Genomic DNA, 144,179 nt, shown 5'->3' on the forward strand with positions numbered 1-144,179 from the left:
CATTCTTATCAAAGCTAAGGCCTTAAAGAGACCTGTTATGATGATTTCTTATGCAATCCCCTTATTTCCTTTTCCAAATGTACATAAAACATCTTTTCCTTGGTCTTCATTTCTTTTGGTACCATCCTGGTTCTCATTTTTCTCTTCAATCACTACTGTCCAGAAACACCAGGAAGATGAAAAGATGGCAAGTTCAGACAAGGATAATTCTAGGTTGTATTGGAGTTTTCAGTTATGTGCCTCCCATGCCACCAACTATGTGAAGAGAAAAATGCTTCCCAGCACAGACTCCAAGACCAGCACTGCAAACCAATTCTGTGAAAGGGGTTTCTATAGATGGGAATCAGCAGTGTCGGCGGCACAGGAGACCTTGTGACAAATGTGACTTCTTGAAACCCGCTTCAGATTTACAGAACAATGCTTTCAAACAATCTCTAAATGGGTCTAATGCAAACTACTTGTTCTCTTGACCTTATTACAACAGACTGGACCAGAGATGGCTTTCCCACTCAAGTGCAGCCAAACCACAGGCTCCCCTTTGAGCTTACCATGTGTTGTGGTGTGAGGAAGAGAAGCAAACCAGGCTTCCCCTTGCAGCAGCTAAATAAGGAAATTGATACCTTGAGCATTACTGTAATAAAAAGGAGTAGAGGCTGAGTGGGGCCACAAAGGTCATGAGCTTGTTTGAAAGAGGAACTGCAAGTAGACGCTATGAAGCTAAATACATTTTTAATGAGAAAGTGTACAGGGAGATACAGAACTTGGCGAAGTGGGGTGTGAAGCAGGAAGGCAGCCATGTGGAGCTGAAGAGCACCTGCTGTGATGGTCTATGGAGCTGGTACACTCTAACACAGCCCCTGTTCAAAGTTATGTTTTTCACAGGGTGCCAGTTCCCTATGCAAAACTTTCGTCTTTGCTTGTGGTGTTGAGGCTTGAACCCAGGACTTTGAACATCCTGGGCAACACCCTAGCACCTAACCATAATCGCTGCTCTGAAATCTAATCATTCCAAGTAATGGAATCTTTATCTCTTTATCTAGGCTTCTTAATTTACTCTCATTGGCCAATATTTGGGAGGCTGAGGCAGAAGAGTTAGGAGTTCCTGGATTACAAAGTGGGGCCTAAGAGACTCACAAAGTTTTAAAAATCAAAGAGTCCTATAGGATAAAGAATTATAAAGTGTGGGAGGGGAGCAGCAGAACAGGAAGGATTAAATGGAATGGGATCTTGGGGACAGGTAGAAGAAGGAATATGTAAAGCCTAACACTGAAGCCCTTTTGAAAAACCCATGTGGAAACCTACTGCTGGAAGACATTTCCTAAAACATATGTATGTATAAAAGAGTTTGAGTGGAGTTACCATATAGTGGGAGGATAATACCCCAACTAGATACCACACACTATCAAATAAAACCCCCAGTACCAGAAGTGGGCTACCTCTCTCTGAGGTGTTGGCTAATGGGGTCCCATCAATCCCCAACGATTACCAGCTACTGCCATTAATCTTGGTTGCCCTTTAGAAATTAATGCTAAGACCATATTGCTGAAGACCTCTCTTATTTACTGAGTTATAAACATAGAGGTGTTATATGAAAGGGTTATTCTTTACTGACTAGTTTTATAGCATTGGAAGGTATTATGCACACTACTGGAGGGAGAAAAATATCACCAAACTTTGAACATTATGAGTTATAATAACAATCTGCCTACCAAGAAACGCCCACTGATGCATAAATGTCTTGGGAGCAACCAACAACTTTCTGTTTGGATCTGAAACCTGTTACACTAAATGAAATTATTTCTGGCACTGTTTACAAGGCCAAGAACAAGTGGATAGATAGGTCAAAGGCCCTAGGGAAAACTTACTATTATTATTCTACCAAATGGACAAAATATTACAATGATCTTCCAACCCTCCCCAGAGAAGCTTCTTGTAGCAGATGCCGATTACCACAGTGACTCACAACTGATCAATGTACAGAGAGGAAAAGACTTCAACGTGCTTATCTCTAAATAGGAGGTCTGTATCAAACCCCTCCCCTAATTACTCAGGGATCTTTATGGAAAAGGGTTATAAAGATTATAAGAGTCAGAGGTGGGGGATGAATTAAAGGAAGCAGTGCTTTCTGAGTGCAACAGGGCAGTTGCAAGTATGAACTCACAACAACACTGCAACATTCAGAAGACATGTGCAAGCTCACCCAGCAACTGTTGGAAGCAGATGCAGAGATCCACAGCTAAGCACTGGGCTGAGTCTAGTCATAGAGAGGGAGGAGGGATTATATGAGCAAAGGGGTAAAGACCATGATGGGGAAACCTATAGAAACAACTGATCTGAGCTATTGGGAGCTCACTCACTCCAGAATGACAACTGGGAAACCTGCATGGAACCAAATTAGACTTTCTGAATGTTGATGACAGTTCTGTGTCTTGGGCAGTTTGTGGGTCACTGGCAGTGGAAGCAGTATTTATCCCTAGTACATGAACTGGCTTTTTGAAGCCCATGCCCTATGGAGGAATCCTTGCTCAGCCTAGATACAAGGGAGAGGGTCTTGGTCCTGCCTCGAAGTGATGTGACAGACCTTGTTGACTCCATGTGAGGCCTCACCCTCTCTGAGGAGTGGATGGTGGTGTGGAGTCAGGAGAAGGTGGGGGTAGCAGGAGGAGGGGAGGGAGAAGGAACTGGGATTGATACGTAAAATAAAAAATTATTTTAAACAAATTAAAAAATAATGAACCTATACTGACATAGCTGATGGCATAAGTGATAGGAGAATTCAGATGGCACAGATAGTTTTGAGAGACACATATCCAAAGGAAAAAATGTATTCAGGAAGCAAAAACATGATCCATAAAAAGTAAAATTCTAACCAAATATAATGTATAGCATCTGAAGTGTAGTTTATTGTGAGATTTATTTTTAAGTTTGTATATGCATGTGTCATTTATGGGCATATGCAAATGCCCACAGAGGCCAAAAGAGGGCATTAGATTCCCTGGAGTTTGAGTTATAGGTTCCTGCGAGAGCCACTTGATGTAGGCACTGAGAATCAATGTTGTAAGAACGGTACACACTCTTAACTCCTGAGCCATCTCTCCAGCCACTGTATAAAGTCTTGAGCTGGTTTTTTTCTTTTTCCTGTTTGCAACACCTTCAACTAACATTACCTCTTGAAAGCTTGCAGAATGCTGAGTAGACTATGCATACAAAACATAGCATTGAACCAGCAGTCCCATTTCTCCTTGAGGAGGTGAGGGTTAAGCTACAGCAATGGTAAGCTTATCCCATACCAACTGGAAGAAGCTGGTCTATTAAGGGGAAGGATGAATTACTGCAAGTGCACATGAAAGGCTGGCTGAGAGGCTGTCTTATGTCCCTGTTGCTACAGCGAGTACCAAGATTTGATACTTCATAAACAAAGGGGATTTATTTAGCTCACTGTTTCCAGAGCCAACATGTAAACATAGATTCTCCCTAAGATGCAGCAGTCTCCCTCCTAGTACAACCCCAAGGGGCTGGCAGGATAACTCAGCAAGGGAAGGTGCTTGTCACACAAGCCTGACAACCTGAGTTTGATCCCCTGATTCTAGGAAGGAGCGGGACTGATTCATCCAAGCTTTCCTAGGACCTCTACACACATGCCATGGTACCTGTGTTTCTGTCACTACACTAATAAAGTTTACCCAAAGCCCCATCTGTCAGTCAGTGCTGAGGATCCTTCTTGGCTGTATTACAACATAGCAAAGAGGGACGGGAAGCAGTCACGAGCAGAAAGGATCAAGTGAAGAGAGTGGTTTCGATTCATAATCACCCAGTCTAGCAGAAACACTACTTCCTTGCAAGAGCAAAACCTACTAAGTTTCACCAGATCTCTCATCTAATAGGTTCCACATGGTGACCACGCTTCCATCACATGAGTCTTTGGGATATAGACTATCCAAAGTGTGGTTGAGGTGGTTCTTTCTGGTCTTGATCCAAGACAGCAAAAGCAGTGACTTCATTTTCTGTAGCCACTATTGTGTCATCTCTCCCTTGCGTGAAGATCACGGTCCTCTTCCTCTTCGCGTTCACCTTTGGAAGCGCCTGCGTCCTTTTGGCTATTTGCTCTCTAGCAAAAGTGGCAGCTTCCGTCTCATTTCCAAAGAGGATGTGAACATAAGGCATGACGTCCATCAAGGATCCCTTGAAGAACTGGCTAAGAAACGGTGCAGACAAATTCAGAGTGAAGACCTTGTTGTTCTCAGCAGCATAGTGAACCACTTTCAATACTGACTCTGGGGACACTGTAAGAAAAAAGCCGGCCATGTAGTACACTCTGGCCTTCTCCACCAGCAGCCAGTTCTTCTCCAGATCAAGATGCTTTTGTAACAATTAGCAGCAGCAAGGTTTGCAACAAGAGACCTGTTGCCACCAGTAATGCATGCAGCACAGGTTCCGGTTGGCTGCTCATTTTGCTCGTAGTAATGAGCATCCACATGTGCTTCAGCAGCTTTACTCTTCAGGATCTCCCCAAATTTATCTATCCCAATGCATCCAAAGAATGTTGCTGCTTTTGTGGGACTCCTGAATCATCCACTGAACCACTTTAATTGAATTCTGGGTAGAGCCACCAGCATGATATTCAACTTTGAATTTTTTTACAAGTTCATTAAACAATTCCTTGTGCTTGTCTTCAGCCAAGATCTGATCATTTGGCTTCAGAGAATACTTATCAAGGAAATATTTGTCTACCACAGCAGAGATGTCAAGAAGAGGATTTCCCATGCCAAACAGCGCTGGCGGCGCTTCCACCTTCAGCTTTTTGAGCTTCAGCTCCTCAGCAGCTGCCATGATCACACTCTCACCCGTTTGGCTCTACCGCGTGTTCCATCCCTTACATTCTTTACAACTTTTTTTCATCCATGTTCTGTGAATAATGTAATTTGCTTAGCTTATATCCTTTCTAAGCAGCCAATTTTTAAACAAGAAAAAACCTCTTACTAGTTTAATTATGTATTATTTTCTCAACATTTTGCTTCCCCTTAAGAGAAAGAGCTAATGTTTTATAATGGCTTTATTTATATATCCATTCATTCAATAAATGTTCACTTTCAATGTTTATTGTGTGCCAGGTCTTTGCTTCATTTTTCTGATACAGTAAACAAATCTGCAAGACCCTTAGCTTCCATGGGACTTACAGCTTAATGATGTGACAGGACCATTGCACTGGCCAGTTTTTATGTCAACTTGACACAAGCTAGGGTTGTTTGGGAAGTTTATTTGTAAAAACAGCATAAGGTCCTGAACATCTGCAAATACTGTGTAGGTGTTCACACCAGTCCATCTGTCTTCACATTGGCAGACTGAGACCTTTTTTATGGGGCCTTCACAGGGGCCTAGGCACCTTTGGGAGCCTGAGCTGCAGCTGAGGCCTCTGCCTTGCCTTGAACCTTGGGCTTTGTTTTTTGGAGCCTACGACCCCTGGCCATGTAGCTTCTAATCCACTTCCCAAGCTTGGGGTGAGCAATTAAAGCCAGGCGGGTGAGTTTGCGGCTGGGGCCCTTTGGCACCTTGGGCTTCACCACCTGGGGCTTCACCAGGGCCTTGATGGCCTCCGCACGTGCGCTCATGGCCTTTGCATTATTTGCCTGCATCTTCTTCAGGCCTTTCTTGTTGTGCTTCTTCGCAAAGCGCATGTTCCTCAGGAACTTGGGGTCAACCCCCTTGAGAGATTCGTATCTTTGTGACCGGGGTTTCTTGATGCCGTTTCTGTGCCATTTCCGGGACTGATTGTGTGTGGTGTGGTTTTTGGACTTGGCCATGGCTGGACTGTAATCGGCGGCTCCCGAAGCGCCTGCGACCGGAAGAGAAAGAGAGGAAGAAGAAATCTTACTGGAGGAAAAATTGCCTCCATAGGATTGGCCTGTAGGTAAAACTGAGGGCATTTTCTTCATTGATGAATGACAGGGCAGGGCCCAGCTTACATAAGCAGCCACTCCCTGGACAGTGTGGTCCTGGGTTCTATAAGAAAGCAGGCTTAGCCGGGCGGTGGTGGCGGACACCTTTAATCCCAGCACTCGGGAGGCAGAGGCAGGCGGATCTCTGGGAGTTTGAGGCCAGCCTCATCTACAAGAGCTAGTTCCGGGACAGGTACCAAAACTACAGAGAAAGCCTGTCTTGAAAAACCAAAAAAAAAAAAAAAAAAAAGAAAGAAAGAAAGAAAGCAAGCAACCAAGTTGGTAAGCAACACTCCATTATGATCTCTGCATCAGTTCCTGCCTTCAAGTTCCTTCCCTGACAGTCCTCAGAAATGGACTGTGTTCTGCAACTGTAAGCTGAAATAAACCCTTTCCTCCCCAATTTGCTTTCCTGTTTTTTTTTTTTTGGTTTTTCGAGACAGGGTTTCTCTGTGGTTTTGGAGCCTGTCCTGGAAGTAGCCCTTGTAGACCAGGCTGGTCTCGAACTCACAGATATCTGCCTGCCTCTGCCTCCTGAGTGCTGGGATTAAAGGCGTGCGCCACCACCGCTTTTAGTCATGGTGTTTCATCACAGCCACAGAAGCCCAAACCACGAATCAAAGGCCTTTGAGTCACAAGCACATGCCAGCACTGAGCTGTTGAAAGGGACAAGCAAAGATTATCCTCGATTGGGAATACATACAATGTAGAGTGTTCACATAGCTCTGGTTTGTGTGGTGATTTTTCAGCCTCACCAATTCAGAAAAAATGATAATAGTAATAGGTTTCTTGTCAACTGTTTGCTATATCAGAGAAAATAATGTATGAAACCTTTTGGAAAATTTCTGTGAAACAGTCAACATGGAGGAAAGGACTTTATATTAAAAAATTGAAAAATATGTTAGAATAGTTCAGTATGTGCTTATATACTTATCAATTGGTTACCACAGTTATCAACTGGTGGCCCATCTTGTCCCATGTGGCATTTTTGGGGTGGGGTTAAGGAAGTAAATCCTCAATCTCTGTCTCTCTGTCTCTGTCTGTCTGTCTGTCTGTCTGTCTGTCTGTCTCTCACACACACACACAGTATTTCTATATGTATTAATCAGGAAAGGAATTATTTTTAAAATTAAATTTTTATTTCATATGCATTTGAGTTTTGTCTGCACTGGCATAAAGTGTGTCACATGCACGGCTGGTACCCTCAGAGGCCCTGGATCCTTTAGAACTGGAGTTATGGATGGTTGTAAGTTGCCATATGAATGTACTGGATCTATTGGAAGAGCAGACAGTGATTTTAACTACTACACTATCTTTCTAGCTCTCAAATAAATTAATTCTTTAAGAAAAGACAGCAGAAACTCAACAACCACATTACCATTATTACTGCTAACAACCCAAAATTGTGGGCTGCAGAGATGACTCAGTGGTCAAGAGCACGTGCTACTCTTCTGGAGGACCCAAGTTTGATTCCCAGCATCCATATGGTGGCTCACAGTTATCTGTAACTCCAGTCCCAGGGAATATGATTTCTTCTTTTGGCTTGCACAGACACATAAAATACACAAATAAATAAACATAATTAAAACATATCTTACTTTTGTTTATATAAGGTACATGTATTGAATTTCATTAGTACAATACTATACCTTTGAATTGTTTTTTCAGGTTGCTCTCAAGCTCTTGAGCTTTACTGACTGGCATCCTTTTGCAGAATACCTGATATTAAGAGTAGTTACTATCACATCAGACCATTGTTGTGTCTATTCTAAGAATCTGTAGATTTCCCCTTTCGTCTTACTTTTGTTTTTGTCTTACAATATTTGCTGATGGAACCGTAGAATAGTCACTACTATACTTTAATATGGGCCAGGTATGGTTGCCTAGATATGTAATACAAGCCCTCTGCAGACCGAGGCAGCAGGATCAGCAGTTCAAAGCCATCCTGGACTATGAGCATGACTTTGTCAAAACAAACAACAAAATCCCATGACATCTCCTAAATGCATCGGGATATTAAAGAACTCGTTAAGACACAAAATTTACTTGGGCATCGTGAGGAATGCACGTCTGTAATCTCATCCTTGGGAGGCCAAGGAATAAGGATTTCAGAAAGTCTGAGTCCAGCTTGTCTACACAGTAAATTCCAGCTTAGTCAGGACATACATGTGTAGTGTCTTTTTTTTTTTTTCTTTTTTTTTCGAGACAGGGTTTCTCTGTAGCTTTTTTTGGTTCCTGTCCTGGAACTAGCTCTTGTAGACCAGGCTGGCCTCGAACTCACAGAGATCCGCCTGCCTCTGCCTCCCGAGTGCTGGGATTAAAGGCGTGGCCACCACCGCCCGTGTAGTGTCTTTAAAATAAGCAGTAGAAAGGAGTGCGGGAGACAGGACTGGGCAATGTCCAGCATGTGGTAGAAACTTGAGCCCTGCCTGAGACTCCATTCCTTTGAGAAGAGCTAGAGACTAGCGGATCACCTGGGTTTCCTGGTTTCCAGTTTAGCTCCAAGTTAAGTAAAGATGCTATCTCAAAGGCAGAGAGTGATAGGATAGAACACCAGATATCCTCTTCTGGCCTTGGCACACACCCGCCTACTCCCCGTTACCCACAAAGACAGAGACAAAGAGAGGGAGACAGAGAGTGAACAGATTGCTGTATTCTGTTTCCATAGATTCTGATAAAGTGTTGCATTTCTAGTAAGTTACCAGGTGATGCTCTTGGTGTTGGTCTGTGGTCCCAGCTTTGAGAAAAAGTTTTGTGGTTGTTTTTTTTTTTTTTTTTCCTAGACAGGGTTTCTCTTTCTCTGTAGCTTCGGTGCCTTGAACTCACAGAGATTTGCCTGCCTCTGCCACCACCGCCAGGCCAGTGAGGTACTGTCCTTTAACATGTCCTTTAACATTTTCCTTTTCGGGGCCATTTACTTGTTTATAAAGGTTAAAACTCATGGTTTCTGGTAAGATTTCTTGGGTTTAGATCATACTTGATTTGGGCAGGTCACTTAATTGTTTTGTCATCCCAATACTGCAGAATCATTATGAGGATTCAATAAGGTTTTTTGTCTTTGTTGTTTTAATAAAGTGTTTATTTAATATACTACTAGTGCTTAGCAAATGCTGAATAAAGATGAATATCATTTTTCAACCATGAAGAGAGGGGTACATTGTCCGCGGAAGGCCTTTTGTAGAGTTTTGTTGTGTTTCGCATACTTTTAACATTTGCTGGAAAGTCCCAGACCTAGAAGCTTTCTCAGTCTATTCCTTAACAGTCAAAGCCAGCGCTTGAAACAGGGCAAGTCACGTGACACAATCGGTCACATGACTGGCGGAACAACATGGCTGCGCCCGCGCCAGGGCCACCTCTCGGATGCTACACCGGGCTAGCTCGCTTATGGCTGCTGGTGCTGGCGTTCGGGGCAGCACGGAGCGAAGAGTCCGGGGCCGGGGATGGCGCGGCGTCCCTCGCGGGCTCGTGCGGCTGCGGAGCGCCCCAGCGGCCCGGGGCCCACGGCAGCTCAGCGGCCGCGCAGCGCTACTCCCGGGAGGCGAACGCCCCGGGCCTGGCCTCGGGCCCGCGACCGCTCGCGCTCACCAAGGTGCGCCTTCCATTCTTCGGGGCGTGTGGGTGCCGCCGGGTTCCGGAATGAGGCCGGATGAGCCAGGGTAGGGGTGATCAGGAAGGTCTGGTAAGGGTCTGATCACACCCCAAGTCACGCAGCTGAAGATCCCCTTTGACAGGAGTCCCCCTTCTTCCTGCTCCTCCCCAACGGGAGGTGGGCAGGGTTTTGTGGCTGTGTTTATTACTGAGGCTTGAAGAGTGTTGTCCATTCTTTTTGCCCTCTCCCACCTTTCTCCATCCTGCTCTCCTGGTGTAGAGCTAACAGTTTAAAGTTGGATGAATTCTTAGTTTTTGTTTTAGTACCTGTGGAGACTGAGCCTCCAGCACTGTCTTAAACTCACCTGCAGTCTACTTTTCCAAGAAACCCCTGTAAGCATCTACTTTTACTCTATCCACCGTCCCACGAATCCTGTGCGTGCATTATCTTCTAGTTCATAGGTGAGGCAACTGAAGCTTCAAGAGTCAAATCTCAGTGCATGACAAGATCTGAATGGTATACCTCCTGGGAGTGATGTCTGTGTGTAGTCTGGCTACCTGGGTCTTGTGTATCCAACATAGCTGGTGACATACAGATTTATTTTGCCTGAGGCTTTCATGTTGAGTTCAAGGTATGGAAGGAAGGAAATGGAAAAAGAGCCTCCAAAAAGCGTTGTTTATTTCATTTTAATGCACAAAACAAAATTCTTACTGTACCAATGAATCAAGGTAGTTTAAAGTGAGGAAAGAGAGATTTATGGCTTTTCTATACTTGGGAAGTTCAAGAATGGGCATGCTTATTCAGGGCATTAGACTGTATCTCAGGGCCATCTCTTGGCTGTCCCTTAGGTCATTTTGTTTTAGTCTGACTCTGTTTCTAGACAACTTCCTGTCTCCCAAACCAGTTGAAAGAGGAAAAGTTACTTTTTTGGTAGCTTCAGGAAAAGTGCCCAGGTGAATTTTGAGCCATGGTCCCGTTCCTAGTTGAATCTTTGTGGTCAGAAGAATGGCAAGATCTGCCAGGTTGTAATACAACATTATATTACTAAATTGTCATATGCTATTTAAAGTCTCTGAGAAATTGGCTCTGGAGGTGAGCCTGGCTCCCCCACATTATCTGAAGCATGTTGTCTTAAAAGTGTTCTTTCATCAGGATGGATGAAAGATTGTATCCTTGAACACTGCTGTGAGGTACCTTCCCAAAGGGTAGACTCAGCTGCTATTTATCCCATGATACAACAAAGCCTGTGGTGGGTGTGGCTAATGGAAAGCCTCCCCCAGGAGAAAACTTTCTGCCTTGGACTCTTTTTTTTTTTGTGGATCAGAGGCTCTAGCTAGTTTTTCGGTGCCTGGGACTTTCGCCGTCAGTCTCTGCTAGATAGTCTTTCTGATCTGATGCTTTAAAATCTTGCTCTTTACCTAATAAACTCCACCCAGTGCAGACCTAAAGGCTGGCTGTCGTGTTCATTGGTTCATGACACATAGTGCATGCCAACACAGGCCTTTGCCGTAGGACATGTAGTTGAGTCATCCAGATTTGCATGAGTCACATATGTTAGTGTGGTTTTGAGAAGGGAGTTTTCAAAGGAGACTTCAGATGCTTCTTGCACGTAGAGGAATAGATGCTGGGTAAGGCAAAACTAGCAGTTGCTCACTGCACTTCATAGTGGTGTGCGGCCTAAACAGTTCTGTGATAATGAAATGATTTTTACCTACTTTATGCTCCAATCTTTAAAAAATATGTTTATTAAGCTTGTGTGTGCAATTATGTATGTGCTTCCTTGAAGGTCAAGGGACAACTTTAAGGACTCAGTTCTCTATCTACCTTTACATAGGTCCAGGGATTGTATTCAGCTTGCCATGCTCGTGCAATAATTAGCCTCACCGTCTGAACTGTCTCACTAGCCCCTATAGGTCTGTTTTAAGTGGCTGTGGCAGAAACTATGGTGTACCAGGGGGTTTTTAACTCACCTCTAGACACAGGGAAGAATGGATTATTGGACTCTTTTAATTTGGCCTCTGGTCCAGAAGAGTGAAATGCCTGGATGTGCGGGATTTCACTAGAATGGACATTTTACATTTGTAGGACAAAAAGTCTGATTAGTATAAATTAGAAATTATGATCTACTTCGAGTAGTCTAGAGCTATTTTTATCTATATCCTTCAGGACGTCAACTTGGCCTATTCAATACTCTCTATCTCTGTTGGTTAATCAAAGAGGGAAAAGAAATTAGGCCAGGAGTTCACAGTGCAAGCTGTGACGATGGTAGCATTGTTAGCATTCATCTGGGGGAGAAGAGTTTGAGAACTAATTAGGAATTGTAGAAGTCTGTTGGGCACAGTTTCCATTGGGCTGTGTGTTTGAGTTGAGGGACATGAAACTATTCTCATAGCAAGACCTTATGTTCTGTGAACTTGATTCTACTCCCTTTCCCCACTTCCTGTAACTCCTTTATGAAACCTTTTCTTGATGGGGGTGGGGTTGATTGTATAACCCAGGCTTACCTTGAATTCATGATATTCTTGCCTATTCAAGGACTGTGATGACAGCATCAAATACGGCTCCCTATGAAACCTTTAGGAGCTCTTAAGATTCGTTTTGAGACTATTTTGACATTATTTTAAATTATGTGCATGTGTGGGAATACACATGTGAGTGCATGGCCCATGGAAGGGCTGTGTGACACTATTCCCAGAGAGATGTAAGCAAACATCTCTTCACCCTAGATGGAGAGCTGGTGACAGGCCAGAGAAAGGATGCCACCAAATTCCACCTCGGCTTTACTCACAGGAACGTGCGTAGGGTTACTTAGAGGAGCAGAAATGACCCAAGGACAGCTGCATCAACAAAGTTCACCTCAGCATGGGGTGACAGCTCATGCTGTCATCAGCTTGGAGAGCGTTGGCTGGTGTCTGCTTCTTCCAGGCAGTTCAGCTCGTCTGAGAGCTTCTCTTAGCAGTTCTTACTGCTTAAGTGTGCTAGGGAGAGAGGGACCTTGTGAATCTGGTTAGTTTCAAGGACCTCCATCAGCTTTTTTTTTTTTTTTTTCTTCCTGGGCTTAATGAGTTTCCCTGCAGGAAGGAATGCTTTACCTCCTCCTACAATACCCTGTTTTACCTTTTTGTAAGCATCCTGTATTGTAAGATGCCTCCTTCCAACGTGGAAGGTTTTAATCTAGGAGGAAATTGCTACACAGCAGGAAGCCAGAAGAGGGTGTCAGTTCTCCTGAAGCTGGAGTTACAGGTTGTAAGCCACCTGGCGTGGGTGCTGGGAACTGAACTCTGATCCTCTGAAAGAACAGTACGTGCTCTTAACTGCAGAGCCATTTCTCTGGCTTCTATAAGGCTACTCCTGAGACTTTTGTTTGAAATCTTAAGTTTTTCTACTTACTGTTTTTAAAAATCCCACTTTTCTCATAAGGACTGTAGAACCTGTGTCCCAGATGCTATGTTATTAAGAATAATGGGCAAATCTAGTTTGGTCCCTGAGCCAAGACTATTACACATTTCACTATGACCCATACATGTAGCTCATGACTGAGACGGTCTTACAAATGAAATGGACTTTTGATCACTTTGCCTATAAATAATTCAAATAGTAGCTTACTCCTCATATTTGTGGTCTTACATGTTCAGTCAGTGAAGATTATTTGCCCTTTGGCTGTGGATCTTGTGCCATGTGGTGTGCTGGAGGTTTAGAGAAAGAAAATTTGTTCATAAGGAGCCTAAGATACTGTAAGGAGAAACATAACAGAAGAGTCTGTGAGGAGAGCTCAGTTGGCAAAGCGCTTACTCTGTAAGCACGGAGTTACAGTTTGATCTCCATTGCTCACGTTCGAGCTGGATGTGGTGCTCTGTAAGCATGGAGCCACAGTTTGACCCCTATTGCCCACACAGAGAGATGGGTGTGGTGCTCTGTCAGCATGAAGTCACATTTTGATCCTCATTGCCCACATACAGAGCTGGGTGTGGTGCCCTGTGATTTTGATTCCAGCACTGGGAGACAGAGACAGAGACAGATACCTGAGTCTTGTTAATCAGCTGGTCTAGCCAAACTGGTGAGCTCCAGGCCTGAAGATGAGACTCAAGGTGGTTCTTAAGTTTTCACAAACACACACACACACATATACCGCACACATAGACACACACACGCACACATAGACACACACATGCCTACAAATGTGCACACAATCATACAGGTAAATAAAACAAAAAAAATTAAAAAAGAAAACGTATAACTAAGATGACTTATGTGTTTGTGAGTCAGAGAGAGAGAGGAGAGAGAGATGTCACAATAGATAGAGATGGCATCAGAGGAAGAAGAGCGAGGTGCCGTAACACAGCTAAGAGAAGGATGTGTGGCAGGAGAGGCCTGAGGAGGTGATCCTTGAACAGTGCTATAATTCTGTTGTTTTGGTATTGCACCCTAAAATGTGATGGAAGTCCTGCACGGTTTTAAACAGGAAAGTGGGTTTGATAGGCTGATACTTCAGTTTGTTGATTAATTAATTAATTTCTTTATGTATTGATTTTGAGACAAGGTCTGACTGTGTAGCTCTGGCCTTCCAGAAACTTGCTATGTAGACCCAGCTGGTCTTGAACTCAGAAAGATCTATATACCTCTGTCTCTACAGTGTTGGGATAAAAGGTGTGGGCCACCATGTACTATTAATAAATATTACATATATATGGTTCTAAAATTTAAAAAGAATTGGGTGTAGAGTGAGAAACGTGTCTACTTACTTATAGTGTTTCCCTCCAGACAACCAAAGGCAAGCAAATCTTAAAATCCATGACCCCGAAGCCACCCGTACTTAACTTTCTCTCTCTCACACATGGGGCAATGTCACCTCCTCTGTATGCACCCCACCTTCCTCCACTAGTTCTGTATTGGTGAGACTGCCCCATGCCACCATATTGAAAGCTTCCTTTTTACCTTCTTATGTCTGCTTTGCCTTTTGTTTCTGCATGGCCTACCGTAAGCTTCAACAATACACTACTGGTGATTTAGTTTTTTCTGTTTTTCTCTGTGACAAAGTTGTGGTGCTGCATTTTCAGAAAGCTCAAGTGGGATCTAAATCCTTAATAAGTGAATGACTGGGTGGCATAAATGGGTGGCAGGAATGGAGAGATGTGAATGGGTAATGAGAGATGAGACTGGAGCCCCGGTGAGGGTATTGCAGTTGCCTGGGACAGGAGAAGAGTGAGATATTAGGAAGAGATGGGTATAGGAGGACCAACCAGACCAGGTGACCTATGGATGCTGAGATTTGGAGATAGAGGAATTCAGGGTTTATTTCTTAGTACTGAATTGATACACCAGACAAATATCACATTTGATACAAATCAGCTGAACACAGTACCAGTGGGGTTGGAAGAAGGCTCAAAGGTTAAGAGCACTTGATACACTTGCAGAGGACACAGGTTCCCATGCAGTCATGTTGCTGCTAACAGTCCTGTTACAGAGGATCTGACACCCTCTTCTGGCCCTGGCACTTCATGCATGTGGTGTGGTACCCAGACATACATGCAGGCAAAGCACTCATACATATAAATTTTAAAAAATAGCACTATGGACACTGGAAAATTCATGCACATGACTGAAGGAAGTAACCTCTGGCTGAGCGAATCTGTAGGCATGGGATATAGGGAGAGTAATCCTTGGATTCTAACTCTTCTATGCTTATTGTGAAGTACTTACCCTCCAACTAATAACATCTTTGAGTTTATTTTCTCTTTCTTTGATTTGAACTCTTGTTTCTAGGTCAGAGACTTGACAGTTCACAAAATCTGAGAGGCTTGTAAATGACTTTTTTGTTCTTATGATTTTAAAGCTATGCCTTGTGTCTATAGAGAGTGTTCTGACAGATGGTATAAGTTGAGAGGCTATATATATATCAAGTTAGGGTTTCTCTGTGTATCCCTGGCTGTCCTGAAACTCACTCTGTAGACTAGACTGGCCTTGAACTCAAAGGTTCTCTTGTTTTTGCCTCCTGAGTGCCAGGATCAATGGCTTATTCCACAACTGCCCAACTGAAGGCCTAGTTTTAATGAATATATGGTTCATACATCATATAATTCACTCTCTTGGAGTGTATAACTCAGTGATTTTATTTTTTTATTGAAGTCAAATTGTTAGTGCGATCTTATTCCAGAATATTTCAGTATCTCCAAAGACACATTGTGTCCATTAAACAGTCATTCCCCATTCTTGCCTCCTCATAGCCACTGGCTACCTTAGACCTACTCTCAGACTCTTTGGATTGTGTTGTTTTGAACATTTTATTATTATTTTTTTAAATTTTAATGTCTGTGTGTTGTGTGTGTGTAGGTATTCACATTTGTAGTGTGTGAGCGCATGCTTGTGTTGTATGTAGGCTAGAGGTTGAAGTTGGGTATCACTCTTATTGCTCTCTCACTGTATTCATGGATGCTGAGCATCTTAGTCAAACCCAGAGCTATCTGACATGTCTAGTCTTATGAGAAAACATTGCCTGGGTACTGTGAGACAATGGTCTTGTACCCTGTAAAGATTTGTCACTTGTATTGGTTTAATAAAGCACTGATTGGTCAGTAGCCAGGCAGGAGGTATATACAAGGCAACTAGACTAGGAGAATTCTGGGAAGAGGAAAGGCTCAGTCTGCAGTTGTCACTCAGGTATAGAGGAAGCAAAATGAGAATGCCTCATTGATAAAAGGTACCAAGCCAAGTAGCTAACACAGACAAGAATTATGGGTTAATTTAAGATGTAAGAGTTAATAAGAAGCCTGAACTAATAGTCCAACCAGTTTATAATTAATATAGACCTCTTCTGTTTCTTTGGGACTGAACAGCTACAGGGCTGGGCAGGACAGAAACCTAATCCAACACCTGGGAATGATCCCCTCTCTCCACCTGCTGAGCCTGAAATACCAGGTGGGCTGTCTTGCTCATAGTCACCTGTAATATCAGCTCCAGGGGATCCAGCACCTTCTTCTGGTCCCAACAAGTGCCCTCCCCCCACATGAGCATACACACATAGGCACAGAGACACAGATGCCTACACATACATTAAAAAGATGTAAATCTTAAAAAATAAAGAATTCCGATTTCCCTTATCTCCACAGTTCATGGTTAGCCGCAGTTTCCCCAGAACTGTCTTCTTGCATGTCCAAATCTGTTATGAGGTTCAACTAGAAAGATCACTTTACAAAAAAAGTTTCCCTTCTTTCTATAACTTGTGATTCAATGCCATTGACGTATGGAGTGATTTTACAAATTGTGTATGTGAGTGTGTGTGTGTGAGTGTGTGTGTGTGTGATTTGTTGCATGTGCACACTCATAAATACATGCACATGTGGCAGCCAGAAGTTAACATTAGGTATCTTTCTCAGTTGCTTCTCCACTTTATTTTTTTGAGGCCGAGTCTTTCACTGAACCTGGAGATCACCGATTCAGCCAGACTTGATGACCCCTGAGCCCCTGGAATCCTCCTGTCTCTGACCCTGCATTACCCCCACCACTGGGGTTACCGATCTGAGCCACCATGTCCAACTTTTATGTGGCTGCTTGGTTCCAAATGCAGGTCCCTGTCTTTGTGCAGAAAGCACTTCACCCTTGAGCCATGTTCCAGGCCCTTGATTTTACTAGTTTTGCAGAGGTTTCTGTGGTGGGAGTTTTAAGAACTGTGTGCTGAGAACTTTACAGATACAGTTTGCTTTTGATGTATGATGCCCTGTGTGTCCCCTCTCACTGCAGATGGTCCCCATTCCTGCTGGAGTGTTTACAATGGGCACTGATGATCCTCAGATCAGGCAGGATGGAGAAGCCCCTGCCAGGAGAGTCACCGTTGATGCCTTTTACATGGATGCCTATGAAGTCAGTAATGCTGACTTTGAGAAGTTTGTGAACTCAACTGGTTATTTGACAGAGGTAATGGGCTTGGTGATGGGAGGGAGAACTTGCCATTATCCAGAACATCCAAGAAGGACTTAGTTACTACAAACACTGAACTTTGGACACTTTTACTTTGTGCCTAGCATTGTGATGAACACTTCCTGTCTTTCATCTAATTTCTCACAGCATCTCCATGATGTAACAAGTTGAGAATCAAACCCGATTCATCCCAATCATACTGCCAGTCAATGACGGTAATCAGGCATGGTATGGACCACAGAACCTTTGCTGCTAACCCGTATGCTGTATTGTGATAGTGTTTTATCCCACTGCAGAGGGCTGCTGCTCTCTAGGCTTTCTGAGAACACAGCCGGCAGGTGCTTCTTCTCAGTGCACCACAGACTGCCGTCCCACAAGCATTGCACATTTCATAGGGTGCTCAGGTGCCCAAGTGCAGCTTTTCATTGCTGTGGCTTTGTTCTAGGACCTTGGTGACTCAGAGCTTTATTCTGGGGTCAGTTTCAGCCCTTTTCCAGGGGTCACTGAATCACAGTGCAAGGCAGTGTTTCGGTGAGACTCTCAAATGTACTTTTTCCCAAATCCTGTCTTTTTAAAAATCGCATCAAAAAAGTTACCCTTTTATTCAGTTTATGGAGTCCCTACTTTAAACGCTTTTTTTTTAATTTAAAAAAAAATCTCTTGGGTGAATGCCAAAAGCAAAACAACATTCAGATTCAGTTCTGCACTGTCTCATTTCTTTGGAATTTCCTAAAATATATGAAGTGGTCATAAATCTTGTTTGTAGATAATTGTAGTAAGCAAAAGGAAAAATTCTTTTTGTTCATATTCTCAGCTTAATTCATAATCTGTTAGAAAAAGTCTGTGTGTGGGGTGGTGATGGTGGTGGGGTGTATGTACTTATGTATGTACCTATGTGAGGATGTGGCTACATTCACCCATGTGGGTATTATAGAAGCCAGAAGCTAATCTTGGGATATCTTCCTCAATATTATACTACTCTATATTATTACTCTATCTTCTCTATATTACTGTTTTTTAAAAAAGTTTATGTGTATGTATGTATGTACATGTGTGTTTGTGTGTGTGTGTGTCTGTGTCTGTGTGTGTGTGTGTGTGTGTGTGTGTGTGAGAGAGAGAGAGAGAGAGAGAGAGAGAGAGAGAGAGAGAGAGAGAGAGAGAGAGAATATGTATGTGTATGTGACCAAAGAGGTCAGAAGAGGGCATTGGATGTGCTGGACTTAGAGTTACTAGTGGTGGTGAACTGCCTGATATTCTGCCTTATTTTTTGAAAGGGTCTCTGACTGAACCTGTAGGTAGCACTTATGACTAGACTGGCTGGCTGGTGAGCCTGGGATAAACCTAGCTCTGCCTCCCCAGCCTCCAGCAGAGGAGAATGTGAGACATCTCAGAATGCGTCTCCATATTTGCAATCTTTACATTCACTCAGGACATAGACAACGAGCCGTGATAATAATGCACAGAGGACTTTATCACCAAGAAAAGTCACAGCTAGACATTGTCCGTCATGTTGTTGCTGTTGAACTGCTGTTTGCATTCATCCCCGCCCTGAAATATGAGGATTGTAAGACCTGATTTGATGTTATTTATTATATAAGCACACATACTGTTGCAGCACTAATTTTAAGTAATTGTCTTGGTAATCCTATTGGTTTTGTCTTATGAACCTCTCTTTCTGTGGAGGTCTCAGCTTCATGCTGTCAGGAGGGTAGAGGGCACAACAGAATGAGACTCCTTGCCTTGAGCACAGTGTTTCTTATTCGCATGACATCTTTCAGACTTCCCTCCCATGTCTCTAACTTCATTGCACACATTCTCCACTCCTCACCACGTCCTTGCCCAGTGACTCTGTTTCTGTTCTTGAGGATGATGCATCCTTCCTGTTTGGAGCCTTTAGTTCCCTCTGCTTGGAACCAGAGCCCCCTGCTTGTCTCTTCTTGCATGACTTGCTGCTGCTTCATTCTGCTTGGCTGGATTGTCCCTTTTTCAAGGAGCCTTCTACTCACTCTGCCAGGAGGCTGTTAACTGTTTTAACTTATACAAGCAGAATTAAGTATTAATTAGTCTTATGATTTTTTCCAGTGTCACTTTTATCTCTGCCCTCACATTTAAGCCCCTTAAGAACAGAGACCATCCTTCCCTGAGGATTTATAGTCAGTGCTCACTGGGAGAGCGAGAGCCATTTTCTACAATTTCCTTGTATAGCCAAGGGCATGTACCGATGTTCCTAAATAACCTTTTACCCAAGTTCCTGTAAGCACCCATAATTAAACTCATTGGAACACACATATACCTCCCCCACCCCATTTCCACCCCATCTCACCCCTCCCCCACAAAGCTACTCCAATACACCCCCTCCACATGCACACCCACCTATCCCCCTCCCCATCATGGGGACAGGGATGGAGAAAAGGCTCTGTTTGGGAAGGAGAGGATGATTATAGAAAGGAGGAAAGGAAGAAGATAAGATAATGAGTACATAGGATCCAAGTGCTTTCTCTACATGTATGAAAATACCATCATCAAATCCTTTATTTACATATAATTAATATCTGTTGGTAAAAATGTATAAAAGGACAGAGTCCATGACTATGAAATACCGACAACAGTAATCCCTGATTTAGCCCTAGGTGGTAGGTGTCGTATTTGTTGAATGAATAAGTGACTTGGGTTGTTAGGCATCGTGGTATTGGTAGGATCATACCAATACTGTCAGAGGTGAAGAAGACATTCATATCTAATCAATAAAAACAGACTGGAGGCTCTTGTAAGGCCTGATATACAGGGTTCAGGACTCAGTTAACTTCATCTGTTTAGGATAGGCCAGGCCTAGATGGGGAGACTCGGGGGGATTCCAAGAACTGTTAAATGGTTAAAGCGAGGAGAATAGAAGGGACTGCTTACAGCCAGTCATGCATTTCTCTTGAGCTTGGTGTGTTAGAACTCCCAGACTTAACAAGGCATCTTGTTTGGCCTCCTTTCAGCTTCCGTAATTAGAATCTCTGGGGCTGGAGTTTTAAGAAGCTGCACAAGCTGCAGAGAGGCTGGCCTAGTATAAAAAGTTCACATAGGCAGGCACAGAGCTCTGGGGGGATCTGGGGAGCCCCATGGAGATGAGTCCTTATGTTTCACGGATGTGTAAGAGCAGTTGGCAACGTAAGAAGCAAGGTAGAGCAATAGAGTCACAGGTACTAAAGGTATAAGAGCTCCACTCTTGGAGCAAATATTAATGAAGAGTTGTGATAGTACTGTCAAAAAGTGATTAAAGTGCAGATTCCTCCTGATGCTTAGATTGGTCCCTTGGCAACTGTAAACACATGGAATGTGGCAGAGCATCAGCAAGCGGTGCCGTTTAATTCTTTAAGGTAGATCTTAGGAGCAGGGCAGTGGACAAACAGCTTGCTTGTGTAATATCATATACACTAAATTCTGTCATTTCTCAGAGTTATTTACAATATCGGGAGAAATATGTTTCTTCTCAGGGCATTCATCTTCTCAAAATCCAGTCTCTTCTAGTCTGTAGTCGTATCAGCTAACCAGGCCTCATGTGAGAGATGTCTTCTAAGTGACATGAACCTGTTTGAGAGGAAATTGGATGCTTTTGAGTCATTTCTGAGTAGTTCAGGAAGTCATAGGGAAAACCTGAGTCCTCTTGGATGGGAAGAATCACCATAATAGCACTGTGGGAAAAAAAATGGTAGCCTTGAAGCCCGTGACTCTAACCTTTTTTGGCTTTTTCTTTTTTATGCTCCTTATAGGCAGAGAAGTTTGGCGACTCCTTTGTCTTTGAAGGCATGTTGAGTGAGCAAGTGAAGGCGCACATCCACCAGGCAGTAAGTAATTCTCAAGGTGGCTCTCTTATTTCTCTGGGTCTCATCAGGAACTACAAATACCACCTTCCTCTCCCTCCTGGTGCCTAGCCATTTTCCTGCTGTAGATTTGCTCTGAGTCACAGGCCCATGGGTCAGGGTGCCTTCTGTGGCTGGAAATATATAAGCCCAGGATGGCGTCTGATGGAACTTCTGGTGAGCTTTGAGTTTTTGCTTGTGCCTTGGAGTGACGCTATGCTTCTAAGTAGAATCCAGTTTGTGCTTTGGATGTATTTTACTTGAAGCCGTTTTTAGAATGGAGGCTAAGTGAGTGTTGCAGACTGTGTTTTCAAAGCCTTGATCTTGGCAGGGCTGGTGTGGAGCTAGAGCTTCGTTAGCACTCATGAATCCCCATGCAAAGTCGTGTCCATGGGAGGAGTTGTTTTGCTGGGGTTGTCCATAAAAAGTGGGGGCTGTAACTAGTCCTTAGAGAAGGGGTATACATCGTGTACAGAGAGAATACAGAGAGACAATTGGCTAGGCTTCTATAAGTACTGTGTGTCAGAAGGAACTTGGAATTCCTGTGTCAACTAGTTTAGCAGATCTATAGATATTTGTTTGTATTTATGTCTCATGAATATGTAAAAACGAGAAAGAGCGAGGTTAGCTAGGAAGTTCTCACAACATGGTAGACAGAGACTGCAGAGCAGGAGATAGAGGGAGTGGGCCTTGGAGGAGTATAACAATGCAAGGAAGACAGATATGGAGGGTGAAGATGAAGAAATCTCACCCCAATCTTCCTCTTTTATTCACGTTCCCTTTAAGTAATTCATGCGTGGGGACTGGAGAGATAGATAGCTCAGTAGTTAAGAGCACTGGTTCCTCTTAGGACCCATGTTCTATTCCTCTACCCGCATGGAAGCTACAACCATCTGAAACTCCAGTTTAAGGGAGTATGATGCCCTCTTTTAGCTTCTACAGGCACTGCATGCTTGGGGTGCACAGACTTACAGGCAGGTAAACGCCTTCACGTGTAGAATAAAATAAAAAAAGTCCTGCCTGAACTTCATCCTAAAGTGTTAATGTCGTTGTGCCCTTTCCTGGGAGTAGCAGCATCAGGAAGTGGACCCCTTCTGGCTCATGCTTTCTCTGTGTTCCAACCAATGTAGAACAACTTGGGGTAGGGGGAATGAAATTGTCTTGGTCTCAAATTATAAAATTGTATTCTGGTGAGTCAGGACATTTTTCATGTTTGTTTTTAGTAAATGTTTAAAAGGTATGATTATCCTTTTGAATTCCAGTTTGTTCATTGCCAGTTAATATTGCCTCTTATACAATCTGATTCCCCACCTCCATTTTTTTTTTTTTCTGATGGGAATGAGTTCAGCTCAGGGTAGTGATGACGACCTGGCAAGCATCTCAGGGTGTGGTTCCTGTTTTAAGATACGGGGTTCAGATGAAGGAGCCCATCTGTTCCTGTTTCTGTAATTTGCCTTTCAGATGCATGGCGTCGTGTCTCTTAGGAATTACTAATGCATTAGGCGTGAAGACAGACATGGAGCATTGCTAGGCTGCAGAGGTGCCCTGAGTCATACTGAAGTGTGTGTGCTTGTAGCTAGGATGAGGACGAGCACCTCTCACCTGGCTGCAGGCTTGGCCTCCTGCTTAAACGCTTATAATGGAAAAGCAAACCTTTTAAGGTTGTTTTGAAAGGGTTGGATGAGTAAAGCAAGTCTGTTGATGGCCTGGGAGAGCTTTATCCCATCTTTTTGTTGGCCTGACTTATCTCCACTCACTAGACCTCACATTTCCGTAAGGTAGGATTTGAGATGTCCGTGAAATTAATTTAGGTTGACTTCAGGAGGTAGATGAGACAGTGGGAGGTGACCTGGAGTCACAGTACCTTTCATGCATCTGTACGCCTCAAGTCAAAAGAAGGGCTCGTTTGAGTTCTGGAATGTGCTTATCACCTGACGTTAGTTTGTTTACAACACAGGGACCCTGCGGAAGCTGTATCAGGTGGTAAAAATATAGTAACTGCATTTGTTTTTATGTGCTTGTTTTCAGAATTGTGTTCTGTTCATTCCAGTTAGCTCTGGTGGTATGAATTTACCTATTCTTTTGTTGTCCAGTAAAACACAAATACAGACAGTCACCTGGTTTAACTGTGTTACTACTTTATCCTAAGCTGGAGCACACTTGCCCCCATCACCCAGATCAGGAATTAGAGTTGCCACCTGCCCCAGCTGCCCCCTGTGTGTGTCACACTGATCACATCCATTGTGTTCCTAAAGTAGCCCCTGGCCTGGTTTGGAAAGGGAGCTCTTCCTTGCCTTTCATTTTCCTCTCATCACCTAGGGGTATACCCTACGGTGAATCTTGACCATTTAAAGAAATGCTCGTCCAAGGCATTGCTAATCTGCTCTCCATCACATCCTGCATTTGTCTTCTCATTAATTTTTACCCTCCGAAGACCATAGAATATTAAGCTTGTAGATTTGCCCAGTCTGAATTACTGATTGACGGCTGCAATACAGTTCACCTGTTGTCTCTGGTCTGCATTTCCTGCAGATAGTAGCTGAGCTCTAAAGTGTGACCAAGTTCATGGTGTACCTGTGTCGTGAATATCATAGTGGTGGCTTCCTCTAGCACGGTGTGGGTCACATTCTCAAGCTGTGGGTCACAAGCCCCACAGGGGTCACATGTCAGATATGTATGTATATCTGATAATTACAATTCATAACAGTAGCAAAATGCCAGTTATGAAGTAGTAATGAAATAATTTTATGGTGAGGTCACCACAACATGAAGCATTGTATTAACGGGGTGCAGCTTTAGGGAAGTTGAGAACCACTGCTCTAGCATAAAGCAGCTAGTGTCTGCTTCTCCATCCTTTTTGTCATATCAGCTGATGCTGTGCTTAGTGGCTGTGTCCATGAATTCATTGGGAGTGTGGATGATGGGATCCTAATTGTTTTGAATTTATTGATGGAAAGCCTTTCACAGAGTGGTAGTTCCTTCCACTAACTGTTTTCTTAATCATTGGTACAGGTTACACAAGAATGGTAGGTAAATGCTTGTTCCTTTACCAGCTTTAAAGGGAAAAAGCTGGACGTGGTGGTGCACACCTTTAATCCCAGCACTCAGGGGGCAGAGGCGGGCAGATTTCTGTGAGTTCAAGGACAGTCTGGTCTACTGAGAGAGTTCCAGGACAGCCAGGGCTACACGGAGAAACCGAGTCTCAAAAAACAAACAAACAAAAGAATTACAGGGTTAGAGAAGTGGCTCGGTGGTTAAAATTACTGACTGCTCTTCTAGAGGATCTAGGATCAGTTCTCAGCACACCCGCAAAAAATTGTCTATAACTGTAGTCCAAGGGGATCTGATGCCTTCTTCTGGCCCCTGTAGAGCACTGCATGCACATAGTGCACAGACATACATGGAGACAAAAACCCACACACATAAAATAAAACATGGAAAGAAGTGAATTGGTTGCTTATTACTCTGCAAAGATACCCAGCTTCAAATCCCCCCCCACATACCACCAGGTAGGTGTGTGGTCAGTAGTGCATGCTTGTGTGTATGTGTGTGTGTGTGTGTGTGTGTTTGTGTGTTTGTGACTGACGACTTATGACTAGGTAAGCACTCTATTACTGATCTATTTCACCAGATCATGAACTTGAAAAGCCATCCTGTGCTCAAAAATAGCAAAGTGTGGCCTTCAAAAGGGATCATGATTCCAAGTGAATCAAATCCATAACAAGAATAAAAATTTTATTTTATTTCTTCCTTTTTATTTTACTAATTTTTTTCAGGGTGTGAGTTTTCAGGAGTATCTGATACAATTTAATTTATTCAGTGTCTCTACCTTCCTTACTTTTTACAAGCGTCAACTACACATGGTGTTCAAACCTACCATATTTCAGTGTGGTGATTTTCAAGCTCCTGTTGCCCCAGTGTAGGATAAACAGAAAGAGAAAGTACTATTCTTGTTAATAAGATTTTTTTTTTAAAGTTGGACATGTTAGCAGACATTTGTGATCTCTGCACTTAGGAAGTTGAGGCAGGAGCATCAGAAGATCAGTACTAATCTTGGCTACATAGTGAATTCAAGACTAGCCTTGGCTGCATAAGACCCCACTTCAAACAAAGGAACAGAAGACACCCCAAACCAAATTTCCTTTAAAGATAGTTATATTTAAAAAAAATAGTTATATTTTCACAGGGAGTTGTAAAAGAGGGTGTGTCCTCACTGAGTTTCCTGTGCTATAATTATAGCACAGGAACCAGATAATATTATCCTGTTTAACTGTAGTTCACAGCCAGAACTGACAGGTGATACAACCTCTTTTTTTTTTGGCTGGTTGCACCAATTTTATGTGTATTCATTGTGCATATATGTATTTAGTTCTATATAATTTTGATGCAACTCTATCTATCTATCTATCTATCTATCTATCTATCTATCTATCTATCTATGTAAGAACTATACTTAAAAATTTTAAAGAGTTCATGGATTTAAACATGTTATATATTTCATTCACTTGGAACCATGATCTTTTTTGAAGGCCACACGACTATTTTTGAGCACAGGATGTCTTTTCAAGTTCACATAGGCCCCGTTATGTTCCCTCCCCCTCCGCTTGCTTTAAACAGTTGCATTGAGATGTAGTTTATATATTATACCATTCACCTTTTAAGTGTACAATTCAGAGTTGGTTTGGTATATTTTTAGAGCTGGGCAACCATCCCCACAGTCTAATTTTAAGTTGTTTTCATTGGCCCATGAAGGAACCTTGTTCTGGGTTCTTTTGAACTGAGCCTAGGAGTCCTTTCTGGCTTCTTTACTTTTTCTGATGATAGCATCTGCCCACCTCAGTGCGGTATTAGCTTTGCTGTAAGAAGCCCTGGTTTCTGTACTAGTTTCTCTTTTCTTTCTGGGACAGAATGCCCAAACAAAAAGCAGCTTAGGGGAGAAAGACTTTATTTTGTCTCAAAGTTTCAGAGGAAAGAGTCCTTTATGGCGTGGCAGCTGGGAGCAGGCAACTGGCTGATCACACTGCATCCGCATCAGGAAACAGAGAGAAAATACACGGGACCAGGCTAAAATCCTCAAAGCCTGCCCCTGTGTTGTACTTCCTCCAGCAGACCTCCACCTTCTAAAGGCTCAGTAGCTTCCCAAAAAGTGCTTCCAGCTGGGGAGCAAGTGTTCAAGCCAAAGAGACAAGAAGAATGTTCTTTGTTCAGATCACAACTACAGCTCAATAGAGGAGTGTGTGTGTGTGAGTGTGTATGTGTTCAGTGCTGCTGCATTGCCTCATCAACAAGCAGAGTTTATAAATAAGATACCGCACAGTTTCATGTTGATAGTTTCATTTCTGGGTTTTTAACTTAGCCTGTTCTGTATTATATCCTGTTTCTCAGGACAGGGGCAGAGGGGTCTAGCCCACAGCTACTCAGGACTTCATCCAGGATCACACATCAGTGCCAGCATGAGCTCTGTGGTGACTGAGAACAGGTTAAAGCAAACTCAGATCCTGCCCTGTGGTTTCCTCTTCATCCCCAGCTCTAAGACAGTCCGACCACTTTATGTTGTTACTGAAACCTGGACTCCGCCACATGGAGTGTGTTCTGCTTTTTAACTCCTTAGACTGAGTTCTAAAAGGAAGTTTGTGTTCAGCCTTCTGATTCATGAGGCTCAGTCTCTGCTAGCTTCTTCAGGAAGTGTCCGTGGGAACAGTGTTCCTTCATATCTGTTTGTTGGCAGTGTTAAGGCACTTCTAAACTCTCAGGTCAGTTTTGCTGGAGAGGAAATGTCTGGTCCACATTTGTTTTTCTTGACTGTCTTACACCCTTTGTTTTCTTTTGGAATAAAGTCTTGCTGTTGAAAAGTCGGCTACGTTTTCTTTTACCTGGAAAACTGCTTATTGTTTTTGCCTGAGCGTTCTAGTGTTTTTTCCTTTTTAGTGTGTGGTGTTTGCTCTATACGTGTGTTGTGGCACGACTCACTGGGGGTCAGTATTTTCAGGTACAGGTTTGCTTTTTCAATCTGTATTTTCAGCATTGTGGGTTAAACATTTGAACTTTTTTTTTTTTATTCTTTTTTAATTAAAATTTCCACCTGCTCCCCATTTCCCATTTCCCTCCCCTCCTCCCAAATATTGCCCCCTCCCCCCACTTCCCTCCCCCTATCCCCACTCCTCTTCTCCTCCCCCCACTCCATTCCCCCTCCCTCTCGATACTGAAGAGCAGTCCAAATTCCCTGCCCTGCGGGAAGACCAAGGTCCTTCTATCTACGTTCCAGAAAGGTGAGCGTCCAAACAGGCTAAGCTCCCACAAAGCCAGTTCATGTATTAGGATCGAAACCTAGTGCCATTGTCCTTGGCTTCTCATCAGCCTTCATTGACCGCCATGCTCAGAGAGTCCGGAATCAACCCATGCTTATTCAGTCCCAGACCAGCTGGCCTTGGTGGGCTCCCAATAAATCAGTTCCACTGTCACAGTGGGTGGGTGCATCCCTCGTGGTCCTGATTTTTTGCTCATGTTCTCCCTCCTTCTGCTCCTCATTTGGACCTTAAGAGCTCAGACCGTTGCTCCAAATTGAGACTCTGTCTCTACCTCGATCCATCGCCAGATGAAGGTTCTAAGGTGATATGCAAGATATTCATCAGTATAGGATAGGGTCATTTCAGGTTCCCTCTCCTTAGTTGCCCAAGGTACCAGCTGGGGACATCTCCCTGGACACCTGCTAACCCCTCAAGAGTCAAGTCTCTTGCCAACCCTAAGATGGCTCCCTTAGATAGGATATATACTTCGCTGCTCCCGTATCCATCCTTCCTATATCCCAACCATCCCAATCCCCCGAGCTCCTCTCATCCTCCCCTTCTCATGTTTCTCATCCCATTTCCCCTTTGCCCCATGCCACCTCACCCGCAAGTTCCCAGTTTTTGCCCTGCAATCTTGTCTACTTCCCCCTCTCCATGCGGATGACTATATGATTTTCTTTGGGTTCACTTTCTTATTTAACTTCTATAGGATCACACATTATATGCTTAATGTCTTTTATTTATGGCTAGAAACCGATTATGAGTGAGTACATCCCATGTTCCTCTTTTTGGGTCTGGGATACCTCACTCAGGATAGTGTTTTCTATTTCCATCCATTTGCACGCAAAATTCGAGAAGTCATTGTTTTTTACTGCTGAGTAGTACTCTAATATGTATATATTCCACACTTTCTTCATCCATCCCTCCATTGAAGGGCATCTAGGTTGTTTCCAGGTTTTGGCTATTACAAACAATGCTGCTATGAACATAGTTGAACAGATACTTTTGTCATTTGATGTGGCATCTTTTGGGTATATTCCCAATAGTGGTATTACTGGATCTTGGGGTAGGTTGATCCCAAATTTCCTGAGAAATCGCCACACTGATTTCCAAAGTGGTTGCACAAGTTTGCATTCCCACCAGCAATGAATGAGTGTGCCTCTTTCTCCACAACCTCGCCAGCAAAGGCTATCATTGGTGTTTTTGATTTTAGCCATTCTGACAGGTGTAAGATGGTATCTCAAAGTTGTTTTAATTTGCATTTCCCTTATCGCTAAGGAGGTTGAGCATGACCTTAAGTGTCTTTTGGCCATTTGAATTTCTTCTGTTGAGAATTCTCTGTTCAGATCAGTGCCCCATTTTTTTATTGGGTTCATTAGCATTTTAAAGTTCAGTTTCTTGAGTTCTTTATATATTTTGGTGATCAGACCTTTGTCTGTTGCAGGGTTGGTGAAGATCTTCTCCCAGTCAGTGGGTTGCCTTTTTGTCTTAGTGACAGTGTCCTTTGCTTTACAGAAGCTACTCAGTTTCAGGAGGTCCCATTTATTCAATGTTGTCCTTAATGTCTGTGCTGCTGGGGATAAACGTAGGAAGTGATCTCCTGTACCCATATGTTGTAGAGTACTACCAACTTTTTCTTCTATCAGGTTCAGTGTGTTCAGACTAATATTGAGGTCTTTAATCCATTTGGACTTGAGTTTTGTGCATGGTGATAGATATGGATCTATTTTCATTCTTCTACATGTTGACAACCAGTTCTGCCAGCACCATTTGTTGAAGATGCTCTCTTTTTTCCATTGAATACTTTTAGCTCCTTTATCAAAAATTAGGTGTTCATAAGTTTGTGGGTTAAGATCAGGGTCTTCTACTCGGTTCCATTGATCGACTTCTCTGTTTTTATGCCAATACCAAGCTGTTTTCAATACTGAGGCTCTGTAATAGAGTTTGAGGTCAGGGATGGTAATGCCTCCAGACGATCCTTTATTATATAAGATTGTTTTGGCTATCCTGGGTTTTTTGTTTCTCCATATAAAGTTGATTATTGTCCTCTCAAGATCTGTGAAGAATTTTGATGGGATTTTAATGGGGATTGCATTGAATCTATAAATTGCCCTTGGTAGAATTGCCATTTTTACTATGTTGATCCTCCCTATCCAAGAGCAAGGGAGATCCTTCCATTTTCTGGTATCCTCCTCAATTTCTTTCTTCATTGACTTAAAGTTCTTGTCAAATAGATCCTTTATTTCCTTGGTTAGGGTTACCCCAAGATATTTTATGCTATTTGTGGCTATCGTGAAGGGTGATGCTTCTCTGATTTCCCTCTCTGCTTCCTTATCCTTTGTGTATAGGAGGGCAACTGATTTTTTGGAATTGATCTTGTATCCTGCAACGCTACTAAAGGTGTTTATCAGCTGAAGGAGTTCTTTGCTGGAGTTTTTGGGGTCGCTTATGTACACTATCATATCGTCTGCAAATAATGAAAGTTTAACTTCTTCCTTTCCGATTTGAATCCCTTTGATCCCCTTATGTTGTCTTATTGCTATTGCTAGAATTTCAAGCACTATATTAAAGAGGTATGGAGAGAGTGGACATCCTTGTCGTGTTCCTGATTTTAGTGGAATACCTTTGAGTTTCTCTCCATTTAATTTGATGTTAGCTGACGGCTTGCTATAAATAGCTTTTATTATAGTTAGGAACGACCCTTGTATTCCTAATCTCTCTAAGACCTTTATCATAAAGGGATGTTGAATTTTGTCAAATGCTTTTTCAGCATCTAATGAAATGATCATATGGTTTTTTACTTTCAGTTTATTTATATGATGGATTACATTGATAGATTTTCGTATGTTGAACCAGCCCTGCATCTCTGGGATGAAGCCTACTTGATCATAATGGATAATTTTTCTAATGTGTTCTTGGATTCGGTTTGCCAGTATTTTATTGAGTATTTTTGCGTCGATGTTCATGAGTGAGATTGGCCTGTAGTTCTCTTTCTTGGTTGTGTCTTTGTGTGGTTTTGGTATCAGAGTAACTTCAGCTTCATAAAAGGAATTTGGCAATGACTTCTCTGTTTCAATATTGTGAAATACATTAAGGAGTATAGGTATTAGGTCTTCTTGGAAGTTCTGGTAGAATTCTGCATTGAAGCCGTCTGGACCTGGGCTTTTTTTGGTGGGGAGGTTTTTTATAACAACTTCTAATTCTTCGCGACTAACAGGTCTATTTAGATTGTTCACCTGGTCCTGGTTTAACTTTGGTATATGGTACTTATCTAAAAATGTGTCCATTTCTATAACATTTTCCAATTTTGTGGCATACAGGTTTTTGTAGTAAGATCTAATGATTCTCTGAATTTCCTCTGAGTCTGTGGTTATGTCTCCCTTTTCGTTTCTGATTTTGTTAATTTGCGTATTCTCTCTCCGCCGTTTGATTAGTTTGGATAGGGGTTTATCAATCTTATTGATTTTCTCCATGAACCAGCTTTTTGTTTCATTGATTCTTTGGATTGTTTTCTGTGTTTCTATTTTGTTGATTTCAGCTCTCAATTTGATTATTTCAAGTCTTCTACTTCTCCTAGGTGAGTCTGCTTCTTTTTTTTCTAAAGCTTTCAGGTGGGCTATTAAGTCTCCAATGTGTGCTTTCTCCGTTTTCTTTAAGTGGGCACTTAATGCTATGAACTTTCCTCTTAGCACTGCTTTCATAGTGTCCCATAGGTTTGAGTATGTTGAGTCTTCGTTTTCATTGAATTCAAGAAAGACTTTAATTTCTTTCTTTATTTCTTCCTTGATCCAGGTGTGGTTCAGTAGTTGACTGTCCAGTTTCCATGAGTTCATAGGCTTTCTGGGAATAGCATTGTTGTTGAATTCTAACTTTAATCCATGGTGATCTGATAAGACACAGGTGGTTACCGATATTTTTTTGTAATTGTGTAAGTTTGCTTTGTTACCGAGTATGTGGTCTATTTTCGAGAAGGTTCCATGAGCTGCAGAGAAGAAGGTATATTCTTTCCTATTTGGGTGGAATGTTCTATAGATGTCTGTTAAGTCCATTTGATTCATTACCTCCCTTAATCCTCTTATTTCTCTGTTAGGTTTCTGTCTGATTGACCTGTCCATTGGTGAGAGAGGAGTGTTGAAATCTCCTACTATTAGTGTGTGTGGTTTGATGACTGCCTTGAGTTTTAGTAACGTTTCTTTTACATAAGTGGGTGCTTTTATATTAGGGGCATATATATTCAGGATTGAGATTTCATCCTGGTGAATTGTTCCTGTTATGAGTAAAAAAATGTCCATCTCCATCTCTTTTGATTGATTTTAGTTTGAAGTCAACTTTCTTAGAAATTAATATGGCCACACCTGCTTGTTTCTTAGGTCCGTTTGCTTGATAAACCTTTTCCCAGCCCTTTACTCTGAGTAGATGTCTGTCTTTGTGGTTGAGGTGTGTTTCTTGTAAGCAGCAGAATGTTGGATCGTGTTTTCGTATCCAATCTCTTAGCCTGTGCCTCTTTATAGGTGAGTTGAGTCCATTGATATTAAGTGATATTAATGACCAGTGGTTGTTAACTCCGGTCATTTTTCCTTTCTTTCTTTCTTTCCTTTGGTAGTAGAGTTTGTGTGTTTCCCTTCTTCAAGTTGTGCTGGTGAAGGGTCATTAGATGTCTGAGTTATTGTGGGCATTGTTGGACTCCTTGGTTTGTGATTTTCCTTCAACTACTTTCTGAAGGGCTGGATTTGTGGCTATGTATTGTTTAAATTTGTTTTTATCCTGGAAAACTTTGTTTTCTCCATTTATAGTGAACGAAAGCTTGGCTGGGTATAGTAGTCTGGGCTTGCATCCATGGTCTCGTAGTTTCTGCAGTATATCTATCCAGGACCTTCTGGCTTTCATGGTTTTCATAGAGAAATCAGGTGTAAGTCTGATAGGTTTACCTTTATAGGTAACTTGACCTTTTTCCTTTGCAGCTCTTAATATTCTTTCTTTATTCTGTATGTTTTGTGTTTTGATTATTATATGACGAGGAGATGTTTTTTTTTGATCCAGTCGATTTGGTGTTCTGTATGCTTCTTGGACCTTCAAAGGAATATCTTTCTTAAGGTTGGGAAAGTTTTCTTCTATAATTTTATTAAATATATTTTCTGGACCATTGAGCTGTACTTCTTCTCCTTCTTCTATCCCTATTATTCTTAGGTTTGGTCTTTTTATTGTGTCCCAGATTTCCTGAATGTTTTGTGATGAGAATTTGTTGGTTATGCTGTTTTCTTTGATGAGAGTGTTTATTTTCTCTATGGTATCTTCAGTGTCTGAGATTCTTTCTTCTATCTCTTGTAATCTGTTGGTGGTACTTGTCTCTGTAGTTCCTGTTCGTTTATTCAAATTTTCCATCTCCATCCTTCCCTCGGTTTGTGTTTTCTTTATTACTTCCACTTCATTCTTCAAGTCTTGAACCGTTTCCCTTACCTGTTTGATTACTTTTTCTTGTTTCTCTTGGCTTTCTTGGGTATCTTTGAGATATTTATTCATTTCCTCTACCTTTTTGTTTGTAATCTCTAATTGGTTGTGGCAGTTTTTCACCTCCTGTTTAAGGTCCTCTATTATTTTCATAAAATTCACTTTTGAGTCGAATTCTTCTAATTCTTCTGGATTAGGGTGTAGACTTCTCATTTCGAGATTCCTGGATCCTGGTGATGTCACGTTGCCTTTCAAGTTGTTGGGGGAATTCTTGCATTGGCGCCTGCCCATCTTTTCCTTCAAATGGAGCCAGGAGAGGCCTGATGTCTTGGACCAGTCTTTGCTGTGACTAACTGTCTAGGTGTATCTCCTCAGTGTAGGGGCAGGAACCGTTCCCTTCCAGATGAACTCCTCAACACCAAAACATGGATGTGTGGTATTCCAATGACCCGTGTAAAGAAGGCCGAATGCAAGGGGTTGGCGGGGTCCAGTAGAACACAGGCGACACTGCAGTACAAGCTGGAGGTGCCTGCACTCCCTTTCGGGGGGGTTGCTGAGGCCTGCCCGCTAGGCAGGCACTCACTGCTCTGGTTGGGTAGCCTTAGTGTAGGGGCGTTTGTGCTCTCTACCGGGACCGTCCGCCCCAGGATAGCACACACTCACCCGTCCCGATGAAACTTCTTGGCACCTACACAGGAACTCCTGGATGCCCCAATGAGCCAGGGACTAAGGGAAGTAGGGCGCAGGCAGAGCAGGTCCAGCAGATTACAGCAGAGACTGCAGCCCCAGCAGCGGGGGCTGCTTTCCCTGGCGGGGACCTTGAGGCCTGCCCTCTAGTCAGGGACTCACTGCTCTGGGTTTGGTAGCCTTAGTGAAATGGCAGGAAACTGTTCCACAGCTAAGGACCTTGCAGACAAGGCAGGCTTGGGGGTGGGGGTGGGGGCGGGTGTGTAGGAGAGAAAGCCCTGCAGCAGGAGCTGGGGGAGGGGTGTTTGTGCTCTCTACCGGGACAGTCCGCCCCAGGATAGCACACACTCACCCGTCCCGATGAAACTTTTCGGCACCTACACAGGAACTCCTGGATGCCCCAATGAGCCAGGGACTAAGGGAAGTAGGGCGCAGGCAGAGCAGGTCCAGCAGATCACAGCAGCGGGGGCCCGTTTTCCCTGGCAGGGACCTTGAGGCCTGCCCTCTAGTCAGGGACTCACTGCTCTGGGTTGGTAGCCTTAGTGAAATGGCAGGAAACTGTTCCGCAGCTAAGGACCTTGCAGACAAGGCAGGCTTGGGGGTCAACATCCGAACTTTTTATTTGTTATTGTTTTTGTTTTTATTGTGCTTTTCTGTGCCTTTACTGCTCCCTCCCCATTTTTCAAGCCTTTATTTGTAAGATAATTTTACTTTTTGGGGGGTGATAGTGAGGTCAAGCCTAGAATCTTGTGCTGTTAAGCAAGCACTGTACTATCATGGCATACCTTCTGATCATGCTTATTACTTGTTTTTTGAATTACCTTTATCTTTATTTTACCTTAAGGTAAAATTTTATTCGTTTTTTTCTGTTGGGTCTCTGAAGTAATATTTGTGAAATGACTTTTTGTTTAATTTATACTGCTTTATTGACTTTGGTTGGATTTGAACCTGAGTCATTTTTGTTGTTCATTGTCAGCTGGTCTAGAGTAGCTCTGCAGATTTACTCAGCGCCTCCTTGCCCTTTCTCCCTCTTGTCATCCCGTTTTGGTTAGGTGAGTTTTTACCTGTAGGATTTCTCCTTAGTTAGAGGTTCTGTGCAAGAAGGGAAGCCTGTTGGGTCCAGTGTCAAGTCTGTGCGGTAAGAGTTCCAGTCCTTCCCCGCTCGTTGTGGGTTGCTCACACTCAGGTCGCTGTAGTGGATGCTGTTCCTTCCTGTTCCAGCTGCTTTTCTCAAGCTGCCTTCTGTGCTTTCCAGCAATGCTTGTCAGTGGTTTGAGGAATTTCCTACAGTTTTTGGTCCTGGAAAGTCTGGGTGAGAGATTGTTTCAGCATACCCCCATAGGTTGAGGGTGACTGATCTCAGGAACAACTCAGACAGAGCACTTGGGTAGAGGCTGCTGTGTCCACCTGCTTTGATGCTTTGAATGCCCACCTTCATCTCTGTGGTCAGATCTCAGCTCTACTCCCCCTGGGAGGCCCATTTGACAACACCCTGTCTTACTCACCCACAATCTAGACTGACATGCTATCTCTGTGTTAGGTGATCTTGTGTCTTCTTGTGCCCTTCTTCTGTACTGCTCACCTCTCCTATCATCATGATTGTGTAGGTATTTCATGAATGTTTGCCTTAACTAGATTTCATTTTGTAAGGTGGGTTGAATGCCTCATGGGTTTTGTTTTTATTTATTTGTTTTGTTTTCTTTATTTTTGAGATAGGGTCTCTCTGTGTATATCCGACTCTCCTGGAACTCCCTCTATATTTCATGCTAGCTTCAAACTCAGATATCTGCCTGGTTCTGCATTCTGAGTGTTGGGATTAAAGGCATGAACCACCATGCCTGGCTTTAAATTGTGTGTTTACTATTTTATCCTTGGTACAGTGACTCTCACGTAATAAGTTTTTAATACCTGTCTGGCAGAAAGAAAGCTTATCATTCAGGTATTGTGTTGGAGCATTTAGTTTTTGAAAGAGCAGGGTTTAGACCTAGTATGACTTATCTCTCTGGCTGAAAAGGCAGCTTTTCTTTAGGGAGAGATACTGGCCTGCTCATCAGGGTTGAGGTGAGTTCAGAGCTGCAGAGTTATTTGGAACGGGCAGTCTAGGGCTGGATGATTGGATAAGATAAAGTGCTTCTGTCATTTGTACTTTTACTGAAAAGAATAGTTGTTTGCTTGACTTAGGAGTCAGTGTGTGGTGTGGGCTCAGGAAGTAACTGTGATAGTCCTGGAAGGGGAGAACTTAATATAATAGGGTAACAGGGCACAGTTGCTTTCCTCCAGCCTGTTCCAAGGCACCTGATCAGTATGAGGTGCATGAGGTAACGTGGGGTCAACAATGCCTGTGTAATGTGCACTTTCAAGGCATAGGTCTTTTTTTAGAATTTATTTTTATCTCATGTGCATTTGTGTTTTGCCTGCGTGCATGTCTGTGTGAAGGCATTGGATCACCTAAAACTGGAGTTACAGACAATTATGAGCTGCCATATGGATGCTGGGAATTGAACCTGGGTCCTGTGGAAGAGTAGCTTGTGCTCTTAACCACTCAACCTTCCTGGCATAGGTCTTTTAAGACTCAACTTAGATCAAGGAAAAGAATGAGTCTAACCTTCCTTTCCCCAGTTGAATGTTGGTCTTTATATCATCAACTCCCCTATAGAAACAAGGTAGATTACAGGTAGATTACTCATACCCAAGGATACCCAGCTTTAAGAAATCCATTTGTGCCTGGTAGTGGTGGTACATACCTTTAATTCCAGAATTTGGGAGGCAGGGGTAGATGGGTGGAAGTTTGAGGCCAGCCTGGTCTACAGAGTGAGTTTCAAGACAGCCAAAGCTACACAGAGAAACACTATCTCAAAAAGAAGTTAAAAAAGAGAAATCAGTATGTGCAAAAAAGAAATTAACAGTGGGCTGCTGTACACCCGTAATCCCAGCATTCAGGAGGCAGAGGAAGGATAACAAGTTCAAGGCCAGTCTGAGCTATATAGCAAGGCCCTATCTTAAAAAAAAAAACCAAAAAACGAAAAAGGGTGAGTTAGAAATGTAGCTCAGTGGCAGCACACATGTGTCCCTGGATTTGATCTCAGCACTGTCAAAGAGCAAAAGCAAGGATGAGAGTGAGAGAGATAGTATTTCCGTGGAATTTTCAACATACCCTTCAAGCATATTTTCTGTAGATGATTATTTTTCAGACTTCTTGAAGTCAGAGTTATATACACACTGTACAAGTACTCTACCATGGAACTGCACCCACAGCCCTCCACATAGAATTAATTTATGTCTTATAGTCATACTGTGCCTTAGCTACTCGTCTGTTGCTGTGCTAAGACACAACTACTGATGCTACTTATAGAAGAAAGAGTTTATTGGGGCCTTATAGTTTCAGAGGGTGAGTCTCAGATCATCATGGTAGTGATGCAGGCAGGCAGGCAAGCAGCAGGCAGGCAGACAGATAGGCAGTAGGTAGGCAGACTGGTAGATAGGCAGCAGGCAGGCAGGCAGATAGGCAGTAAGTGGGAAGGGCAGGGCACTGGAATGGTAGCTGAAAGCCTGTTATTTACAAGTAGGAGGCAGAGAGAGAGAGAGAGAGAGAGAGAGAGAGAGAGAGAGAGAGAGAGAGAGAGAGAGAGAGAGAGAGAGAGAGTGCATTAACTGTGAATGGCATTGGCTTTTGAAACCTTAAAGCCCACCCTGTAGTGACACACCTCTTCCAACCAGGCCACACACCCCACACACCCCAATCCTTCCTAAATAGTTTGGGACCAAGCATTCAAATATATATGCTTGTGGTGTACCTCTCATTCAAACGACCATATATGGGCATTATGATTAAATCTACTTGGTCTGTGTGTAAGTGATACAGGATTCTGCTGAGTGCTCTCAAATTATGTAAAGATGGGGCATATTGCCACCTATTACACCCTCTGTTAATGTTAAAGGTTTTTGTTTTTTAAAAACAGTACTTTCTTTTCTTATTCCTTTTAAGAAAACATTCAAATCAGCACCATATCCTATGTCTATCTACATTTCAACTGAGAAAGAGTAAAATTGATCAAGTTTCAGCTTTCACTGAATGTGTGTGTTCCTTGAGCCATTCTCAGTTTTTGCCTATAACGTCCAACCCTGCAAGTGTTTCCAGTCTCCCTGTGTAGACCTAAGATGTCGTGTATACTAATTGTGGGGATAATGGTCCAGGACAGGAAATTTCACTAAGAACTGAAGCAAAAAGTCCTGAAAATTTTGTAGTTTCACCGTGCATAACAAAAATATTTGTGTCCTGTTTGAAAACGCAAGCATTGTTCTCTTGCATGCAGCCTATGAAGTTATCAAGGTCCCTGCCTTAGGATTTAGTTAGAAGTCATTCGTCTGACCTGACAGCATCTCTACTGTGGTGATGATTTTGTCTTCACCCTTTACTAGAGCCTGTTCTGATGAGTTTGTATTGCTAAGCGTAGAGACATTTTAGTTACCATGATCTCTGTTCCATTTGATTCTTCTAGTTGTTAGTTAGGTATTCCTTCAGTTTTATTTATACTTTGTGAATTTGAATAGATCTGCAATTTCTCATTGTTCACTGGTGCCAGTCGAAAAATTCTCCCTGACTGTTTTTATAAGGATAGCTGTCATGTTTATACTACATTTCAAGAAACCTCTGACTTTTTAATCTGCTTGTCTAAATGCATTCAGTTTTTGAGCGAGAAGTTGTAAAATTGTGAGCTTGACATCTTTAAACTTGAATGTGCATAATTACACAGTATTCCATCTTTTTTCTGTGTGGGTTTTATTCTGGGCTGAGTGTGTATAAGAAGCATAATTTACCACCTCTGGCAAGAATAAATGCATTTTGCTCTTTTCCCCTTCCTCCTTCTTATAAGTTCTTACTACAAGTCTGGCTATGTCCCACAGGAGAGGTGGGAAACCGTGTCTTTGCTCTCTGATGTCCATTTCTTGAGGGGGCATGAGACTCACATGGGTTCTGTTTTCATTGCCATTGGTCACTGGCAGGCTGGTACAGCTGTTTCGACTTAAACCCAAGGCAGTTGCTATGGAAATGGCTGAGTAGAACTAGGTCATGTTTAAAGCCTTTCCCCTTGAATATAAAGCAGTGCTATAACTTGAGGTTGTCTTGGTTGAGCAACAAACGTGTAGGTGGACAGCCACATCCAACAGAGACTTTCTTGTCTTAGGATGAGGTGGTTTTTATGTTTTTATGGCAGCCTGTCCTCATTGCTGCTTCTACTCAGTAAACAAAATACCCAGAAAAGAGCATTGTTAGGGGTAGGATCATTTGCAGTATAATGCTGGATAACTCCCCATGTGTGTTTGTTCATAAAAGTTGCTTTATTTTATAAAGTCTCCTAGATGTGACAGAATAGCATTTATTCTCAAGGCAGAGCCAGAAGTTCAAAGACAAGTTTTTAAAGACATGGATTTAATAGCCCTGACATTTGGGACTGAAGAGATGGCTAGGTTAGGAACATTGGTTTCTCTTCCAAAGGTTCTGGGTTTGTTTCCTAGCACCCACATGGAGGCTCACAACTTTCTGCAACACCAGTCTCAGGGATCTGATGCCCTCTTCTGGCCTTGTTAGGTACCAATAACACACGTGATGCATAGATGTACATGTAGAAAAACACTCATACACATTTAAATAAAAATCAGACATGTTGATGTCTGTGGCCCATGTTACCACCAAAGGCCATGATGCATGGTCTTTGCTGATACCTGAAGCCATGTTGTTGTCCCTGGCCAGTGCTGCCACTGAGGGCCTTGTCTGGCTCCATGGTCTTACTGCAGGCAGGGGTTATATTGATGTCTAAGGTTCATGCTGTTGCCAGAAACTCTGTGAAAGTCCTTGATCCATGCTACCACTGACTCTGAAGGGCAAGGAAGTTGGATGACTGTAGACTCATAGTTGAGAAAGAGAGATATAGAAGGCTTCTGTGACCCACCCCCACCAAAAAAAAAGTAACAGCCTAGACAGAAAGCCATTGAAGAGAAACTTTTAACAATTGTGATAAAGATGCTGATATGTACTTCTCCACAAATGATGGAGAGGTATGGGTGGGGAAGGATTCAATTTCTTTTTTTTTTTTTAAATTAATTTATTTAATTATTAAAGATTTCTGCCTCTTCCCCGCCACCACCTCCCATTCCCTCCCCCTCCCCCAATCAAGTCTTCCTTCCTCCTCAGCCCAAAGAGCAAGCAGGTTTCTCTGCCCTGTGGGAGGTCCAAGGACCACCCACCTCCATCCAGGTCTATTAAGGTGAGCATCCAAACTACCTGGGCTCCCACAAAGGCATTACGTGCAATAGGATCAAGAACCCATTGCCATTGTTCTTCAGTTCTCAGTAGTCCTCATTGTCCATTATGTTCAGCGAGACCGGTTTTGTCCCATGCTTTTTCAGTCCCCGGCCAGCTGGCCTTGGTGAGTTCCCGATAGAACATCCCCATTGCCTCAGTGTGTGGGTGCACCCCTCGCCGTCCTGAGTTCCTTGCTCGTGCTCACTCTCCTTCTGCTCCTCCTTTGGATCGTGAGACTTCAGTCCAGTGCTCCAATGTTGGTCTCTGTCTCTGTCTTCTTTCATCGCCTGATGAAGGTTAATATTCAGGGGGATGCTTATATGTTTTTCTTTGGGTTCACCTTCTTATTTAGCTTCTCTAGAATCACGAATTATAGTCTCAATGTCCTTTATTTATGGCTAGAAACCAAATATGAGTAAGTACATCCCATGTTCCTCTTTTGGGGTCTGGCTTACCTCACTCAGGATAGTGTTTTCAATTTCCGTCCATTTGTATGCAAAATTCAAGAAGTCATTGTTTTTTACTGCTGAGTAGTACTCTAATATGTATATATTCCATACTTTCTTCATCCATTCTTCCATTGAAGGACATCTAGGTTGTTTCCAGGTTCTGGCTATTACAAACAATGCTGCTATGAACATAGTTGAACATATACTTTTGTTGTATGTTTGGGCATCTCTTGGGTATATTCCCAATAGTGGTATTGCTGGGTCAAGAGGTAGGTTGAACCCGACTTTCCTGAGAAACCGCCACACTGCTTTCCAAAGTGGTTGCACAAGTTTGCATTCCCACCAGCAATGGATGAGAGTGCCCCTTTCTCCACAACCTCTCCAGCAGAGGCTATCATTGGTGTTTTTGATTTTAGCCATTCTGACCGGTGTAAGATGGTATCTTAATGTTGTCTTGATTTGCATTTCCCTGATTGCTAAGGAAGTTGAGCACGATCTTAAGTGTCTTTTGGCCATTTGAACTTCTTCTGTTGAAAAGTCTCTGTTCAGCTCAGTGCCCCATTTTATAATTGGATTGATTAACCTTTTACGGTCTAATTTCTTGAGTTCTTTGTATATTTTGGATATCAGACCTTTGTCAGTTGCGGGGTTGGTGAAGATCTCCTCCCAGTCAGTGGGTTGCCTTTCTGTCTTAGTGACAGTGTCCTTTGCTTTACAGAAGCTTCTCAGTCTCAGGAGGTCCCATTTATTCAATGATGTCCTTAGTGTTTGTGCTGCTGGGGTTATACGTAGGAAGTGTTCTCCTGTGCCCATGTGTTGTAGAGTACTTCCCACTTTCTCTTCTATCAGGTTCAGTGTGTTTGGACTGATATTGAGGTCTTTAATCCATTTGGACTTGAAGGATTCAATTTCTTTTAAGGGGCTGGCCACTGGAAGTTTGACCATGTGCCAGTGGTTGTGTGGGCAGTGCAATTGGACCTGTTGTTCCTTCCTTCCTTCCTCCCTTCCTTCCTTCTCTTTCTCTTCCTCCTGCTCTTCTTCCTCCTCTTCCTATTCCTCCTTTTCCTTTCTTCCTCCTCTTCCTTTCTTCTTCTTCTTCCTCTTCCTCCTCCTCCTTCTTCTTTATCAGAGGGGTGGGGTGGGGCAAAACTCTGAGGACTAGAAAGTAGGTGTGATGGGGGGTACATTATGTGATTTAAATACACACACATATATTTAAAAAAAATTAAAAACTGGCATTTGCAAGAAGAAGGTATTCGTGACATTGAATGGAGTATACCATGAGTTTAATCAGAAAGCATCTTGGCTCATCGAGAGCAAATTGTCCAGGATGAGCAAGGCCATGCCTGGTCTCAACATAATTATCGTGGAGTGGCTTTAGTTTCTTGTGTCATTTGGAGACTTTGACTCTGCATCTGACTATCACAGTGGTAACTACGGTCAGTCTCATGGACTGGCATGTCATTAGTGTCCTTATTTGTCCTGAGGCTTTGCCTACTTTGGAAGTCATCTTCCTGTTTGTCCTCTCCGTGGTGCATCTTGCTGCAAAGGAACAGGCTGGCTTATGTGTAGATAATTCTTGAATCAAGCCCGTGATGAAAGACTGTCATAACATACTCTTCTTGGGAATCCTTTGATACAACACATGCTGTTCCTTGACTTTATAGCCCGTGGGCACTTCCCACAGCCTGTGAGTATTCTGAAGGGGTCATCTGATGAGTGGATGAAGCACAGACTGGAAAGCTATTGGTGGTAGGTTTTTACTAATTGGAATATGTGTTCTATAGACACCTTAAGTTGATTTTGTAACATGCAATAACATGAATATATAATAGTGAGACTTGTAAATTAATGCTTGGTGATTCTTATTCCTTATTCAAATGTTTTGTATGCATTTTGTTATGTAATTCTTATGATAACCATAGGCAACACAGGGGATTTTTATCTCTACTTCTCAAATGAATAAACCGGGGTCTGGACAGGGTAGAAAGCTTGAGGTTTTATGTCTTGTAACATGTAGTACTGTTTTCAAGTGCAGGTAGTATGTACCTGCTAAATAGTCAGGCACGTTTATCACTGTGCCAGGGTGAAGTATGCATTAACATTTCAGATAACTAATGCTTTTCCCGATTGTGGTGGACGGTTTGCTCTTCAGGGGAACATGTGGCAATGTTTTGATTCATTTCTGCGTGTGCCACAGTGGATATGCAACTGGTGTGCAGTGGGTAGAGGACAGAAATGCTGCTACACGTTCTGCCTTCCACAGGAGGCCCCAACCAAGATGGAATTATGGCCTAGAGAGTGTCCAGATGCCAAGGCCAATAAAGCATGTTGTATGATGCATGCTCATTACAGAAAAAAACGTGCATCTCTTCTGGTCCTTCACCTTGTTAAGTGTATGTAGATTTTCCTGGAGTTTTATAGTTACTTCTAACTATACTAACGTACATTTTAACACAAATATTTTATGGAAACAAAGTCAGATCTATGCTCTATAGGTTAATAACAATGCATGATACATTTCCATGTTTAGGTAAGTTTTAATAACTAAGTTTAGGACAGCTGGGTACTTTGTAATTTTTACTTAAAAGCAGTGTTCTGTGAGTCCGCATGTATCACTGCATTTCTTGCTTGTGTTCTGTGTAGTCTGCATATATGTTTGCATTCAGATCTTGCTGTTTTGGACTAAACAGGACTTTGTGGTCTTTGATCAAAGACTTGGGGTCACAGTATCTCCTCCTTATGCCCTGCATTATGGGTTCTTTTTTTCTCTGTGGACATCAGTGAAGCTGGTCATTGTATAGCTCCAGGACCTTAAAACTTGTTCATTTTGGGTGGCGTGCTAGAGTATTGTGAAACTAAAGAAAAGAAAAAAATCAAAAGCTGAGAAAGGGAGCGTGAAGGGAAGTCAGGAACCTTGTTCTAGATGAGCATGTTAGGATAAGTATGTTACTGATGAGCATCTTACTGATGCCATAGCCTTCAAACCTGCATTGCCCCTAGTGGCAGTTTTGGCAATATCAGCTGTGGGTTTTTTTGTTTGTTTTTGACTCAGCAAGAAAGGCCAAGTAGATTCCAGGCAAGGAGAACTTCTTTGTTTTCTCACATCCTTTTACTTTTTGCCCTTGTTCTATCCTGTATCACAGGGACCCGGAGACTCCCCCTGGGAATTAGGGTTGGTGCCTGTCACTTAGTGGGTCCTCTGTAAGTATCTGTAGCCAGTTGAATTCAAGGAAGAGCTAGGGATAATGAAAGAATTGACAGACCACTGCTGTAGTAGCCCTTGGGTCTTCTATGGCGAACCCAACTCCATGGATATTCTCCTTGGAAGAACGACTGGGGAGCTTGGGGAGCTTCTTCTCCTAACTTTGTATTTGTTGTCTCTTCTAAAGCTGGGTTATGTGGAACCTGCAGCCCTTTCCACAAAGTACAGTGAGCAGAGGTGGGTGCTACCCAAAGTTGTAAGCTCTTTGAAGAATATTCAAATTACTATTTATTATAGCTCCAAACAGGAAATGCCCAAATGCCCATTGGCAGGCAGAATGGATATAAACAGACACTGTATTCCTTTTCATTGCTAAAGAATTATTTCAAAATAGGAAATGGCATGAAAAAAAATAAAGGCATCCCAGTATCTACCATCCAGATTTGATATAGTTTGTTTTTTCTTTTTTTAACTTTCAGAGCTAGGATCTTCCACTGCAGTGTTTTGTGTTGCGAGTGAAGTTGGGCAGGCCGAGTTATATGATTACCTTCTTGAAATCCAAGAGTGGGTGACCTGAGCTTTCTGTGCACATCCTTCCTTGACACCAAGTGAATTGCCTGTCACGGGCACCACACAGAACACACCAAGATTAGCTGCCAATGAGTGAAGGAAGCCATGCTTTCCACTTCCGAGTGCTGCCATAGCCAGTGCCTTGCAGCTGTGGTGAAGGACAAAGCACCATTCTGTTAAAGTGCTTCAAGCAAATGCCCTTTTCATCAGATTGTTGTGCAGATACCTTAAGTGTTTTGAATGTGAAAAAATAAATGAGAGTAGTCTTGTTCACGGTGACAGTGTTTATTGTTAGCAGGGACACAGTCCCTGTCACTTCCACCCCATCAAGCTCACAAGAATGCAGTCTGTTGAGAATACTATTGTCATGGGGCTAAACTTGAGTCTGCTCTAGTTTTTGTTAGGAGAATCATTCCCAGCTTTCTGTTCTTCACTGTTAGCAGTAATGATTGATTTATGTGGCTCTCCTTGTGTCTGCTTGTCACAAGACCATGCTCAGTGAGACTGGTTCCCTTTCCCCACTGCTTGCTCAGTCATTACCCTAAGTTGCTAAGGGCAAGCCTTAAGCCCATTTTCTAGAATTCTTCACTCTAATAGAGCTGCGGCTCTATTTGCAAATGAGCAAGCAGGCCTGGAGGGATTAAATACTGTAACTAGCAGAGCCATAATTCAAAGCTAATTTTGATTGGCATCACAGCTTTAGGTTCTAACCAGTCACTCAGTGGGGACCCCTTCCCCCTCTCATTACACTGGTGAACACAATCAACAGAACCCTAAAAAGTTGTTACGTTTCTAGTAACGATTTTCTTAGGGCTTTGCAGTCTTACTGGATTGGGCCTCCTCTGGAGTCTGAGTTAGTTGTGGCTGGATCTTGATCCCATTTCACAGATGAAAGCTGTCAGGAAACACCATGAACTTACCCAGCTAATGTTGGGCTGCAGGTTGAACCGTGGTCTTTTAAACATAGTTCACTTTTTTCTCTATGTGTTTCCACTTGATCCCTGCCCTCTTTGGATAACCTTCCACCTCATGTTTAACATGAAGATTAACTGTTTCCCCTTCTCTTTTACTATATATCTGCTTCTTTATTTACTCTTTGGAAATTTACTCTTTATTTACTCTTTGGAAATTTCACGTCATGCACCCCAATCCTGTTCACCTCCTTCTATATCTACCACACATTCCTGCAGCATGTTCCCCCAAAGTTACTTCAAAACAAAACAAACAAAAACCTACCTTTTTCCTCCATCTTTCCAACACTCCTTCATTCATTCTAGTGGCATTGGGAACTGCAGTGTGTCACTCAGTAAACCCTTTTGCCCCACCTGAAAAATGTTCATTGTAATAAGTCATTAGTTTGGTTCAACACCTCTGGCCAACCATTGGGCCCTTACTGAAACCCTCTTGGATATCTTGCCCCCTGTGGTGAGGGGTAGGGCCATCTCTCATGAGTGCTGGGGATCAGCTCTCCCTTAGCAGGAGGGTCCAGCTCTCCTGCTGCAGTGTCTAGCAAGAAGGCAGGGCCAGCTGTCTTGGGTGCAGTGAGGGACAGGGCTGGCTCAGCAAGGCCCTTGGCTTTCAACACATATGTGGTGACATGAGCCATGGACATCAGCCCATGTTGGGCTACAGACCTAGATATATCCCATGGCAGTAGCCCAGGCCTGAATGACCCCCATGGCCATAGGTGGCAGCATGGGCCACTCAGATTGGTAAGGCCCTGGCAGCAATATGGTCCTCAGGTACCAACATGGCCTCAGATTGTGGCCTAGGCCCCAGGTATCCATGTGGCTTTTGGTTGTGTCATGGGTCACAGACATCAATGTAGAACCTGACTGTGGTAGGACCGGGGACCCAGACATGGTCCTTGGTAGCAGCCCAGGGTTGGATGTCACTATGGTCCCAGGTGGCAGTGCAGGCCACTCAGATTGGCATGGCCCCTGTGGCAGCAAGGCCCTCAGAAACCAATAGACCCCTGGCATTGGCATTGCCTTCGATAGTATTAGGAATCACTGATGTCAGCACAGACCCTGTCTGCAGTTGGGCCATGGATGCAGACATGGCCCTCGGCAGCAGTGCTGGCCCAGACAACACCATGACTCCAGCTTCCAACACCAAAATGGCCACAGGATGTGGCCTTTAGTGGTACCAAAGGCTATAGCCATTAGAGACCCACCTATGATGGTACCAAGGACCCAGAAATGGTCCATGAAACAGCCCTGGGCTGGATGACACCCATGGCCCCAGGTGGCAGTAGGGACCATGCAGATTAGTGTGGCCCTGGCGGCAACATGGCCCTCATGTGCCAACATGGCCACAGGTTGCAGCCTAGACTCTGGGCATCCTTGTGGCCTTTGGTGACACCACGGACTGTGGACATCAACATAGACCCTGGCTGTGGTAGGACCATGGACTTAGACGTGGTCCTCATCAGCTGCCCTGGCTTGGGTGTCATCTTGGTCCCAGGTGGAAGCACAGGCCACTCTGGTATGGCTCCAGTGGTAGTGTGGCTCCCAGACACCAACGTGGTCCCACGTGGCAGCCCAGACCCTCCCTGTCATTTAAGATGGAGATGTACCTTTCTCCCACTAGTCACAGATTTTAGAGGATCAATGGGAAGGGGAACCTTACAAAATCCCGGAGCTATGCAACACTTACATACACATATATCTGCTGAGTCACTTGTACCTTATGGTATGGATTAATAGTTTTTTGTTTGAAGATATATTTACATGTAACTCTGTTGTCCTGATATTCTGTAAAGGCATATGCTTTTGAATGCAAATAGACCTCACGACCTTAAGTGAGATTTTTACTTATCTTTTTGACTGTGTATATGAGTTCAGTGTTTTCTGGAGTCATGGTAGCTGACAGGGCCTCTTCTCGGTTGCTTTGAGGTTGCAGCTGCTCCATGGTGGTTACCTGTCAAAGGCGCTAACTGGAGGCACCCAGAGGGCCCAGACTCCACTGTTCTCCACAGGTGAGTCTGGTCATGCCTAGTTTATGTGGTTCATTCAAAAACAATTCTGTGCTCTTGCAGAACTCAGTAGCTGTCTTCATATGTAAAGTGAATGGCAAGCGTGGCCAGCCGCTCTTGGGGAAGGAAGTGGATGGCAGGAAATAATGTCTGCAAAGGCCTAGCCACTGTCTTGTCAGAGTTCTCCCAGATTTCTTCCCTTTGGATAGACCATCACAAATCTCATGACACGTTTACTAATGGCAGTCTAGCCATGAATGAATCTTTATGTGGGAAAAGACTGTTTACGGATAAGTAGTTGTGTCCTACCAGGTGGCCTTGGGTATAGGATCTACACGCTCTTTAGTCCTGCAATGACATACTTAGAAGCTACAGTCTGACTAAAAAAACCAGAGTGGCAAGTCGGTCAGCAGGTCTCCAGGGTGACAAGGAGGTAATTATCTTAAGCAAAAATAGAGATGCATGCTAACCCTGGAGATGGAGAGGGGATTTGATTATGACTCAGCTTCCAAACAGTTCTGGAACCGTGTTCTCCTAACCCGGTTCTTCAGATGGTGTTTTAGGTCTTTGTTTTTAACCACGTTCTGGGTTATTGCCCTTACAATCAGGGAGCGGGGAGTACATGAAGTTCAACTTCAGAGATCCAACCCCTTGACAGATACCGAACTTTTCACAGTTTGAGCTGGCTTCCTCTAGAAATAGACACTGAGGTAGAATGTTGTAGGATCCCAGGAGACCTGGGGAGAACTGGGCTTCTTAGTTCCCAATTCATGTCTTCTGTTCCAAATCCAAAGTTGATTGTCAAGCTAATAGAAGAAGGAAAACCCGAAGGAGAGTGCATTTTCAGCCTGTGGTGCTAAGACTTGTTCTACCATTGGGCTGCACCCGCCATATTGAACTGTACTTTCAAAATTTTGTACTAGATGCTGAGTTACTCAGGAGCATTTTTTGAGAAAGTTAATGAATATCCTGGTAGGAATTCAGATATGCATGAGGGGTGGAGTGGGCCAGTCTAATTCACTTTAAAAAGTGACCAGTGATTTCAGTGCCATTGACTTCCTCCATCTTTCAGGAAAGGCTGATTTGCATCGGCCAGAACAGTGGTTCTCAACCTTACTAATGCTGTGACCCTTTATACAGTGTTCATGTTGTGGTGACCCCAATCATAAATCATTTTCATGGCTACTTCATAATTTTACTTTTGCTAGTTATGAATTGAAATGTAAGTAAATATTTGATATATCAGATATCTGATATGCAACCCCAGAGAAGGGGTTTTTTGACTCCCAAAAGGGTTGTGACCCACAGGTTGAGAACCACTGTGCTAGCATGAGACAGATTACACTGGCTGATTCTTAGCAGGGTAGCAGAAAGACACAAAGTTTAAAGTCAGGTGTCTGGAAACAGGCTAAGGTAAGAGTTTGACATGTAGAAAAGAATGTCTGTTAGCGACCCAAACTTGAGTAAGGGAGTGGATGCCAAAACTGCAGTGCAGGCCCAACAAAGCTCTGGCCCAGTTCACATGGAGCTCTGAGGTGTGTACAGCCTATGAGCCGAGTCTCTGTGGGCCTTATGTTCCTGTTGTGATAGTCACTGGGGATTCGAAGGTGCCCCTGGCTGTTCGGCATCTGCTGATGGCACTCTCAGCAATGAACCAGTGGGCAGAGCTTCCCTGTGTCTGCCATCTTCGTGGAACTGTGGCATCCGAGGCTGCAAAGTAAAGAAATGCTTGAGTTCAGGCCCAAGACTAGCTGTGACCCACTTGGGAGTCTAAGACTTAAAGTCCCTGTGGACAGTACAGATGTGTCATGGCTAGTCTTTGAAGTCATGACCAGACGGAGGGAGGGTGACTATGATCGCTTTCTGAATATAGTTCCTGTTTTCTGTTCAGGTCAATGTCTTTTTTTAACTGTGGTTGCTCCTCCCTAGGCCAAATCATCCGGTTCTCCATGTCTCCTGGAATGACGCTGTTGCCTACTGCATGTGGGCAGGGAAGAGGTTGCCCACGGAGGCAGAGTGGGAGTACAGCTGTAGAGGAGGCCTGCAGAACAGGTACTCACCTTGGAAGGCCTTGCATTATCCAGCCTTCCGGAGTCCACCCCTTCTCCCCCACCCCACCCCCGTCCTCTTCCTTTCAGCTCCGTGGAACTGCTGTGGTCAGAAAGTTGATTAATGATAGCTCTTGTTCTTGCTAGCTTTTCTTCTTCCTTGTGAGGTCCTTTGGTGACACTAGGGGGTGAGTCACCAACTCTTTCCAGTTCCTAAAGCCAGGTATGGGGCCAAACGGGCTCTCTGCAGTCCCAGAGTAGTTCTAGCCGTGCATCCCCTCTTGTATATCCCTCCCAGAGCCGCTTGGCAGGCTGCCCTGTTTTTATTATTTTCTTATTTTAACTGTCTTCTGAAGCAGTGGTATTTCTCTGCTCCTACAGCCATAAGATAGAAAACTCATGTTTGGGTCACATCTTCTAGGAAAAGCTCCTTAAAATAGACAAGGCTTTAAAAAAAAGTGTGGTGTGCTGTGCCTGCTCATGCTACCATATAAGTCCAGGATGATGCTTCGTTTCTCAGATTTCTAGACGGCTTCTTTCAGCCACGTCATTTACTTCGGGCCTTCTCCCCAGTGAGGGGAGCCCACAGTTGTTATGCCCTTGACATGAACTGTTATAAAGACATTTTTTAAGATTCCAAATAAAAGCTATATTTATGAGTATGTCTTTTAAGGCATAAGTTCATTCGGAACAATCGTGCATTATTTGCTCTCTTTGGTTGCATCCTTTCTCTTGACTGCAGTCCAGAAGCCTGTGCACCGTGCTGATGCCTGTGTCTCTCCCCGATAGGCTTTTCCCCTGGGGCAACAAACTGCAGCCCAAAGGCCAGCATTATGCCAACCTTTGGCAGGGCGAGTTTCCTGTGGCCAACACTGGGGAGGATGGCTTCCAAGGAACTGCACCTGTGAGTAGCCACTGTGGGTTTGTTTTAATTTTGTTTTGTTTTGTTTTGATAACTCTCCAGGGGCCCACCACCCACCTCCCAAATCAATGTGCAAGAATGCCCAACCTTAGCTTGGCTTATTTTTAGCCAGCTTTCCTAACTTAAATTATTCCATTTTTCTGTAACTATATTTTGCCTCTGGGCTTTTTACCTTTCTTAATTCTATATGTCTTTCTTCCCTTCTTACTCCATGGTTGGTTGTGTGGCTGGGTGACTGGCGGCCTGGCATTCTGCTCTCCTGTTCTTGCTCTCTCTTGAACCTAGATTCTCTTTCTGTTTTATTCTCTCTACCTGGCAGCCCCACCTGTTTCTCTCTCCTGCCTAGCTATTGGCTGTTCAGCTCTTTATTAGACCAGTCAGGTGTTTTAGACAAAGTAACACAGCTTCACAGAGTTACACAAATGCAACATAAAAGAATGCAGCACATCTTTGCATCATTAAACAAATGTTCTACAACCTAAGCGAGCATACCACATCTTAAACTAATATTCCACAACAAGCCAGGCTTCGAGAGAAGGGCATTGACCTTGGGAGTTGAGGCACTCTCGAAATGGGATGAAAGGACCTGGCGCTGCACCACGTGCCTTTAATACCAGCAGCTGGGAGGCTGAGGCAGAAAGATCAGAAGTTCAGCGTAGCTACATAGTGAGGTCTAGGCTAGCTCAAGTTACTTGAGACCCTATCTTAAACACACAAAACCAGGGCCAGGGAAACTCCTCAGTCCTGGCAAGTGTAGTGACCTAAGTTGCCATCTCGAACCTGTGTAGTGTGAGGAAAGAGCAAACTCTCATAAGTTGTCTCTTGGTTTCCACACTTGCCCTGTGGCACAAGCATGTCCAAATACATTGTGTGCGCACGCGCACACACACACACACGTACACACACACTGTTAAAAACCAAAGCAAAAAACACAAACCAGTCCTCCCCCCGCCCCCGCAAAAAAAATGGAGTGAAAGGCATCTCTCGTTCTCTGGCTGGCATTGTTCTCCTGACACTATTGATCCTCAAGAGTGTTGAACGCTAGAAATCATCAGATGTTTCTTTCTGACTATGTGATGCTGACCTTGGGAGGTTTAGAAAGAGACATGCAGGGTAGAGGAAACTAGCCTGGAATTCTCCCCTTGGGTTAGCATTATGGTCCCCGCCTTTCCACTCATTGTAGGGGTTAATGGTGACTGTGGCAGCAGCTTTGCAGTGTGCCAGGCATAGTGCATCTAGCTCCTGCACTACTTCTTCCGGCCAAGAGGCCCCCACGAAGTCCTCATTCTGTACCCTGCTCCATACCACAAGTCTTGGCTAAGCCTGAAGGAAGGTAGAAATCATCACCTCCCTAAGACCGCTAATTTCTTTTTTTTTTTTTTTAATATTTATTTATTTGTTATGTATACAATATTCTGGCTGTGTGTATGACTGAAGGTCAGAAGAGGGCACCAGACCTCATTACAGATGGTTGTGAGCCACTATGTGGTTGCCGGGAATTGAACTCAGGACCTTTGGAAGAGCAGGAAAAGCTCTTAACCACTGAGCCATCTCCCCAGCCCCGACCGCTAATTTCTTACCAAAGAAAACTCTACGTCTGGGAGAGGAACAGCGATCCTGAAGAAAGTTGAGGAGGAACCAGCTACCAGATGGCTTGGTTTGCCTTTTCTGCCTCTATTGAATAATGCATCATCTCCCCTCAGTTTGTGTTGGCTTAACATATATGTAACTCACATACATGGAACTGGATACAAACACCAGGCATCATGAGCCTGTACAGGCTAAGTGTCCTCAAGCAACTTGTTTTTTAACTTAATTCTGCTCTAAACATTATGGCACCTAACAATAGCTCAAACTGATTTTCAGTTTCTCTTAGATCAGGTGCTCCTTCGCGCTTTCTTTTCCAAGAATTTTTTGGTCTTTAACTCTCGTTTAGTTAGTTTTCAAGTTGAAGTTTTCCAACCGTTTGGTCATATTCCAAATAACATATCTGTGTCAAATATATAAATAGACTTTGCAGGAAGAGTTTCTTGAGGAAAAAAATACAAATTAAAAAAAGAAAAAAAAACTGTTTGAAAGACTGCTGGAAGAAAACAATTGTTTTCTTCCAGAAAACCCTGTTATGGGCTATTTCTCCATCACAAAACTTCTTTCCTCATTATGGTAAGAGAAAGTAGAAATGTCTTTGTCTGGTCTGAAGAATGGTACCCCTCAAAACTTCTGCTGAAATTTAGTCCTCAGTTTAACAGAGCTAAGAGAAGGGCCTCGGGGAGGTGACTATGGGATGATTTGGTATCATGAGTACTTTTACAGACAGGCTCAAAGTTGAATAGGCTGTGCTCTGGCTCTGGCCATAGGAGGACACAGTTCTCCTTAGTCCCTTCAGAGGGATACACAAATTCCTTTCTTACTGAGATTTCCATCTTAGACTTCCCAATTTCCAGATGTGTGAGACATGTCTCTGTTTATCAATGCTTCAGGCTATGGCATTTTGTTATGGCAGCACAAATTAACTGAGACAGTTTTTAAACAGAGCTGCACTACTGGACTGTCGGTAAGAGCTCCGTGAGAAAGGAACTCTTCTACATCAATGAAAAGAAACAGGCCATGGGCACTCCTGAATACTATTTAGTGAAGAAAGTTTTCTAGGTTGGGAGTGTAGCTCAGAAATAGAACACATGTTTAGCTACAGGCAAGGCATTGGGTTTGATTCCTGGAGGGAAAGGGAAGGGATATGGGGAGTAGAGAGAAGTTTTCTAACTTTTGAACACTAATTACTTCTGGGAATATTTTTTAAAAAGTAAGAGATAGGTTGGTATATATATACAAGGTGCCTGATATGAGTGCATCAAACTCCAGGAAAGGTGTTGGTTGTCTGGGCTGGTGAGGTGGCTCAGTGCGTAAAGATGCTTGCCACCCAGCTTGACGATCTGAGTTTGATCCCTGGGATCCAGATGTTGGGAGGAGGAAGACTTCTGTTAATTGTCCTCTGATTTCCACGTGCACACTGTGGTACATGGGCACACGCGTGCGCACACACACACACACACACACACACACAAGAAATGTAATAAAAAGATGTTGACTATTAGCAAGAACAGTCCAGTACCTTCACTTGTAGGTGCAGGTAACCCTGAAAATGGATAGCACTCCTTGTCTCAAACTCATTTCCAACTTTTTCTGGATGTAAACACATGAAAGAACCTGGCAGGAAGGGAGACCTCGGCAGGAGGGGTCTCTCTCAGTGCATGTGGTGCCACCTAGAGCAGCTGCAATAAATCCTGAATCCAGGGCATGGCTCAGATGGAGCTGTAGAGACAGACCTCGGTTGTTATAGTAACAGCGTTCTAGTGAGAACTGTGAAGGCCAAAGTACAGAAGTGTCCACGTGCTCAGTTGGACAGGATCATTTTGTCCTGAGAGATGAGCAGGTTCCATCCCAGAGGCACAGGAAACAGCCAGCGTTGTCTCTGTTGTTTGGAGAAGTCTATGGTAACTGGAAGTAACTAAATCAATAATGTAAGCACTAGTCAATTTTAGTAAAAGGCCACAGTAAAGCTGCTTTGGATAGTTATGGGTATTTCCTGTATTTACTACCACGGTATTGTATGCACATTTAATTAGGTGAGCTGAAGAGAAAAGAATCGAGCCATTTCTGGGTGCCCTTGTAACACAAAGCTCAGAGGGCCTGATACACACACACACACACACACACATGCACACACACACACACATGCGCGCGCGCGCAAGTTGGGGGGGAGGTGATAAGGACGCTCGGCAGATGTTTACTTTGCCTTTATTGTGGTATCATGATTGACCTAGGGCCACCCTAGCACTTAGTTACACAAACTCCTGCTTTACTTTCCCCTTGTTTAACATTACAGTGTTTGACAGAGAGGTCACCAGTTGTCTGCAGAACTTCCCTGAAGACATTGCTCCCGGAGTTACCAAGATAAAATGGTTTCAGTTACCAGGAATTCTGAAGGAACCCATTCTAGAAACAAGACTTGATCAAGGATGAGGCAAGCCTCTGTCTTTAAGTTGAGTTGACACATACAAAAATGACCTTGGATTGACCTGAACCATCAGCATGCTCTGGAAGACTAGGATAAGAATTTAACTTTTTTGTTTGTTTGCATTTTGAAGACAGGATCAGGCTAGCATAAAACTCACAGTCCTCCTGTCCCCACTCTTTGAGTGCTCATCACTGTGAAGTTAAGGCACAGAATGGATATTCTGCTAGGTCACTGTCCCCCACTGTCATTAATTCAGTTTTGTTTTAACACTTATTGACTTGTGAGGCTGAAAGCGAGCATTTCAAGCGGGAGTGAACTTTTCCATTTGTTTTCACCCAAGGCTCCTGGAAGGAAGCTTTGGTTAGTGGGATACATATAACCATGAGCCGTGAGCATTCATTCCCCATACTGACCTCCTCACATTTAATAACTTAGTAATTAAGAGGGTGGTAACTTCTAGATTTTACCTCAAAATCCTGTTATTTAAGGGGGGAGGCAAACCTTTGATCAGACACTGTTACTTTCCTGTTGAGGACCAGCAACCCTCATGAAGGACAGATTCTTGACAGCACCTTTGTCCGAACCTTCTAGCAGCCTGAAGATCGATTCCTTCCTCTAGAATGTGTGCTTCCGTTTCTTATCCCTCCTGCCCCATGACATCTTCCACTTTCTTCCCACAGCCAACTCATCTCTTTTCTTTCTTCTTCCTTCCATTTTAATTCCATGGACTGTTTTTGGTCACCACTGTGTTTTTGAACAGATAGCTTATTCTGTGGCTTCCCTTCCCTTTTGTCTCTGACATTTGGATTTCAGAGTTTTATTCCAGAGTATGCTCAGATTGCCTACTGGGGTTTGGCCTCTTGGAATTTCTGTGGCAGTTCCTGTTATCTTACTTTCTTTGTCCCAATCTGCTTTTTGAGAGCGGGGAAGAGAGAGAGAGAGAGGGAGGGAGGGAGGGAGGGAGGGAGGGAGGGAGGGAGGGAGGGAGGGAGGGAGAATGCGAATATGAGAGTGTCTAATGTGGCCCAGGTTGGCCTCAAACTCACTATGTAGCCCTCTGATTTTACTCCCAAGCGGTAAGATTGCCGTCATGCTTGTCATGCCCAGCTCTTTAGAGCTGAATTTTTAGTTTGAGACATTCTCTCTTTTTCTCTTCCTTCATTAAACTTGTTACGATCTCATTTGCCACTGAGCCCCTCCCTGCCCATACTGGCTGCACATGGCATTTCTCAATGAGCCAAGGCACAAGCAGGGCTGTTTCCATAGTAAATGCTGATTATGGAAGCAGCATGGTGGGATTTTTCGACTTTCCAGCTCATCTCGATGAACTTCTCTTCAGTGTGGCTTTATAACTTTGATTGAAATGCTCTGAATTGCCCAAGCAGCAGATGCTTCCGTATTCATGTGTAGATGTAAAACCATCTGAAGGCACCCAGAAACGAATGTTAGTTTATTCATTCTTATAGTCTTACTTCGTTAGTATGGGAAAGTATGAATTATGAAAAGAGGGGAAAAATCCTTAAAGATAACTACTTTTTTCATCACAATCTGATTTTTACAAAATGTCTATTGAAAAGAAGGGAAAGAATTTTTCTTTGTGCCTTTGCCCGTTTTATGATATTCCCCTCCTTCCTACCTCTTGTGGGGACCAAACCTAGGGCCTCACAAGCAAGCACTCTACCACTGACCTAAACCCTCCGTCCTGGCTGGGAGACTTTTTAAGTCATGAACTACCCAGTAACCTGGATTTACTGTTGTTCAGTTCGTGTTTTCCCCTCTTGCGCTCTGTCTTACATTAACCGCACTTTGCTTCCATGTCCATAGATGGTACCCAGAGCTTTCTGACCTGCCTTTGGTTTGTGCTGTGCTTTCTTGGTGAATGTGGAATTTGCTGCACACTGCTGCATCCCAGAGACCTACTGTTAGAAACACATGGATAATGAGTTAATGTTTTCCTTATTTAATGACAGTGACTGAGGCTCAAAGATAAGATAGTCAACTGGAGGGAGCTTCTGGAGAGGGTGAGGTGATGTGGCAACTGGAGTCCTGAAAAACACTATGTGGCCCAAAATACTGATACTTAGTGACAAGACTTATTCTGATAACGTATATGGTAGGGCATTCCTGCTAATGATTTTGAATGCCTAGATACTGTTTGTTCTCTCTCTCTCTCTCTCTCTCTCTCTCTCTCTCTCTCTCTCTCTCTCTCTCTCTCTCTCTCTCTCTCCATATTTACCCTCTCTCTCATACTAGTCAAGTCTTGATACTTATAGCTAGTGTTGGTCACTTAGTTCTGGGCCATTCAGTAAAGCCCTCTTAGCTTTCTGAATGCCTTCTGAGTGCTTAAAGTTAAAAAAACAAAGCAGAGGGGGCATGGCTTTTGCTTTTGTTGTTTAGACTGTTTTTTGACAGGTGGGGATGAAAATCAATATTTATATTCTGAAATAAATAGGTCTCGGTACATTCATGTACCGAAGAGATTTTTAAAGCAAGCTGAGTAATTGGTCTTTCTTTTTAGGTTGACGCCTTTCCTCCCAATGGCTATGGCTTGTACAACATAGTGGGGAACGCATGGGAGTGGACCTCAGACTGGTGGACCGTTCACCATTCTGTTGAGGAAGCACACAACCCAGTGAGTATCTTGTAAAGAAGGCTTGGACCTTAATAGTGTGACATTTGTCCTCTAAGTAGGCAACAGCTAGGATTTCGTGTGTTCGTCTTGACATTAACCTCACATTTCCCTAAGGAATGCCACATGCATGTGTCTTATTTCAGCTTTTAAATGCTATATAAAAATGTCTTGTTTTATGTCCCACTGGATTGTGATATTGATATCTATTTTGGGGCATTTACCACTGCTCCATATCAAAGTATGATATATAAATGACCATAAAATTCTTTCATGTTTTAATATTAACCATTAAGTTCTGGTAGATGAAATTTTTCATGAAACTCCTTGCCTGGGTTTTGATGGGTTCAATTTTGATTCAACAGCATTATTTGGAAAAAATGAGACTGGGTAGCTACTGAGTCAGGGACCTGAGTCATTGAGTGGTTGTTTTGTGAACCTGTTTGTATGACAGGAAAATGCATCATATTCCTCAGTAATAGAAGACCACCCTGTCCCTCTTGAGTTTTACTTACTCTGCTTTGTAAAGAGTGTTGAATACAAGTTCCCTGCCTCTAAAATTAAGCCCTCCAGTGCTGCACAATAAAACTGAGATTTGAAATGAACATGTGTTTGGACAGCGCCTCTTTTACAAAGAACATCTTTGAATACTTCTTGTCTCTGAACACATTGGGGGTGGAATATGTAATAATTCCATCTCTAGCAAGCAGGCATTCGTCAATCTGACCGAAGAACAGTATGAAAACCAGCTCCCCGATAATGCTCTGTGCTTAACCTTTGTAATGCATAGAAGACAAAGATGAACATTCTTTACTTGTTTCTCCCTGGAAGGTTAACCAGTTTAGAGTCAATGAAAAACCTGTCGGACTCCATGCCTGGGGCCATTTCCAGAATGTACAGATGAGTTTCTGTTTGATATGCTTGATTTTATTTCAACAGATAAATGTGAACTGTTCATGAATAATCTAGAGATATATATCTGCTTTTTGGGGAGTGCAGGTGAAAAAGCTGAGTGCTTTAGAAACTCTGCCCCCTTACCTTTGTGGCGGGGCTGGTGGAAGTAGTGGGCAAATAACCTGTGCCTTGAAGTGAGAATAAGATTGTGCATACTTGGGGAGTCTGTGCTTGGGAGCAGCCACTCTCTCCCCTGGCAAGACGTGACTTGGCATTTGCTGTCAGAGGCAGAAATAGATTTTTCCCTGTCAGATTAAAGCATCTGCATGCTTGGAAGGGGCTGTGCAAGGCTCCAAAATTTTGGCACATTGTGAATGTATCTATCTGACCATCTGGCGTTGAGCTGAGTGCTCAGTAGCTTTCACTTTTATGGGCTTGACTTTCTTCTAAGGATTTGTAGGAAAATTCACATTTCCCTTTCACCAGTTGCAGGCTATTTCCTGGATGTCACTCTTAATCCAATGAAATTGTCCCATTTAGATTCATCCTTGTCACAGTGACCTCATTTGCTTTCTGATTTGATGGGTTGCAAGTCATCATTTTGAGAACTAAACCCCAAATCATTGATGACATCATTGAGATCTTTACAGCTTTGTTTGTCCAGTAGATGAGCTGTCATCATTGTCTTTCATTAGTTACTTCATCTCTTGCATCAAGAATGGTCTTTGTGCAAAACAAATCTAATACTGCCGCTTTTCTATTTAAATTCATGCATGGGTTCCTGCTTCCTTCCTTCCTTCCCTCCCTCCTTTCCTTCCGTTCTTCTTTATTGTTTATTTTTTGAGGTGTTGCACAGCCCAGGCTGACTTAGAGCTCAACATATAGCCCAGTCTGGCGTTGAACTCAGAATCCTCTTGCCTTTGCCTCCACGGTGCTGCTGGACTTTCAGCTTTGTACCAGTATACCTGGTTTTAAATGCTTTCTTACCATCTGCAAAATAAAGAAAGGGTACCTTTGGAATATGACTCTGAAAGCCAAAAATGATTTAACTTTTACTGATGTCTTCTTCAGACTCAACTTTCAGTTCTTTCTAAAACTCTTAACTGAAATGTTAGAGAAGTCCAGAGGAGTATAGAAAGCAACACAACAGGAATCTGTATAGCTGCCATTCTCTCTTTCTAACCGAAGGAAGAGGATAAAAGAGCAAAAGTTGTTCTTACCAGAACTTGGTGTTGTCAGTATTTTACATTTCAGCTGCCCCGATTTGTGTTTAGTGCTGTTTTGACTCTGTTTCTTCAGTCATTTAGATTTACTTTTTAAAGAATTTTATTTTATGTGTACATGTACTTTGCTTGCACGTATGTGTGTGACCATGTGTTGTGCACATGGATGTCTGAAGAAAGCTTCAGATTCCCTGGAGCTGGAGTTAGATAGAGACTGTGTAAAGCTGCAGTGGGTGCTAGGGATTGAACCTAGGTCCTCTGGAAGAGGACAGCCGACGCTCTTAACTGATGAGCTGTCTCTCTAGCTCTACTGTCATTGGTTTTCAATGTGCACACCTGCTAAGAAACGCTCGGCTAGCATGTCTGTGCGCTTCTTTTGCCTTTGCTTTTGGCCACATCTTGTTTTCCCATGTACATCGCTATAGCAGGAACTGAATTGGTCTTAATAATAAAAACCCGAGTGAGATATAGAGGTTAATGCTGAAAGAGCAGAGAAGCAGAGCCGCCAGCCACTAGTTCTTACCTCTACCAAATCCTCAGACCAAATGAGTGATCCTGTCTCTAGGAATCCTCAGGATGAATGCTCTGACTGAATGCTGAGCTCCTGTCTCCTCCCACCTGATACTCCTCTCTCCGCCCAGCCATATGCCTTCCTGTCTCCACCTCCCTAGTGCTAGGATTAAAGGCCTGTGGCTCCATGTACTGGGATTAAAGGTGTGAGCCACCACCGCCTGGCTTTGTTTCTCTTTGAGACTGAATCAATCTAGTGTAGCCTAGGATGGTGTTGACCTCACAGAGATCCATCTCCCTTTGCCTCCTGAGTGCTGAGATTAAAGGTGTGTGCCACACCACCTGACCTCTATAGCTAACTTGTGGCTAACTCTGTCCTCTGATCCTCGGGCAGGCTTTATTTGTTATAGCACAAACAAAACATCACCACACATTGTTAGTTTTGATTGAATACCAGACATTGTATGTGGAAAACTGTGGCAAGCTTTTGAGGTCTAGCTGGTGCAGTCTTTCTCTGGAGAGTCTTTATTTTTGATTCTGTGTCATATTAGCTTAATCAAGTTAGGGACTGAAGTGTCTGAAGCTGAGCTTTGCTCCATCTCAAGCCTATTGCCAGTTCACCTTGGTTCCTCCGGGTACCAGCCGAGAGTGGGATTTACTATGGAGACTCCTTGGAGGTCTGTGAATTCCAGATTGTTGTTTACGTGTGCTGTGAGTGGACTGGAAGTTGTCTCGCATCCACTGCCATTTGAGTTGCCAGGTCACTAGGGAACCCCTTTCCTGGGATTTGTGCTCTGCAATTTTTGCAGCTGTAAAGACTCTTGCTTGGTTTGATCAATTGCTATTTCTCTTCGAGCTTCTAATTTGTTTGCCTTTCTTCCATAATGGCTTGTATATCTTTAGTGTTTGGCAAAGAACCTGGAGTAAAACCATTAACCTCACAGTACTGTTAGCTCCAGGTACTTCAGTCTGTTCAGACTCCAGGTGTGTCGGAGCAAAGATAGAAATAGACATCTTCATGGAGAGTTTTAATCCCAAGACCCTATGTAAACATTTTGACCCAGAATCTGACCTCTTTAGTGCCTTGTGCTTGTGCTGGCTCCAAGACTAGCCCATAGCAAAACGTATTAAAATTGCTTTAGAGAGCTTGGGGAAAGTCAGCTCTCTCTATGCACAGCTTTATTCAGGAAATACCTTTTTCTTATTCAGCGGCTTCTAGGGAGCAAAAGTTAATCATTAATTTTTTATTTTATTGGGCTGTCATCTATGGCAAAACAGGTTGTAGAAGCAGCCTGGCATGCTTTGTATACAAAGTTCCCGAAGAAAATAAGGTGTTTGGCCGTCTGCCATGAGGATCAGTTTAGTTTGCTTGTTTGTGTGCATCTGTCCATCTGCCCATCTGTTAGTCCTCTGTGGGTGCTTTCAGAGCACCGGCCCAGAAAACCCAAAGTGTGGCAATTTGCTGTGATAATATCTTAACCACATAAAGTATACATGTTCCAAAAATATAATTTGTATTTTTTGTCCTTCTCTTTTGCTTACGTCTAGGCCGCATATTATCTGTGATAGGGCATAGTGCTCTAAAAAAAATGTAGAGCTAAAAAAAGAAAAGTAGTGATTATTTAATGTTCTGATTTCCTACCCCCGCTTAGTCACTATGGCTACCAGGTACCTTGCTGATGTGCAGCTGATGATGTGATGGGATAGTGTGATTTGTAGCATCTTTCTGATTCGAGAAGGAGCACAGTTGCATCTAGATGGGGTTGATTGGTTGGTTGTTCTGAGATAAGGTACAGGATCTCATTCTGTAGCCCAGGCTGGCCTTAAAGTAAAATCCTCCAGCTTTTGCTGTGATTTCAGGAATGTGCCATCATGCCTGGCTCAGACAGCTAACTGCCCTGAGCCTACCCCCAGGAGAAGAGTTCTAATCTTGGGATCACCAGGGTAACTTGTGTTTTCTAATTCTACCCTGAACAACAGTGTAATGCATCTCAACTTACAACACACCTAAGCTTCTTTATGTATATGTTAGAAATTAGAGTACCCACCTGATGAAGTTATTGGGTAATTAGATGTGTTCATTGTGAAACACTTTCCATTTCTGTGTCTCAAAAATATTGTTTTTCTATTGTTAAGCCGCGGTTTGACTCTCTAATTGGAATGTTGCTTGCGTCTCCCAGCGGAGATAATGGGGAATATTGGCCTGGGGAAGCAAAGGGGAAGACAAATATACTTATGAATACCAGTTGTTTGTTATTCTCACCCCCTTGTCTTCAGTTGGCACTCTCCTTACAATACAAGCCAAGCTCATGCTTCCATACTTGTGACAGTCCAGTGCAAACACGGTATGCCCAGACACATTCTTCCTCTCTTGCCTGCCAAGGCTTAACCAGAGATTCTGTCAACATGGGCTTTGATCATAGAGTATTCTGTATAGCTCTTGGCGGATGAGGAATGTGTGTCTTTCTCTGGCATGTTTTGAGGTGGTAGGGAATTGGTCAGGGAGGTTATAAGCCCATCTGTTCTACCTTCTGTGACATGAAATGTTTGTGCTTTGCTTGCTTCTAAGAACTCCTCTTTGAGCTCTTACCTATCTGCACATGGCACATGAAGTGAACTGGGACACATACCTGTTTTCTGCTCTGAGATCAGCATGAATAGATCTCTGCTGGCTTACTGACCCTGCCCAGGCACTTCTTCACTATGGTTTGATTGGTGCAGAGCTTAGACTGGCTTTATAATAAACCCTTCCACAGCCTCCTGCCATTGCTTGCAGAACAAAACCACACGCTGCTGACCATCTTTTAGTCTTCCTCTGCCTGCACGATGTCTTAGCCTATCCAGACTCCATCCACAGGCTCAGCTATTCATCGAGCATACACTGAGTACCTAGTCTACACTAGAAACAGGAAGTTGCTTTGGAATTTTTGCCTGCTAGAAGACTTTTATTCACGTGTCTTGGTGAGAACATCCTGGAGTGTGAGAGTTCAAAATGAAAAAGTGTGGTTGTGTTAGTACAGTTCACTGATGAACAACTCAGAGACTACAGAGATGTTTAGTGAGTGCCAAGGGCAAAGCAAGATGGTTGTACTGCTGGCATCTTGGGGCTTTCAAGAAAATAGTTTTCAGAATGTAGAAGGATATATGGGAGGATTTGAAAGGATGAAAGGGAAGAGAGAATCGTTGTAATTAAATTATAATCTCAAAAATTAAAAAAATCATTGTAACTTTGTCCTAGTGGAAGCTGGAAATCCTGCTGGAGGAAGTGCTCATGGGTATCCACTGCCCTTGGTCACTGTGGTTCTGTGCTGGAGCTTTTCATCCAGCACAAAAGAGCTGCTGAAGCAAAGAAGTCAGTGTGAATGTATGGAGTTCCGGTATTTAGCACCTTTGACTACATTTCCAGTGTGTTATGGGGTAGGAGGCTTCTCAAGTGGAAAGGCTGAATGCTGTTTCTAATACTGAGAGAAGGGGCATTTGTTTCTGCTTCATCTTTAAACTGCATTCTCAGATGTTCCCATTGCAACTTCTGAGCAGGGAGCAGAACACTGAACTGTGCCCTCCCTGCCTTCTTTATTAGGGAGATCAGCCATGCAGGACTCACTGAGAGCCCTTGAAAGCTATGATCCTGCAGCTTCTTGCTAAAAACCTCCTGGGCAATAGAACTTTCCACCACCCAGAGAACATTGCTATATGAACCCTTCTGTTTAAGGTGTTGTGTCCAACCAAAACATTTCTGCTGGAACATCAATCCTCTGGTTCTCATTCTGCTTTCTCTCTTGACATGGAAGCTTTTCAGATTCCTGAAGGCAGTCTTAGTCTTAAGTTTTTGGAGGTATATATCCTTTTTTCTTCTATACTGTATCTAGAGTAAGTTACAATTAGGGCAATGCAGTTCCTTCTTCCAAACAACACTAGTGAGGAAAAAATGTCCAGAACACATACAGAAGCACACTGAATTGCTTGGAACTTTAAGGATTTAAAACTTGGATCTTGGGAAATTTGAGTACATATTTTGAAGTACCTCAGAGGTAGAATCTAAGTGTGAATATGAAATGCTTCTCTATCATATGTAGCTTATACCTGAAGGTGATTTTAAATACTTTTTAAAAACAATTTTGTATGTTAGATAGCTTATGTAATTGAACCATCAGACTTTCAGCATACTGATACTTGAAGTGTTTTTTTTTTTTTTTTTTGTTTTTACCTGAGGGCAGCTTGGGGCAGAGGTGCTCAGCCTGTGGTAGCTTTCCTTCCAATGATTATCTCCAGCAAATCTGGCTGCTTGTGAGTGAAGAGGACACTGAACAGAGAGAGCTGAAGTCAGAGCTCTGGAGCTCCAGAGTCAGCCCACATTTCCATAGTCCTAACCCACCATGTTATGGGACTGTCCCTGCTCTGTAGGATGACACAGGGATATAGTAAACAGAACTTGGTAGCAAAGAGGTTCCAAGGGGGAAGCATTGGATGTTAAGCAAATGAAGGGCCATTTGTGTGAGGTGAGATTTCTTGTGTGTGTGCTAGAGCCTGGATGGACCATTTGTTCTTGACTGTGGGAGCTGCGATGACATCTCTAGAAGAAGCCCTTAGCATGATGACAGCACATCATTCTGCTAGATCAGTGCGATCCAAGGATGAGAATGTCAGGGCCTGGCCTTTTAAGGAATTCAGGAGAAGCAAAGGTCCCCCTACCACAACTACACAGACTGTTTATAGTTCCTCTGGTACCTGGAGCTATTGCTGTCTTCAGTTTATCCTCACCCCAGAAACACGGCACTTTAACTCTTTCCCGTGTATGTACATTCTTGTTTCCTTTATCTCCTTTTCTTTCTGCTTTGTATCCCCACTCCCTTATAGGAGAATTAGAAATGTACATAGAATTTCTTTTGACTAATCAGTTAGGGTCTTTAGAGAGTGACTTACAAATTATGTTTCTTGCTTCAGTCTCCTCAATAACAGGACTTGTTTGAGCTTTATTTTTCATAGTGAATGATACTTGATAGATAGTGCCACCAGTGTTGAATGAGAGAGCAGAGTTTTTCAGTGGGTGATTTGTTGTTCTCAGTGATGTTGTTTCTGCTGCACTCAGAAACAACTGTGCTTAAGTAATGGAGTAGAGAGGTCAGTATCTGTGTCTCCATTTGCAGTGTTCAAAATGCTACAAGGCCAGCGGTGAGTCATCTCATCCTTGTTGGGCTTAGTCCTTCATCTGTTGTCCTGGTTGTTTTTTGTCAACATGACACAAGCTAGAGTTATCTGGAAAGAGAAATCCCAATTGAGAAAATGCCTCCATCACATTGACCTGCAGGCAAGTCTGTGGGATTTTTTAAAAAGTGATGATTGATGTGAGAGGGCCTAGTATACCCTGATCAGGGGATCCTGGCTTGTGAGCAGGCAGAGTGAACCATTGCGATCCCCTCCCCTAGATGTCCCTCAGTGCTGGAGTATGATCTGAGAGTTATAATTAAAATAAGCCCTTTCTTCCTCATGTTGCTTTTGGTCATGCTGTTTTTTATTACAGAATAGAAACCCTAACTAAGGGGTTGGAGAGACGGCTCAGTGGTTAAGAACACTGGCTGCTCTTCCATAGGATCTGGGTTCAATTTCCAGCACCCACATGGCTGCTCACAACTGTCTGTAATTCCACTTTCACACCAATAAAGTTAAATAAATTAAAAAAAGAAAAAGAAAGAGAAGAAACCTTAACTAAGGTATCTATAAATTGCCTTAAGGATGTATCTAGCTATTCTCAAGGAACAAGCAATGTGGGCAACCATTGCTGCTGGTTGATAAAGTAGGCAAGCATTGAAGATGCTACAGCTGATAGTCAAGCAGTTGGGAGAATGGCTTTGAAATGATTCAGGTAGATACATGTATTCAGGTCTCTATACATGTATGTAGTAGCTTTGGGGAAAGAGGATGAAATCCTTTGATTCTGATCCTGCTCTGTGAAAGAAAAAGAACAACAAAGATCCAGCATTGTTATCTTGCATAAAAAAGAAAGACTATAGCTCGGGGGTCCTGTTTTTGTGGCATAGTTATAGACTCAGCAAAGGCACTCAGCAAAAGAGAACTAATTATCATTTCTAAGTACCCCCCAGGGAGAACATTTCCTATAACCAAATTCTTCTCCCTGCAGTACCTCTTAATGGTATTTCTCTGTATTTGTTGAGCAACATTATTGGGCACTTGGTCTGAGCTAGTGGGAAACACCAGGATCACAGGCCTTGCCCACAGAGAGTGAGCCTCATAATTCCTGATTGTGGATCCTAGCGTTCATGAGGCATTGGGTAGTTTTGTCCCATGGATGCCTTAGAAGCTGGAGCCAAAGCCCAGGTATGTAGTGTGGGGAGAGCAGGCCTGCTTTCCGTCCCGCCTGGCTCCCGCATGGTTAGCTTTGCACCCAAAATAACAACACACAAATTGTATTCTTTTAAACACTGCCTGGCCCATTAGCTCTAGCCTCTTACTGGCTAACTCCCACATCTTGATTAACCCATTTCTAATGATCTGTGAAGCACCACGAGGTGGTGGCTTACCGGGAAAGATTCAACATGTCTGACTTGGTGGCTGGCACCATGGCAGTCTGACCTCACTTCCCTTCTTCCCAGCATTCTGTTCTGTCTACTCCACTCACCTATGTTCTGACCTATCAGGCCAAGCAGTTTCTTTATTAATTAACCAATGAAAGCAACAGATAGACATATGACCTTCCCACATCACAGGTATAGTTTCTTTTTGAAGATGGCTTATGCCTTTCTTGTCCTTTCATGAGCCTGACTTGAGCTGTGGGGACAGGCAGGGACTATTAGAGCCTCTGACTTTGGCCTCCTTAGTTTGGTCCACAATTTTCTGACAGTGGACTGGACACTGAATTCTGGGTGAAACTTGGGCTTTGATCTTGGTTAAGTTGCCTGTGGCTATGTGGTGACATTTTTGTTCGTGATTTAACAAATAAAGCTTGCCTGAATATCAGAGTACGGAGCTAGCTACACTAGTTAGTCATAGAGGGCAGGCAATGGTGGCACACCTTTAACCCCAGCTCTTGGGAGACAGAGGCAGCCGGATCTCTGTGAGTTCAAGGCCATCCTGGACTACAACAAGATCCAATCAGTCTAGAAAAGAATGAGAGCCACGTGGTGGTGGCTCATACCTTTAATCCCAGCACTAGAGAGGTGGAGACAGGAATATAAAGCAGGAGGAGACAGAAGCTCAGGATTCAGTCTGAAGACTTGCGGAGACAGGATACCCATTCAATCTGAGGATTTCATAGAGTTAAGAACTAGTGGCTGCCTGCTCTGGTTTTCTGATCTTTCAGCTTTCACACTTAATATCTGACTTCTGATTTTTATTAATAAGACCAATAAGAATTCGTACTATATTGCTGCTTTGTCTTGTCTTGGTAAGGATAGAGAATGGGGTACCTTCTTTTTTTCTAAGCTCTTTATTTCACCTTTTTTATGTTTATTTCATTTTTTAAAATTTTACTCCTTTTCATGTTGTATGGATGTTTTGTTTATATATAAGTCTGTGCACCATGTGTGTGCCATGCCCAAGGAGGCCAGAGAGGGCATTGGATCCCTTGGAACTGGAGTTACAGTGGATGTAAGCACCCGGTATGGGTTCTGGGTACTGAACGTCAATCCTCTGTAGTAGCAGTTTATGTTCTTACCCATGGATCTGCCTTTCCAGCCCCTCACTAGTATTTCTGTTGAGAGACTTGCTGACAGTGTCCTGGATGTGCATGATGATCACTTTCCCTTGATGTTTCTGATATCTCTCTTAGACTCTACATGATGACAAGGTGTTTGACATGGGCCTTTGCCCATTCATTCCTGGCAGGCTCCTTTGAACTTCTTGTGTTTGGATGTCTACTTCCTTTCTCAGACTTGAGAAGTTTCCAGCAATTATTTCTCTTTTCTTCTTTTCTTTTCTTTTCTTTTCTTTTCTTTTCTTTTCTTTTTTCTTTTCTTTTCTTTTCTTTCTTTCTTTCTTTCTTTCTTTCTTTCTTTCTTTCTTTCTTTCTGTCTGTCTTTTTTTCTAAATTTTGTTTTATTGAGCTATATATTTTCCTCTGCTCCCTTCCCTCCCTCTGCCCTCCCCTTCTACCCTCTCCCATGATCCCCATCTTCCATTTTACTCAGGAGAGCTTTTCTTTTTCTAATTTCCATATAAATTAGATTCATGTATGTCTCTCTTAGGGTCCTTATTGTTGTCTGGGTTCTCTGGGATTGTGAATTGTAGGTTGGTTTTTCTTTGCTTTATGTCTAAAAGCCACTATGAGTGAGTACATATGATATTTGTATTTTTGGGTCTGAGTTACCTCACTCAATATAATATTTTCTAAATCTATCCATTTGCACACAGATTTCAAGATGTCATGTTTTTCTGCTGTGTAGTACTCCATTGTGTAAATGTACCACTATTTCCTTATACGTTCTTCGGTCGAGGAACATTTAGGTTGTTTCCAGGTTCTGGCTATGACAAACAATGCTGCTATGAACATAGTTGAACACATGTCCTTGTGGCACGATTTAGCACCCTTTGGGTATATACCCAAAAGTGGTATTGCTGGGTCTTGAGGAAAGTTGTTTCCTAATTTTCTGAGAAATCACCGTACTGATAGCCAAAGGAGCTGTACCAGTTTGCATTTCCACCAACAATGCAGGAATGTTCCCTTTACTCCACAACCTCTCTTGCATAAGTTGTCATCAGTGTTTATGATCTTAGCCATTCTTACAGGTGTAAAATGGAATCTCAGAGTTGTTTTGATTTACATTTTCTAATGGCTAAGGATGCTGCCTATTTCCTTAAGTGTTTTTCAGCCATTTTAGATTCCTCTGTTGAGAGTTCTATGTTTAGGTCTGTACCCTATTTTTTTATTGGATTATTTATTCTTTTGATACCCAATCTATTGAGTTCTTTGTATATTTTGAGATCAGCCCTCTGTCTGTTGTGCGGTTGGTAGAGATCTTTTCCCATTTTGTAGGCTGCCGTTTTGTCTTGTTGACCATGTCCTTTGCTTTACAGAAGTTTCTGAGTTTTAAGAAGTCCCATTTATAAATTGTTTATCTCAGTGACTGTGCCACTGTGATTATATTTAGGAAGTGGTCTCCTGTGCCAATGCATTCAAGTGTACTTCCCACTTTCTGTTCTATGAGGTTCAGTGTGGCTGTTTTTATGTTGAGGTCTTTGATCCATTTGGATTTGAGTTTTGTTCATGGTGATAGATATGAATCTATTTTCATTCTTCTACATGTTGATGTCCAGTGATGCCAGCACCATTTGTTGAATATCCTTTCTTTTCTTTTTTACATTTTATATGTTTTGCTTTTTTGTCAAAAATCAGGTATTCGTAGGTGTGTGGACTGATATCTGGGTCTTCGATTCGGTTCCTTTGGTCTTCCTGTCTGTTTTTATGCCAATACCAGATTGTTTTCAGTACTGTAGCTCTATAGGGTTTGAAGTCATGGATTGTGATGTCTCCAGAAGTTCCTTTATTGTACAGGATTGTTTTTGTTATCCTGGGTTTTGCTTTTCCATATGAAGTTGAATATTGTTCTTTCAAGGTCTGTAAAGAATTTTGCTGGGATTTTGATGGGCATTGCATTGAATCTGTAGATTGCTTTGGTAAGATTGCCATTTTTAGTATGTTATATTCTACCCACCTAAGAGCATGGTGTCTTCTTCAATTTCAGGGCTTCTACTTGTTTGGTTAGAGTTACTCTGAGGAATTCTGTGCTATTTGTGGCTATTATGAAGGGTGATATTTCTCTGATTTCTTTATCAGTCAATTTATCATCTGTGTAAAGTAGGGCTATTGATTTTTTTTAGTTAATCTTGTATCCTGCTATATTACTGAAGATATTTATGAGTTGTAGAATTTACTTGGTAGAGTTTTTGGGGTCGCTTATGTAAACTATATCATCAGCAAATAGTCAGAGTTTGACTTCTTTTCTGATTTGTATCCCCTTGACCTCCTTTTGTTGTCTTATTGCTCTAGCTAGGACCTCAAGAACTATATTGAATAGATATGGAGAGAATGGACAACCTGATCTTGTTCCTGATTTCAGTTGGAATTGCTTTGAGTTTCTTTCCATTTAGTTTGATGTTGGCTGTTGGCTTGCTGTCTATTGCCTTTATTATGTTTAGGTATGTTCCTTGTATACTCGCTCCAAGACCTTTATCATGAAGGAGTGTTGTATTTTGTTCAAAGGCTTTTTTAGCATCTAATTAGATGATCATATGTAGGGTTTTTTTTATTCAGTTTGTTTATATGGTAGATTATACTGACAGATTTTTGTATGTTGAACCATCCCTGAATCTCTGGGATGAAACTGATGTGATAAGGTAGATGATTTTTATGATGTGTTCTTGGATTTGGTTTGCCAGTGTTTTACTGAGTATGTTTGCATCAGTGTTCATGAGTGAGATTGGTCTGTAATTCTCTTTCTTAGTAATGTCTTTGTGTGGTTTGGGTATCAGGGTTATTGTAGTCTCATAAAAACAGTTTAGCCATATTTCTTCTGTTTCTGTTGTGTGGAACAATTTGAGAAGTATTGATATTAGTTCTTTGAAAATCTTGTAGAATTCTGCACTGAAACCATCTGTTCCTGGGCTTTTTTTTTTTTTTTTTTTTTGGTTTGGGAGACTTTTTTGATTATTTTTTGGCAGTTACACGTCTATGTAATTTGCTTATCTGGTCTTGATTTAATTTTAGTAAGTGATATTTATCCAGAAAGTTGTCCATTTTATTTAAGAGTTCCAATTTTGTGGAATACAAGTTTTCAAAATATGACCTAATGATTCTCTGGATTTCCTCCATGTTTGTTGTTATGTTCCCTTTTGTATTTCTGATTTTGTTAATTTGGATATTCTCTCTCTGCCTTTTGGTTAGTTTGGATAAAGGTTTGTCTATTTTGTAGATTTTCTTGAAGAAACAACTCTTTGTCTCATTGATTCTTTGTATTGTTTTCTTTGATTCTATATTGTTGGTTTCAGCTCTCAATTTGATTACTTTTGCCGTGTTCCTCCTGGGTGAGTTTGCTTCTTTTTATTCTAGAGTTTTCATATGTTTTGTTAACTCAGTAGTATGTGATGTTTCCAGTTTCTTTATGTAGGCATTTAGTACTATAAGCTGTGCTCTTAACACTGCTTTCATTGTGTTCCATAAATTTAGGTATGTTCTGTGGTCATTTTCATTGAATTTTAGGAAGCCTTTAATTTGTCCCTTTATTTCTTTTTTGATCTATTGATGATTCAGGTGAGCATTGTTTAATTTCCATTTGATTGTGGACTTTCTAAAATTAGCGTTGCTGTTGAATTCTAATTTTAGGCCATGGTGATCCAATAAGATACATGGGGTTATTCCATTTTTTTTCATCTTTTGAGGTGTGCTTTGTCCCTAATATGTGGTCACTTTTTGAGAAAGTTCCATTAGGTGCTGAGAAAAGGTATATTCTTTTATGTTTGGATAGAATGTTCTATAGATGTCTGTTAAGTACATATGAGTCATAACATCTGTTCCCTTATTTCTCTTTTAATTTTTTGACAGACCTGTCCAGTGGTGAAAGTGGGGTGTTAAAGTCTCCCACTATTAGTGTGTGTAGTTTAATGTGTGATTTAAGCTTTTTTTGTATTTCTTTTAAATATAAGGGTGCCCTTGTATTTGGGGCATAGATGTTCAGTGTTGAGATTTCCTTTTGAAGAATTTTTTCCTGTGACTAATATGAATTGTCCTTTCTTGTATCTTTTGATTGAGTTTAGTTTGAAGTCTATTATGTTAGATATTAGGATAACTGCACCAGCTTGTTTCTTAGGTCCATTTGATTAAAAAAAAATTTTCTCAACCCTTTACTCTGAGGCAGTGTCTTTCTTTGAGGTTGAGGTGTGTTTCTTGTATGCAAGAGAAGGATGGATTCTGTTTTTATATCCAGTCTGTAGACTGAGTCTTTTTTTTATTGTTTATTTATTTATTAAAGATTTCTGCCTTCTCCCTGCCACCACCTCCCATTTCCCTCCCCCTCCCCCATCAAGTCCCCCTCCCTCATCATCCCTAAGAGTAATCCAGGTTCCCTGCCCTGTGGGAAGTCCAAGGACCACCCACCTCCATCCAGGTCTAGTAAGGTGGGCATCCAAACTGCCTAGGCTCCCACAAAGCCAGTACGTGCAGTAGGATCAAAAACCCATTGCCATTGTTCTTGAGTTCTCAGTAGTCCTCATTGTCCATTATTTTCAGCAAGTCCGGTTTTATCCCATGCTTTTTCAGACCCAGGCCAGCTGGCCTTGGTGAGTTCCTGATAGAACATCTCCATTGTCTCAGTGTGTGGGTGCACCCCTCGCGGTCTTGAGTTCCTTGCTCGTGCTCTGTCTCCTGCTCTTGTTTATAGGTGAGTTGTCTATTTATATTAAGGGATATTAATGACCAGTGATTACTAGCTCCTGTAATTTTAGTTTTCATTGTTGGTGGTGTTATTGTGTGTGTTTTCCTCCCTTCTTTGGTATTTGATGCTGTGAGATCATCTATTGTCTGTGTTTTTGTGAATATAGCCAACTTCCTTGGGTGGGAGTTTTTCTTACTGTGGAGGGCTGGGTTTGTAGCTAGGTATTGGTTAAATATGGTTCTATCATGGAATATCTTGTTTTGTCTCTCTATGGTGTCTGTCTACTGTTGGGTATCTGGCATCTGTAGTCATTTAATATCTGCATAATGTTTGACCAGGACCTTCTGGCTTTTATTGTTTCCTTTGAGAAGTCAGGTGTAATTCTGATAGGTCCGCCTTTATATGTCACTTGACATTTTCCCTTTGCAGTTCTTAATATTTTTTCTCTATTCTTTATGTTAATGTTTTGATTATCATGTAGTGAGGGAACTTTTTTCTTGATCTAGTCTATTGGTGTTCTGTAAGCTTCTTGTGTCTTTATATGCATATCTTTCTTTAGGTTGGGAAATTTTTCTTCCATGATTTTGTTGAATATATTATCTATGCTTTTGAGTTGGACTTATTTTCCTTCTTCTATCCCTATTATTCTTAGGTTTAGTCTTTTCACAGTGTCCCATATTTCCTGGGTATTTTGTGTTTGGTTTTCGTTAGATTTAATGTTTCCTTTGAATGATGAGCCTATTTCCTCTATTGTATCTTCAGCGCTTGAGATTCTCTCTTCCATCTCTTGTATTCTGCTGTTTTTGCTTGCATTTGTGGTTCCTGGTTGTTTTCTCATGATTTATGTTTCTATAATTCCCTTGGTTTGTTTTTCTTTATTGTCTCTATTTTGGTTTTCTAGTCTTGAATAGTTTCTTTCATCTGTTTGATTGCTTAGCCTTAGTTTTCTTTAAGGGATTTTTGATTTCTTCCGATTTTTTGTTTGTCTTTTCTTCCATTTTTTTGAGGGAATTTTTCATTTCCTTTTTAAGGGCCTCAAACATTCTCCTAAAGTTAGTTTTTAGGTCACTTTCTTCTGCTTCATCTATATTTGGTTGTTCAAGTCTTGCTGTTATAGGACCACTTGTTTATATTGGTGTCATGTTGCTCTTGTGGTGTTGCGTGTGTTCTTATGTTGTCTACCCATCTTTTCCTCTGAGTGGTATAGTTGGGTGATCAATCAATCTTCCAGGTGCCAGTGAATCCAAGACTCAGATGGTTGCTCCTCGTGGTGTAGTCAGAGCGATGGTTCCAGTCATGTTGGAAGTCACTCGGTGTTCCTGGAGGTTGCTCTGCCCTCCCAGGGTTCACTCTGCTCCTGTGGAAGTCATTGCCTTGAGACTGCTCCAGCTGAGGTAGCTGACTCAGGTTTGCTCCAGCAGATGTGACTGGCTCAGGCCTGTTTCCACAGATGTCCTTGGTTCAGGCTTGCCCCCTCCAAGGTCCCTGGCCCACACCCGGTTTCACAGAGGTCTTTGACTTGGGCCTGCTCCCTCAATGGTTCTTCCCTTATACTGCTGCTCTTGTGGAGGTTGCTGCCTTGGGCCTGCTCCAGCAGAGGTCGCTAGCTCAGACCTGCTCCAGTGGAGCTCACTGTCTTGGGATTGCTCCAGCAGAGGTTGCCTCAGGCCTGCTCTGGTGGAGGTCTCCGACTTGGGCCTGTTCCCACAGATGTCCCTGGCTTGGGTCTGTTTCTGTGGAGGTCCCTTGCTTGGGTCCGGTCTTGCAGAGGTCTCTGGCTCGGGCCTGCTCTCTCAGTGGTCACTCCCTTGTACCTGTTCCTGTGGAGGTCGCTGCCTCAGGCCTGTTCCCACAGATGTCCCTGGCTTGGGCCTGCTCCCTCAGAGATCCCTAACTGGCACCCAGTCCTACCGAATTCTCTGGCTTGGACCTGCTCCCTCGGCAGTAGCTCTCTTGTACCTATGGGGTACCATCTTAACCCTGCATTGTAGGCCCAATTGCTTCTACCAGATTTGTCATCTCTGTGGGCCTCCTAACCATCTTTTTGTACTTGGGACAGTGGGTTGATGTTTTTTTTCTCACTCAAAATGCTATAGTATCTTAGCTTTGAATTTTTCAATAGAATGCCTTTTCTTCATTCTTTGACAGTTTCATACATGTAAACAATATATCTTGATCATGTTCATTCTTTTGGCATTCTCCCTGGGATCCCGAACCCTCACCCCATCATGTGAGTGCCCTCTTCCCAAGTAACTCAGTGGGTAACTTAGAGCTACAATGAGTTCCAGAGTGCCATGGTCATGCCATATCCAAAAGACAGCATTTCACACCAGTCCTCCCATCCTCTGGCTCTTTGTGCCTCTCATTTATAATGTTTCCTAAGTCTTTGGTGTGGGAGGCAGGGGTGTTGGGATAGGTGTTCCATTTAGGATTGAGCAATAAATAGTCACTTATTCTCAACACTTTTGTCAATCCCTACTTTTTTCCTACGTTTTCAGTTAGAGCTTTATTTTATCCCTCTCAGTATTCAACAGATATTAGCATATATGTAGATTCTGGCTGACAAATAATTTTTCTTTATAGTTTTTCATGTACGAGTCAACTCATATTCATGGACATTTTCCCTTGACTACTGAAGAACCACCAAAAGTGAAATCATTACAGAAAACAGCCATGTCTTTCAGCTAGAAGCAGTACTCCATCTGGGTTTTATGTAACCATGAGAAATCTTCTTATAGTCTAGGTTGAGCCCATTTCTTTTGGAGTTTGGGGACTTTGGACCTAACAGCATCTGTATCCATCTACATAGCTGAGGATGGTAAAATCTGTTTTGGTTTGCTGTGTGTGTGTGTGTGTGTGTGTGTTGCTTAAGATGGAATCTAAGGTCTCATATATGCTTGGAAAAGCAGTCTACCACCGAACTGTACGTGTAAGCCCTGTATTTTGGGTTAAACAAAATCGTGTAAATTTGGATAGTAGTTTTGCTGAGAAGGAAGTCAAAGAGGCTATGCTTTGTGTTGATAAAGGTTTCTTCTTTCTGAATTAGAGTGCTTCCTTAAGCACATGTATGCAAGTGCTCAATTATGTATGTTTGCATGCATCTATTTATCTATTTATCTATCTATCTATCTATCTATCTATCTATCTATCTATCTAATCTGTATATCATCTTTCTCTTTTTCCTTCCCTATCTACACACACACACACACACACACGTCATATTCTCAAAACCTTTCTAATGATGTAAACGTAGGACTATGGTCTTGGAAATATTATTCATGATTATTCTTGGAATGAAGTGGAGAAGTTCTGACTTCACCCTGGCTTTTGAACATTATTTGTAGTCTGGACTTAATTCCAGCATTTCTTATTCCCCAGACTTATTGCTGTTTGCTGGACTCTTAAGTGTTATTTCAAACACAAAATATGAAGGGCTACTTCCTTGTAGTAATATTTTATCACAAACCACATATGTTAGATCAGGAAGTGTTATGAATATGTAAGACAATTTAGGAGGCATGAATCGCTGTGTCATGCAGTGCCTCTTTCCAAAAGCAAGTGAGAGCTAGTAAATTATGCCTACAGTTTCTATGATTTTGAGACTTGAAATTGGATTCCTGGTCTTCTTGCCTTTTTGGTCTCTTATTTCTGTTAAGTCATTATTAAAATTATTGACTAGGCAAATTGTTGTTGTTTTTTAAATCTCACACCTAACTTGTTAATGAATGATGAAGTAACAATATGTCACTTTCCATTTCTCTAGCTCACTTGTAGTGCCTTCCCTCTGCCACGCCATGACTCATTTGTTCTTTCCCTCAAGGATCTGAAAATGAAGCCTGATGAGAAAATAGAACAGTCAAATTACGCTTTCTTCTTAATCAGGTTATGCTGCAAACTTTTTGTTGATGTGGCTCTGTAGACTCACTTTTAATGCAGGTACATGTATGTCACACATCACTCTGGTGTGAGTCCACGGAGGAGGCCCTTGGTATCAACAAGTTATGCATTCAAGATTCCCATCAACTACCCACTGAAAAATTGTACCAAAAACTATCCAGACCTTTTTACTCTCATGATTTCCTAAACCATGTCGTATAGTAGAGCTTTGCATAGTGTCTGTGTACCATTAGAAATTATAAATAATCTAGGGATGTTGCAGAATACACAGCAGGATGTGTAGATTATCTGCTAGCACTGCGTCATTTGGCATAAGGAATGGAACGCTGTGTGGATTTGACTCTTTGAACCAGTCCCCTCCAGATCCTGAGGAATATTTGTATTTTCATCTGTTTATCAGCAATCTACCAATGCCACATTTGTATGTAAGGTTTTGGGCATTTGTAGCTATAGCTCCTTTACCTCGCAAGGGTTGCAGATATTTAAAAAGTAAAAGCAAATGAAAACACCTAGGCACACACAAATGTGTGTCTATTTAATCACATGTAGGAAAGAAGCATACCGTGGATGTTAGAAGCATTTAGTTTTAAAGCTGGATCTTGTTTTAAGTCCATGCTCAGCCACCCACTAATTGAACAGACTGAAGCAGGTTTGTAATGCATTCCCTCAGCTTCCTTGTGTGTCAGTGATGAAGTGGTAGTGTGGGCTGATGACACAGCTCGGAGGGTGAAGGTTTTGTCACCAAACCTGATGCCTGTCTTTGATTCCTTTGTTATGGAAGGAGAACACCCTCCTCAAGCTTTTCCTCTGGCCTCCATGTGTGCCACGGAAAGGGGCACTTTAAAATCTTATTTCTACAAAAGACCAAAACAAGCCTTGATCTTAAATCACACTGCAGATGGAAAGAAGCATCTTTAGGGTGAGCTGGACAGATGGCATCCCTGGGCAGCCACCACCAGGACAAGGAACTGGAACCACAGGGTCTATCTAATCTGGGCTCTGACCCTCACTCTTGGTCTTGAGTTCCCTCATTTGTTAAGTTCAAGTGCTTCGAAGGGGCCCTCTGAGGTCCTGCCTCCACTCCCGTTTCATGGGAGCTCATAGATACATCCCAAGTTGTTTCATTGCCTTGCTTACCTATACATGCCCACATAAACAATAAGTAAATAAATGTCATTGAAAAAGTGAAGAAATAGTACTGCTTTTCCAGGTTATTGGGAGGTTTCCATGGTACTTAGAAGAAAATGTGTAGTGTAGAGGCTGGTATGTAGTAAGCAGTTCATAAATGCTAATTAAAACTAGTGTTTGGGATGTAATTAAAGTTTTAAAGAATATTTGTAAGCCACAATACACCTTACTCTGAAATCTAATACATGGAGGAGCTTTTCTCTGGCCCCTTTTAGAAATATGGAGGAGAGCTATGCCATCTGGTAGCATGAAGTTATAAATAACACTTCTTCCCATGGCCAGCCTCCACTTCATACCCAGCACAGGAAGTAAACACTACATCTCATCAACTGAGACGGTGCCCAGAAGTGGGCACTTAGCACTTACCCACTTCCAGACCGTCCAAGTAAAATCATGGTACACTTTAAGTAGTTCCTTGAAAATAATGTTTAAGTTAAACTACCATTTGGTGTAAATTAATTGCCGTTTTCTCCCTTAACTTGCTGATGAAGTATCATGCAGAACACAGAAGAGTGCCTGAGAATGTGTTAAGTCCTTAGGAAAACTGACTTGTTTATCCTTTTCCCTTTAAGGGATGCTTAGAACCCTGTCTGACCTTGCTTGCAGGACTGAGGCTCTCAGTGCTTCCTGCAAAGTAGAAGTGGTTGGCTCTGGAGCAGGTATTTAAGCCTGTATAGCTGGTACCCTGTGATGTCGGTGGTTTGGTTTGGGTTCACCGGGAAGTCACCTTTTAAAAAGGTGTATGCATTGTTTACAGTGGAGAAACTGATATCTCTATACTTTAGTGTGCCTATCACTGGTGTTGGGTAGACAAGGTTGTGCTGTACAGTATCTCCCCAGCTTTCTGAGCTGGAGAAGCACCTGCACATTAGGAGACATAGTCCACAGAGCAGAGTGCAGCTTTGCGTAGATGGTGGAAACATGGTGTCCTTGGCACAGAAATCCATGTGGCTTGTTTTCTCTCAGCAATGGCTGCCTCTGTATTTAGGCTGCCTGGTTTTTAGCACTTAGAAACTTCATATCCATAATTTTAAAATTGCCTCTCATTTACTACAGTGTGTGTGGGTATGCCGCTGGGGAGTTTAGAGCCTTATATTACTTTCCTGGAGCCTGGCTCCACTTTTCTTCTCTTCCTCCTACCTGGTAGTTGTTGGGAGTGGCTACAAAAGTTGAAACTCTTACTGAGGCATTTTAAAGAAGGTTGTGGTTGCTTATCTCCCATTTCTGGAAGAATGGATAGAAAGTTCTCTGGAGGCTGTGAAACAGCTTGGGATGGGATAGGCACTGTCTAAGGCTGTGTCTACGAGCTCCCATGACATAGTCATGAAGGCGAGACCTCAGAGTGTCCCTCTGCAGCGCTCTCATTTCACAAATGAGTGGACTCAAGACCAAGAGTGAGAGTCAGAGCCCAGGCTAGACCCTGGTGGTCCCAGTTTCTTGTCTTTGTGGTATCTGCCTGGGGATGCCATTGGTCTTGCTCACCCTGCGGATGTCTCTGGTTACTTCCTATGTGCAGTATGTTTTAAGACCAAAACTGATTTTGTTGTTTTGTAGAAATAAAAATTTTAAAGTGACCCTTGACCCTTTCCATCTTTTGTTTGTCTGTTTGTTTCTGGTTTTTATTCCCTTCATTTGCCAAATCTCTGGCTAACAGTTATTTCATGGACATTTAAGTATAGTGTAGTCACTGTGGAGTCAGTAAATGGCTGTTGACATCCCCAGTCTCAGATGCTGGTGAATGCTCATATAAATCGGGGAGCAGAACAAAGCTTGTGCTGTTGAAGTACAGCCTTATACTTGCAGAAATAAAGGGAGAATTGCTGTGAGGTTGGAAATGCTGGTATGTCTCATTTTTCCTGTCACTTGTCATAGCGGCCATCACTGCCGCTTCGTCCTTTTCCTCTTTCTTTTCTTATCCCCGTTCTCATTTTTTCCTCTCCTTTTTCTCTTCTTTGTTTGGAGATAGGGGTTTCATTATATATCCCCATCTGGCTTCGAACTTGCTGTGTTCAGGCTGGCTCCAAATTTGAAGTCTTCCTGGTTCTGTCCTAAGTCTGTGATTATAGACATGTGCCATCATGTATGTGGTTCTGATACCACTTCAGACATCAAATTGTGTGTGTGTGTGTGTGCATGTGTGTGTGTATTGGTTTTTTCCCCTGACATGAAACACATCATTTTATTACACCAGTTCTCCCACACCAGTGTATTGGCTGGAGGAGCTCATTAGTTTAACATTAACTGTGACTCTGGGCCTTAGCACAGACCCCACAAGATTAAGATCTTAGTCTTATAAGGTCGTCCCTATTCCAGGTATAGCCTGAAATAAGGCACCCAGGTGACTCAGGCTTCCCCTGCCCCTGTAAATATTTATTCATTCCCATGGCCACTTATTTTAGTTTTTTATATATGAAAAGTTTGAAGCTAGCCTAAGTTACAGTGAGTCCTTCTCACCACCACCCCCAAAATGGTGGTGTCCTTTAACAATGAACCCACTCAGAGTTCTCCTTGACTTGTAGGTATTTTTCTGAAAGGAATCTCTAAAAGGAAGTTTATGCACCTTAATTGGAACAGCTGAGTCACTTATTCCAAGAATATGATGCCATATGAAGTGGCCCACACAGAGCACATAACCAAGTGACAACCTGGGCTGGAACCCTGACTCCTCGAACTGCTTGGGACCTTAGTAGTCTTCTCACCTTTTCCTATCCCTAATTCTTCATTTAAAATTATGGCAGATGACTAAGTGTCATACATGCTTGTGCCAGCACAATTGTTAATAGTTCTTCCTTTGTCTTTTAAACATTTCTTTTATTTAACAATAAAGTATGTGGTTGTCTTATAGTAATGATAATAGAATAACCAATAAATGGCATTTAATGGTTTTGGGACATATAAAATAATACTTAGATATAGAATGTATGTGTTACATATTAACCTCTATGTATTTTTATGCTTTTAATGTGATCAGAATTATTGATAATACAATATTTTGTGCATGATTCCAGAAGCAAGATTTGAAGTTCCTTAGACATTAGAGAGCCATCCATCCTGGTATGAACAGCTTGAATGCAGTTTTGAGAATTCTCTTCCTCTTTGACTAGGCAAGAGCAGAACAGATAGCATTAAGGAAATAGCTGTTCTCATTCATTTGACAGACAGATTTACCACCACAGGATTCAGTGATTTTTCAAAGAAAATATAGGGAGCTGTTCATTTGGTTTGTGTCTGATGTGCTGTTGTTCTAAGTTGGTCTTCCCTCTACCTTTAACCTCTCTTGTACATCACTTCCTCTTTCCTCTTTTCCTGGTATAACTAAACCCAATTATCTCTCTCTTTCTCTCTGTCTCTCCTTCCTTCCTTTCTTTTTTTTTTTTTCTATTGTTTTGAGACAGGGTCCTTTTATGTAGCTCTGGCTATCCTAGAATTTATTGTGTGGACAAGGCTGACCTTGAACTCACAGAGATCCTCCTTTCTCTGCCTCCTTAGTGCTGGGATTAAGGGCATTCACCACCACGCCCAACTTGTATACTCTTTTCATTAATCCTTTCCCAGGAAATGAATAATATTTCACACAATTCCAAAAAGCTTTACTTGAAGTAATGCTTTTATCTGCTTAACTTTAAAATCCTTTGTCCATGTTTAATACTGAGTATAAAAGAGAATTATTAGGACATTTTACTGTGTACCTTGGGAAGAGGTTCTGTGATACCAATAAGATGGTTTTTTGGCTAGAGGTGAGATAAGTCGGCAGGCACCGTGGTGTTCTGATTATATGGCCTCCCGGCTCATTACTTGCTAGCTGTGAGACTAGGACTTGACACACATTTTATCTCTAGGGCTTTCCAAATTCTTCATCCTTAAAATGATAATTTCTGCTTTCCTGGATCATCCATCACTGGAATCAAATGAGATGAAAAAGGTTAGTGTGCTTGCAGTAATTGTGATGCAGACAGTCAGCGGTTATCAGTTGTTTTTACATTACAGAATGTTTGAAAGCAGAGTGCCTTTCTTTAAAGAGGTGGGGTGAGGTGGGCTGGTGTGGGGGTCTACAGCTACCATCCCTGCTCTCAGGAGGCTGAGGCAACCTGCCCTACCACAGTGAGACCTTGTTTAGAAACAGAAGCTGGCAGAGATGACTGAAGGAGCTGCCTAGGAGCAGGTGAGCAGAAGTGTCTCCGTCACATTCACGATGCCTCTGTTGGTACATTAGTGCTTTAGTGTGCAAGGAGACCTTCAAATAGGCAGTGGGATGTTTTTTTGTTGCCCTTAATTTTGGGCTGCTGGAGCCCTGCATGGAGGAGTCCATGTCATTTGCCAGCTAGAAGCCTTGCCTAGAAGTCAAGTTTGCCAGGGATCCAGCACACAGTCAACCAGGACAAGGGAAACTTAGCTTTCAGCACAACCTTCTCAAGATTGTAGAGGGGAGAATAAAATCTCTCCCTTTAATATCTGAGTCGTCCGCATTTAAACTTCTGTGGAAGTCTTTGATGACTAACATTTTGGGTCATGTAAGACACAATATATCTTTTCATTTTGTGTCCTTTGACTTTAAAATTTTTCTTATTTATAGAAAATTCCAAACATGCAAAAGTAGAAAAGCATAGTCAGCTAAGCCCCGGTATTCTTAATAGTCAGCTTTCCTAGTTATCAGCTCAGAGCATATCTTGTCGGATCTGTCTGTTCTTCTTGCCTTTAGTAGTGTGGGGGAGGCATGGAGGTCTGCTGCCTATGGTGTTTGCAGAGATCCTGTCATGATGTGCTTTAGATTTTATATTTTACTGCAACTGACTTTGTCTTCTCACTGACTTATGGCTTACTCTGACTTTTATCATTATCGGTTTTTTGTTTTCTATTAAAAAAAAAAAAACAACAACGCTAGTTGTACAAGGCTGGGCTTGCACTCCTCCCAGCACTCGGGATGCAGTTGGCAGGCGGATCTCTAAGAATTTGAGGTAACCTGGTCAACATGGAGCTTCCAGTCCAGCCAGGGCTACCAAGTGAGACTGAGGCTCAAAAATAAGTGAATAAACAAGCAACTCCCCAGCATTAGTTTCACATAATTGATATTGATATGCAATACATTGCATATGTTTAAAGTGTTCATTTTGATCCAGCTTGATAAACATCCATGAGATCATTCCAATCAGAATTATGAACATAATAGTCACCTCAGACGTCCTTTGTGCCACCTGTGATTCTACCCCTCTCTGTGTCTCATGTCTCAGCAACGTTTGATCCTCTTTCTAGAAAGCACAGATTAGCTGCTACTTTTTTTAGTTTTAGATAAGTGAAATTATACAGTATGCATTCCTTTTTCTTCCTGGCTTTGTCATGAGATGCCAGTCTTTTATCTACTCAACACATATTATTAGATGCTACCAGGTATCATTTCTGGTATCTGTAAAGGCTTGTTAGGAGGCTATTGCAGTTGGTTCTGGTGAGAAATGATGGTGGCCTGAACCAGAGAGGTTGCCATGGAGATGATGAGCTGTCATTCTTTAAAGCTCTCTTTTGGAGGTAAAGCTAATTGGACTAGTTGGATGTAGGGGTGAAAGAGAGGGCAGAATCCAGATTATCTCCCAAGATTGGGAGATATTTTGAGATATTTACAAAATTGCTGTTTAAATGTTTTTTTTTTTAAAAAAAAATAAAGAATACCTTTTCTTGTCCAATAGAACATTTTGAATTCCAGTTTTCTCTCAGGTGTTGGGACATGGCATGGACTAGGCTAGTGGAGAGAGACCTTATGAAGGCAAATATTTTTTTGATTTTTTTTTATTATGTTGAAATAACATTAAAGCTGCTGTCTATGACTCACAGGTTTCTATGTTGGTTTTACTGATGAAAAGTTCAGTTCAGCTAAGTCCGATGCCACGACAGAGTCAGACTGTACTTTGTGATGCTAACTATGGTAATTTTATTGTAGTATAAAACAGTCTGTCTTTATTTCACAAGGGTTGTTAGCATGCCATTAATTTTATTAGGGCTTGGACAGCTCCATCTGGGAGTTGAGCATCAGACAAACTAGATCAAGTGGTCTCTGTGGGTTTGAATTTGAAGTTATACACGGCGAGGTCTATTCAGTTCATGAGCACCTTTGGGAAATCTAAGTTAGTTATAAATTAATAATACAAATCAGTGCCATCAGCCTGACACAGATTGCCTGTCATTTTCTCAGGCATCATCTCCTTCACTCTCTACATTGGTCCAGAGGAGCAGGGACCATTATTAACTCTATTCTGTAAAAGAGGAACCTGGGAGAATAGGGGGATTGCATAACTATCCCGAAGGGTCATTCAGTGTTGGAGGCAGGATTTGAACCCAAGTTGATTGAGCCCATGTTTTTCATTCAGAGGTCACATTTGATGAGGTAGATCCTGCAAGGTAAGAAAGAGTCTAATGAACAAGTGGAACCAGGTTATTAGGCAGAGAGAATTAAATGTTTCTGGGAGGCTGGTGAGAAGTGTTGTTAGTAAGTAGGAAAAACACAGGGCTTCTAAGCATCTGTCTGGGTTATTTGAGCAGATGCTTCATAAGGAAATCTACCAGGCCTTTTAAAATTCTCTTTAGAAATGTTGAGTAGTTTCACGATCCCTCTTTTTATTTTCTTAAAGGCAAAAAGTCCATACTACAAGCTTCTGGTTTGGTCGCTATCAAAGGTATTTTCTGATTTCAGACAACTTGGATCTAGCTCTTCACTGCTCCCACCTTTTTCCTAAGTTCGGATTTCCATTATGATTGAAAGGGGGTGTCTGTAGTAATTGTAAACTGCTAATCTTTGCTGCTCTGCCCACACTCTGCCAATGGCTTTAGGGCTGTCAGCCAGCACAGCCAGCATCTGAGTACCGCAGGAGTGTCCTCACATGTTCCTGTTTGTACAAGTCACATCTACAATGTGTTGGGTGACCACAGAGGCTCACTCTTTTATTTTACTTCATTATTCTTACTTATTTTTAAATATTTTTATTAGTATATATCAATTATATACAATAATAGGTTTCATTATGACTTTTTTTTTCAAGACAGGGTTTCTCTGTGTAGCCCTGGCTATCCTGGAACTTGCTCTGTAGACCAGGCTGGCCTCCAACTTTACAGATCTGCCTGCCTCTGCTTCTGCCTCCCAAAGCTGGAATTAAAACCTTGTACCACGACCATCCAGCTCATTACATTTTCATACACATGCACAAATACAATTTTTAGCTCATTTCCCTCTTGTCCCCATCCCATTTTCTCTGATACCCATCCTCCTCCCAGCTAGTGTGTGTGTGTGTGTGTGTGTGTGTGTGTGTGTCCATCCGTGTGTTCGTGTTTCCACTTAACCATCTGTCCCAGTGAGTTTCATTGGGGTTGCTTACTAGGGTATGGGTGAGGGGTTATTTAGAGGATTGTGGGAATCTTCTAGAAGCTTATTACTATTTTCTGCTTTGCAGAATGAATTGTGCTTATGGCACTGGTGAGACAGGAAACACGATGAAAGATTATTTAAAATTTTTTAATGAATTGTCTCTGAGTGAGCAAGGAGACCCTTCTAATACTAGAGAATTTTAGTTTTTTCTACACTCATCTGTTCCCCAATTTTTATTAAGAGTTTGATAAGTAACTCATGAGTGACAATTTTAAAGGCCCACATCCCTGCCTCTTAACTTTCTTTTTTCTTTCTTCAAACAATGTTACTAATAATAATGTTAGTGACCCTTATCTTAATGTTACTTTTAAGTTTTTGTTTTAAAAGTGTTGAGATGTAAATGAAACCCCATAACTTAGACTCAGTGGTCCATAGCTCTCTCAGTCGTGACTCAATCAATCCGAGCTGGAACCAACCACTAGTGAGTCTGTGTCTGTGCACATCTACATGTGAAAGATGAATTTATTACTGAATTTTTACTGTACAGAGTGGCTGTAATGCTGGTTTTTAAATTTGATTTTTGGTATGGTCATACATATGTACACTGTATTATGAAATAGTGGGTTTCTTCAAGTGTGTGGGTCCTTGAGATATATGAGAATATGGCTGGAACAGAGTTGTGACACGTTGTAAAAGCTTCTATTTTGGCAATTATGTCATATTTTAATCATTACCCTTATGTTTTTTTTAAGAATATTTATTTATTTATTATGTATACAATATTATTTCTGCGTGTATGCCTGAAGGCCAGAAGAGGGCACCAGACCTCATTACAGATGGTTGTGAGCCACCATGTGGTTCCTGGGAATTGAACTCAGGACCTTTGGAAGAGCAGGCAATGCTCTTTGTAGTGGGAGCTGTGGGCCTCTTCCCACAGCCCGGCTCATGGCTGCCTAGCTAGCTTATGCCCCGAAATAACAACACATAAACTGTATTCTTTTAAACACTGCTTGGCCCATTTCTATTCATTTGTGTAGCACCCCAAGGTGTGCTTACCGGGAAGATTCTAGCCTACGTCCATCCTGGGTCGGAGCTTTATTGCGTCTGCCGGGGAGAGGGGAACATGGCGTCTGCTCCAGAGAGCAGAGCTGTCGAGTCTGAGCTCACTTCCTCTTCCTCCCAGCATTCTGTTCTGTTTACTCCACCCACCTATGTGGGCCAAGCAGTTTCTTTATTACTTAACCAATGAAATGAACAGATTGATATATGACACTCCCACATCAGCTCTTAACCTCTGAGCCATCTCTCCAGCTCACCTTTATGTTATTTTTAAAGGACATTCCAAGTGCTGTATGATGTTTACCTAAAATTTCAGTGTGAATCTATAAAATGTAAAATTTTAAAACAATATTTTTAATTCTTTGAGTAGAGATGGGTCTTGAGGATTCTGCCTTGATCCATTGTGGAATTTTGGCTGACTTGATCTTATGAAACTGATGCAGTGAACAACCAGGTCATATCCAGAAGTCAGCATGATACAGCTCTCCTCCTGTCTGCTAGCTCTTACATTCTTTCCACCGCTCTTCTATGATGTTTCCTGAGCCTTGGGTGTTGGCAAGCTAACAAAGATGACACATCCATAGAGTAACTCAAACTATTCACCTCGATCACTTATGGGTCTTACATAACAATTGTCTCTGACCAAATATGAGAGCAACACAAATCCATGGGTATAAACATTTAGAAGACAGCATGACAGTGTGACCATTTAACAAAGCAAAAACAGTGGGCTTCCCAAAGGCCTTTGATCTCTTTGGTAATGGACTTTCGAGCAGGTTTACAGTACCAGGTATGAAATTCCTCCTGTGGAGCTGGGCGCCTAGCCAACCAGAAAGTTGGTTACTCTGTTAACCATCATGCCACTGCTGATATGGGCATATCTTGCCAACAGTTCAGTATTGTGTTGTCAGGGTCCCACACTAGGTGAGAGCAACGATGTTTGTTTCTCCCAGCAGCTGCATACCACCTCTGTCACTCTGTAGGCCAGCCATTCAGGAGTTTACTGCTCAGTTCAAGGTTCATTTCTCCGTGTCCTGCACCCGAAGCAAGTGATGTTTTCAGCAATAGGCTCTTACCACCGAAAGACAGAGAAATTGAGGTATCATCACTAACCCATTTCTTAAATTTTGTTTGTATGTTTATGTGTGGGCACAGGTGGCATAGTGAGTATGTGGAAGTCAGAAGGCAGCTTGCAGGAGTCAGTTTTCTCCTTCTCCCATGTAAGTCCTATGGATTGAACTCAGATCAAAAAGGCTTCGTGACAAACCCGTAGCCTTTATGACTGAGCCATCCCAGCAACCCAAATTAGTAACCTTTTAAGGCTCTTTTTAACTTGAATTTTAGGGTCACTATTTAAGACACTATGTCCTCTTAGTAATTTTCCTGCCTTTTTGGCAAGGTGGTAAGCATTTCATTTGTACCTAATCCTATGTCTTATTTTATAAGAAAAATGGTCTCATTTATAGCAAGTCGCTGGGCAGTCACCTCGGTTCAGGATTGTGTTGGCTGTTGTAGTCGTATTATCCTGCGATGGCTCTTGTTAGTGCTGTGCTACCGTGAAGGGGGAAATACTTTTCAGCTGCAGCGTTAGGACATTGGAGTAACAATGAGAGGGAAATTTTGTTGTTGCATCCTCCTATTGGTGAATGACCTGTTCTTGTTCTTAGATGTATTTTGACAAGACAAAATTTACCTTATGTTCTGGCACATATCGTGATAATTATGGTAAGAACTGAATTGTCATTAACCTATGGTCTGATAGACTGTGACAAACCTCCCAAGGCAGCAAATGCAAGAATTGCCAAGCAAGAAAGAGTCTTAAATGATATGGCCATCATATGAGCAGATACATAATTATACGTGCTTCAAATGATTTTTTTATGTACATTGGTGTTTTTGCCATGGGTATTGGGTCCTCTGGAACTGGAGTTACAGACAGTTATGTGAGCTGCCATGTGGGTACTGGGAATTGAACCTGGGTCTTCTGGAAGAGCAGTCTGTGCTCTTCACTGCTGAGCCATCTCCTCAGCTCTTCAGGTTAATTTTTGATTAATGCCTTACCCTTTTCCTACTTTTTTATGTGCACAGGTGCTTTGCCTGCATCTATATCTGTGTACCATGTGCATGCAGTACCCGCAGAAGCCAGAAGGCCTTAGATCCCTTGGGACTAGGGTTATGGATGGTTGTGAGATGCTGTATCAGTGCTGAGAATTGAACCTGAGTCCTCTGGAAGGGCAGCCAGTGCTTTTCACCGCTGAACTGTCTTTGTAGCCCCAAATGCCTTACTTTTATACATTGATTAAACTCTTCCAGAGGAGTTTAATTCTGATGCAATAGCTGTCTAATTCTAAATGTTCCTCAAAAGAAAGCTGTTATTGAAGCCTTTATCTTCACTGGTGTTTTTTATATTTTCAGTGTGCCAATTATAATTGGAAAAATTTATCAATGTATCTAAGTGTTTGGGGCCTTGGGAATACCCTGAACTTGCAAAAGAATTATGTAGAGTCAGTGACTATGTGACAGTGTATAAATACCTGGGAATGCTTGGAAGAAACCTGCCCTTCTAGCCACCTTGATAACAGTGTCAAGACAGTGTGCCACCCCCTTTGAGGGTGAGGCATGCATGGTCCTTTTAACTTTTGTCTCATAGTCAATAGCCTTTGACAAGTATGTTTTTAGCTAGAAATAGGAAAACTAAGCCAGGAAGAAGTTGTGCAGGCTTCTCTTATTTTCAGTAAACAGAGCAGATGGCTGTGTGATTAGTTGTTTTTTTGAACAACAAAGGAAAAACAAAAGCATTCCCACCCCACTCCCTAGCTCTGGCTTATGGGAGCTTCTTGGCACTTCTTACAGGCCTTTTGGAGAGCACACTTGATCTTGAGGCTTTTATCTTGGCAGTGGAAGCGCCAGGATTTTCATCTCCATTGCTGTTTTATCAGAACTTTCGAGAAGAAACAGACTTGCCTTTTGGCTGCTCTGTCTGGGTATTTGTTCTCCTCACTGTTCCTTCTGTGAGCATGAGGCTCTCTCCAACTTCCTGCCCTTCTGCTTTCTAATGGGAAGTAAGGTCTCAGAGTGCTTCAGAGCACAAATCCTGGAGCAAAACTTGGGTGTGAATCTTCATTCTGCTACTTAACCTCCCTCCAAGGGGCTGTTGATGACCCAAGAATTAATACAAAATACTTAGAGCACGGCTTTTTTTCTAGTAGGCACTATGTCTACAGTGTCTTTCTTCTGAATTACATTAACAGTCACATGGTTGTATATCATTTTTGAGACTGTGTAAAGCGTGTACTAGGTAAGACATAGAGGAATTATTAACCACCAATAACATAACTCAACCTCGCTATCTGGTTGAATACACTGGTGATAATACAGGATAAATATTAATAACAGGATGGTGAGGCAGGAGATACTGCCAATTGGTTTAGTAGGCACCAAGGCAAACAATGGATTTGGGAGATTAGAGGTAGAATTGCTTCCTGTCATCACAAAGTCCTCATTCAGTAGCATGGATCTTGGGGTGGACTGTAGAGGAAAGGTGGTTGGACATTTGGGGACATGGGTATTCAGAAGGGTGTGAGTGCAGGGTCCAGGATGGAAACACGTGGAGAGTTTAGGTTAGCCACGGATGACCGCCTCTAACAAAATGAACCCTTTCCCACTATGTGAAAAGTATTCATGTTGTTGAGACTAACATGGTTTTTCTTTTCATCCACAGAAAGGCCCCACTTCTGGGAAAGACCGCGTGAAGAAAGGTGGATCCTACATGTGCCATAAGGTCAGTCATGCTACTAAACTGTCGCATGTTCTTGTGGGTCACACATTCATTATATCTTACTGCCCCCAAACGTTCCATTCATTTTTGCCAGTATAAATCTCTTCCCATCCAAATGAGAAAAAAACAGAGGAGTCTTCAATTTATGAGCAGACATGGGGGAAGTAACAGGAGAAATGGAGCTTGTGAATCGCATGCTGTCAACCAGATAGTCTGCTGACTCGCGCCTGGTGAGAGGCTTCTGTTGGTCTGTGAATAGGGTGGATCATCTACCTCTTCCCATGTTTAAGTCTAGGCCACACCCATAATTTCGGATGACTGTAAATTCCTGAATTCTTTGTTGAGATTCAAGCTAAAGTTATAAATGGAGGTTGGTTTGTGGTCTACCAAAATGGAAGCACCCAAGTGTGTTGGGTGTTAATATGTGTATTTTTGTTCCATGAGCTATGATTTCAGTGTCCAAAATGGTAGTTCTTGGTTAGACTGAGTGATCGGTGCCTCACGAACAACTTTTAGAAGGAATTTGAAAATAGAATCCGACCCCTTCCCCTTTCCTCTTTGAGTCATGTGTTTTCAGTGCCTTGAGCACTCGGATTCTGTCTTCTGGCTGTGTATAAAGAAGCATTTTGCATTTTTGTATAAAGAAGAAACTTTGTTTGGTAGTTGACTCAGTTCTGGAGATTTAAAGCCATCGATAGTGACTTCAAATTAAGTTACTAATTTTTAATAGACACATTATCAACTTTGTCCAAATCCATCAGGATCTTTAAAACTTGGAGGTGTTGAAAACATACGGCAAAGTTTGGTAATGGCTTCAAGAAACTAGATGGTGTACGTGAGTGAGTTTGTAGGTATGTGTTCCCTACATGGTTCTTAGTTTAGACTCTTTGACCATATGATTCAGGTGGGAAGTTCACCCAGTTCAGCTCAATTCTTGCTTCATACCTACATTAAACTGAGCATAGTGGCATACACATTTAATTCCATCTCTAAGAGATAGGCATGTGGATCTTCGTGCGTTCAAGATCAGCCAGAGCTACACAGTGAGAACCTATCTTCAAAAGCTGAAGCCAAAAAAGGACAACAAATCTACATTAATAATAAGATGTGGGTGAATTTAATTTTATGCAATCATAATTAACTAATTAATTAATTGAATTATTGAGTCAGGGTCTTGGTATGCTGGCCATACAGTCTCTAACTCCTGAAGTAAAACATTTTTTTCTGTCTTAACTTCCCAATAAATGGGACTATGGATATGTTCTACTGTGCTCGGCTCATATCTCATTCTGTTTGTTTGTTTTGGTTTTTGTTTTTTGGAGACAGGGTCTCACTGTGTAGCTCTGGTTTACCTGGAACTTACTATGTAAACCAGGCTCTCCTTGAACTCACACAGATTCCGCCTGCCTCTGCCTTCCAAGTGCTGGGATTAAAGGTGTGTACCACCATGCCTAGCCTTGATCATAGGGAATAAATAACTTTCTGAAATTAAGTATTATACTACTATGGTTGTTATTAATATTTCATATCAGATTGAGAATATTTGCAGATTTTTTTTCAAGACATGGTTTCTCTGTGCAACCTTGGCTGTCCTGGAACTCACTCTGTAGATTAGGCTGCCTCGAACTTAGAGATCTGCCTACCTCTGCTTCCCAAGTGCTGGGATTAAAGGTGTGCGTCACCACTGTCAAGTTTATTTGTAGTTTTTACTCATCAATGAATATAGATTTTGCTAAATGATTTTCTTGTCTTTTCAGTCAGTTAGTACAGTATAATACAATGAAGCACAATGATTGATTATTATCTTTTTTCTTGTTTTTTGAGTCAGTGTCTCACTATGTAGCCAAGTTGACTTTGGACTGACTATGGGACCCAGAATCTCACATTAGCAACCAACCATGTCCAGCTTGATTTTCATTTATTAAATCATCATTGCTTTCCTGGTGCAATATTCCACTTAGTCATGATGTATTAGTCTTTTTATGTAGTTTGAATGCAGTTATTTTAAATGTTGAGAATTTTTGCATATAATTAATGATGAGTAGATCCTTATTTATTGTTCCTAGTCATCGTTGTGTGGTTTTGGTATATTGGTATGTAATTGGAAAATATTGTCAGATCTTCAGTCTTTTATCCTCATTTTTAAGAAGAGGCCTTGTAAAACTAAGATTATTTCTTTCTGAATTGCTTGGTGGAGTCCTTATTAAAGAAATTTGGACCTAAGCTTAGGCATTTAGCCTTACCCCTCCCTATTACTATAATGAAAACACAAGGCAGACTACATTTTTAAGGAAAAGAGGCTTATTTTGGCTTATATTTTTAGGCATCCAAGCTGAGGAGCATTAAATAGTGATTATATTCTTGCTGGCAGTACCAGAGTTGGTCCAAGGCATCATATGGGAAGTGACAAAGGATGTTTCTGAGTGGTGTGTGTGTGTGCGTGCACGCATATGTATACATTCATTATGATCACTCTCCCCCTTCCAATGAATAAAATTAATAGAATAGTGACTCTATGTTGGAGAGGGGAGCTGCTTGTTGATTCCCAGCTGCCCTGCTAGCTTAGACCCAAAATAATCACACAGAAACTGTATTAATTAAATCACTGCTTGGCCCATTAGCTCTAGCTTCTTATTGACTAATTCTTACATATTAATTTAACTCATTTCTATTAATCTGTGTATCGCCATGTGACAGTGATTTACCGGGTAAAGTTTCCAGCGTCTGTCTTTGGCGGCTCCATCCCTTCTCTCTGACTTCGCCCTTCTTTCTTCCAGCATCTAGCCTAACTCCTCCCGCCCCCAGTTCTGTTCTTCCCTGCCATAGGCTCAAAGCAGTTCTTTATTCATTAACCAATAAAAGCAACACATATACAGAAGGACCTCCTACACCAACTCTACCTAAATGTCTTTACCTAACCCTAATTACCTCCCCAAAAGGCCTTACCTCTAAACAACATAAAGGTATGTCTCTACCCCCTTGAAGCCTTGGGGGATGCACTCAAACCATATCTAAATTATAACAAATTATAATTGTAAATTTAGTTATTTAATAAATACTTATTTGTAGATTATATGTTTCTACTTAGATCATCATTTCATCATTTATGCCCCAGCAATGTTTAAGCACGCATGGGCAGCCCGTTTATGGCGGTTCTCCAGTTGTTCCTATCCTGGAAAGTCCTAGATGCTTGTGTTATTGTCATATCCAGAGAAAAATCATAAAAATACTAGAAAATGCCTATAAAGAAAACTTTGCATCAGTCAAAGTCTGTGGAGAACTAAGTGATCAGTTTAAGACAATTGTAAGAGTGTAGCAGGGATGCATCCTCTCACCACTACTCTTTAATATATTCCTGGAATTACTAATAGCAACAGCCCTGGAGGATGAGGATAAGCACACAGATAGGTGGTGTGCAAATTAATAACTTGTGTTTTGCCGACAATATAGCACTACTTGCTGAAAGTCCAAATGAGCTGAGGGCCATGGTAAATAAAGTGGTGGAAGTCAGTGAAAACCTTGGTATGAAAGTAAATTTCTACTCAAATAGGCTCTGATAATTTTGTCTTTCAAGTAATCAAATCTTTCATATGAATTTTTAAATGTATTATTTCAATCTTTGCATTTTCATTGATTATATGAACCAATTATATTTAATGCAATCATCGATATTATTGGGTTTGAATTTTAGTTTTTTTTATTTGCCATATCTGTTCTTTGTTCCTTTTTAATCTTTGTCTTTTTTGGATTAAATTATTTAAATCACTTTATTTTCTCTTCTTAGGCTTATTATCTATATCCTTACTTTAAAATGAATGCTTGATTTAGAATTAAGTTAATAATTAGCTTTTTCTAATCAGCCTGTGGAATATGTCTTGAGTTGTTTGGGCTCAGAGTGATAGAGAAACTATTACAAAAGAGAATAATAGAACGACAAAACTGAACAGATTTAGATTTCTTTCCAGAGCAAAACAACAGTCTCAGAAATAAATAAAAAGAAAGAATGTTAGAATTAATTCTTAAAACGTTTTGTTTTTATTTTGTACATATGAGTATTTTGTCTGCATATATGTCTGTGAGTGACTTGTGTGTTGAGTGTCCTCAGAGTTACAGATAGATGAACCATTATGTTCTGGGAATTGAGCCCTGGTCTTCTGGAACAGCAACCAGTACCCATAACCACGAAGTAATCTCTCCAGCTCTATAATTAATTTTAAAAATTACTCTAACTAGCCGGGCGGTGGTGGCGCACGCCTTTAATCCCAGTACTCGGGAGGCAGAGGCAGGTGGATCTCTGTGAGTTCGAGGCCAGCCTGGTCTACAAGAGCTAGTTCCAGGACAGGAACCAAAAAGCTACGGAGAAACCCTGTCTCGAAAATTTAAAAAAAAAAAAATTACTCTAACTAGAAGATAGTATACTTTTGGCCATAAACTAAAGCCACTTTGCATGTCTAAAGTAAACTCCTATAATCATGTCTATTTTAACAGAGTTATTTTATTTTACTAATTAAGAAAAACCTTTGTGTGTGTGTGTGTGTGTGTATTGTGCCTGCGTTTATGTCTGTATACCACTTAATTTCTTGCTACACATGGTGGCCAGAAGAGGACATTGGATCCCCTAGGACTGGAGTTACTGATAATTGTGAGCCACCATGTGAATTCTGGGAATCAAACCTTGGTCTTCTGGAAAGCCAATAAGTGCTCTTAACCACTGAGCCAACTCTCCAGGACCATCTGTCCTAGTTTTTAACAATTTGCCTAAGCTTCTGGAAGGAGATGTAGAGACAGAAAGAGAAGCAGCAAGGTAGCACAGCATCCAGTTAAAAACATAGGCTGTTATCTTCCACCTGCTGATAACATGCAGTGTGGCCTTAGGCATACTATTAATATGTCTTGGTCCCAGTTTTTCCTCATGTGTGTAATGTGAGTACAATTTATACCTTTCTCATAGGATTATTGGAAGAACTCACAGAATCGACATATGTTAAGTTGATGGAGGAGTTCACTTAATGAGCATTCAAATAAAAATGTTGGTAATTGATGTTGTTGGGTTGATGCCTAATGTTCAAATGTGGGATCTTTATTCCAACCCACAGCATCTAGAAGATAAGACTAACAAATGCCAAAAGAATTAGTCCTGTGTCATTTGAAACAGCAGTGTTAAGACCTGGGTTCTGTTATGTGCTTCCCTTGAATGATTTTATTTAATATGAGATACAATTGCCTTAAAATATCCTTTATCTGAGAAACATTTTCCTCATGAAAACTATATTTCTGTCTCAGTTGAGTTCATGGCCTCCAGGCTGGTAGGTCATTATCTTAAATGGATCGTTTCCTGATCCAGGATCACATCCTTAGCAAAGAGCCTGAGATCACTTTTACAGAGTAACTAGCCATTTTGATAAAAATCAGGTTGAAACAAGTCCCTCCTCCTACTCCTGCTCTTAATTAATAGAATGACCCATTTTCAGCCACCCAAAGACCTCACTTCCTTTAAGAACCAATTTTGATTCTAAAAATAAAGGTAGAAAAATATGAAGAATAACCAGAACGTTCATAACCAGGACATTTGCTCTTTATTCGTGGCTCTATTAGTGACCCATTATTGAAATTTAAAAGGAGTACTTATTAATAAATATTTTCTGTGTGAATGGGTGTGTTTAAGTAGAATAAAGGTATGATTGATTCTTTGCAGGTGATGGGCCTGACCCTTCAGCACTCACAAGTGCACATGTGTGCATGTGTGTGTGCTTGTGTGTGTGTGTGCTTGTGTGTATGTGTATCTGTTGCTAAGGATTAAACCCACCTTTAATGGTTTATGGGAAAATGCTCTGCCACCAAGTGATGTCCCTCTCTCCTCACCACTTTTGTGAGACTTGCTTTCTTGGATTTAGTTCTTCCTAGCTGTTTTGGTTAATGAAAGGCTCGGGAACTGCTGTCATCCTATGGTGACCCTTTACAAGCAAACCAAGTTTGTTTCATAAAATTTAGCAAAGAAATGATAAAGATGACAATAAAATCAGATGTTTATGTTCTAGAGAAAACTATTAGTTTTCTATTATGGTATTCTGCCATGAGCTTTTTGTACTTTAATATATATTATAACTTTTATTTATTTATTATGTATACAGTATTTGGCCTGCATGTATGCCTGCAGGCCAGAAAAGGGCACCAGATCTCTTTACAGAAGGTTATGAGCCACCATGTGGTTGCTGGGAATTGAACTCAGAACCTCAGGAAAAGCAACCAGTGCTCTTTTTTTTTTTTTTTTTTTTTTTTTTGGTTTTTCGAGACAGGGTTTCTCTGTAGCTTTGGTGCCTGTCCCGGAACTAGCTCTTGTAGGCCAGGCTGGCCTCGAACTCCCAGAGATCTGCCTGCCTCTGCCTCCCGAGTGCTGGGATTAAAGGCGTGCGCCACCACCGCCCAGCGCAGCCAGTGCTCTTAACCACTGAGCCATCTCTCCAGCCCCCTTTAATATATATTTTTCAAAAATAAAACTACTTTGTGTATACTCAAGCTTTTCAATTATAGTCATAATAACAATCTTGTATGTCACAGATTTTTTTTCTGGTATCTAATGTCATTGATGCAGAATCCTTCTCAACATTGTTCTGAGCAGGCACTAAAAATTCATCAGAGCTGTTGCAGCCTGGCTTTTGTAACATATAGAATAATCCACCCCACAAAAACTGTAGCCCTGTGCTATATTCCCAGGGTTGTCCTTCAGCCTGCTCAGGTCTAGGGCAGCAAACCTTTCCCTTCCATCCGTGTGGCACATGTATGTGCACAGTCGGAAGCTGCAGGAGGTGTCATCTTGCCCACTGTCACCACAGTCTCAAGGGCCTGCTTCAGACCTGTTTCTGTGGGAAGGAGGTCAGCCACGCCGAGTTCCCGTGACTGAGAGTGTGTGTACACTAAACAAATACTTGGCTCTCTGTACACACTTGTTTTCCTTTGTTATGGAGGGGTTTGTTTTGGTGTGTTTCAGTTTTGGGGGTGCAAGGGATTGAATGCAGGCTTTGCTTACACTAGGTCTGTGCTCTACTACTGAGCTCAGTCTCCCAGCCAAGATTAAAAATTTCTACATACTTCTGTGGACAGTGTCATCTTTTCAGTGAGGACCCAGATTCTAGAAGGCTTTGCCTAGGTTAAATAGCCACTGAGCTTGGAATTCTGCCCTTGCTGGTCAAAAATTAGCAAGATGTTTGTCACAATTTTTATTGGTATTGCGTTCCCATTCCTCTAACTTTGGAGGTGGTAGGGTGGCTCCATCTGTTTGTCCGATCACATTTCCTGCTTTTTACATTAGCCATCTTTGGCTGATTTTGTTTGGAATTCCAGTTTTCCATTTTTGGGGGGCATCTCAGATCCCTCTTTGAGAGACCTTCAGTCCTTTCTCCCCATTTTTACTTCCTTCAGAGATGACCACTGCCAGAGGCAGTCTTGAGTTTTCAGTCCGCTTCTAGTCTGTCTACTCCCTTTGAATGTCAGCTCTCTGATAACAGGTTCCTTGTTTGTCTGCTCTGATTATAATCCTCAGGCCTAAAATTACATTTGGCCTATTACAAGCTCTCAAATATTTAATGTATAATCTTGCTCTGAGGTGATCGGGCTATGATCTAACTGTTCTTTTACCTAATTTTTTTCTCATTTTCATGCTTCTGATACCATTGTTTAGCCTCTTAATCTGCCTCCCATCGTCCTTTATAAATTGCTGCTACTCAAAGTGTACCCCATGGGCAGAAGCAGCACCTGGAAGCTTGTTAGAAATATAACTTGAGTGTCACACAAGCCCCACGAAAGCTGTATTTCTGGGTGTACAGTTTAGGGATGTGTATTTAAACAAGCTCTCCAGACTCTTCCTATCTCTCTCCGTCTCTGTCTCTGTCTCTGTGTGTGTGTGTGTGTGTGGTCTTGTTGCAGTGATAAAATACCCTTACTAAAGTAACTTAGGGCCAGTGAGATGACTCACTGGGTGGAAGGAAGCCCTTGGCAAGACTGATACTACAGTGTATAGCACACAGACAGAATAAAGAATTTAACAGCAACTTAGGGAAGAAAAGGCTTATTTTGGCTCACAGTTCCAGGGTACTGTCTTTCATGTATATATAATATATATTATATATATAGTGATATTCGTGACCCAAAAGTCACAGTGGCTATAGCTTGAGGTAGCTGGTCACATTGTATCATCAGTCAGGAGACAGAGGGGGACAAATACTGGTGATTGGCTAGCTTTCTCCTTTTTATGTAGTCTAGCACTGCAGCCTAGGGAATGACACCACCCATATTTAGGGTGGGTCTTCCCACCTCAGTCAACCTTATCAATCAAGATAACCCCTCACCTGTGTGGCCAAAGGTTTATCTCTTTGGTGATTTTAGTCCTGTCTAATTTACAGTATTAGTCACCACAATTGCATTTGGAGAAGCACTGCCACAACCATGCATGTGTCACTTCGAACATAGAGACGTTGACATTCTGCAAAGGATCTGGAGGACTAGCATTCACCTTCTAGCTTAGCCCCAGGCTGTTTTGTAAGTGTTTGCTGTAGTCATGGCTTTCTCACCTGCTGTGGTCTCCAGCCAGCCAGGACAAGACCATGCCTAGACCTGGGTATTTCTCCCAATGTATACAGTAGGCATTCAGGAACTGAAATTTCTCATGGCGCATACAGTAGGCAGTCAGGAAATGAATGCTTGTTATTTTTCTTGTGTGTGGCCCCATCATGGGATTAGACTGTCAGAGTCATCTGTGTGTATCCCCTGAGCTCAACCTTTACTAGCATGGAATCCACTGCCCGTGTTTGGTTTCAGAGAGTGCTGACTTATCTGAGTTTGATTCTAGAAGAATCAGAGTGCTGCCATTTCACAGCATCCGAGTGCCTGCACCGAGGCTTCTGCTGTGTTTTATCACACACTCCTTACAGATGTTTGAGAGCTTCTGTTCGTGCGGGGCACAGATAACGTCAGCTTCTTGTTATTTCAAGCATATTCGAAATTCATCTTTCTTCTAACTACCTGAGAATTGGTAATACATTCTGTTCCTCACTGTCCAAGGAAAATTGGTTGCTATTGTTTTACTGTCTATAGAAGATAGAACATTCTTTCTTTTTTTCATTGGGGAAATGCATGAGAAAATTTTCATGTCAACCTCAGAGATAATTTTTATGAAGATTAGAAGCATCTGACTTCTTGTGAGAGAAAAGAAATAATAGGAATAAAAAATGTCTTGCATGCTGACCTATTTTCTCCTTCCCACAAATTATCTCTTCTGCATGAGTTCCCAACATTTCCTATGTGAGCAATTCTTTCTGACGTTTCTTTAAGCAGCTGGCAGGCACTTGGGTTCAGTGGGTCAGCTCTTGAGTTTATGCTCATGGCACTCAGGATGACGGCTTCATTTCCGTTTTCTGTTCCTTTGAATCAGGGAAGGAACCTCACAAGAGGTCTATGCACGGAGGTTATTTTGGAATCTGGCAGCTTCCTAAATGCTGGGTGTCAGATAGTCCATGGCTGCAGATGTAGCCTGTCCTGTGTGTTTGTGTGAGTGTTTGTAAGGAGGATGTGTGTGTTGGGGGTGGGAAAGAAGATGTGAGAAGGATGGCACCCTTCCTACCAAGAGTGTGGAATCTTACTAAGAGAGGAACCACACTGCAGTTTGTTTGGATTGTAATCTTGCTTCCTTAACAACTGTGTCACCGTCTATAACTTGTTTGGTTTGCCTAGGCTCTTAAAATCTAAGATTAAAAGACAAAAGTGCCTGGAACCATGCCTAATACGTCCTAGGAAATCAGTGTCCATGTTTGTGTGTGCACTTACACTCGACTCTTACACAATTAGGTAGAATGAGGTAAACTACACCCCAAAATGTATAGCTTTATTATTACTGTGATATAAATTCCCAGGGTATTGGGAAGAAAGCAATTTTCCCTATAGCTTTTCTTACATTTTATGTTCCTATGCTGACTCTTTAATTTTTGCCAGTCTGTTTGATTTACTACATAATATTTAATGCTGTTATTAATCTTTATATTACTATTCATCTCTATTGATAGAATGTCAGTATTTGATACAATAAACTAGAAATGAGAAACTTCGCTCTCAAGGATAATGACTGGGAGTGTGTATGTGTGATAATCTTGTACGTCTTTTAGTCTTTTTTTCCCTTAGCAAAGATGATACAAGTTAGGTCATACCATATATACAGCTCTATATTCTGACTTTTAATTTAACACTTTATTATGGGAATTCTGTGTTTTTTGCATATAATGTAAAAATATGGTTCTTAGTGGCTAGTGACTATCTGATCACGTGGGTAACCATGGGTGGCTACTGTCTGCTTTTTTGGGTGTTGTAAGTGGTGGAGGCCTTTCTACTCTATGTAGGTAGTATTTTTAAGGTGAAAAATACTGACTGACTGACTCTTGAATGTGGTGCCTTTGCCAAGCGTAAATTACAGTGAGTGTGTAGGAAGGCCGTTCAGGGGAGCTCTGATTTCAGGGAGCTCTGCCTTCTCTATACCAGGTACTTTTGTGCCCTAAGCCTTAAGTCAAGATCTCTTATGGCATGTTATCTCTTACAGTCCTATTGCTATAGGTACCGCTGTGCCGCTCGAAGCCAGAACACACCAGATAGCTCTGCATCCAACCTGGGATTCCGTTGTGCGGCTGACCATCTGCCCTCTGCGAACTGACAGCCAATGGGAGCCTTTCCAGATCCAGGAAATGGCTTCTAACTTGCAACCGGCTTCCTCCTGAACTCCGAACAGATCTTGTATAGAGAATTCCCACTTCAAGAGAGTAACATGTCTGCCCAGTGGCCAAAGGAACTGTCTCGCGTGACCAAATTGCTGACGTGTGTCAGTGCTTGTGCTTTATCGTGTGGTGCATCTTTGGGGATCATCGCCATGTTTTACTTTGAGAGCCTTTTGAAGAGGAAGGAGAGAGCTGAAAACCTTGAAGTCTTGCCCAGACTCTGCCACAGGGCTAGGCCCTGGGGTCCGTACTTCATCTTCCTGTGCTTCTGTCCCCATCATCTAATGAGGGGATGGACAACAAGGTCTCTGAGACTCTCTCCAACTCACAGATTCTATGCGTAATAGCAGAGTGTATTGTGATTGCATAGTGAGAATTTATGACAGATTATTTTTTAGCTATTTTTTTTGCCATGTGTGAACCTTGGGTTATACTAATGATAGAAAGTGAGAATCTTCTTCTATATTATTTTCAGGAAAGGGTAGGGTGTGAGTCTTTTATATTCCTGCTGCACTTTGTTCTTTTGTGGAAATCAGTGTCTTTTACATTGTTGTGACAAATCTCATGTGGACCAGTGATGGGGACACTCAAGTTCAGAGTTCTGAACACACAGGAATGCCTGTGGAGTGACTCTACTGTCCTTTATCTTTTAGCATTAAGTGCCTTTGGCTCAGAGGGACAGTTTGAAGCCTTGTTTCCCTTTCGCCCCTAAGCCTTCAGAGAATGTGAAATGTGTACTAATTAGGGAAAGTGTTGAGTTCCGGGTACGAGGGCCTTGAACAGACTGCATTTCGGGGTGTTTGTTATATTGTACTAGAGAAATGGGAAGTCTTGTTGACTTTGAGATACCAGATGCTTTGAATCATGCACTATGTCAAATAAACTGGTACCCCCCCATAGACTTCACTCTTTCTTCCTTGTTCAACTTTCTTTCTCATTTCCTCCTTTATATTTTCCTTTTTTTAAAAATGTGATGCTTGTATGCTTTGTTTGCTAGAAAATGTTTTTTACATCCAGAAGTTCGTTGATACCTTTGATCCATGGGTATTTGTGGTATTTTTATTCTGTGAAGCAAGGACATTCTGTTAGGAACCCATTATAACCTTGCTACTTCTTGCCACAATAGAGGATGCAAAGTCAAGGGCATTGCTTTGGTGAGCAGATGCGTCAATGCCGGGAAGACACTTCTTTCAGAGCAATGGCTTTCAACCCAACAGCCCTGTTCTTAGAATCCACCCAGGTTTCCTGGTCCCTGTGCTGTTTTCAGCCCAGCAGTTGAAGAAAGGTTCATCTTCATGTTAGCTGTTCAGAATGTCAATCAAGTAATACTTAGAACTAACTATTCAACACTGTTGCTGTTACCCTTTACTTTAAAAGCTACATTAGTGTGTTAGTGGTGTAGGAGGTCCTTCTGTATTTGTGTTGCTTTCGAAGGTTATTAAAGAAACTGCCTTGGCCTAGTTGATAGGGCGGGACTCAGGTAGGAGAAGACAGAACAGAATTCTTGGAAGAAGAAAGCAGAGACAGGCAGATGCCATGAAATTCCTGTCTGAGACTGACGCTGGTCAGGATTTTTCCCGGTAAGCCATAACCTCCTGCTGTTACACAGATTGGTAAAAATGGGTTAGAACAGGATGTGAGAGTTGGCCAAGAAGAGGCTAGATATAATGAGCCAGGCAATGTTTTAATTAATACAATTTCTGTGTGGTTATTTCGGGGGCTAAGCTAGTTGGGCGGTGGCACGCAGCCCTCACCTCATACTATATGTGAGCACATGTGTACTTGTACATGCACAAAGACAGGAAGACAGCTGGTGGGAGAGTCTGCTGTTAGGTCTTTAGAATCAAACGCAAGTCTTCAGGCTTGGTGTCAAGCATCTTTAGTCTCAGAGCCATTTTACTAACCCACCTTTGGTTTTTGAGATAGGGTCTCACTCTGTAACCTAGCCTGGTCTGAAACGCACTAGGTTGACCTTGAACTCCCTTTCTGCCTCAGCCTCCCAAGTTTGGGATTATTGGCATGCACTAACGTGCCCAACAGTGGCTGTGTATTTATGCAACCTCTGAACAAAGTAGACGTGTATATGTGGACACATTTATGACCACTTTGTGAATATAAACTGTTTATCTAAAAACTTGTAAGTGATGATTAATCTCACTCAAAAGGAAAAAATACCGAACAGTTGTAGGAAGTGGCTTCTGTAGGAAATAAGGTTTTTATTTTTAAAGTCACTACTACTTCTGTACTGTTTTGTTTTTACTTCTTACCTCCCACCTCTGTTTATGTGTATGTGTGTACGTGCACACACACACACCTGTAATGTGCTTTACATCTTTATAGAGTATATATTTTGGCCTCTTCTCCCTGTTAATTAATGTTATGCATCATAAATATCCTTGAATAGTTTTGGGCAGCCCTTCTAGCTGCATTTTTAGCAGCAGCATGGTATTAGAGAACATTTCATCAAAATCCTAGCACATTCTAGGATTTAAGAACCACATATCTAGGTGACTATAGCATACTCTCGTAATATTACACATTGACATATGAACAGGCAGAATGTAATAACAGTTTTACATATCTGACCCATAAATGAGATTCTGAATGTGTTAGTTACTTGTTTTATCCTTGGACCTGCTGATTCTGGGCTTGTGGCAGCAGAAGCATGTAGAAGAGGAGGCTGTTTACTTCATGGAAGACAGGAACAGAGAGAGGTAAGGGACCCGAGGGATAACGTTTGCAGAAGCACCTCTACTGACCTGCTTCCTCCAGCTAGGTCTTACCTTGTAAAATTTCTGCAACCTCTGAAAATAGAACCACCAGTTGGGGACTAAATGTTTGAAATCTGAGTTTGGATGGGACACTGCACAGTCAAGCAATTAATGCTGAAAGTTTTTATCTCCTGCAAAACTGCATACATACACATAACACAGGTACATATGCATACAGACATACAGGCACATGGACCCACAAAAATACACACAGACACAGAGGCACACACTTAGGCATACAAACAGACAAACACACACGCACACATAATGCAGGCACATATACACAGGCGCACACAGGGGCGCCAGGTAAAGGGGAAGTCTGGGATTGTGTTACCTTTTACTAATATCAAAATCCGTGCACAATGATTACAATACAGAATGAGGAATCTGGGCCACATCACCAGCTTCTCTGCTCTTCCCGCTGCGGGACCTGCTCTCCTCCACTGCTGATGTAACCTCATTCCCAAAAAGCAATGGGTAAGCTCCAAGCTGTGCCTCTGCCAGCTCTCACACCATTCAAGAAACCACCCTACTATCTGGTCACATATCCCCAGAGAAGTCCGCGTGCTCTTTGCGCCAAGCCGCCCCCAATACAATTGACTATCAGACCAAATTCCCACAACACACATGTACACACACACAGGTGCACACATACAGCACATAAGAAACAATACGTAGGTGGAGGCAGACTACTTAGGAAACTTACATTGGCCCTTATGAAGGAGGTGTCTTGTGTTCCTCTAACCCCTAACACTTGCTCTCCCTTTAGAATGTAAGCACTTAAAGGCGTGTGTTTCTAATGGAGACCATTTCCATCAAAAGTCAAACTGAGCTGCGAACCTGCTCTACAAAGTGAGTTCTAGGACAGCCAGAGCCACATAATTACGAGACCCTGTCTCAAAAACAAACAAACAAAAGGAAATATAGAGTCAAAAAATATAAGAAAGAAATAGTCAAATTTGGATCCAGGGGATTGTCCTCATTTTTTTAAAATTCATTTGTTATGGATACAGTGTTCTACCTCTATTCCAGAAGAGGGCACCAAACCTCATTATAGATGGTTGTGGATCAACATGTGGTTGCTGGGAATTGAACTCAGGATCTCTGAAAGAGCAGACAGCGCTCTTAATCTCTGAACTAGCTCTCTAGCCCATTTATTTAAAAACGATTTATTTATTTTTGTTTTGTGTGCATTGGTGTTTTGCCTGAATGCATGTCTTTGTGAAGATATCAGATCCCCTGGAGGTGAAGTTACAAACAGTTTTTAGCTGCCACGTGGATACTGTTTTGTATGAAGCAGCGAGTGCCTGTGTAGTATCTGACCTGCATTTTCTGTTCTTTGGTGAGCTTAGCATGGTAGGAAATGGAACAGTTCCCTGGGATACTGATCAAACACTCCTTGCACTAAGGAAGGACACCTCCAAAGGACATCTAGTATTTTTATTTTTTTATTTCCTGAAGATTTTCATAAGTTGATCAATAAGGTTTTCTCTTGCATTGAAAGGAAGTTTGTGCCTGTTTACTTAAAAATGTGTTGTAACTCAATTTCTGCCCTATACTTCCTGCTTATTAATCATTCAGCCATTCCTGCATTAAATAAAAGCTTACAGTGCACAGCGCTTATGTGGTGGGTCAGTTCCGGTGTGGAGAACAGCTTCGTTTGCCTATTGTCTCCTTCAATAACCCTTACTTATTTTGGATTGCTTTCTAAAAGTTTTTGTTTCTTGTCTCCATTGATGCATAGAAGGAATTTGGGTTTGCTTTTTTTTTTTTCTTTTTTAATCTCTTTGGGCCTTGAATTCCTGATAATCTTGCTTTCTTTTTAGGAGTGTGTTATACATATTAGTTGAGTGGGAGGCAGGCATATTTTCTTTCCCAAGGCCTTGAGAACGTGATTAGAAGGGAGAGGAGGTGAACATCCAAACAGCCTAGGCTCCCACAAAGCCAGTACGTGCAGTAGGATCAAAACCCAGTGCCATTGTTCTTGACTTCTCAGCAGTCCTCATTGTCCGCTATGTTCAACGAGTCCGGTTTTATCCCATGCTTTTTCAGACCCAGTCCAGCTGGCCTTGGTGAGTTCCCGATAGAACATCCCCATTGTCTCAGTGTGTGGGTGCACCCCTCGCAGTCCTGAGTTCCTTGCTCGTGCTCTCTCTCCTTCTGCTCCTGATTTGGACCTTGAGATTTCAGTCCGGTGCTCCAATGTGAGTCTCTGTCTCTGTCTCCTTTCATCGCCTGATGAAGGTTAATATTTAGGAGGATGCCTATATGTTTTTCTTTGGGTTCACCTTCTTATTTAGCTTCTCTAGGATCACGAATTATAGTCTCAATGTCCTTTATTTATGGCTAGAAACCAATTATGAGTGAGTACATCCCATGTTCCTCTTTTTGGGTCTGGCTTACCTCACTCAGGATCTTTTTGGGAGCCTAGGCTGTTTGGATGCTCACCTTACTAGACCTGGAAGGAGGTGGAAGGTCCTTTGACTTCCCACAGGGCAGGGAACCCTGACTGCTCTTGGGGCTGATGAGGGAGGGGGAGGGAAATGGGAGGCGGTGGCGGGGAGGAGGCAAAAATCTTTAATAAATAAATAAATAATAAATAAATCTTTAAAAGAAAAATTTTTAAAATTAACTTAAATTTTTCTTAAAGGTATATATTTCATATTGAATGAATTCCCTCCCCTATCCCTCCCTGCTCCATTACCCCCTCCCCACCCCTTTACCCCTCCTCTCTCACACTGATCCCCTTAGTTCACCTAGTTTCACTCCTACTGTTATTTACTATATACACACGTGATTTCATGTGACTATAGAAACCAGGGACCACAAAGGAGAGAAAGCACATGGTCTTTTGTCTCTCTGAGGCTGGCTTACTGTGCTTAGTATGTTGTCTCCAGTTGCGTCCATTTGAGCAGAGATGACAGAAAAGCCTGCCTGAGTATAATTTCTGCCATTGCTGCACGCCGAGGCTATACAACCTAGATTGGTTCTCTAACTCAGCTGCTGTAAATCATGCTGCAGGGACCCGACGTGCAAGAGTTTCTGCAGTAAAACTTAGAAGCCTTTGAATGACCATTCAGTGAAGCAGCTCTGTCATACAGCAGCTCTAGTTCAAGCTTGTGGAGAAGCCCCCCTACTTATTTCTGTGGGGGGCTGGACTAGCTTACATCCTACCAACAAGGCACAAGGGTTCCCTTCTATCCACATCCGTGCTAGCATTGCGGCTGTTGTTTTCTTAGTGACTGCTATTCTGACTGGGATATTATGGAATCTGTGTATTTTTTATTTATATTTCTATGATAGCCAATGAATTTGATATTTTTTCATGTAAAAAAAAAGAAGGGAGAGGAAGTGGCAGGAGGTGGTGGTGGCTACCAAGCATAACAGTCACTTTCTGTAGATTGAATTGCAAATAGTTCTCCAACTTCCAATGACGCATTCTGTAATTTAAGATGGAATACCGCTTGTAACCACGCAGAACTTTCCCGCTTCGTACTCCCCGCCAGTTGTCCATTGCCCTTGAGGAAGGTAGGTGCTGTTTGTCTCAGTAGGTGTCGATTAGAGCAAGTCTGTAGTGAAGTGGTCAGCAGGGGTCATTTCTCTTTCCATGTCTTTCCTGATGACCGAATTGTTGACATAAAATGAAACAATGGCCTCTAGCCCTGGGAATCCCAGAGTTCTCCCATTCAGTCGCCCTCAGTAAAGAAATCCTCTTTATCTCCAGTTTTCCAGCTTCATTTGGAACTTTTTCCATGTCCTTAGATCTATAGCTGGATTAGAGCAGAAAAGATTTTCTGTTCTGAAGCTTTGAGAATTTTACCAGGGAACTACAGAGGGATTTTTATTATTATTTTCATTTTGAAATGATGCTATACATGCATCTTCCCCTTCTTTCCATGTCCACATTCCACACAGGAGAATGAACCTGTAGGCTGGCTGTCAGAAAAAGTAAGTGCAGAACCTGGCAAAAACGAACAAACAAACAAACAAATCCAAAACATCACAAGCTTTGAAGCAGGCTTTGTGTGAGGCCCACTCTCAAGAGGCTGTGGGATCAGCGTGGAACTGCCAAATTGTCCAGTACCAGAATAGATCTAGATGTTTACATTTGCTTTTCTTTAAAAATTTTTCTTATTACATCTTCTGTGTGTGTGTGTGTGTGTTTATATGCTACAACACACACGGAGGTCATGTGTGAGAATCTTCTCCTTTTACTATGTGTGTCCTGGTGATCAAACTCAGGTAGTCAGGGCAGGCAGCAAGCACCTGCGCCTGCTCAGCCCTTCCCCTTCCCCTCTGTTGGTAGCCCAAGCAACAACTCCAAATCCTTTAGACTTGAAGTTATAGGCATGAGTTCTGGGTTTATAGGCACATGCCATGCTCTTGCAGTGGGTCTGAGTGTGGTTCCCAGCATCTACATGGTGACTCACAGCCACCAGGAACTTCAGTTCCAGGAGATCTGACATCTTCTGGTACCTATGGGTATTTTCATGATGCAGAAACACACAAGCCGGTGAAACATCATAGACACTACAGAATCTAGAAAATGAATAAAATGCACACACAGTGAAAAATCCACTATGGAGTACAGCATAGGAGTGAAGAATGACTGAGCCTGCAAGTAGACACTGGCAGTGTGTGAGAGGAAGGGCAGCAGCTTGCCTAGGGGCCTTGTTTTACCCAGAAGTCCCTTATAAAGGGCCATGACTCCATCCCCACCCCATCCACCTAGAATCACTTAACAGAACTGTGCAATCAGCAGAGACACTGACGGCACCCTGTCCTCACCTTCACCCTCATCACTAAGTTCTCAGGTTAATACCTGTAAGTATTGCAAATGTCAGGTTCTTGACTCTTGGCTTCGTTTTTATTGTTCGGAACTTGCTTCTTGTAAATCAAAGTCCCCAGAACAGACCTTAGTTCCACAGGCTTGTCAGAATCTGGCCTTGGTCGTTTCTAATGCTTAAAACACCATGGAAATGATTAACTCCAAGACCCTGGGATGAAACCTTGGCAGCTAACCAGAGCTCCTTGCTTCCACTGTGCTTTTTGGAGAATTAGAACCAGAGTTTAATGAATTTTTTGATTAAGGGAAATCATTACAGATGATATTTCGGTAGGTTATAAAGTAAGAAATGCTGGATTTTGAAACTTTCCCCACTCAAGTTCAGAAAGTTCAAGGGATTAATGTTAAGGGCTGGGAATGGCCATCCTCAGATTCTAACTTGTTCCCAAATGGTCACTGACCCCAAAACCATCCTCATGAGGAGGTGGCTTGGTTGGACCTTTGGAATTTCAAAATAATTGAAGGTCAGAAAGGATTGCTCTCCTTCCTCACTCTAGGCCCTGTTGGAAAAACTCCTTGCTTTATCTGCTGAGGGGAATGGAAGCTTATCAGCGTGACTCCTCGCCTGGCACCCTGACACCTCAGCAAAGTGCCTGTAGAAGCTCAGAATCAGCTTAGGGGAAAAGTGAAGCCAGCCGGAGGCTGCCAGAGGAAAGGTGGACTGTCCTCTGAGATGAGCTGATAAAGGCTCGCCTGAATTTCTTTTGTGCCTGTTGTTTGCTTTCTCAGAATCCACAAGTTGGTTTTCTTCACACACTTGCCAAATCAAATCATATCTGTCTTTAAATGACACAGGAAAATTTGTCTTGAATCTCGTTAGTGGAAGGAAGAGGTCATTTGTCATCGTGTCCATTTACTTCCCTGGGCCACCGTTAGGCAGGTAACATTCCTTGGGGTAAAGTATATTTGGTGATGCTACTCACCTATGGGAGAGGATGAAAAACCTTGGGCTGGGCTTCCCCTACAGTTCAGCATAGTGCACTTTGATCATCAGTTCCTAGGTACTCGTTCCTGTTTGTGTCTTTTATTTAAAGGAGACAGGGGCCCCCGTGAGTAAGGTCACTTGCTGCCAAACTTTATAATCCAAGTTTTATACCTGGGGTTTAAATTGTGGAAGAGGGGAACTGATTCCTGCAAATTGCCCTCTGACTTCCACAGGTATGCTGTGGCCTATGTGTGTACACACACACACACACACACACACACACACAAACACACTGAAAGCAAAACGGGGAGGAAAGTATTATCAGTGAGGTGGGACTGGTTAGCTATGGTTTTAGCTATGAACACAGAAAAATGGACTAAGGCCATGTGAATGTGTGAACCAGACTTTCTTTAAAGAACAAAGTTGCAGGGCTGGAGAAATGGCTCAGAGGTTAAGAGCACTGGCTGCTCTTCCAGAGGTCCTGAGTTCAATTCCTAGCAACCACATGGTGGTTCACAACCATGTATAATGAGATCTGATGTGCTCTTCTGACATGCAGTCATATATAATAAATAAATACACACGCCTTTAATCCCAGCACTCAGGAGGCAGAGGCAGGCAGATTTCTGTGAGTTCGAGACCAGCCTGGTCTACAAGAGCTAGTTCCAGGACAGGCTCCAAAACCACACAGAGAAACCCTGTCTCAAAAAACCAAACCAAAAAAAAAAAAAAAAAAAAAAAAAAAAGAGCTAGTTCCAGGACAGGAACCAAAAGCTACGGAGAAACCCTGTCTCGAAAATCAAAAATAAAATAAAATAAAATAAAAAATAACAACAACAAAAACAAAGTTGCATCCCAGATCTCTGAATTTGCAAATATTGCTTCTATGCTGCATGATCTGTCTGTCCCACAAAGTGTACATGCAGAAGGAAAGTTGGATCTGGTCATTGCTGTCGTGTGTCATTCTGAAGCTCATCCTCCTTCACTTACCTCACAAACAATGAAAGTACCACTTGGGCTGGGCTTGGAGTTCAGTGGCGAGTGTTGCCTGGCATGTCCAAAGCCCTTGGTTTGATCCCCAGCGCCTCCATTAGAACAGAAGTCTCTCATGATTATAACAATTGAGAGGGAGAGAGCACAAAAGGGGGGCAGTGTGCTGGCTCAAGAGACCATGATCAGCTGAAGAAATGTTCTCTGTGGTGTTTTCTGAGCCACTTTAATTTTAGTTTAGTTCAGCCTTGTGATTTAAGTCCATCCTTCTCTCTGTGATTACAGGTACAGGATCTTGTTTCTTACTTCTTCAACTCCACATTTAAAGATTAAGGTGATGTTCAAGGGAATAATTTAGGGTTTGGCAGAGAGGGCTTGCTGTGCAGTAGTGTTTCCCTAGCTCAGCATTTCACACGGTACGATTTGGGGCTCTGAGGATCTCCAGTGTCATCCGGGGTCAGTCAGTCCACACTATTTTTACAGCATTATTAACATATTATTTGCTTTTTAAAGATTCCTAGTATCTCATGATCACGCTGTAGAATTTCCCAGAGACTTCATGGTGTGTAGCCCAATGAGCATAGCCTTTTGGAATCTTTTGTCATTTCTAGGAATCAGAACTTTGAGAGCAAACTCTCTGTGAGAAAAGCAAAATTCCATAAGTAACTAACTGTGTCTTTGTCTTTAAAGAATGTGACCTGCCCTTCTCTAGTTCCCCTGAGGACAGCCAGCAAGAACTGAGCTCAAATTACCACAAGAACAGCTTAAATGACCTTCGAAGAAACTGCCACAGGTTGTCACATTTTCCACATATTCTTTGTAACATAACTTGGTTTGTGGATGCTGAGTCTTGTAGCTGGAGTTAGTGTAATGTCAGACTTCCATAGGAGTTCCACCATATTAGGTACATGTCGAGCAAGATTCCTCAACATGGAAGCCTTCACTCAAAGCGACAGTGATCTGGGACCTTGTGTGTCCTCCAAGTCTTCCCTTTAGGAGATGGCTGTATTATAAAGCCAGTGAGAAGGGCCAGAATCTTCCATGGTGGAATTTGAGCATCTTAGTGCTATGAATTGTGATTTCTCCAGGTCTTCAGGTTTGCTTCCCAGTCACCATTCCAGGCACCTCCTATGTGCTCAGCACTGTGCTGAGTGTTTAATGTCCATGGTCTAGTTTAACCTGGACAACAGTGGTGAAAGGAACTAGTTTTTTTTCTCATTATTCCCAGCATGTAGGAAACCAGGACTCTCAGAGTCTGCAATGTGCTCTGGGGCAACTGTGGAATGAGGGAATCAGGAGACTCGTCGTTTTTGTTGCTGTTATGTTATGGAATCTGTGACTTTATTCTGAGTTTAGTGTGAGGAAGCATGGGTGAACCTGGGAGATTTCTAGATTACTAGATTACTACAGGGAGAAGCAGCCAAGTGCAAGGCAATAGATTTGGGTTGAGAATATGGGCTTTGGAGCCAGACAACTAAGGTTTCAATTCTGGTCCCACTACTTGTTAGATCTGTGACGTTGACCAAGTTAACCAACCCATTTAAACTTTGAAGATTATGTGGAAGTATGTCTAGAAGCCAGAGAATTGAGACGGGGTGTTAAAGTGGTATAGGGTGATTTGGATGTAGACCTTTGACTTGCCTTGAATCCATTTCCAACTCAGAATGTCTGCTTTGTCGCAGCTTAATACTTTCCATAAGTTAACAAGACATCCAAGATTAAGACCATGACATTTTTAGAAAGACACATTTTGAATACACCTTCTGCCTCCCTGCAGAATGTCCAGTTTATTTTTACACAATGCTTAGGTGACTCTCAAAAAAGGCATGAGTTTGTTTTAGAACGTGAAGTAGAGGAAGGGTGGGGTACATGGGAAATGGTCGTCTTGCTGGAAATACTGGTGACCACAGAGTCCATTATCAGCTCATTTGTGCCAGGCTCAAATGCATGCAAAGGATGAAGTTGATTGTGATGGGCTGAGATCCACTGTGAAGAACAAAAGGAAACAATGGAGTGTTCACGGCGCGCATTCAATCAAAGTCTGAAGAAGCATAGCGAGGACAGCTCTGATAAGACTAAATCCCCCGGTCTTTGTAAAACAGGGCTAATGTTTCTTACATCTACTGCTGGGCTCAAAATAGAGCTTTGTTCCTTAAGAAATAGTTTTGGAGCAGCTTCCAACTCCCCCTTTGCTTCTGTTCCAGACATTTGTAAAAAGGTTTGGAGGTGGTAGTGGCAGAAACCCACTATCGTGGCCATCACAGTCACCTGTATAATCTTATGAGCAAGGCCTTTGCTTCGGGACATAGTAGAGAAGCCAAAGACTGGAACACAGTGGTTACTGTCTGTGGACACTGAGCTTTGAGCTGTGTTGTGGGCGCCAGTGTTTGTCCCTCCTACTGTGGCAATGTTTGTAAGGTGACCACTGGAAGAACTTTTATGTGGGATGTTCCCCCTCTAGTGGCTAGATTTTGTACATTTTTTAAAAAAAAGTTATTGTTTTCTTACTGTTTTTAAATGCATGGTCTACAAAAATTGGAGAACCTTTTATTTAGGGCTGCTGTGGATTTCAGGGAACCAAGAGGAAGGAGCTAAACCAGACTGGGTACAGCTCTTCTCTTGGGTCAGTGTTCAGGAGTTTGTTGCAAGCCCTAGCTTTTCAGATTTATTTATTTTAAGTTGATGTTTGTGAGTGTTTTGTCTGCGTGTATATCTGTGCACCACATGTGCGCCTGGGGCCCACAAAGGTCAGAAGAAGGTGTCACATCCCTTGGAACTGGAGTTACAAGACAGCTGTGATCCATTTTGTGGGTGCTGAGAACCCTACCTGGGTCCACGTCAAGAGCAGACAGTGAGAGCTCTTACCTGCTGACTCTCTAGCCCAATTACTGGCTTTGTAAGGAGTAGACAGGAAGAGAGGTTTGGATGCTTCCTCATCTCTTCAAATGCATTATTTTTGGAAACTTGTATTACTGTTATTAAGAATTATCTTTTTCATTCCTCATTAAGAAAACTTCTCTCTGCAGTGGATGGATACCATTACAGAAAACCATAACCTATCAAATTCCAGAGTTATAGAGCCTGGTTCCAATGGTTAAATCTACCAGACAAACCCCACGCCTGTGACTCAGAAAACATTACTGAAGAAGGGATAGAAAGGTCTCAGGCGGTTGCTGAGACTATGTCTACCAGTAATGTCAGTGAAAAAATAGGAGTGGCATATGAGAAACTTCAGAGGGAGAAAAGGGAAGGAAGAAACGATGCGGTTTTATTATAGTCTCAAAAAAAGAATTATTAATAGCTGTTTATCATGTTTCTCCAGAAAAAAATCTGTATTTTAAAAATGTATCACACATAAGTACATAGGGTAAAACTAGCCGAGGCAGTTAAATTGTTGATTTGAGGCCAGGCTTAGCTATAGAAGTTCAAAGATAACCTTGGCTATATAAAGAGACTCTTTCAAAAACAAAACAAAACAACATGAAATTCTCTCTGTGTGTCTCTCTCTGTGTCTCTCTCTTGTGCTCACTCTGTGAGTTCTGATTTTTCAAGCATGCCAGTTAGGTTATCACTGTCATTAGTCCATCTTTCCGGATATTTCTATGCATTTGTAAGTGATGCTATACATGTATATTAATATTACAGAATCAGCTGATGATAACAATTAGCATGTCTGTGCTCCCACATAGAAATTATATATCATACATAAAACATTGTTTTTATAAAACAGGTTGGAGTTAGGATATTTAACTCACTGACAGAACACCTGCTTAGCATTTGTGACCCTGCTAGAGTTTGATACCCAACACCAAAGGAAAAAATATAGCTATAAATACTATATCTTAAACACCTTGTGGAGGTGCTGTATATTACTTATGGTTACCTCAGAGGCCATAATATGGTGTTAGATCCCCAGGAGCTGGAATTACAGGCAATTTGATTCACCTGACCTGGGTGCTAGGAAATGAACTTGGGTCCTCTGCATTAATGGCATGTTGTCTTAACCTCTGCCTCATCTCCAGCCTAGCTATAGCTGATCTAAAAATAACTGATTTAATTTAAACATTAACTCTTAAGTATCTGGGTTACTTCATTGATTAGAAAACAAATGTTCCAGCAAACCAGTTCTTACTTATTTATCTTTGTCAATTTGTGATAATGTTTTGGTTATTTTAACTGTGGTGGATATTGGCAGTCCTCTGCAGCAGTTTACAGCACAGTAAAGGGGGTATCCATGTTAAACACCTCAACACAGGGAATCTGCACTACTTCAAGAGCTTTTTATCCTACATTGAAACTGAAAAGAGCCAGCAGAGCCTGGCGCAGGGGAGACTCTTCTGCAGGGTTCAGGAATAGCTACCATGGTGGTGGGCAGTTGTGGTGAGTGAAAGAAGCCCAGGTCTTCATGTGGTCTACGCTGCAGCCTTCCCTACTTTCTGTGGCTGAAACACTACCCTGGGGTATGCGGCTTGGTTCACTCTTGGTTGCAAATGACTCCAGTCTGCAGAAGTGATTCACAGTTAATCAGTTCCGTCCTTGGGAGCAGATTCTTTCCACTCTTCTCTCTGCCCACAATTGACAGTGACCTCCTAACTGCCTGCATTTTCCATGCTGTTTCTCTCCCTGTGGTTTGGTGAGCTGGGTCCCTGCTGAGTTAATAATTCTGACCTTCCCTACATATGGCTCATTCAGCCTGGCTCTGACCCCATGCGCCTCTGCAAGTTGACAGCCTTGGTCTAAGAGCCAGAGAGGTCTGGCATGCTACCTAGCCTCATCATATCTCAACACCCCATCTCTTGATTACATTTTATGATTCCCCAAAGTTGGTCATTGGAGCAGGCCCAACTCGTTGTACTAGAAGTGCTTGTCGGGAGACTGTTCAAAATACATTTTCCCAAGTGTTCTCTCTAGAGGACTTAGCTTGGATCAAAATGAGGCCTGGGATTATAAACCTTAAACATCTCTTCTTACCTCCTGAGCTGTGGGCTTCTTGCCTCTTGGGAGATTAGGCTGTAGCATGTGGGAAAAGTGGATTTGAGCTCTCTCTCTCTCTCTCTCTCTCTCTCTCTCTCTCTCTCTCTCTCTCTCTCTCTCTCTCTCTCTCTCTCTCTCTCTCCCCTGTAGGGAAATAGAAGGTAAGGCTGTCAGGAAAATTCTGTCTAGAGACATTAGATTAAGTGAGTCATTCCTGGGTCATTGGTGACCTTGTAACTGGGGACTGCCTTAGTCTTGCTTCCCTGTTGGTTAGCAAAACAAAACAAAACAAAACAAAACCAAAACCAAAACACTAAAACCAGTTGGGAAGTGTCATCTCCCTTGGCACAGATCTGTTGACGACCTCCCTGGAAGTCAATGCAAAGGCAATGCCAGCCATAGAAAATCTGATAAAAGTGGGTTCTTTTTATTTGTATGTGTGTCTGCTCTGTGTGTATATGTATGCATGTGTGTCTGTCTGTGTATCTGTGTGTGTGTGTGTGTGTGCGCGTGTGCACGCACACGCTAGGATGCAGTTGATTACAGGTACAGAACAGGAAGTTGGTGTCCCTGGAGCTGAAGTTACAGTGGTGGTGAGCTACCCCAGTGGGTGCTAGGAACCGAGCAGGGTGTTTTGTCTTCCCTCCAGTGTCTCGAACCACGGCTTTCTAATACTTTAAGCACCAGTAATTATGAAAAGTTTTAGTATGGATGGAAACTCTTGTATGGTGGTTCCTACACAGTGGCTGCCTAGTATCACTAAATGACCTGAGATTTTGACATTTGTTGTCATTGAGGACATAAAGTGGGCCTCCAGCAACTTCTTGATGCTATGTTGTCTTTATGTAACAACTGGTATGCGCTTTTGTTGTTGGAAACTGGGGTTGTGTACCATGAACTTGATGCCCTGGAACTTTCATGTCTCATGACCTTGGCAAGATTCTTACAACTCTGTGCAGGTTGGCACTGTGAGCAGAGGTAAATTGGGATTGGAGTATTTAAGATGACTTTCTTAGATAAAAAAGAAAAAAGTAGCCGGGCAGTTGTGGTACACACCTTTAATCCTAGCACTTGAGAGGAAGAGGCAGGTGGATCTCTGTGAGTTCAAGGCCAACCTGGTCTACAGAGTGAGTTCCAGGACAGGCTCCAAAGCTACACAGAAAAGCCCTGTCTCGAAAAAACAAAACAAAACAACAACAACAAAAAGCCCCCAAAAATAAAAGAAAGAAAGAAAAAAGTAAACAGCATTTATCCCAGCAAACCTGAGATTTGCCTGTCTCCACCTCCCTACCTCTGGGATTTTGAGTGTTTCCCATTACATCTGGCTGGTCTATGTGGGTTCTGGGAATTGAACTGTGGTCCTATGCTTACAAGGTGTCTCCGTAGCTTCTAGACTCTGAAAAATTTTAAAATATTTTTACACTGATATGGTACTATTATGTTGTGGAGAAAAACACATTTTTGTCTGTTTGGAAAATTTAAAAAAAGGAAAGCAGTATGTATATATACATATGTATTTATATACAAATTCATAGCAGAAATGGAAAAAGACACCTAAACCTTACAGATAAAACCTAGGGTTCTAAACCTTCTTTAAAACACCAGAACTCCTTTAATCTCCCTGGAGTCTCATTATTCCAGGAACCTCTGCTTCCCGTGAGGAGGCGTGCTTGCCTTGAGTCCCTCTTAGATACAGTCTTTCTTTGTGTCTCCTCTTCTCTCTTTCTCCTTTTCAGTGTTGTTAAAATGGGCAGAACGTGTTTGAGGAGAACAAGTTTGGCAAGATGTGCTTTCTGGCAACAGTGCCAGCTATGTGATGTTCTTTGTCATTGCGGGGTGGGGTGGGGGGCAGGTACAGCCAGTTCAGAACAAGATGTGCTTTTCTGAAACTTTAAATCAGTTTTTGATGGTCAAATACCTAGAGGCATTCTCTGCATATGAAAGCTACAGTGCACATACCTTATCCTAGGAGTACAATGTTGGGGTGAAAAACCAATGTTTGTGGGAAGAAGAAAAAATTAAACAAGTGAAGATTTACTGTGTGTGTAGGGGGGCACATCTGCAGCCTGGAGGTTAAAACTGGGTGCCTTCTTCCATTGCTCTCCCCCTTGTTCTTTTGAGAGTCTCCCTCTGATTCTGGAGCTCACTGATTGGCTAGCCTGACAAACCATTGACCACCAGGGATCCTTTTGTTTCTGCCTCTGTGGCGCTAAGACTTGTGGTACCATGACTGACTTTTCAGTAGGTTCTGGGGATCTGAAGTCGGGGCTTCCTGCTTGTATGGCATGGATTTTCGCCATGGGGCCCTCTTCCCAGAATCACAGTTAAAGTGTTTTTGTTTGTTTGTTTGTTTTTGCATTTAACACTTGAATTTTGGGAATAAAAACCAAATATGTACAAACTCTGTATCTGAGGGCCTTGTGTTCCACCAGCTGTTTCTCCTCCAGTCTTTGGAAAGGACATTTCAGTGCATCTTGTGTTAGTGAAAATTGCAGCGCCATTCCTAGCTTGCATGACCTCTCGTTCCTGACATCACCTTGTCCATCTCTTGGTTCTATTTGTATCTTAAGTAGTGCAGGCAGCTACTTAAGAACTCTCTTGGTCTCTCTTGTTCCTGGTCTTTTCGAATCTCCTCTGACAATCCTATTCATGCAGATACTCAAAAACCATAGGAAACATATGTATATGACCCTCATGTTCAGAACATCAGTGGCTTTTCTGTTAGGGGAAACTAAGTACTTGAGAATAAAGAATGCTATTGGTTTTGACTTCTCCAGGATGTAGTAGATTAGAGGCTCAAACCCATCTGCTGAATAAATTCTGAGTTCAGAGGCTTAATTTCATAAATCTTGGGCATATGAGAATAATTAAGAAACAGTTGTGAATTAATTGGCTGAATGAATAAGTAACAGAGGTTTAAAACTTTATTTTTATTGCTTTGAAAAGATTAAGAATATTGATTTACTTATCCTCACGATATTAGGAAAAAGGTTCACAGTATGACTACTGATACTCAATTTATTCTGTTTTGAGAACAATTTTAGCAAAGCAAATTTGGATGGAATGGAGGTCTCGAGTCTGTTAAAGATTCACATCTTTGAGCTGTGTTTCAAACAAGGGTCTCTATGGTTGGACTTAGAGATGAGGTGAATTGGTTGCTGGAGAGGAAATGGATATTATGCTGTTTGCAGGAGCTGGGAAGATAACGGATACACACTGCAAGCACACAATTCTTACAAAAACCAAAAACTCAAAATAGAAGGGATTCAGTTATGCTTGCTCAAATGTAGAATAGGAGTTGTAGGTTATCTTAGTTTGGCTTCTGTTGCTGTGATAAAACACCATGACCAAGGCAATTTGGGGAGGAAAGGATTTCTTTGGCTTATATGTCTCAGATTACAGTCTACTGAAGGAAGCTGAGGTAGGAACTAAAGTAGAGGCCGTGAGTAAATGCTGCTTGCTCCTCACAGCTTGCTTAGTTTGCTTTCTTATACACCGCAGGACTGCCTGCTCAGGGGTGACACTGCTTGCCGTGTACTGGACCTTCACACATCAATCCTCAATCATCAAGAAAATGCCCCAGGCTTGACTAAAGGCTGTCTAGATTTGTATCTTGCTCCACAACCCCATTCATTTACTCTGCTTAAGAGGTTTGAAGTAGTGACATCTTAGGAAGAGATAGAACCAGTCAAATGACGGAGGGAGGTGTAAGATGGGGCCTCAGAGTTCAGTACAGTGGGAGGACATCATTGGGTATGGAGTTGGGAGGACTGATATCAATGCTTAGCAATTGGTTGTCTTTATCAATTAGTATGCATATTGAACATGCTTGGACCAGAGGATTATCAAGTTAGCCAAGTAGGACATGGCAGGGGTGGTTACAGGGTAGGTCAGGTCATTTGTATTTCCTCATCCAACTATAGTGATGTGTCATAAGGCTGAGGACATGTCTGATAAAGATGTTGATGAGGTAGCAGCAGACTGATGGAAGTGACACCCAACTGGGAGGTAGCAAGCAGGGACAAGGAATGGAAGGAAAGGAGGGAGGGAAAGAGAAATAATGGAATAGAATATATTGCTGTTTTGTTACTTTTAGTTGTCTAGTAGCTGTGTAAAAAGTAAGCATAAGGGAAAGAGAACAAGAAATTACAGCGGCATCTATAAAGGTCACCAGAGTGAATAAAATAATGAATATTCTGCAACAAAGGCAAGGGTGAATATGATTCAAAGTAAAAACTCCATACATGAGTATGGACACACACAAGTACACACACACAGACATACACACACACACACACACACACACACACACGGACTCGAGTATTGCCCTTTGAACCGGAAGTTTAAAATCTGCTCTGTTAAGCTGCCTTTAGAAGGGGGTACTGTCATCAGGGCTAAAATGATAGAGCTTTTCTGAGACCTGCTGGTTACATGTAGAAATTTGGCCAACATCTTGAAAAATGATGTTAAGCCATTGAGTGCTGAAGGCAAAGGGGTTCTTGTGGGAAGGGATGGGGGTAGTGCAAAGCTAGGCCAGGAAGAAGCATGGGGTAAGGTTTTAAGGAGGATAGCGTCTCTATAAATTACTTTGAGTACCGTAATAGCCTTGCCAGGGAAGTTAATCCCTTGTCTCCTTTATAAGCGTCAAGGCCAGGACAGCTTGTGGGAGAACCATAGATGAAAGCATTCTCATAGCCAGATGAGCGAAACCACATACAAAGCTGAGCTGTAATATTAGCAAAAGTTGGCAAAACCCCTGCATATTTCCAAATTCCATTGTCTTTGCTCATGCCTTGGCATTCACTGTTCTGGTGATATTTGGATGGGTAATAAAATAATGACTTATTGGGTTCATAAATTATGTAGTTTCTGTAGTATTTGTGTTTCTCATCATTCAGTAAAACCATAAATTATGCTATTACAAATAAGATTTTCATGTAGTCATCCTGTTAACATCAAATAAGAAAAACATTTGCGTCATTGTAGTACTGTAACAATAATGCTGAATCAGAGATGAAAACAAATCATGGAATTTATATATCTTATTCAAATACAATGGAGTCATATACAATAAATATCATTACTGCAAAAAACAAACATTTTAATCCTTTAAATTATTACTTTTGGGGGACATTTTCACCATCTCTGAAATATAATACTGACAATAATCAATATAAAACTTGTAGAATCACAATAAACAAATTAAAGTAATATGAGCTATATTAGTGGTATGAAAAATCTGTTTCCAGGGAAGCCATAATAAGTACTGTGTTGTTTGGAAATACTCTTGATCTCTAAATGGGAACAGGAAGAGAAACAAGAAAATCGACACCATATACACTCTAGGGAAACAATGCCCACTATTGAAGTTTCAGTTGCCTGCATACTGAAGGGAAGGATTTAGTAAGTTAGTGAACTTGATTCTTTTCTTATCAACCCAAACACTTTTGCAGTTCACGTTCCTCCTGCATCCCAGAGCAGTTTCCATCTGTAGTGGTGATAGTGTCCCTAGTCTTAAGCATCACACAGCATTAAGCAAAGTCATGTCTTGTTCTGCCAACAAAAAGCAGGTTGTGGGGATGCCTGAGGAGAGAGCTCAGTGGTTAGTTCAGGGATGATTGGGGAGGGCTCAGTGGGTTAGCTGGGGTGGGTGGTTGGAGAGAGAGCTCAGTGGGTTAGTTGGGGGATGGCTAGGGAGGGAACTCAGTGGGTTAGTTGAGGGGGTGACTAGAAAGAGCTCAGTGGGTTAGTTGGGGCTGTCTGGAAAGGGAGTTTAGTGGATTATAAGTACTTGTTATTCTGGCAAAGGACCCAGATTTGTATTTCAGCACCTATATTGTGGCTCATGAACATCTGCAAATCCAGTTCCAGAAGGTGCAGTGTCCTCTTCTGACTTCTTTGGCCACTAGGCATGCACATATTGTGTGTGTGTGTGCACACACACAATACTCATATACATAAAATAAATAAATCTAAAGAAATAAAACAAAGCAAAAAAACCCAAGCAAGAAGGGAAACATTTTTCTGGGACTTAAGGATATTATCTCCAATCTGGATGTTCAGGGTTTCAGGTTTCTAAGTTGGGTTGTCATCTTCCTTCTCTTTTCTCCCCTCTTCTTCTTTTTTTTTTTTTTCAAACAGAAAGCTAGTGGAGCTATAATTCATATAACTCTCTTTTTAAAAAACCTAACAAGCCATGTAGTAGTGACACATAGCATTCAGGAGCAGAGTCAGCCTGCTCTACAAAGTGAGTTCAGGACAGCTAGGACTATACAGAGAAACCCTGTTGCAGAATATTAATTGAAGTTGTGTTATATTTGTTTATGCTGTGGAATGTTTAAGCTGTGTTACTTTGCCTGATTACAAACACCTGATTGGTCTAATAAACAGATGAATGGCCAATAGCTAGGCAGGAGAGAGAAGTAGGTGGGGCTAGCAGGCAGAGAGGTTAAATAAGAGAAGAGAAGGGAGAGGAGAGAAAGAGAGGAAGACTCTAGGCACCAGTCATTCAGCTACACAACAAGCCACAGAGTAAGAAGTTAAGAAAGGTATATAGAGAGGTAAAATCCCAGAGGCAAAAGAGACAGGAAAATTTAAGAAAAGCTGGCAAGAAACAAGTCAAGCTACGGCTGGGCATTCATAAGAAAGAATAAGTCTCTCTGTATTTATTTGGGACCTGGGTGGTGGGCCCCTAAAGAGCAAAGAACAAAGAGTAAAAAAAGAAAAAAGAAAAACCCAACAATAAAACCCTGTCTTCAAAAACTAAAAAAAGTATAACAAATTACACAACAGTCTACACTAACTCTAGAATATTTTACTATCCTCCCCAAACATGTAAATGTACCTAGTATCAATAAGCAGCCCTGTATTAGTCAGGGTTCTCTAGTGCAGGGACTCTAAACTTTCCTAATGCTGTGACCCTTTAATACAGTTCTTCATGTTGTGGTGACTTCCAACCATATGAATTATTTCATTGCTACCTTGTAACTGTAATTTTCCTACTGTTATAAATCATAATGTAAATGTCTGTGTTTTCTGATGGTCTTAGGTGACCACAAATTCATGACCCACAGGTTGAGAACCACTGCTCTAAAGGAATAGAACTTATAGAGTGATCTATCTATCTATCTATCTATCTATCTATCTATCTATCTATCTATCTATCTATCTATCATCTATCTATCTATCACCTATTATCTATCTGTATAAAATGGGACTTATTAGAATGGTTTACAGGCTGTGGTCCAGCTAGTCCAACAATGGCTGACCACCAATGGAAGATCCAATAATCAAGTAGTTGTTTATAAGACCGAATGTCTAGGTGGTCTTCAGTATACGCTGGAACCCCCTCCCGCCCCAAATAGGCTCTAATGCTAGTGAAGAAACAGACTTGCCGGCGTGAGCTCTTGGTCACAAGTCAGCAAAATAACAAGCTGCCTTCATCCATGTCCTTTAATATAGACTACTTTCAGAGGATGTGGCCCGGATTAAAGGTGGATCTTCCCACATCATACATCCATATAAGTGGCTCTTCCCACTTCAAATGATTTAATTCAGGAAAAAATCCCTCACAGTGTACCCAACCATTAGAATTTTAGTTAAATAGAGATATAGCCAAGTTGACAATCAAGAATGTCTTTCATAACCCCCTAATACTGCCTCTTGTGTTCAGCCCTTAGCAACCACTAATCTAGGTTATGGCTCTATGGAATTGTCTACTCTGTATAGTTCACATAAATAGAACTACGCTGTATTGACTAGATGGCATCTCTTATTTAGCACAGGGTCTTTCTTCAGTGGCCAACTAGGTCATGGTGTGTTTCAGTACTTTATTCTTCTGATCAAATAGTACTCTCTGAATGGGCACCGTTTTGTGTATTTGTTCATCATTTACTGTTCATTTGGCTTTTGTCCTACTTTTGCTATTGTGAATAATGGTATGAGCCCTGTACTCAAGTTTCTTGTGGACATTTGAAGTTTTTTGGGGTTTTACCTAGTACATGCAAAGAGGAACCACTAAATTGCCTTGCAAAGTAGCTGTATACTCTTATAATCCCACTAATCATATCTGATGTTCCAGTTTCCTTGTCAGCCTTTATCATTGTCGTTCTAATTGTCATAGTAACTCTGAAGGGGGTACCTGTGGCTTTTATCTGTACCTCTCTAATTACTAATGACTTAACCTGTTATCATTCAGTTTTCAATTGTTTGTTCTTACTTTTGTAGTAGACATTTATGGAAGAGTTTCAGATTTATGGCTAAACTGAGAGGTAAATTCTGGATCCCATTTGAAGGTAGGATTCTCCTCTGTATGCTGTGAATGGGTTTTGTTAATTAATAAAGCTGCTTTGGTCCTGTAGCAGGGCAGAATAGAGTTAGGTGAAAAAATCTAAGCTGAATGCTGAGAAAGTAGGTGGAGTCAGGTAGACACCATGAAGCCAATGAAGGAGACAGACGCCCGGGAACCTTACCAGTAAACCACGAGCCTCATGGTAAAATATAAAATAATAGGAATGGGTTAATTTAACATGTAAGAGCTAGCTAGAAATATGGTTAAGCTATTGGCCAAACATTATTTCGGGTCAGGGTGGCTGGGAGAAAACAAGCAGCCTCTGACTACACCCAGTGCCATTTACTATCGTCATAGCACATCTGCTTTACATCTCATCTCCACATGCTACATTTGTTACAGGTGGAGAACCAGCATTGACACGCCATTCTTATTTATTTATTTATTTATTTATTTATTTATTTATTTATTTATTATGTATACAGTGTTCTGTCTGCATGTATGCCTGCCCACCAGAAGAGGGCACCAGGTCTCATAGATGGTTGTGAGCCACCATATGGTTGCTGGAAATTGAACTCAGGACCTCTGGAAGAGCAGCCAGTGCTCTTAACCTCTGAGCCATCTCTCCAGCCCTGACAGGCCATTCTTAAGTGAAATCTGTAGTTGGTGCTGCAGTTTTACCTGTCATCTGTTCCAGGACACCACATTGCCTGTAGATATCCTCCCTCTTTTGCCTCCTCTTGACTGTGTTTGTTCCTGAATATTTTTTGTAATTTCCAGTTTTCTCCCTGCAAGGTATGTAAGTGTACCACATTTGTATGTTTCCCATGAAGGCCAGAAGGTGGCACTGGATACCCTGGAAGTAGAGTTCAGGTGACTGGGGGATATCATGTGGACTGAGCCCAGGTCCTTTGGAAGAGCAGCAGGTGCTTTTAACTACAGAACTATCTCTCTCACTCTGAAATTCTTGGGTTTTGATGACTTTGGCAGTTTTTGACGAGTTCTGGTCAAAACATTTTTAGAATGCTTCTTTATTGTATTTATCTTACCTTTTTCCCTCATGACCATAGTGGGGTGATGGAACTTAGGACGATCACAGAAGTGAAGAGCCATCTTTATTATACCACGTGAGTCATAGAAATACATTATTTTTTAAATCACAGTTGTCAAGCAGAAGTATTTTTTAAATGTGTTCTCTGAAAGATAGAAGCATCAGCATCTTTTTGAAAATTGTATCTTTACTTTTGGAGTGTCAGATCTTTTGCTTGCAATGTATGTATGTGACTACACACATGTATCCAGGGATGCCAGAAGGGACATCAAATCCTCTGCAACTGGAGTTCCAGATAGCTGTGAACTGCCATGTGTGTATTGGGAACTGGACCTGGGTTCTCTGCAAGAGCAGCCAGTGCTTTAGTCACTGTGATATCTTGAAAACAAAGCAAATGCAATTAGACTTCAAATTTAAACTCAGGAATATGATTTTCAGACTTCATTTGATTTAAGAATAAGAAAGTACATGAGAATGTGGTGGTCTAAGTGAGAATAAGCCTCATGGGTCATACATTTGAATATTTGGTTCACAGTTGGTGCAACTGTTAGGGAAGGATAAAGAGGTGTGACCTTGTTGGAGGAAGTGTGCCACTGGGGGGTGGGCTTTGAGGTTACAAAGACTCACACTATTCCCAGTTAGTTCTGTTTTGTGATTGTGGATCAAGATGTGAACTCTCAGCTGTTCCTGCTGGCACACCTTTGCCCTCATGGACTCTTACTGGAGCCATGAGCCCAATCAAACACTTTGTTGTAATAGTTGCCACAGTCGTGGTTCATCACAGCAGTAGAAAAGTAACTAAGATGAAAGACACACACACACACACACACACACACACAATCTCTAGTGACTCACTGTATTCAGTTTTTTTCCGTGGCTGAAGTACTAAGGTGGTGGGGGCTGAGGTGTCTCTGAGCAGACTGTCCTCTGTGATTATCCCTGAATCAAGATGGAGATGTTCAAGAGAGGGTGAGTGAAAAGCACCAAAGAGCATCTCAACCAAAAATATTTTCTCCCAGGGATTTCCTTCTTGCTTCTCATGCAGCTTGGGTCCTTTAAGCAACAGTATAGAGAAAAGAGCCATTCTAGAGTGAGAGATATAGGCTGACTTAGAAAAAGTAAGCCAGAGATTTCAGAGAAAGTAAAGTAACAGAAAAGTTGGCAGGAGAAATAATTCATGTGGAGGAAAAATTTGACATTGTATACTTGTAACTTGGGACATTTTATGTATCATCTACTATCTTGTTCTAAGGGAGTAATTTCTGATGCTATGAAAATACAGTGATATACTCATAACGCCTTTACTGAGATAATTCACATACATTCCCTTATTTCTGATGTTGGTCAACTAACACTTAGGTTTTACACTGGAAAAGGGTGTTATAAATAACATACATCTTTTTAAAGCATGAAGCTTCCTTGTAGTATGATTTACATGTACTACAGAAATCAATTTCTTTTCACTAATAATATACATGATTGGATAATTGCCTTTTAAGATATTTAATTTTCACACAATTTATGTAGAATGAACCTGATTTTTACAACAGGTGTCTTATTTATCTTGTGGTACATAGGCTGGAACCAGGAGCCTCTACATGGTTGGTCAGTGCTCCACCATTGAGTTATATTCCCCAGATTATATTAACTATTTTTTTTTATAATATCCTGATTTAAGGAAGGCATTCAGAAGCCTTTGTTCCTTCAGAAGTTTAAATGGAATTATACAATTCCCATCTGCTTCTATGGTGTTGACAGGGTTATTTTTATGTTATTAATAAATGAAGGAGTGTTTGAGGGTTTGAAACCTAACTTCATAAGCTCTGGGACACAGCCAAGAGTGTAGCCAAAACTTTACAACAGGCTTCCTTTTCTGACCTGATTATTAATGGAAATCATTCTCATGGTTTTACTTCATTATTGTGGTGATTATTAGGTTTTAGCAGGTTATGACGTCCTTCCTCTTTAATTCACATTTAGAAACAAGAAATAAAATCAGGAGTCAAAGAGACAGAAAAAACAAACAGTTTTTTTTACTGATAAAACTAGCTGGAAAGCAAGGCTGAGGTCTTGAATCATAAGCTTTGCTCAAATGAAAGGCAACAGGGGCTTTAGTCTCGTAGGCTTCTCATCTCCAATTCCAGAGGTCAGGACTAGCAGCATTTTCTATACTTCCAGATCTCTTGTTGATTTGCTCAGTGTGACCCTTTCCCAGGGTCAACTTGGATTCTGGGTGGCTACTCCAATTTCAGTCATCAAGTCTAAATTCTGGTTTCCAAGAAGAAATGACACCCAAGGAGTCATCTATAAAGGTAAGTATTCTGGAGAACGGGTACAGCTGGACATTTTATCACATTCTTGAGTTGAATTTAGGCAGCCTGGCAGGGGCAGGGCTGGGCCACCCCTGGTCTTTCTTATTGGGATGAGCAAGACACTGACTACAAGGTATACTTCCCTTGGGGGTAGGCTGTTCACCAGAGAGGAAGCAGAATGCAGTTGAAGCACTTAATGCTTGATTTCCTCTGTTTCTGTCCCCAGAGAGGCTGGTAGGTAGGACCTCCCTTCCAAACTGGTGTCTGGTTTTTCTAGGGGCAGTATAGTGAACTATCATAGGGCAGGAAGGTGGCACATGACGGGGCACCACAGTAACAAGGTTTTCTTAGTTGTTCAGGATCTATCCTTTCTTTGTCTTCACTGCTTATTTGGTTAAGGAACCTTCCTGAATAGTCATAAGAGAGTTCTTCTCCTGGCACAATAGCTTTGGCTGCAAAAAGTGCCAGCTTAGGTACCATTGAGTCAATTCGGACAGGAATCATCAACAGGTTTGGCTCACAAGAATGATTCAGGAATCTCCCAATATTTCCTATGTAGGTAGGGTCGACAAAAGTTTCCATGACCTGCCCATTATAAATATGCTCTCTGATGGCGATGATGTAATTTGGGTCATGTGCTGTTTGTAGGTGAATTCTTCTCTGTACTTCAGAGAATCCTAAAATCTCCCCAGCATACTCACAGACGAATCTTCCCTTGGGTATAGATTCCAAGGTCCGAAGTCCCCAGCCCTTTTTGTCTGTTTGGAACACCTGGAGATGGAACTGTAGACCATGCTGGACCACCCTGTTTCTGCAGCGCTCACCGCACTGGCAGAGAACATTGCACTCAAAAACGGGCTTGGCGTACTTTGCTTCCAATCCTATGTTGCTGAGGCACAGACTATCTTCATAGTTATTCTCATGGCGGAGACAGGAGCAAGTGCCGGGGAGACATGGAGTGTCGGAACAAGCACACCCAGGAAAGGTTATCTGTGTGGGGTCGATGGCTGCTCCAGGCCCAGCGACATGATCGGGAGTATACTGCAAAAATGAGAGCTGCTTGTTAAGAGTGGCATTCACGTGTTTCACATGAATGTAAGGTATGTACAGCTTTTGGTGTGGACATTTCCTAATTCCAGCATATAAGAAAATATGAAAAAACAAATCTGCAAAAACACGTTGAAACATGACCCAATGTTTCCTTCTCCACTTAAAGAAATTAAGTTTTAAAGACTTATTTTGATTTTTACTTATGTGACTGTGTGTCTGTGTGTGTTCTATGTGTGCCAGTCCCCATGGAGGTCAGAAGAGGACATATGATCTCTGGAGCTGAACATAGAAGAGGTTATGAGCTGCCTGGCAGGAGTGCTAGGAACCAACTCTGATGTTCTGCAAAAACAGCAATTCCCTCAACTGCAGCGACCTCGCTCCAGTCCCAGGACTAACTTCCAAAACTTGAAAGTTTTGCGATCTTACAGGAATAAAGATAACAGTATTTTTTCTACAATCAAGATTTGAAATCTTTAAAATTCTAAAACTTGCTTCTCTCATAATTTTGAATATTAGGAACTGACACTTTTTTATTCTTTGAGACTTGCATATGTGTGTACGATGAACTATGATCATAACTCTCCATGCCACCCCTCACATCCACCTCCCAGCTTCATGTCCTCTGTTTTTTCTTTTTCTTAGCCCACTTAGGGCTGCCCATATGTGTGTGGTGTGGGGCCATCTCCTGGAACGTGGGGAACCTGTTAGTAGTCACTCCTCCCAGCATTTATCACCTGCCAACAGCTCCTAGGTTAGGGGAAGTTTCTCAGGAGTTACTTCCCCATGTAGGCTGGGATTTTGACTGGTTTAATTGTGTGTCTTCCCAGCTAAGCACAGCTGCTGAGTTCATGAGCACACTAGCCACACCATGTCCAGAAGACAGCATTTCACAGCACTCCTCCCATCCTCCAGCTCCTACATCTTCCCCGCCTCCTCTTCTGTGATGTTCCCTGAGCCTTGGCAGGGGTGGGAGGATTGATAAAGATGTTCCATTTAGGGCTGAGCACTCATAACCGTTTATTCTCAAGCACTCTGACCAAAAACTGCTAAATTTGATGCCTGCATGAAGTTCAGTATTTTATCCTGAGGTTCTTTTTCCCTTTTAGCTTTATCTGATAATGTATATACATACATATATTCATTATGAGACATTCCAGGGTTTTTTTCTGGTGGTAAGAAAGTCATAAATGTTAAATCATTAACAAATAATTCTAAAATGGAATTTATTAAATAGGTGACAATATATAAACTACAGATGGATTTGATACATGTAAAGAAATTCTGTTCTTAGTAAATGACAAAGGGATAATTTGAAACATTTCTTGGTGTTTTATATGTACCTGCATTTTCAAAATATTACATTTATAAAACATGAAAAATAAAACCTCAAATCTAAAATCTTTATGGAAAGCCTTCTGTCTTAATTATTTCCTTACAAGTGTTAAGAAGCACAATTTTAAACCCTGAAGCTTAAAGCATTTCTTAGGACCAGGGAGATTGCTCTGTTGGTAGAGTGCCATACAAGGACAACTATCTGACTCTAACCCCCCTAGAAGACATGTAGAGTCTGGGTGGCAGCATGCACCCTCCAGTCTAGCACTGAAGATGTGGAGACTGCAGGATCCCCGGACTCACTGGCCAGCCAGTCTAGCTGATCAGTGAGCTTCAGCTTTAGTAAGAGACCCTGCCTCAAAGAGAGATGGTGGAGAGCAAATGAGGATGACTCACAATGTCAACTTCTGCTCTCTATACACATGGCATGTGTGTACACACCCCCACCCAACCCTCTTAAGAACCTAACAAACTTTATTTACAGAAAAATTGTTGCTTACATAGAACATTATTCATATCCACCTCTTTCCAAAAAGGACTTAATGAGATTGTTTTAAAGAGTTAAGGTAATGTGCAAAAGGAAAGCATGAAGTGCACCATGGCTTGGGGAAATACCCCTCAAATGCCTATGTATTCATTCCTCAGTCTGTGGTTCTGGTGGGAGGTAGTGTAACCTTTAAGAGGTGGAGCCTAGTAAAAGGGAGCCTATTTTTTGGGCACAGCCCTCATAGAGAACACTGGGATCCAGTATTTTCCTGTATTCACTCTGCTTCTCAACTGCCATGAACAATTTCCTGTACTACATATTCCCACTTTGAAGATAAGCCTTAGCACAAAGTCAAGTGATGGGGCTTCAACCTGCAAAGTGCGAGCCCAAAGAAACCATTTTCTTATATGTATAGTGTGTCGGGTAGGGGTGGGGGTAAGACAGTTTTTAGTTGTCCTGAAATTTCTGGTAATCCTTCTGTCTCAGCCTCTAAAGTGCTTGGATAACCATGCCCAACAACAACCAACCTTCCTTCCTTCCTTCCTTCCTTCCTTCCTTCCTTCCTTCCTTCCTTCCTTCCTTCCTTCCTTCCTTCCCTCCCTCCCTCCCTCCCTCCCTCCCTCCCTCCCTCCCTCTCCCTTCTCTCTCTCTCTCTCTCTCTCTCTCTCTCTCTCTCTCTCTCTGTTGAGATAAGGTTTCTCTGTAGCTTTGGAGCCTGTCCTAGAACTCATTCTGTAGACTAGGCTGGCCTCGAACTCACAAAGATCCACCTACCTCTGCCTCCCGAGAGCTGAGATTAAAGGCATGCACCACCACTGACTGACTCAACCTTTCAATTTTTTAAGCTGATCATCTCAGGTGTTTTGTTACAATAGCAGAAAGCTGACTAACCCAGGGTGAAATAAACCGGTCCAGTAAGCTTAGACATATAAAGTGTGAAACATATAGAGCTCAACAATTGGTTTCACCTGGAATCAGTCAGTTTAAAGAAGGCATATGATTAGACGCAAGTTTTGCACTGTCTGTAAAGAACAATCTCACTATCAGAAGCAACATGGACTTTTCTAGTACAAATACAAGAAAGAAGTTTTACCAGTGTGTCCCTCCAAACCATTCTTTTGTGGGAGACAGTTCCTGGGGACTGTTTGTATTCTGACCCTTAGTAAAGTGGCATGGCACAGAGTCAACAGAGTTGGGTAGGAGTGTGATGTGGGAGTGTGATATATCCGTTGCTATCATTGGTTAATTGATAAAGAAACTGCTTGGCCTGATAGGTTAGAACATAGGTGGGTGGAGTAAACAGAACAGAATGCTGGGAGAAAGAGGAAGTGAGGCAGACGCCATGCTGCTCCTCTCCAGACGCCACAGCTCTCCTCTCTGAGTCAGATGCAATGAAGCTCCAGCCCAAGATGGATGTAGGCTAGAATCCTTCCCAATAAGCCACACACATTATTACAAATGGGTTAAAGCAAGATATGAGAGTTATCCAGTAACAGACTAGAGCTAATGGGCCAAGCAGTGTTTAAATGAATACAATTTGTGTGTTGTTATTTTGGGGCATAAGCTAGCCAGGCCGCCAAGAGCCGTGCTGCAGGAACGCAGCCCTCAGCTCCCCCACTACAGGAGTGGTCCTGCGAGGTGGCACCATTTGGGGTCATGATGTTACAGGATCCGGCAGGATGCTGGAATTGCCCATCTCTGATCCCCTGTTAACGGGTGTCTCCTGGGCCCCTCTTTAGAAAGACACTGAACAACATGCAGTGACACTCCCTGTGGAGGTTTGGCAGAGCTGTGCAGTTAAGTGCAGAAGCCTATACTTTAAAAAGCACAGAACTGGAGGAGGATTGGCATTCCTGTTGAAAGATTAGGAAGGTGAAGAGTGGGAGTCTGGGGTGGGGGGCAGGCCAGCCTTCTGCTTAGACAGTGACTCGGGGGTGGGGAGTTAAACAGCTTCCGCTTACATTGTGTCTTATCACTTTAGCTGTGTAGGGATATCCTACAGGGATAAAGGAACTCTCAAAAAAAGATGCCCCTGTTCATCAAGTGCTGTCTTATCCAGAACCCACTTTTGGCTTTTTTTCCTATTCAACACTGAAATGTAAATGGTTTTGAGGCGTTTTAAGAAGTAGCTGTAAAATGAAGGTTTTCTGATCTCCTGGTGAACCTTTTTATGAGGAGTATTTTTAAACTGATTTGTCCCTCAAGGAGCACATCCTTCTAAAGTGCAGTATTAAGTCACTGAACTAGAAAATGATTTCTTTCCCAACACAGATGACTCTTTTTAAAATAAGTCTGACTTACTGCAGTTTTCTAACCAGGAAAGTATTTTCCCCCCTAAAAATGAGTTCTGTTTCTTTCTACTTAAAAATAAAAAAAAAAAAAAAGTTTTGAGACTATTATATTTTATTTACTTTTGCTGTTCTGAAGATTGCACATAGGGCTTACACACGATGGTTAAACATTCTACTGTTGAACTACAGCCCTAGTTCATAATTTACTATGAAATTTTCTTTTATATATATTTCCCTAGCATGTGCAAGGAACGTGCTGGGTTTGCTCTGAAGCACTGAGATAGAAATACAGAGACAGGGCCAGACGGTGGTGGTGCACGCCTTTAATCCCAGCACTCGGGAGGCAGAGGCAGGTGGATCTCTGTGAGTTTGAGGTCAGCCTGGTCTACAAGAGCTTGTTCCAGGACAAACTCCAAAAGCTACAGAGAAACCCTGTCTTGAAAAACAAAACAAAAAAAAAAAAAGAAGAAGAAAAATACAGAGACAGACATAGAGATAGATAGATGAATATATTTTGATATATAAATATATAAAAATTCTATAATTAAAATTCTACAATCTGGCAATTTGAGCTTCTTTACACTTGGGTTACAAATGGTAGCAACTTCCAAATGAGCTTTAGATATCTTTGAACAAACAATACAGACTTCAAGGTAAATTTCCAGTTTGGCAGGAAGTGTCTCTACCCATTGTGTCATTTTACCAGACCAGAATAAAAATAGATCTAGAACCATTGACCCTGATACCAGTGATGATTATAAATAATTTTATCTTCATCTTTCTTCATTTTCTTCCTCCAGAAAAGGTTAGAAACTATAGAAGAAAAGTATTTTATTGATTTTAAAATAACTATAGTGAAGAATATTCCTTTGAGGTAGGGAGACAGTTCAGTGGTAGGGTTTGCATAGCATGTGAAAGGCGCTAGGTTGGAGGCTCCATATTACCAAAACCAAAACCAAAATCCCCAAAACCTTTTAAAAATCATGTCTAATTTAATATATTGTTATGTGAGTATCCATTTTCCCAGAGATAATTTGAGGTCACCGATCATTAGACATTCTATTCAAATGCTTATGAATCTGAGGTTATCAATCATTAAACATTCTGTTTGAATCCTTATGTTCAGCAAACTGTCAAACTTTGATGGTGGAAAGCGTGCTGCAAACTGGGGGGAGCCGCTTGATCTTAACTGAAATGTATCCAGTCTGTAACACTTTACAAAGTCTGCCTGTACCCTACTTCCTGTTACAAATCTGTGGACCAAATTTATCCACAAGGTTACTTAAACTTGAAGGCTGCTTGGGCTTATGGGACACCAAGGAGAGAACAGGGCTTTGGTCACAGCGGACGTGTTTTCCCCCCAGTTCCTCCCAGAAGTCTCTCCACTTTTGATGTAGGAGTTTGGATGAGGGTTGCAGATGGCTCCAGAAGCTGACCTGGCTAAACAGAACATCACTAATTTAAGTGTTTGGGATGGGATTAAGGTTATAGTTCAGTTAGTGGAGTATTAGCTCAGCATGCAGGAGGCCCTGGGTTCCATCCCCAGTACCACATAATACACAGTGGAGGCACTCAGGGTTGCCCCCAGAGTTTCACAGATGGAAGCAACAGGAACCGAAGTTCAAGATCATCTTTGACTTAGCCTCAGATAGTTCCTGATCAACCTATGCTCTAAGAGATGCCACCTCAAAAACAAACACACAACTGAGAACAAGAATATTAAAGAGAATTGTGAAGTGTTTAGTGTGTGACCAAGCACACCATTTAAGCCAGAACAAAGAAACACAAATCAGGGTTACTGTCACAAAGAAGGAAGTAGGACCCCTCTACAGAATGCTCAGTATCAAGTTTACCATTTAGACAAAACCTCCTGTCTAGCCAAGTCCTGAAAGGGAAGTGGAGGTGTGAACAGTGTCACAGCTCTAGGGGAAGGGTTCCCCATACACAAGTTTATAGCTCTGAAAGGAAAAGTGTCCCGGCAGTCAGGAGCCTAGCAAAGTCACACAGCACAACAAACCTCACACAATAGGTTTATTGGGAGAGACAAAAGAGGGTGATTGCCTCTGCTTGGGTAAAAAGCAACAAGGAACTGAGCAGGAGGCAGACTTTATATAGGACTTTTTAGAGGCAGGGTTTTCCAGGGTAAGGGTTGTGGAATTTTAAGGCAAGTGCAGAGATTGGTGGGATTTTAAACTCAGGGATTAGTGAGATTTTGAACTCAGAGACTGGTGGGTTTGGGGGCTCAGGGATTGGTGGTTTTTTTGTTTGAGCTCTGGACTGGTAGATTTTGGTGGGTTTTCAAACCCAGAGGTGGGCTTGAACCTTTTGCTCTGCAAACAGGAAGTGTAGCGGTAAGATATTACTAGACATCATTAGAGTACTGATACAGACAGGTCTATGGCGGCTACTTTGGGACATTTCCATTATGTGAGGCAATTATTTCCCTCTATTGCTTGAGCCAGTTTGAGGGGTGTTTATGTTTCATGCAATCAAGGGAGTCTGGCTAATGCGGTAGGGTGAAAACTGTGACTGGCAACAGGAAAAGGCTAGAAAATGTCATCAGAGATGCAAATGAACAAAGAACTACCAGGTTTCCAACTGGGTTTAAGATACTGGAACAAACTATGCAGTACTTCAGGCAGAAAAACTCAGGACTGTGGCCAGGAACACAGGGCAAAACCACCAGGGCTTCTCAGTGCAGAATGTGGCCCCCTCTGGAGACACAAACAGAGTTAGACTCACATTACCATGGTGACTCTTGGCAAGCGACTGGGTAAGTTGTAGATCAACAATTATGACAGGGAAAATATTCATATTGGGGGTGGTTAACACAAGCTCCTAGGGAGATAATGCTACTCAGGGCCTGGGACTTGCTTTGAAAATATCACCTTCCCTTAACTATCCATTCTTTCTATCTCACTTATAAAGGAAACTATAAGAGAGAATCTAAACCATTACAATTGGGGCTGGCACGTGAATTTAAGAAAAATTAAGCAGGTATTGTAGTAGGTGGTGAAAAAAATAGGTCCTGGAATTAAACTTCCTGGCTGCAAACATATCCAAACAAAAGTCTGGTCTATGAAATACTTTCCTATCCTTGCTTACTTACTCATTTCGAGTAAGGAGATTAAGAGCTGACCCAGCCCAGATTTCCTTCATTTATCAACAAACACTGCCTTAGTAGCTGTCTTATCCATACTGGGATTTGGAATCAGCAGGAAAAAAAAAAGAAAAAAAAAAAGACAAGAAGGGGAATTTTACTGTTTGTAAATTGTCATATGCAAGAGCTAGAAATAAGTGCAAAACCATCAGTGTGAAATGACTCCCTATCACCCACATCCTGGGCAGAGATTCCAATTTTTTTTTCCACAAGAAATACTTAAGAAAAAATATAAATAACAATTATTTAGGAAACAAAAATAGAAACAGCATATAGCATGCTAAAAACAAATAAATAGCTATCTTGGCTTCTCTTGTTCATGATGATTTCCTCTCTAAACTAGGCTAGCATGAACTGAGCTCAATGTCGCATTGTGTTAAATGTGTAGGTGTCATTTTTCAAATGTGTGTCCAGAGGAAAAACCTGATTTCTGAGGTGTGCCATGAAATGCCCTTCTAATCTGCAGTTCTAGACACACAGTAGACACCCAGTTTGTTCTGTTTCACTGCAGCTCTTTACAACCTGCAAGTCAGGACTGTTCTAATTAACATTCTGTATCAAAGCCCAAGAAACTCAAGCACAAGTCTATACAGTACTAGGATTTTAAACACGAGCGTGATTCTTATGGAAGCTTCCCAAATCCTAAGGAATACTTAAGGAAGCACTGTGGAAACCTTCCTTTTTTGGTTGTGTTGAAAACACAGCTAGAAGAATCCTTGGACTTGGCGTCCAGCGTCATCAGTTTGCTTTTGCTTCTAACAGCTATTAGGAGACCGTGAGCCAGATAATTCTGGTCAAGGCCCAGCTGAGATCTGAAAAATAATGTTTGAAGTTGATCTCAGGGACCTGACAAGTGATTAAACCTGACTTAGCTGGAGAAAACCAATTAGTTTATTTTCTCCTTGGCTTTCAACCCTGAGGACGTTATGATACATTGGCTTCTAATGTGAACATTTCAATGTTCTCTTTTCTCTTTACACGGCATCCCAAAGCAAAGCAGACAGAAAGTTATTTTTACCTTGAGTTCTTCATGCCTTAATGGTTGTGTGGGCCTGTGAAACCAGCGCTTGCAGGAAGTAAGCTATTTTGATTTTTTTTTCTAAGATTCCTTTTATGCATGTGGAATACATGGAAGAAAATTAGCTGAAGGTGAGCTGGGAGTGTAGGTCAGTGGTGGAGCATTTCCATAGCACATGCAGAATTCTACGCTGAATTGCTAGGATCCAAGACACACATCCTACACCACTAGTACCACGAGACAATCTAGGCAACCACGAGGCTTGTTTTCTGAGAAGCAGTCATTTCTAGCAGAGATGGCTAACCTCCCAAAAGTCCATTCCTCCATCTTGTGAAATTCTTGTGAATCTGCCCATTTGCCAAACCCGGGATGATAGACTTGAAACTCAACTCTCTATTGCAACCTTCCCTTGCCCACCCACTATCAATTAGCCAATCATGTCAAATTGTGAGGCTGAGCAGCCACCAATGGCATGAGACACAGGATAATTGGCCCCGCCCATGTGCTTGCTCAGTGGTGTGGGCCATTGTGTATCCTTTTGCAGCAGTAACAGTGCTGGGCTAATTTACTTCACTTCTGCTCAGTATCTCGCTTTGTGACACCAGGAATATCTTTTTCGAACAGTTTCATTCTCCTGACTTTTTCTCTCCTCCCTCTTCCTTTTAAAAATAGACAGGTACTTATTTTAATTTGAAAACTATGATTAGTTCATCAAACCCCCTGGGTTTATGGACACTAATGACTGTGAGGATGCTAAAGTGCTAAAGAAGATACTTATATAAAACCCTTTAACTTTTGAAGGTGCAGGGAATCAAACCCATGAACTTAAGCATAAAGCACTCAGTCACTGAGCCAGCTACCTTCCTAGCGACTGGTTTCTGGAGAAAGAGTCTTGTTGTGTAGCTTAGGGTGGCCCTTACATTTATTCTCCTGCTTTTGCCTCCAGAGTAGTGAGATTATAGACGACTGCCTGGCTAATTAAGTTATTGTTAGTTATGTTGAAAATAAAGCAGGCTAACAAAGAGTTATATTATTCTACTGTTTTATGGATTGTTGTTAGAGAAGATGACAAAGAAAAATATAATCCAACTGGAAACTTATTTGCAGAGTTCACAATACATACATACCCACATGCACACAAACACACTTCATTCAGTATCACAAACTGTTCAAATCAGTTCGAGGATCATTTCACGGTTAGTGCTTTGAAGGCAGAAGCATGTTTTGCCAGCCTCTGCGTCCCAACTCATCACTTGGTATATGTTTAGTTCTTAATGAATACTTACTGAAGCTACTTAAGAATGCAGCATTTTCCATCCATATTAGATACTTCTAGCTTAAAATAAAACTAACCAAATGCTGTCTTCAGCTGAATGAAGTCATCTTCTAGGCCTCATCTAATACAGAGCCTGGCATTTTACAGGCACTCAACAGTTTGACAAATAAAGAAAAACATACAGGTAGTCTTACCAGACATTCTGTGATGTTTGATCTTTAACATGCTGTATATATAGTGCTATCTACTTGTGTTGTTAATAATAAACCATCAAGGGGGCTGGAGAGATGGCTCAGAGGTTAAGAGCATTGCCTGCTCTTCCAAAGGTCCTGAGTTCAATTCCCAGCAACTACATGATGGCTCACATCTGTAAGGGGGTCTGGTGCCCTCTGCTGCCCTGCAGGCATACACACAGACAGAATATTGCATACATAATAAATAAATATTAAAAAAATAAACCATCAATGCAAATACAGACAAGTACTATGGGCCACAAATCATAATTTGAGAAGGCAGTTACTAGTTTGCACGTTAAAATTGTGATTTGCCTTTTGAAATCTGCTATAGAAGTTATTACTCCATTTGCTGCTCACAAAAACTCTAGTAGGAAGGAAGAGGCAGCCCCAATTTGTACTGATAAAAGATGGGGGAAAGGTATACAATTTTAAATTATCTTCACTTGGAAAACAAAAAGCTCTGGCTTTGCGGAGTAGCTAAGATGACTAAAGCATCATCTAAGTCCAATATCCAAGGGCAAAGTTCTTTCGCCAGAATCTTGGGTATTCCCAATTCCTTAGGTAACTTTTAGGCCACGGTCAGAGGGGTTGAAGGTCAGAGCAAGGGCTTTGAGGCAGTAACAGTAGAGGGCATTTATTGAGTTCTTACAGAGAACTAGAAACAGTAATTCCCAAAGCAGCTGTAAAGCGAGGTACTATTACTTAAACTCTCCACCAAAGGCTTCTAAGGCTTCGCAGAAGCTAACTCACATTCGTCCAAGGCCTCTCAGCATGAAGGAGACCTCAGCTAAGTTTGACTTTGGGGGCTGAGATTCAGTGCCAGGCCATTCTTCCATGAGAGACAGTTGAGACTAGGACAGGAAACGGATTTGCTCTGATCCCTCAATAAGTTCTGAGTACAAGACCAGAGAAAAATGCCCCTTTAAAAAAGTCACCCCTCTGCCACACACACTACGGGGAACTGCCATTTTACCAATAGAATAAAGTAAAATCCTTGTTAAGGTCTTATTACAGGTTCATAGAAAAATATTAGATCCTGTTCATTTAAGAACCTTCCCTTCAGGCTAACGGCTTTTTTTTTTCAAGAAAGAAAGAACATGAAATTGGATAGACACAGCAGGAGGTAGGCAAGGGTCTGTGAGGAGTTGGGGGAGGGCAGAGTAAGATCAGCATATATTCCATGGTATTCTCAAAGAATAAGTCAGTAACAAAAAAAGTCAAGAGGACTGAAGTTTCAGTAAACAACCTTGATGAAACTCACTGGGTCTCCTTTCTCTCTCTCTCTCTCTCTCTCTCTCTCTCTCTCTCTCTCTCTCTCTCACACACACACACACACACACACACACACAGTTGAAGGGGGCACTAGCCAAGATGAAGGATTCCTAGGAGTGGGAGAGGGACAAAAGAGGTTAGGAGTGGTGGTGCATATGATCTAAACATCATGCACTTGTGTGAAAATGTCATCGACAAACCCATTATTATGTACGACTAATATTTGGTAAGGAACATTTTTAAAATGCCATAATAAATCCAAATACCCTGTATGCTAATATTTTAAAAATTTTAGGGAAAAAACAGAAGCCTGTGGCTACAGCCAGTTTGACAACTGTGACCACATGGGGGAGCTATGCGTCTATCTTTCTCGGCTCCTAGGCAAGGTGCCCTAGCGCCCCCTTCGGCTGTGTGCAGCTCTGAGGTCCCGCCCAATAAGGAAGGGCTCGGCCCCGCCCCCGAGGTTGTGAGCCACTCTTTAGCCCCGCCCCTACACAGAAGGGCGGGGCCTCACCTACTGGAATCCTGAGCAGCTCTCTAGTTCCTCCCCTGGGGGCGGGATGCCGGGGGGGGCGGGGGGGGGAGGCGGGAGCAGGCCTCTAGCTCAGCCCCTACAAGGAAAGGTGCAGGCTCCGGCGGGGGTAAATAAAGCCTCCCTCCAGTCAATCCCTGCAGGGCTATGGGCTCGGCAGCCCAGCCCCTAGATGAAGCGAGAGGGAGGAAATGGGAGCAGCCCTCTGGCTCCGCCCCCACACGAAAAGGCACCCGCCCCGCCTCTACCTGGAAAGGCTTAGGCCTGGGCCCCGCCCCCAGAGGCCATACTCTCACGGGAAAGTTCTCCAGGCCGCGCGCTACATCTTGTTGTTCTCTCAGGGCCGCAGATTCCTCCTCCGCTGCTGCTATCCCTAAGGAATGCTGCTCTACAGCTTCCGCAGACATGAACAGTCTCACTCCACCTACTAACCTGACGGTCGTGGGCCTCCGGAGGGGAGGATGCTGGGAGTTGGGGATTCCGCAGCCCCACTTCCTCATGGGAGTTGTAGTTTTCGTTTTCACAAGCGGCAGGTGAGGGCAATTCCTCTTTCAGGGTTGTAGGGATGCTTTTGGTCTGGATCACACTGTTTTGAGACAGATACCAGTCAGAGAACTTGAAATGTTTTAGTTTTTCTTGGGAACCTTGAGAAGCATGTTCAGCCTTTTGCGGGTTTAGTAGATGCGCCTCCTAAGCTGAGGAAGAACACACACACCAGAGTATCTAAAGATTAGAACCCCTGGAGAAGCTGCATGACTGACTGGTGGTGGATTTTGTGTTAAAGTCCTCTCCTTGTAAGCTTACCATCTTTTCACACAATCATGGAAGAATCAGCCAGTTTTGGATAGAGTAGAGATAGCCTCTGAGTTTCGAATCTGGTGGAATATTTTAACATACCTAAACTTTCCTTTCTGCTTCTCTTGATATATGTAATTTTCTATCCCCACGGCTTTCACGGTTTTGGTGACTGACAGGTTGGAGGCTCAAGGGGAGCACTGAGACACATTGTCCTTATAAAAGATTTTTTAGAAGAGACATTCATGGCACAGACAGGCAGACAACAGGGCCTACCTGGCAAAGTGGTGGTTTCTTCTTACAGGTTTCAGAGGAAGAAGGGAGTAGTTGATGATTAGCCCACAATATGTATTTGCAGGTAGGCTTTTTCTGAATTATCTACAAGGGTAACTAAATTACTCCAGTTTCTGGAATTATTACAGTTCAATACATATGGAGGAACGTTATAAAATGCATGGTCCTGAATTTTTCATCTTGGTGTTCTAGAGAACAGAATTACAAATAAATGTGTGTGTAACTGAATATATACTTAGTTATGTATGTATCTGATGAGTTAGATTTGTTTTGCGACAGGGTCTTAGCATGTCACCCAGTCTGGCGTTGAACTCTCCATCCTCTTTAATATTTGGACTTGTTGAGTCAGAGTTCTTTCCTGAACCCAGAGTTCCTGGATTCCAGGCAAATCTAGCTAACCAGTTTGTGTGGTGGAGGTAGGGGATACCCTTTCTCTGCTTAGGAAGAGCTGGGATTGCAGGCAGCTGCCACACCTGCTCAGCTTTTACTTTGGTTCTGGGGCTTTGAACACTTGTCCTCACCCTTGTGCGCCAAGTGCTTTATTCAAACTCATCCCCCCAGCCTCTTACTTACCTCCTGTGATTTGTATTTAATGGTGTTCTTTTGTCAGTCTCCTGGCTGTACTCTCTAAAATGTGGCGATCACTCAGGATTCTGTTATGTCTCCTTTTTCAACTTCCCTGGACTCAGAAGTTGTCGTTGAGAAAGGATCTTGATTTTTTTTGCCCAGGCAGGTCTTCAATTTGTTAACCAGGACAGGTGCATGACTCTCCCCCACCAGCATGGTTTCAGATATGAAGGATTAGGATGACAGTCTCCAGACCTGATGTTATGATTATTGTATGCTTCTGCTTTCTGTCTTATAGGCTCCTCGAGCTTAAAATGACTGGAGCTGATTTATTCTTCTGTTAGCTTTGTTTTATTGATATCTAACAGGGCATCAAAACAACAAACAGAAGAGTTTCCTTAAATTCCTTCCATTCTCTAGGCCTGCATAATGAGTTAGTAGTGGCCAAGTCTTTGTTCTACCTTCAGTATTTTTCATTTTCATTACTTCTAACATAGTTCTAGTTTTAAGTAGCAACAATAATAATTAGATACCTGTCTTCAAAATGTAGCAGTGTAAGTAAGAACAATTGGAGGTATGGAGAATAGTATAGTTTTTAAAAAGAATGACTTTAATAGATGAAGCACGAAATGAGACCCTAAAAGTTTATAACTGGGTTTTACACTATATCCATAACACACTCATTGGAATAGCTCTCATGGGTTTTATTTATTTATTTAATTTAATTTAGAGTCAGCTAAGTATTCAGGCTCACAGTACAATCACTGGCAACACGACATTGGATTCATAAATAATTTATAGGAAAGCAGCGTAAGCCACTAAGAGAGAGGCTACACATGCCTTTTTTCTATGAGAACAGGGCTTGTAACTAGCTATCAGCAGGTCACAGAGTTGTCCGTGAGTTTTTCATCTTAGAAGATGGCTCAAATGTAAGAATAAGGATTCTTGTTAATAGGACCAAGGTATCTTTTGAGACAGAAGGATGGCCACAAGTTTGAGGCTAACCTTGGCTAAACAAATTAAAACTCAAATAAAGCAAAAGCAATAACAACAAAAAGAAGATGAAAAAAATAAAAGAGTAATGTAAGCAGAAACCCATGTCTTTTAGCAATTAAAATTTTATGTTAAAGTGTATGGTGTGTGGGTCATAAAGTAATAACATGATGCTTTTTATGTGTTCTTGTGGTTAGACTGCTATTACATTATTTCATCAGAATAAAAATCTTATGTATTGCTCTATTTTGCCATTTCAGTTTGGTTTTATGAGATCCATTTGATGTGGGATTCCTCTCTATATTCTGTGAATAGCATTGGTTAATAACGAATCTGTCTTGGTCTGTGATAGGGCAAAAAAATAGAGCTAGGTGGGGAAAACTAAACTGAATGCTGGGGGAAGGAAGGTGGAGTAAAAGAGAAGTCATGGAGCCGCTGCCAGAGAGAGACATGCTGAAACCTTGCCAGTAGGTCATGAGCCTCGTGGTAAAATATAAAATAATAATGAAGATGGGTTAGTTATAGATGTAAGAGCTAGCTAGCAATATGCTTAAGTAATTGGACAAGCAGTGATTTAATTAAGAGTTTCTGTGTGATTATTTTGGGAGCCTGGGTGGCCAGGAAACAAATAAGCAGCCTTCTTACAACATCCATTACTTCTTTTGTTAAGAAGTAACAAATAAGACAGCAAAAACATAAAGATTAATTACAGTATGAGTACGTTAGCTGTAATTTTTATGCTACACCAGTAGATCCCACTAAAAATTTAGAAAAGCAAATTCTATTTTTTAGGATAACTTTTGAGATATTATGAAAATACTTACTAACTAGAACATGGAGTGAAAACGAAAATAAACAATTCCAAGCCATGTTTTTTTAAGGTCAAGTTGTTAAAAAATAGAGTCCATTCTAGAGCCTTGATGTTTGTGTTCACCTAATACTAAATGCATTCATGTTTATTGTGAGTGAAATTAACTGTTGATGTTCCAGGTTAAATAAATTCATAGCTCCCTCTTTTAACCTCTTTACCTGTATATCATAGAATATTATTATGACATACTCTATAGTATTCAGTTCCAAATATTACAGCTAACGTACTCATACTGTAATTAATCTTTATGTTTTTGCTGCCAGCCTATCCTTGCTACTGAAATATGGTAAAGAATATGAAAGGCGTGAATAAAAATAATAAAATGCAGAAACATAAAAGATAGTATCGGGAGTCAATTTTTCAGTGAGTACTGAAAATTCGCCTGTGTTTAGTTTCCAAATGGTTAACACACCCCTGACCCCAAAAGTTAGGTATAAGATAGAAAACTACATTAATATACCAGTTGAAAGTCAACGGGCTACATTCATCACCTCACGCCCTAGACTCAAACCCTAAACCAAACACTCTGTAGGCAAACCACTCCCTGGATGGAATCCCAAGTTGTTTCAGGAAGAGAACCGTAAAGAGAACCGGAACTTAGTTGGATCCTTAGACTTTTGTTTTAGGTAGGAACAAACTACTTCCCTATTCCAGGAGCACGAGGTCTGACAACTAGCCACACCTGTTGACAATAGCCTTGAGAAAGCAGAACTGTCTGATTTACAAATAGGTGGGACCTTTATAGGTAGAAGCACAATAACCTTGAAGGAACTAGAAAAAGTCCCAAACTCTCTGAATTTTGGCCTCTTTTGGCCCTCCACAGACATTCCCAGGGGTCCTTGAGAAAAATTTGAGATATAGTCAAATCCTGGGAAGACCAGTTATAACCTTTCCTGATAGATATCATCTGTCAAAATTCAGGAGGTCTCCCTTGATCAAACCAGCCACATCCACCTGGAATGAATCCACAGCCTTTTGTTTCCTGTGGAAACAAAAACAAAACCATGTCTTTAAAGCATTTTTTAAAGCTTTTTTATATTTATTTATTATGTATACAATATTCTGTCTGTGTGTATGCTTGCAGGCCAGAAGAGGGCACCAGACCCCATTACAGATGGTTGTGAGCCACAATGTAGTTGCTGGGAATTGAACTCAGGACCTTTGGAAGAACAGTCAATGCTCTTAACCTCTGAGCCATCTCTCCAGCCCTCTTTAAAGCATTTTTGATTTTCACTTGAAAAGTACATTTTTTGACTTTTTTAAAGTTAATGCACTCTTCAAATATCTAGGCTGGTTTATTTCAACAGTCCCCTCTTTCAATTCCAGGTGTCTTAGCAGTTGTCCTTTGCTTTTCAGCAATCAAAAAATTCAAAATCAATACAATAGCATACAGAATCCAGACTCCCTGTTTATTCCTCATCTTTTCTTTGCTCTGTCTCTTTAAAGATTTTATTTTCTAAACTCTTATTTCTTTCTATAACTGCCTATACCAATTTTTCTTTCTTTCTTTTTTTTTTATTTTTATTTTTTTTTAACTTTTTTTATTAAAATTTCCACCTGTTCCCCATTTCCCATTTCCCTCCCCTCCTCCCAAATATTGCCCCCTCCCCCCAGTCCCCTCCCTCTAGCCCCACTCCTCTTCTCCTTCCCCCACACCATTCCCCCTCCCTCTCGATACTGGAGAGCAGTCCAAATTCTCTGCCCTGCGGGAAGACGAAGGTCTTCTATCTATGTCCAGGAAGGTGAGCGTCTAAACAGGCTAAGCACCCACAAAGCCAGTTCATGTATTAGGATCGAAACCTAATGCCATTGTCCTTGGCTTCTCATCAGCCTTCATTGTCCGCCATGCTCAGAGAGTCCAGTTTCAACCCATGCTTATTCAGTCCCAGACCAGCTGGCCTTGGTGGGTTCACAATAAATCAGTTCCACTGTCACAGTGGGCGGGTGCATCCCTCGTGGTCCTGATTTCCTTGCTCATGTTCTC

At 42.0% G+C, this 144,179-nt stretch overlaps 2 protein-coding genes and 1 pseudogene across 2 annotated transcripts; 1 reads left to right on the forward strand and 2 right to left on the reverse strand.

The window, feature by feature from the left end:
- Positions 1–3,933: 3,933 nt before the first annotated feature.
- LOC130871194 (adenosine kinase-like) lies at positions 3,934–4,830 on the reverse strand (annotated as a pseudogene).
- Positions 4,831–9,254: 4,424 nt separating this feature from the next.
- Positions 9,255–100,762, forward strand: Sumf1 (sulfatase modifying factor 1). Its single transcript, XM_057775709.1, has 9 exons — positions 9,255–9,525; positions 17,263–17,436; positions 21,198–21,272; positions 47,135–47,217; positions 49,144–49,266; positions 50,052–50,166; positions 56,718–56,831; positions 89,052–89,111; positions 99,691–100,762. Exons 1-9 carry the CDS (start codon positions 9,265–9,267, stop codon positions 99,799–99,801), a joined length of 1,116 nt encoding a protein of 371 aa, XP_057631692.1. The 5' UTR covers positions 9,255–9,264; the 3' UTR covers positions 99,802–100,762.
- Positions 100,763–125,718: 24,956 nt separating this feature from the next.
- Positions 125,719–139,106, reverse strand: LOC130881587 (histone-lysine N-methyltransferase SETMAR). Its single transcript, XM_057781228.1, has 2 exons — positions 138,924–139,106; positions 125,719–127,062 (listed from the first exon to the last, which is right to left on the reverse strand). The coding sequence occupies exons 1-2, from the start codon at positions 139,080–139,082 to the stop codon at positions 126,295–126,297; spliced, it is 927 nt and encodes a 308-aa protein (XP_057637211.1). The 5' UTR covers positions 139,083–139,106; the 3' UTR covers positions 125,719–126,294.
- Between the last annotated feature and the right edge of the window lie 5,073 nt (positions 139,107–144,179).

Source organism: Chionomys nivalis, chromosome 1, assembly GCF_950005125.1.
Source record: "Chionomys nivalis chromosome 1, mChiNiv1.1, whole genome shotgun sequence".
Taxonomy (NCBI): Eukaryota; Metazoa; Chordata; class Mammalia; order Rodentia; family Cricetidae; genus Chionomys; species Chionomys nivalis.

Bases quoted from the DNA above. Each gene is read 5' to 3' on its own strand.
- LOC130881587 (XM_057781228.1), bottom strand. From the start codon at position 139,082: ATGTCTGCGGAAGCTGTAGAGCAGCATTCCTTAGGGATAGCAGCAGCG. The intron at 127,063-138,923 runs GTAGAGGCGGGG...TCATTTTTGCAG, and splicing joins CCAGGCCTAAGCCTTTCCAG to TATACTCCCGATCATGTCGC.
- Sumf1 (XM_057775709.1), top strand. From the start codon at position 9,265: ATGGCTGCGCCCGCGCCAGGGCCACCTCTCGGATGCTACACCGGGCTA. The intron at 49,267-50,051 runs GTACTCACCTTG...TCTCCCCGATAG, and splicing joins AGAGGAGGCCTGCAGAACAG to GCTTTTCCCCTGGGGCAACA. The intron at 89,112-99,690 runs GTCAGTCATGCT...TATCTCTTACAG, and splicing joins GATCCTACATGTGCCATAAG to TCCTATTGCTATAGGTACCG.